General features: G+C 33.8%; 4 protein-coding genes across 16 annotated transcripts; all 4 read right to left on the bottom strand.

Moving 5' to 3' along the window:
• Nucleotides 1-6,203: 6,203 nt before the first annotated feature.
• LOC150025244 (uncharacterized) lies at nt 6,204-7,007 on the bottom strand. Its single transcript, XM_090295681.1, has one exon. It carries the CDS (start codon nt 7,005-7,007, stop codon nt 6,204-6,206), a length of 804 nt encoding a protein of 267 aa, XP_090151807.1.
• Nucleotides 7,008-19,403: 12,396 nt separating this feature from the next.
• On the bottom strand, nt 19,404-20,755 carry LOC137821840 (uncharacterized). Its single transcript, XM_068626615.2, has one exon. It carries the CDS (start codon nt 20,480-20,482, stop codon nt 19,625-19,627), a length of 858 nt encoding a protein of 285 aa, XP_068482716.1. The 5' UTR covers nt 20,483-20,755; the 3' UTR covers nt 19,404-19,624.
• A 7,500-nt stretch (nt 20,756-28,255) lies between these two features.
• LOC137822523 (putative inactive poly [ADP-ribose] polymerase SRO5) lies at nt 28,256-31,253 on the bottom strand. Its single transcript, XM_068627420.2, has 5 exons — nt 30,530-31,253; nt 29,954-30,192; nt 29,712-29,848; nt 29,534-29,629; nt 28,256-28,578 (listed from the first exon to the last, which is right to left on the bottom strand). Exons 1-5 carry the CDS (start codon nt 31,222-31,224, stop codon nt 28,516-28,518), a joined length of 1,230 nt encoding a protein of 409 aa, XP_068483521.1. The 5' UTR covers nt 31,225-31,253; the 3' UTR covers nt 28,256-28,515.
• Nucleotides 31,254-37,551: 6,298 nt separating this feature from the next.
• Nucleotides 37,552-110,708, bottom strand: ATM (Serine/Threonine-kinase ATM-like protein). 13 transcript variants are annotated; one of them, XM_068627644.2, is made up of 78 exons: nt 110,433-110,708; nt 109,881-109,989; nt 109,611-109,754; nt 107,345-107,506; nt 107,045-107,240; nt 106,804-106,960; nt 106,571-106,710; nt 106,360-106,447; nt 105,015-105,118; nt 101,623-101,721; nt 100,939-100,995; nt 100,661-100,745; nt 99,226-99,300; nt 97,322-97,363; nt 97,185-97,255; nt 96,299-96,347; nt 94,255-94,326; nt 93,942-94,097; nt 93,761-93,850; nt 93,497-93,684; nt 91,714-92,311; nt 91,514-91,585; nt 91,263-91,424; nt 89,091-89,213; nt 88,545-88,672; nt 88,164-88,320; nt 87,924-87,970; nt 87,791-87,854; nt 86,281-86,355; nt 82,586-82,705; nt 81,960-82,145; nt 76,482-76,603; nt 76,325-76,394; nt 76,086-76,213; nt 75,809-75,950; nt 75,555-75,692; nt 75,368-75,466; nt 75,225-75,271; nt 66,573-66,765; nt 66,251-66,472; nt 66,047-66,118; nt 62,930-62,999; nt 61,889-62,006; nt 61,624-61,747; nt 61,265-61,402; nt 58,324-58,434; nt 58,169-58,216; nt 57,972-58,076; nt 57,683-57,769; nt 56,884-57,314; nt 54,709-54,775; nt 54,560-54,634; nt 53,466-53,588; nt 53,174-53,338; nt 52,523-52,621; nt 51,280-51,431; nt 50,979-51,180; nt 49,561-49,608; nt 49,413-49,496; nt 47,773-47,856; nt 46,049-46,129; nt 45,847-45,936; nt 45,702-45,764; nt 45,325-45,465; nt 45,187-45,243; nt 44,990-45,049; nt 43,391-43,485; nt 43,190-43,298; nt 41,667-41,756; nt 41,043-41,122; nt 40,659-40,737; nt 39,795-39,841; nt 39,618-39,717; nt 39,119-39,250; nt 38,902-39,036; nt 38,750-38,815; nt 38,305-38,448; nt 37,552-37,930 (listed from the first exon to the last, which is right to left on the bottom strand). In XM_068627644.2, exons 1-78 carry the CDS (start codon nt 110,505-110,507, stop codon nt 37,853-37,855), a joined length of 9,102 nt encoding a protein of 3,033 aa, XP_068483745.2. In that variant the 5' UTR covers nt 110,508-110,708; the 3' UTR covers nt 37,552-37,852. The 13 variants fall into 13 exon arrangements, 10 of the variants coding, with proteins under 10 accessions (XP_068483745.2, XP_068483746.2, XP_068483747.2 ...); XM_068627645.2 differs by lacking the exon at nt 47,773-47,856; XM_068627646.2 differs by lacking the exons at nt 52,523-52,621; nt 53,174-53,338; nt 53,466-53,588.
• Nucleotides 110,709-114,739: the final 4,031 nt, after the last annotated feature.

The raw sequence follows: 114,739 nt of genomic DNA, 5'->3' as shown, positions 1-114,739 counted from the left end.
TGAAAAAGCCGAAGAAAGTACAGAACATTTTTCTTTCACTTTTACTTTCACTTTAATTTGTTTTCTAATCCCTATTGCGTAAACTTTGTGTACTGGGATTGGATTTCCGTGGAGAAAATTTCGAAAAAGGACACTAACAGGGACACAAATTAATATAAAGAATGTCAAATATATCCTTCATAAACTTCTTTTTGTTAAAAAAATATCTAAAAATGAATTTTTATAAATTAAGATTGACTTATTTATAGATTAATTTGTAGACATTTTTTTACATAATTTCCAAAAAGTATAAAAAAAAATTATAAACTGATTTTAACATGTAAACAAATGTCCTCTAATTTTGAAATGTATTACTTTTAGTCCTTGAAACACTATGTAAAACCACTTTTTTTTCTTTATATTGCCATAGTCTATTTTTCAAGATCAGTGATGCATGGAAGATAGGTTGTTATAAAGGAGGAAGATGATATTATTGACAAAAAGGATAAAACATCTCTTCAAGAGAGAATTCTCAAAAATGAATCTGTAGTTAAATCAACGAGAATTACATTGGTTTTTTCAACAAAATTCTTTGTTAAAAAAAAAGTAATTTCCAATTGTTGAAATATATTCGTCTTTTTATCAACAAGTAAAAATGTGATGAAATAAAACGAAGACTCGTATAAGTAGCAGTTCAGAATTTTCTTTTCATCGATTTTACTTCTTTGCGAAACTTTAATTCCTTTTAATATAAAACCACAAAAAGATAAGAACATATTTAAAATGAAGAATATATAATAGTTCTATACAATCAATAAGTATATATTACTTAGTTACTTATGCGCTTTCAATATTTAAGTTTTACATTTATATTACTTTTCAATCTAAAAATTAAATTTTCTACCGAAAATAATTATTAATAATTAATAGTGGAATGATATGTGCTTTTATTATATTTCAGTAAAATATTAAGAAAATAAGTTTTTCAATTTAAAAAAAATGAATATACAATTATTACAAATTTAATGTTTAGTTGAGATTTATTAAAAGTTTCATTATAAATAAAAAAATGCTATCTAAATTATTTAGAGACTAAAATGATAATAGTATAGGTCGACACCAATTGAGTCACATCATTCGACATTGTTGATCAACTGATCGTATGGTTAACTACATTAAAGAGAAAATCAAAGATATATGACAAGTATGGTAACACTCTACAAATTAGGGTAACACCTCCATAAATCTAGATTGCACCCTGATAAATTCGAGAGTTATGAGATAAATCAACTAATATTGTTTTATCGAAACTACGGGTCGCACGGTACATGAATGAAATAATGCACTATTAAACACTAAAAAATAAGTCTTCTACACTAGAGTAATGTATGTTTTTATCAATTACATCATACACTTTTAATACAAAGTACTTACTTGATCGTTGGAAAACCTTCTGTAGGTTAATTCCCAACCAAGTACCAAAGAGTTGAAGAGCTGAAGAGTTGAAGTGTTTATGAGTACAAAAGAAGCGAAGAATGAACGACCGAGCACTAAGAAGCAGATACAAGAAGGGTGAAGAAGGAGTGACCAAAAGATCAAGAACAATTTTTATGTCACTCCTAATTCTAGGTATTATCTAGACTTGTACCTGAACGGAGAGATGGGGCCCAGGCACGGTTGGTTGACGTGGTGTAATTGCTGACGTGTCGATCTTCTTCTCCTTCGGTCGGTCGTTCCTTCTTGGTGTCTCCTTCGGTCGGTCGAGCGGGGGAGGGTACCTGCGAAGGCACTTCGACGCTCAAGTAAGTATGAGATTCTAAGTGTGGTTTAGTAAGTGAATGAAAAACGTACCTTTCTCTGGCTTGAGCACAGTATTTATAGGATTGCCTAATGGGCTTTCTATCCCTTGGGCTCAGGGTGGTTGTGGATAGGTCTTGCCAGTCGTGCTCCGGAATGCCCGGAGAACATATCTTCTCTAAGCGCGTTCTCCTTATTTTTCAGGGGTGTATCTTAACTACTTTGGCTTGTTACATAAATGCCCTTGCATTTATTATACATTCGGTCGGTCGGCCACATCCGTCCGGTGTCTACCGGTACACTTGCCCCCCAGGCTCAAGGTGAATAAAAGCCGAAGAGTCGTAATGATTGATGTGCATTTCGAGGTGTCAGGCATTAAATGTAACGGAATGACGAGACGTTCGCTTTTGGTTGGATGGGACAGAGATCGATCCGACGGTGGAGATCGAGTGACGGTTCGACTTCCGACTGGCTGAGGCCGTAGGATGAATGTGCATCTGACGGCTGAGGGAAGGGGAGGAATGCTATAAATAGCATTCGCATTTGGGTAAATTGTGTGTTTGTGTGAATCCGACATCCGAGTCGCTCCGAGTGCCGAGTCCATATTGTGAACGTGTGTTGCCGAACGAGCTAAAGTTGCCGACCGACTGTGTGTTTCTGCGCGTTGAGGTTAGTTATGTCGTCTCAACATTCCTCAAATAAGATAGTGAATATAGAGTCATCTGGGAGTGAGGACTCTTCGTTCGGGAGTGGTGAGAGTACAAGTGGGTCGGGAGGTCCAACATACGACTGGGTGGACATTAGCGTTAGGAACTTTCCTACGATTTTTAGAAAACCGGACGACCTAGATAAGGTAATACCGAGGGCGCCGGTCGTGCGGTTTGGTTTACCCTCGGATATTTTAATAGCTGAAATATGTGGGTATACCGACCGGGTTTGCCATGGGAGGGAGAATGCGCCGGTAGATTTCTTCTATGTGTATACAACTTTATCTACTAATTTGAGAGTGACCTTGCCGTTCGATGATTTTACCATGGACGTGCTACGAATCCTTAACTTAGCTCCGACGCAACTTCACCCGAATTCATGGGCGTGTTTACAAGCCTTCCGAATGGTGTGTCAACTCTTCCGAATGGTGTGTCAACTTTTTGAGTTGACACCCATGGCAGAAGTGTTTTTGTTTTATTATAGTACGTATCCGGTTAGTCCGGTAAGTTGGATTTCCTTGGTGAGCCGCCCGGGGAGTGTGCGATTTGCGGCGTTTACCACCTCTTACAAGAATTTCAAAGAGAGGTATTTTAAGATATTCGTGGAACCAGACTGCCGGGAGTATTTTTATACTGCTGAGGGTGGAACGAGGTTCCCATTTCATTGGATGCAGAATCCCGTTGCCCTTAATTCAAATTTCCGTCCGGCCGTGTCGGTGCTGGGTAAGGCTGTAATGGCGATATTCGACCAGCTCCCACATAAATTGCCAACAAGGGAAATAATTGCCTTATATGCGTTGTCCAATCCCTGGGCGGATTTTATTGGTATGTGATTGCAAATTTGTTGTGATTGAATAACTTCATTAATAGTGTTTAATTCTTGTGTGTTTTGCAGAAATCATGACACGGACGGACGCATCATTGAACGAGTACATGAACAATTTGCGCCAACAGAGGAACCGACAGGGGGGTTCGCTCGAGACAAGTGGGGCGTTGGCCGCCCGACCGACTTCAATGGTGCCTGCTGCGGCCGCAGCGAAGAAAAGGGGTCGACTCCCTAAGGGAAATCAAGAAGGCCGACCGGGGCCCTCTCGAACGGTTGCTGAATCGTCTCTGCTGACGGCCGGCCTGGAAATAGCGGCCCATTTACAAACAGAGCTGACGGCCAAGGAGAACGAAGTGCTCTCCACCATCCCTACGAAAAAGTTGATGGTGGAGACATTAGAATTGCAAAGTTGGGCGCTCGTGGCGAGCCGAACGGTGATTGAAGAGCTCGAAAGGGTTACGACCGTCACCGTTCCTCGTTTGAAGAAGGAAGTAACTGAGGCCAATCAAGCTACAAAGGCGTCAGCCGAGATGGTCGAAAAGTTGAAGGCCCAAGTGGAGTTGAAACAGGCGGCCGTGAGAGCGCAAGAGGGACTGACGAAGAACCTCGAGGCGCAACTAAAGGAGGGTGCCGACCGGGAGGAGGCGTTGAAAGCAGAAGTGGCTAAGTGTCAAGATTTCATGCTTCACATTAGCGAAGAATATTTTCGGTTAGGCATCGGTCAAGCGGCCTGCCTGCATGGAGCACCCTTGGAGGACGACCGGTACGATATAAAGAAAATAGTAGTTGATGGAAAGTTGGTGCCGGCCAACCCCGATGAAAATTTAGATGAGGAGGCCGAGGCGGAGACCCCCGGCCCACAGCCGGACGCCTCTTTTGAAGAGTTGATGAACAATGTGCCATAAAAATTGTTGGGCCCGGCATGTGGGCAATACACACTTGCATTTTGAATATTTAATATTTTCAGCTAGTATGTATAGTGCGTAGGCCGAACGATTATTTATATAATGTCTACACGTGGTTTGATTTATATAAGTAATGATGTATGAATGCGGGTGCCGAACGAGGCATAGGTAATTTCGGTTTTCGAAGGAATAAGGTAATTTCGAATGCCGAACGAGGCATAGATGATTCGGATTACGTGAATGTTAATTCAGATGCCGAACGAGGCATAAATAATTTCGATTACGTTAATGTTAATTCTGATGCCGGACGAGGCATAAATAAATTCGATTACATTAAAGTAATAAGTTAATTATGATGCCGAACGAGGCATAAATAATTTTGATTAAGATAATTATGATGTCGAACGAGGCATAAATAATTCCGATTACGTTAAAGTAATGATAATTCGGATGCCGAACGAGGCATAAATAATTCTGATTAAGATAATTCTGATGCCGAACGAGGCATAAATAATTCCGATTACGTTAAAGTAATGATAATTCGGATGCCGAACGAGGCATAAATAATTCTGATTAAGATAATTCTGATGCCGAACGAGGCATAAATAATTTTGATTACATTAAAGTAATGATAATTCGGATGCCGAACGAGGCATAAATAATTCTGATTAAGATAATTCTGATGCCGAACGAGGCATAAATAATTCCGATTACGTTAAAGTAATGATAATTCGGATGCCGAACAAGGCATAAATAATTCTGATTAAGATAATTTTGATGCCGAACGAGGCATAAATAATTCTGATTACGTCAATAATAATGTAACGAGGCATAGATTGAGAGCAATAAAAGGAATAGGAGACTAGGGTTTTAATTTATAGTGCCTCGTTAAAACCTTCTCGGTCGTAAACCTTCCTTAGGGAAAAACCGACCGAGCGAGGAAAAAGTACACTTTTATTAAGTTCAACTGTAATAAAATTTGAGATGCGTGGCATTCCACGTTCTCGGTATGTCCTTCCCAGATAAATGTTCTAAGTAATAGGCTCCACCAGCTGCCATATCTGCTATGCGAAACGGTCCTTCCCAATTGCTAGAGAACTTGCCTCCTTCCTTCCTGGCGCTACTCCGCATTCGCCATACTAAGTCGCCTTTGTGGAACAGTCTCGGTTTGACCTTGGAGTTGTATCGTCTGGCCGCCCGAATTTTGCATGCTTCTTCTCTAATTCTACACTTGTCCCGAAGTTCGTTGATGAGATCGAGGCCGACCGAGAGACTTTCCTTGTTTAGATCAAGATCAAGGGTTTGTCGGCAGAGAGAATGTTCTCCAATCTCGACGGGAATCATAGCTTCAGTACCATATGTCAGGCTGTACGACGTTTCTTGTGTAGTCGTCTGAGGAGTACAGCGATATGCCCATAAGACCTCTAAGAGTTCTTCCGTCCAGTTACCCTTTGCTGGGCCGAGACGTTTCTTCAGTTCATTCAGGATGACCATGTTTGCAGCTTCTGCTTGTCCATTTGTTTGCGGATGTTCGACTGAACTGGTGATATGTTTGATGTGGAGCTTCTCGTAAAATTCAGCTAACGTCCGGTCGGTGAATTGCCGACCGTTATCGGTGATGATGATCTGTGGAAGCCCGAAGCGGCAAACAATATTTTTCCATACGAAATTTTGAACATTGCGGGCGGTGATCGCAATCAGAGGCTCGGCTTCGATCCACTTGGTGAAGTAATCAATGCCGACCAGTAAGAATTTACACTGGCCTTTACCGGGGGCGAAAGGGCCAATGATGTCCATACCCCATTGGACGAACGGCCAAGGTGATAGCATAAAATGAAGTTCCTCAGGTTTTTTATGGGACAAAGTGCCAAACTCTTGGCATTTAAGACATTTTTGGACGAAATTGGTGCAGTCGCCTTGGACGGTCGGCCAGTAGTATCCGACCCGGAATACTTTGGCTGCCATTGTTCGTGCGCCGGAGTGAGTTCCTCAAATTCCTTCGTGCAACTCTCGGACGACATAAGAAGCTTGGTCGGGTGTCAAACATTTAAGGAGTGGTCGGGTATAACCTCGGCGGTAAAGGTCGTCGCCAATTAAGACAAAACGGGCGGCCTGCAGCTTCATGGTTTTTTCGCCGAGAGGACTACATGTGTCGTCGAGTAAATATTGCTTAATTGGGGTAATCCAAGTAGATTCTGCGTCGGTCGTTAGGCATTCCTGTAGGTCGATGCTTGGGCATGCAAGCGTAACATGGATGACCGACCTATGCATTCCTTTACACTTCGTGGTTGCTAACCGGGACAAGGCGTCCGCGCGAGTATTTTGATCGCGTCGAACGTGCTGCATGGAAATTTCAGAAAAGGTGTTCATCGACTGTTTGACTAAGTGATAGTATCGCTGTAGGAAGCTTTCTCGGACTTCATATTCGTCATTAAGTTGGTCGATGACAAGCCTGGAATCACTTTTACAGATTAACTTTGTGATTTCCAATTCTTGAGCGAGGCGTAGACCGGCTAAAATGGCTTCATATTCGGCCTGATTGTTTGAAGCTTTGAAGTCGAATTTGAGGGCTTGCTCGATGACAATCTCGTCGGGGCCTTCCAAAACGACTCCAGCGCCGCACGACCTTTCGTTGGAGGAGCCATCCACGTATAAGATCCATGATGAGTGTTCAGTTTCGGCTGAGGAAGGAGTGAGTTCAGCAGCGAAATCAACAAGAGTTTGCGACTTGATGGCTCCTCGTGGTTGATACTGAATATGGAATTCGGATAATTCTATCGTCCATCCGATCATTCATCCGGCTAGATCTAGTTTAGTGAGAATCTTTACAATGGGATAATTTGTTCGAACAATAATACGGTGATTTTGAAAATACATACGCATTCGTCGGGCGGTAATGATGAGAGCCATAGCCACCTTTTCGATCGTTTGGTATCGAATTTCGGCGCCATGGAGGGCGCGGCTAACGAAATAAACTGGTCGTTCTTCAAAATTAATTTCTTGCACTAAGACGGAACTAACGGCTTCGTGTGAAACGGCGAGGTAGACTATGATGGGCTCTCGGGCGTCCGGTTTCTGGATAACCGGCGGGGAAGATAGAAAAGATTTCAATTGGAGGAAAATTTCCTCGCATTTGGCCGACCACTCAAAGCGAGATGCTTTTTTCAATAATCGGACGATGGGTCTTGTTCGTTCTGCAAGTTTAGGAACAAATCTGGATAAGGCGGTGAGCCGACCGATGAGTCTCTGAATTTCCTGAATGGAGTTGGGGCTTCTCATTTCGGAGATAGCTTTACATTTCTCAGGGTTCGCTTCTATGCCTCTGTGGGTAAGCATAAAACCTAAGAACTTCCCCCCCTCGACGCCAAACGCACATTTGTCAGGATTGAGTCGCATCTGGTGCTGGCGGAGGGCCTGAAAAACTTCTTTTAAGTCAGCAATATGTTGCTTACATGAATCGGACTTGACAACAATGTCATCGACATAGACCTCAACATTCTTGCCGATCATGTCGTGGAATACATGGTCCATTAGTCTTTGATAAGTGGCCCCGACATTTTTGAGTCCGAAGGGCATAACTTCATAGTAGAAATTATCGAAATCAGTCATGAAGGTTGTCTTCTTTCGGTCGGCCGGGTGCATTTGGATTTGATTATAGCCTGAGTAGGCATCAAGGAAGCTGAGGATGTGATGTCTGGCCGCCCCATCAACGAGACGATCAATGGTAGGCAGAGGGTAAGAGTCTTTTGGGCATGCCTTATTGAGGTCCGTGTAGTCAACGTACATTCGCCATTTTCTGTTGGCTTTCTTTACCATAACCACGTTGGCTAGCCATGTGGTGTAATGGGCTTTCCGAATGAATCCAGCTTGTAACAATTTATCGGCTTCGTCAAGTGCGGCTTGGCGTCGTTCCTCGCCCAGATGTCTTTTCTTTTGAGCTATTGGCCTAGCCTCTTTATACAGTGATAATCGGTGAGTGATGACCTGTGGGTCTACACCAGGCATGTCAGCAGCCGTCCATGCGAACAGATCAACATTTTTTACAAGTGTCGTGCCGATGGCCATTCGGTCGTCCGGCTTCAGTGAAGTGCCGATATGTGTAGCGTGGCGATCGTCGCGAAGTGGGAACGGATGCAAGTCTTCTCTTGCCTCCATACGGGGGTCGTCCATACGAGGGTCGAGATCAACAAGGGCTATCATTTGTCGACGGGACATGCGCCGTCCGGAATGTCGGGTCGGGGATCGTCCTCTTTTTTGCGGGGGTCAGTCGTCCGGATTGATCGTGTAGAGCCGTCGAGTTGACTCACTTTTCAAACTTGCGACATAACATTCTCTAGCGGTTTTTTGATCGACATGGATTGTTGCAATGTCGTTATTTGCCGAAGGGAATTTCATGGCTAAGTGTAGGGTGGAAACAATGGCTTTCAATCTGTTGATGGACGGACGACCGAGCAGGATGTTGTAGGAAGTTTGGGCGTTCACCAGAAGATATCATACGTTTATTGTTTTGTGGAGACCGTCTTCCTCACCAAAGGTTGTATATAAGTCTATATACCCCTTAGTGTCGACCCGTTCACCTGAGAACCCTACAATTTGTTCGTTATAAGGTTGAATATCTGATTCTGGGATGCGCATTTTCTTGAAGATTTCCCAGTATAATATGTCGACCGAGCTACCTTGGTCGGCCAAAGTCTTGGCAATTGCGAACTTGTCAATTTCCACGGTGATTACCATAGGGTCGTCCTGGGCTGGATCTATGGCTGTGAAATCGTCGTCAGTGAAAGTGATCGGAGGTATGTGTGACGCCTCCTCGTGGTAGCATGAGCGGACTGGATGTCCCGGAGATGTTTCTTTCGGATGGAATTTGAGCACCCGCCACCGGCAAAGGCCCCGGCTATGTAATTTACTTCGTGGTTCGGTTCGCCCAAGGTAACGGGTCCGGCAATCATGTTGATGACTTCGCGGACTCGTTGGCGAGGGCGGGCGTTTCGGTCGGGACTTGTGCTGCGGGCGCGTGTACGCCGAACGGGGCTTTCACTGCGTTTCCGCGAAGCCTGGCTATGGTCAGTTCGGCGTTTGTAATCGTTACGGTATGACTGGTCGACACCACGGGATGGACGGTTGGTATCCCGTGGTGGGGATCTTGAATTTCTTGTCCTCTTGACGAACTTCCGCAAATGGCCAGCCTGGATGAACTCTTCGATTTTGTCCTTCAACGCTTGACATCCTTCGGTCGTGTGACCGAAATTCCAATGGTACTGACAACGCGTAGCAGTATCTGCATTTGGTGGTGTTTGATACTGTTTTAGTGTCGGAATTAAATCCGTTTGCAGTGCTTCATCTAGGGCTCGTCCCCTCGGAACAGTTAAAGGGGTGTAACTGTTAAACCTGGGGATTCGGTCTCCTCTGTTCCGGTCGGACCTTGGGGTGGTTCGAACGGTCCGTTCGGTCTCGAATTCCCTTTCTTTGCTCGGGGTTTGATCTTTGAGAACTCCGGATCCGACGTCTTTGAACCGTTGGTGATAGTCAATGTGTTCCTCAATTTGCATGAATTTGGTTGCCCGAGTTCGAAGATCTTCCATGTCTTGAGGCGGCTTTTTGATGAGACTTTCGGTAAAACGGCTCGGCCGGATGGCCGAAACCAAATGGTGTAACGCGACTTCCTGTTTGAGCCCTCGGATATTCATGCATGCCTTGTTGAATCTATCTAAAAAGGTTCTGAGAGATTCACCTTTTTCTTGTTGTACCGCTAGGAGAGACATGGAGGACATGTGATGCGGTCGGCTAGTGGCATATTGAGTGGAGAATTTTGCGGCTAGGATGTCAAAGTCGTCAATGGAGTTCGGAGGTAGCTCTGTAAACCAGGTAAGAGGTTATCTCTGAAGCGACGTGGGGAATACTTTACACCACACATTATTATCTGTGGTATACAAAGTCATTTGCGTCTTGTAAACATTTAAATGCTCGTCCGAGTCGGTCGAGCCGTCATAGAGTTTAATGGCGAGGCCTCTCCATTTGTCAGGAAGTGGTGTGGTGATGATTTCGTCTGTAAAAGGATGACCCCTTTTACTTGACTTTCTTTCGACTGTTTCAGCTCTGGAAGCAGGATTGGTGTCGGCCGGTGTAGGTATGCGAGAGGCGGTTCGGTCGGCCATATGGGATTGGCCTTCTCGTTCGGGATTATCGACTTGTCGCTGGAGTTGTGCATTCTGCTCTCTCAATAAGGTGATTTCTTCCTCTTGGCGGCGTCTATTCTCTTCGTGTTGACCACAGTCTTCCATCCCCTTTTGCCGCAGTTCCTCCATCTGAGTTTGGAGGGTTTGAATCATAGTCATCTGTTCTGCCATAACGTCGTTGTTGTTCCTTGTCGCAACCATTATAGCTTTAAAAATTGAAATTTTGCCTCGACCCCACGGTGGGCGCCAATTGTACCTGAACGGAGAGATGGGGCCCAGGCACGGTTGGTTGACGTGGTGTAATTGCTGACGTGTCGATCTTCTTCTCCTTCGGTCGGTCGGGCGGGGGAGGGTACCTGCAAAGGCACTCCGACACTCAAGTAAGTATGAGATTGTAAGTGTGGTTTAGTAAGTGAATGAAAAACGTACCTTTCTCTGGCTTGAGCACAGTATTTATAGAATTGCCTAATGGGCTTTCTATCCCTTGGGCTCAGGGTGGTTGTGGATAGGTCTTGCCAGTCGTGCTCCAGAATGCCCGGAGAACATATCTTCTCTAAGCGCGTTCTCCTTATTTTTCGAGGGTGTATCTTAACTACTTTGGCTTGTTACATAAATGCCCTTACATTTATTATACATTCGGTCGGTCGGCCACGTCCGTCCGGTGTCTACCGGTACAAGACTATTTTAGTCTATACAAATACAAATGCATTTCAAAATTAGAGAAACTAAAAATAGTATAAATAATTAGAGAGATTAAAATAAAATTTAACTATACTTACAAGACTTAATATCTATAGTTATATAGTATTATAAAAATTTTGTTCGTCTTATTATTATTATAACAATAATAATAAATAAAGACTTAATTTGATTTTACATTCAAATTTTACATCTTAACATTTTTTATTTTTCATATTTACTATTTTTATCTTTTCCTATTCGTGTATATACTTGATAAAGTTTGTGTCAACCACAAAAAGTAAATACGCGGTTATAGAGAGAGAAGTAAATACGCGATTATAGAGAGAGAGAAGAAAAATAGAAAAGATATGGAACATGAGTGGATCCACGTCAATATCATGTAACATCAGTTGGACTTGGACATTTGAAGTACAATTTTTTACACCAAAAATTCTATTTGCCAAAAAATATACACAAACCTTTTAAAATTTATTTATACAAACAAACCTCTTTTAAAATAGTTCAGATTTCAGCAGCTCAAAAACTAAATTATAAACCAGTTATTTTAATAATATTTAATAAATTAAATTAATTTTATTTACATAAAATTAAGACTATATTCAACATTTTAATTAATTAATTTTTAAAAGTATAATTTATAATTTAATTATATTAAAAATTATTAAAGTTTATAAGTAAATTAGTGTGTGGAAACTTAATTTGTGTTTATTTCTTTTTATATTAAATCATCTTAATTTTTTTAAATATTTATAGAAATGACATAGTATTAATGTCAAATGAAATTTTATGGTGATTAACTTAATATTAAGGTAGGAAGCACTCACATTATAACCATTATTATTTTTATTGTAATTATATTTATTATTATGACTATTTTAATTAATATTAATAATATAATTAATATTATTCATACCATATTATTTATATTTTTAATATTATTAATATTATTAAAAATAATTTTTTTATTAATATTATGAAAAGTAATAATATTTTATTAAATATAATATTAATAATATATATTTACTAATTTTATTCTTTGATTAATATAATCCACTCTTGTTGTACGTATAATACTTACTAACTTTAGTATATAAAAAATCCTCACTAAACTTCAATATGTAGGTTTTATTTAAATTGATTTGTAAATAATACCTATCAACTCGAATTTGTAAGTAATCTTTCTTTTCTTATTTTATAAAAATTGAATAATATCACATTGTTAACTTAAGAAAAAGATATTTAAACTATTGTTTTTAATCTCTTTTACAAATCTTTTGTGAAATATAAAACCGTTGTCTGTGGATACATAAAACGATATATGCAAGAAAACTAAAAAATATTTAAAACACAAGTTAAGCTTTTTTGTGTGTGTTTTGACATGTTGTTCACGTGTTATAATAAGAATTTGCTGATAATTTTTCCTTCGTCAATCTTAATTGTTGATAAGTTTGGAAATTTCTTACTTCTTGTCAAGATCTCATAATAAGGTTTGAATCGAGAGTTGAGTTACAGTGAGAATTGAGTACAACAATAAATGGAGGCTCACTTCTAACTGACGTTCAAATACTCAAGTAAGTGCTGATAAAAAAACTCAAGTAAGTAAATAAATAAAAATATAATGATTGAAAATGAATTAAATATCTTATTATGAGTATGTTGTTATATAAACTTATACTTTATCTTTTAATTAATAATATCATCATATTAAATCATATCATCCTATTTTATACAAATAGTATATTAGAAATATAATTGTAAATATATGAATTGTTAAACTTTATTTAAAGATGATTATTAATAATATCTTATTTATATAACATTATAATCCCATTATCTAAGGTAGGTTACTCGAAGAGATAGCTACGTTTATGATTTGGTGAAATATCTTTCTCAACACAATCCATGAAAAAGCTCACACAAGTTTTTCCACGTTTTTAATGAATTCCATGTTCAACAAATAACTGTCATAAGAATGTTTCGTGAAGACTCTCCTCGCTAATGACTCATGCGTAAGGGATAGTAGATTTCTATGTGTATAGTTTGGAAGTACATTTTGGTACTTAAAAAGAAACATGCATGCCTAACGTCAATATAAAACATAGAAAAATAAATTATTTTAAATTTGGACAATTTACACACCAAAATTCACTTTCATATTTAATCAAAATAACTAAAGTTTCTGGAAATATTTAGAAGTTTTACCTAAGAGGTAAAACAATATTAATTAACTTGATTTTGAAAAAATAAAATCAGGTTCTATACCATATGTATCTCGCATATGATTGTTTTATCCAATACCTTAGTTAGGAAAAATATACACGACAATGTATGAGTAAATACTATAATATTAAAATTTTGTTTGCAATGTAACGTTGTTGAGATTAATTTCACAATTAATTAATTAATTAATTTTAAATGTTATGTCATCATTTTCCATAAAACCTTAATGGACATGTATAAAAAAGAATTTTTCTATAATCTCATTCCATCAAATATAATCATTTATAATAAATGTGTTGATTTTTGTAATAATTATTTTAAAAAAATATAAATTAAAAATGGTTTTTAATTGATTGCACTCGATAGTGTAAATTTTTTTATATTAACAAAATATTACAATTTAACTCTTAGTTCTTAATTGTATGTATTAATTATTTACATGGAGTTAAGTTTTCTTTGACTTATTTAAATTTTTTATATTATCAACCACTTAGAAAAATTTCAACATGAACTGTGAAATAGTTATCATAAAAATGGTCATCTTACCGAATATGAAATATAACTTCAAAACATTTTACATTTAAGTTAAATTTATAATGAAATAAAGTTACCAATTGCTAAAGAATTCCATTTGCAAATAGAAGGATCAAATCATTCTCTTATATAAAATCATTCTGAAATTTCAAATTTCTAGAGAAAAAGTATGAATCTCGAAAGAGTTAAAATTCAAAAGGTTATGTTTATATTTCGGTATCGACAAAGAGAACAAAAGTCTAAAGTTTAACATTATGGTTTTTAGAAGGTAAACTTCTCACAATCTTCTTCTTCTTCTTCTTCTTCTTTTCTTTGGTCAGAAAGAGTGGAATTAGGTACTGATAGTGATTAATACTATTATATAAGATTAATGACACTTTTTTATGGTCATTTTTCAACATTAGTTTGTTCAAAGCCTTAAATCCCACACCAAATTCTTCTATGCTATTGATTTAAGGAAAGGCTATTGGAATCTTTAATACATTCTTTATACAACACCGAAGGAGACTAACTAGATAAAAAGAAAAGCTTAAAATATTTTAGAGATTTTTCTATGGGACTTTTCTTTACCAAAAATAATGTGTATATTACCATTCAATTGCATCTTTTTCCAAAACTGCTATAGACAAAATGTTATCTATTCTTAATAATTGTGGGAAAATAAGAATGAGGATTGAATTTTCTTGAAAAAAAAAATAAAGACTTGTAAAATTCATAAGGTTGTCGAAGATTCTATTATAATTATTAGTAGCCATAATTGATTAGAAAGAAAAACACGAAATATCTAACTCTGGAAAAGTGGTAGAAACATAAGGATAGAAAATTATTATAAAAATATACCATGATAAAATTTTCTAAAAGAAGAAGAAAAGACTTAAAATTATGAATTTCTTATAAATTAAAAAAAAAATATCAAATGAACTATTTATTTTTAATTTATCTAATAATTTGCCCTTACATCACATATATTTTAAAAAAAATTATTTTTAGATTTAAAATGAAGAATGTGAGTACTATCTATGCCGTGTAAAACCGTTACTAGTAGCATTTCATTCGAATTTTCCGTTTTTAGTTTTGAGACCATTGCTTTCGTTGAGACATAAGCTGAAATTTATTATTGCTAGGCTTAGAAATTATATATAAATGTGTATCATTTTATTTAATTAATCTATTAATTTTTTTCGTCATATACATATACAGCTTTTATTTAAAATGAATGTTTTATGATGAAACTAAACACGTTAATATTTATTTAAAATCCTACCAATTGATATTTCAACACGATTATAAATTATCTAAACGCGTAATTACACTTGTTTTGCACAGAAAAATGATGTATTTGGTCTTATTTTTAGATTAAGCCTTAATCAAGTAATAAAATAGTTAATTCACAAATTTGCATGTGTTAAAACTTGGTGAGAAAATTATAACGTACACGGATCCACCAACCTCCTTCTCTTACTATTCTCCGCGTCTTCGACTATTATTCTTAATTGGAGCAAATTCTTTTAATCCAAGTTTAAAGCGCGTTAAACACCTCACAAAAGTGCACAAATTACAAATATTGTCAACTAATGCCTTCACATATATAACTGCAATTTCAAATAAAGGCACAAAACCAGAGGCATACGCTTCATCCTTCTTTATTTCAAATATTGTCCTCTGCATGTGTTTCATTTATAATTTCTTCTAATTAAAATAATCGTATTTCATTGGGAAAAATATATTTTGTTGAAAATGACATAAATAATATATTTCAAATAGATTTTTTTTAATTGCACAATTGCAGATAAAGAGAGACTAATATTTAACATCAAAAGTTTATTTGATACCATGAAGAAAAAAATGGTTTGAATGGAACAAAATAATGGTGAATGAACTATTGATAGAGGTACAGGGCAAAATATTATATTTCAATAGAGAGTATGAATTACGATACAAAATAAATCGTGAAATTTGCATATAAGAAGCTACAAATAGGACAACATAAGAAGCTACAAATAGAACAACTACTCTAAAAAAAACTAAATCACTTCCATTAGGTCAATACCTTTGGATGGAGAGTATAAATCAATAAAGTGGCAATCTAAGACAACTTACTATAGAGAGGATATTGGTGAGAAACAAAACATATGTAATATATATGGATTGAGTAGTGAAATACTCAACCACCTTTTCTTTACTTTCATATAGTATAAGCACATTTGGAGTTGTGATTTGTGGTTTGGGATAGTATATGTATAACATAATATTGCATCAATCCATTTTTATAAGTTTGATAATCTAGGTTTAAGTAAAATAGGTAACACAATTTGAAAATGTATGTGAAAGGTAATTAATTTAGAGTCTTTGGAAAGATATGAATAACAACAATTTAGGAACTTCGTCGTAGATGTGAGGTAATGTTTTCATTAACACAAGTAGGTGCATGAGCTTGGATAACTAATAAATATCAAAAGGACATTCTCATATTCGAATTGGTGTTTAAGTCGTATTACATGCTTACAATCTATTACCATTTAATCATCTAAATGGTTATTGTCTCGTTAGGGAAGCACAAGTTTGGTCAAATATTTAATGTGAGCTATGGTATTTTTTTATGGGCTCCTAAATTTCCTAGATAACTTCTTCCCTTCTTCTTAATGGGCTCTTCGAATAGCACAAGACAAGTTGGCACGATGAATCAAATAGAAAAAACATAAGAGAAGAATATGGTGATTGTCACGCCCATGAAGATAAGCTCTTAAGGTAGTTTTTCTTTGCCAACAAAGTAACACAAATAATGTGTGTCAGGTGTTCTACTTAGGAGTTGGAAGTATTAAATGAGGTAACTAATTATGATTATATGATTGGAGTGTCTCACAAACGTTATGTTCAGATGCTAGGTTTCTTTATATCTCTTTGTTTGTGTTTTGGCATTACATTTTATGTACAGTGGCCATAAGTAGTGATGGACGAGAGATATGCTCAAAGAGTAGCTCTTAACACATCATCTTCTCCTTGAAAAGTACTTTTCAGATAATGATAGACAAAATCGAGAACTACCCATAATCAGATTACCATACAAGTACTAAATTTAAGTTTTTCTGAATGTAAAAAGGAAATAACACAGATCAAGTTTCAATGCTCAAAATATATGGTAGAGACTATTTTTTTTATTGTGTTAAGCTGAATTTCTTTTGTTTATGTATGATATATGTTGTTGTTTAGTAGTTCACATTTGTAATAATAGATTTTTTACTAACAACAACAATAGGAGGACGTCTTATTTATACGTACAGTTTTGTGTTTATGGGTTAGAGTACCTCATGTACTTTATGCACTTATAATATTTTTTTTTTATTAAAAACAACCTATAGAGGAAAATGAGACATGGTCACGTGACATGTGACCCATAATTCATCATTTTTAGCAAAAAAAAAAAAAATGAAGATGTCATATCTGAGGTGTAATAGGTGGATTTTCATGTGTTACGTGAATCAACTTAATGTTATTTTTGTATTTCTACTTTCAATTTTGTAAATTAAATATATGTAGGTAGATTGAGACAAAAATGGTGATAAATTGTGATTTATAAAATGATTTTATAATTGCTCAAATAGTTAGACCAACTAATTTAGATGAATATTAAATATATATAAAATATCTTACACTAATTTACATAAATATAAATATTAAAAAATAATATTAACATAAACTAAATTAATATTAAAAATAAATTATATTAGGAAATCAACACTAACTTAAATAAATATTAAAAATAAAGTACATTTACATAGTTAATGAGACATTAACTTAAAGATAAAGTAAACTTATGAATACTAAGTTTATAAATACTAAATAAATTATATAAGTGTTTTTATATTTAAAGATAATTTAAATAATTTTTAAAAATAAATTAAACAGTTTAATCCATACTAATTTAAATAAATATAAATTTAAAATTACATAAAATTAGAAATTAATATTCACTAAAACGATACCAATTTTAGTACATTTTATTTAAAAGAAAAATTTAACTACAATTTGGAGTTGACCTAGGTATCCAGTATACTTTAATTACTATTTTTTTAAAGTGATTTCCTTGTTTTAGTTTTATGGTCTCAAAGTTAAAGAAAAGAAGTATGCTAAATGTTGTGTTATTTACTAAGTAACTAATAGCTCACCAATATCTCATAATATGTATATATATATATATATATAAATTGAGTAAATGATACTCAATAAAACCTATTATTGATGGTATGATTCCTTAGACAAGCATGACAAATGGTTATAAAAAAATTATCTAACACGTTATCTTTTTTTTTTAAAAAACATTCATTACAACCTTCACCCTTACACACAATTCCTACCTATAATGTTATTATTATGCTAAAGAGCCACTTAAAGGTGCCTTCGATATCTTTTTTAGTGGAGTGTATCAAATGCATCATATTATATATAATCCATTTTTTGTGTACTAGATTAAACATCATGGGAAAGATGAATTGTTTTCCAAATTCGAAAAAAGTTAGTTATACATGAAAAGAGAACAAAAAGTACTTACTATTAATGAGAATGCTGATAAAAAAAAAAAAAAAACTATGCATGAGAATTAAAATATTTCACCCCATGGAAACAGAAGCATAAAACATGTAAGCAATGGTTTGGCCAATTCTAGCGTGGGATAAATTGAGATTATTATTTTTTATTTGTTTTTTGTTTTTTTCTTTCCGTTTTCTAATTTATCCTTGAAAATCTCAATATCATATTACTTCACTCAACGCTTCCACCTTCTCTCATCTCACTCGAAACTGAGTTAGCTCCTTCAAGCATGGAACAGACAATTACTGAGGTCACTAACACTGTATTGAAGCATATTCAACATTTGCAATTAGAATTTTTATGAATGGTGAAATCAAATGCATGAACAACATGGATCAAAGTTTAACAACACAAACACCAACAACTTTCTTGTTTATTTTTATATGGTGGGAGATAGGGAAGAAATCTCACCTCATCCTTCACCCTAATCCTCACTTAAACTAGATCATTCAAAATGTATAAGAGAAGAAAAAGAGAAAACATGAAAGAGTTGGTAGAAAGATAACTTAAAATTTTCATTTTATTGTTTACAGAGTACAAAATTGTTGATGAGTTACAATTGGTTAAGTTAAGCACGATTCCACATAAATTAAGCGTAAATCCATATGCATACAAGAAGTGAAGTTGTTTTCTAATATAAGTGATAGATAGGGTAACCTTAGAAAACTAATCCAAACCCTAAACTTAGTCTTTCTAAATCTTCCTTCCCACAAAATGATATTTTCAGGCGTATCACGATAATGACCAATTATCACATGAAGTTAAATAGATGAAACCTGGACAAAAGAATAGAAAAAAGGAAAGACCATGGAATATAATTTGATTAAACTTGTAAAGCAATTCACCCTTTATATTTATTTATATATATACATTGTAGAAATCCCACTACCACACCATTTGTTATATACAGGAACCAGGTAGTCCCACCACAAAGTTAAAAACTCATGAGTACTTGAAGAAAGCAAAACCATGGGAAAAAACCTTGTAATTCTATAGAATATCATAAAAAGAAGAAATACTACAACAATCTCATCCGCTTTAATTACAAATATACTCGCCCCCAAACTATCAAAACATGCAAACAAACATAGAGTAGTAATAAAACAGGGAATATAATGATCTGGTAAAAATAAGGGGAAAAATATTAAAATAATTAACAAGTACTAATATTGTTTGATTAGCGTTGAAAAATCAAAAGGGGCGCAAATTACGACTAAGCCCATTGACATTGGTGAAAAGTCCAACCAATTCTGGTCTGTAAGGCAAGAAAGACTTCTTCTTGTTCTGTTCGGCATGATTCTCCGTTCCAACTGTTCCGTTCTGAGGCTTCACTTTGCTCGTCGGAATCTGAAACACCACTTGTTGTTGTTTTTGTTGTTTATCTTTTCCCTCACTGTGGCTCCTCAGAAGCAAATCCCGAAGCTTCCACCGTTTCGATGCGGACCCTGTTGAGTTGCTCTTTTTCCGTTCCCTTCCAACGGAATTCGGCGTCCACACACAGTACGCGCCTTCCGCTGCCCCCTCCAGGTCAACGCTCTCGTCCGTTGACGACGAGCACGACGCGGTTTCACCCTCCTCGAACATTAGCTTCCTTAGAGGGAGACGACGCCGTCTCACTGTCCCCTCTGGAGTTGCAGCGGTACTACTAGTACTATTCGGAACACTCAAAACGTCGTCGTGTGAGGGAACGCCGAAGATTGGGTACATGGGCTTGATCTGGCCGTTGTAGAAAATGTCGTCCGCTGAAACCGGCGAGCCCAAGTCCTGGGAAACGAACGCGAACTCGAACTCGAAACTGTTGTCGTCTTCGTCGTCATTTCGCACCCTGGACTCGTCGTTTTGCTCGGTGAAATCGCTTTCGTCGTCGTTTTCCCACGCCGGAAAGAGCGCGTCTTCGTCGGAATGAGGGTCGCGGCGGAGCTCCTCAATTACCCTAGCGGCGATCTCCGCCAGTGTCTCCGAGGAGTAGCTGCTGAAACTGGGAGACGGGGATGGGTTTTCATGATGATGAGAAGAAGCTTCTTCCACCTCCTCCTGCTGACGCTGCATCGTTTCTATCTTTCCACCTTCGAAATGCGAATCCGTTCGCTTTTCTTTCGCACCAATTGAGAAAAAGAAAAAGACAAAGTGGTATACAGAGAGAAAGAGAAAGGGTTTGATATTGGTGAAATGAAGGAAAGTGTGTTGGGCGGTTCGGGTGTGGGATATATAGGACGGGATCAGTTGTGGTGCTGCTGCAGACAAGATTTTCCTTTTCTTTTTCTTTTTCTAAATATAGCTTTTATTGGTATTGGTTCATTTTTTATATTATCTACAATTTTTTTCCTACCTTTATCTACTTTATAATTTAGTGTATATGTTTATATATTTATTTATTTTACTTTCTAATAAATATAAATATAAATACGCGCATAAAGGAAAGGGAGAGGTGGAATAGACATTTGGGTAAGGTGAAGTTTGGTAAGTGTGAGCCCAATAAATCGGCTACTTCCATATAATAAACTTGTAGATATATTTTTGGGAGGTTGTTGTTTCATTGACACGTATCACGGGTTCCGATGGTGACGCGTGGAGTAGCATGACACGTGTAGGCATGTGGGTAAGTATTGGGTGGAAGGAAGGAAGGGTGGGTTAAAAAGGTGAAAAATGAAAGGGGAGGAAAAAGTTATAACGGCGGTGGGATGAAATAATGATGGAGAAGGAGGTGGTTGATGATGATTGATTAAGGATTGAGGAAGGATTTGGACCCACAGATGATTGGGTGGATTTAGGATTTATCTATTAGTTTATCTTTGTGTTTGTGTTTGTGTTTGTGTTTGTGAGAAGAGGTTAATGGACGGTGATTATGCAAATTGTTTGTTGAAGGTGCAAAGCGAAAGGCAAAGGCAGTGTGGTCACGGATTTTGAGCCCCAAAGCTAGATGTGTGATGTGATGAAGATCAGTGTTTTGGTGGCACATGATGAGCTTAGTATGATAAAGAATAACGTGTGTGGAAGGTAAAACACCACCAATCCTACCCTCATCACACAAATTGCAACCTAAACCACCATCACATTCACAATCAATTTTCTCCTCTTTCCGGGAAAAAGACAACTCATATGCTCACCGTCACAACCTTTCCCCTTCATCCTTTTCTTCCTACATCCCACTCTTTTCCGATTCAACATTTTCTCCATCACAATTTTTTATAACCAAAAAAATACATAACCAAGCATTTACTGCGAAAAAGACTTTCTTCTCTAGTACCCTAACTACTGAAGTGAGGTTGGTTTTCAAAATATAATAGATTCAATTTTAATATCAAATACACCGCAGTGTGTAGTCTAGTGTTCATATACAGTGTTTCTTGCAAGCCGAAGATTGAGTTTTAAAAACTCATTACAAAACCTGAAAACGATCAGATACTTTTTTTTTTTCTAATGCGACATCATTAAGCATTTGGGTACCCTTAATTTTAAAATGTGAAAACACTAAGTTTGGCATTTATAATTATATGCAATTAGCTTGCTTGCTTGTTCCACAAGCAAAAAAAGAAGGTCAACTAATAGAGACCGCAGTGAGATTTCCGAACAGAAATCGAAAAGTAATAATATATTTGATTTTGTGCACAAAACAGGAAGCAAATGTTGGTGTTTCGTCATGTGAGGAAGGAGGGCGAAGTTGACAAATACAACCACTTTGTTCACATGTAGTTTCATAGGAATCATTCAAAAGCCTCATAATTCTCTTGTTTAAGCGTCTAATTAAGGTGTGAAAGACAAAGCAACGAAAGTGGCTACTTAGTCCAGAATCAAAAAGATTACCAAAACATCATTCGAATTGGGTTATTACATAAGAGGTCGCCGTGGATGCCACAAACCAGTGCTGTGTGATGTTCACCACCCACATGGCTACTTTGTCACTTGATGACGTGGCATGACCCGATTCGGTGACAATTTCCATCATTTTCTATGTGATGTCATTTGTACTGTCAGGGTGATATCAAGCATTCCAACAATATTTATAACCATGATTCTGGATAGAAAAATCACCTCTTTTCCACAGTATTCCATTCATAAAGAATACTATTATATTTCTTAATGTATATATTCAACATCTTTCTTTTGTCATAACCATATAAATATTTCTCAATTATCTAATATGTATATTCTAATTTATCTACAACAACTATAAAGTTATGGTCTTAAATTTATCTACTCCGTATAATGATTGCAACATCATTTTTAATGTTACTTGAATCTCTTGGGGAAAAAGAATGAACAACTTATTTAAAGAGAATAAACAACTTCAATCTTTAAAAACATGCTTTACCTCCAACCATACTCTTTGTTTTAAATCTCATATCTAAAGCAAGAGTTTACATATCATGAATGGAAGTTGAATGAGTTATAAAATAAAAAGGGGAAAAAGATGAATTTTTAAACCGATGGAGAAGGATGGTAGAGAATGAATTATGATTGTAGGGATTAATAAATATGGGTGAGAAAAGCACGGGGCAAAATATATGCTTGTTTATTGCTCACGCTGAATTGAATTGGTAAGAGTTATGATTAAATCAATCTGAAGGTTTCTTAACAACTTGCATAAAATAGATCCTTGATGTAAAGAATAATAAAAACTCTAACTCATTCATTGCATTTTTATTGCTATAGTTTATTACATGATCACATGACATAGACTAAACTTTGTGAGTTAGTAAGGGGCACCCACAATTTATGCCAAACAACAAACACCGTGATCTGTTTTACTAGCTTCCTATCATTCAAAATAAGTATTTTGTGCCATCGATTTCATCCCTCTTCATCATTTTGAGATTGACCACATTTCAATTGTTTTTCTAATAGAGGTTATGAATATCGATCGAAGTTGGGTCGCATTGCAGTAATCAAATTTTGAATTTCAAAGTTTATGCCCAAGAAATCCTAATTGAAGCCAATCTGATAACATCAGAAATTACTAAGCGTCAAGAAATAGATGAATTCGATTCAAGGGTTCATATATTTGGATCAGAAGAAAATTATTAACAGTTTTCAAGTGTGATACAACCAAACTGAAATTTTGAAAATTAAAAATAAATTATTGGATAAAACCTTACATAAAATTGTATTATTGTTAGTATAGAGGTTGACTTGCATTTTTTATTTTTTGATGTGCTCAATGGTCGGGGTTTCCAACATAAAGAGGGGGTAAATTCAAGGTATTTTCTAATCTTCTTCATCTTTGTTTGGTGAGAATGTGAATGTGTATGAAATTCCACTCTTTAGTTATTCCATTTAAATGAGTTGAGAGATATTTTCATGTATAAATTATGAATCATCATCATTATTGACAATTGGTTGATGATAAAAATTGTCTAGTCACAAATACCCACAAAATAAGGAAGATGAAGATCTAGAGTCTCTCTAAGCATTTCCTTACACATATAAGTCTAATTGAGATTTTTCTTATCTTTTGTAGGTTCACTAAATAGGACAACTCTATGATGAAGAAAGGAATAAAACATATTCAAGAAGACCTCCAAGTCATCCCAACATCAACTGGAGCATTGGTCAGAAAAACACAAGAAGACTAAGTCTTAGCTGACTTCAGAGGAGACAAGTCAACATCATTTTGGGGCCAAACTTTAGTTTCTTTAATTGTATAAAGTAGTTTAGTATTTCATGGGTCATGTATCGGATCTAGTAGCATAAAATAATTAGGTATTGTATTTTGGGTCAAGTAGAATAGGATTTTGGGCCTTGTATTTGTGCCAATGATAGAATAGAGTTAGAATATGATGTTATAAAACATCTAGGGTTACATTTGGGTTTATATAATAAGCCCAACGTAAACCCTAGATGTTCAAGAGGAGCTGTACCCAAAAGGAGGACAAAATTAACATGTGCTACACATGGGAGAAGACATGGAAAGTGTGATTAGGCATGGACTGTGTGACTAGCCACATGACACTTCCTCTATGGAGAGGATTTGCATTAATGAAAAAGTGACACTTCAAATGAGAGGTTGACACTAGTCAATCTTTCATCTGAGAGGATCAAGGCACACTTTCATTGGCTCTTCTAGATCTAGGGTTGTAATTTAAATTTGATTTTTTGGATTGTGACTCTCTTTTGAGTTGACCCTAACACTATAAAGTGCTAGCCTCTTGTAAAATTAACTTGGAATTTATTAATATTATGCTTCCAAATTGTAGCCAAAACACTTGTCTAAGCTCTCTCTATGGTAGTCTTCCTCTTAGCATGCTCTAGAACCTTTTCTAGTGAATTGGCCTAATCTTTCACTAGACCACTTCCACTCTAAATTATCGGTTCCTTGTTTCACTTCCTCCACATCTCCGCTAGCTCCTCTCATTCATCCATAGATAAACAACAAAATACATAAGAAAGTCATCATTTGGTATAGAGCTTGGTTTGTCTTGAAAGTTAAGTATTCTTCTTCTCCTATTTGTTTTCTATCTTGATCTGTGTTGTCTTCTAAATTTCCTTATTGTCTTGAACTTGTTTAGTATTTTTCATCAATTAAATTGATGAATATGTCTTCTAATTCGGTTCAAATCACTTGTTCGTTCTTGAACCTCCATTGTTTGTGCTTTTAGGACTTCTATCTCCATTGTTTGTGCTTTTAGGACTTCTATTGTGTGAATCAAGTGTTTTTGTTTTTTTACTTGAGTCTTGTTTTTTTTTTATGGTTAAAACAATTGATAATTGTTTAATTTTCATTTGATGATCTATTTCTTGTTGTCTAATGTCATGTTGTTTCCTTATATATCATAATTTCTAAGTTTCTTGATTTTAGCTTCTACATTTCATATACTGAATTATTGTGTGCCTTTGAGTGCTTTTTCTTTTTAATTTTAGCTTCTTTCTCTCTTTTTGATTTTTCTTCTTCCATTTTCATTATGCCTTGTTATTAATTTTATTTATTTATTTTACGTTATAATTCAATTTTTATTTTTTATGAGAATCACATAAATCATAATACTTAACAATCTACTTTTTTTAATCTCAATAAAAATACATAAATAAAAAAATAATAAATAAAACTTTTAAATTTTAAAATTAAAAAATTATGAATAATATGTTTTATACAATTTGATTATAATTATAATTTAATTAATGAAGATGCTCGTTAACAATAATTTTATTTCTTTTAAATAATATGCAAAAAAAAACATCCTGAATATCATCTTTATTCTTATTTGATATTTTCTTTAAAAAAATTAATACTTTTTTAGTGTAATATATATAATTTGATATTTAAGATACAAATACATAAATTTATATTTCATTTAAATAAATATAAATACACATATAATAATATATAATAAAAATAAAAACAAAAATACGGATACACAACACAAAAACACTTGTGTTTCTACTTACTATAATAATAGTAATTCTTTTTCAAAAAAAGTGTAGCTTATATAGATTATTTATCTTTTAATAAAAAATAATTTCTTTAATATAATAAATAATTTAATATTATTTTAATTTTAAACTCATCTTTTTAGAAATAATGATTATATATAATAATTTTTATCTTTTAATATATATAATTTATATTTAAAGACCAATTATTCTTATAATTTAATAAATATATTTATTAACAAAAAATTTATTTCTCAAAGATAGTAGGTAAGTTGGAATAGATTCATAAATTTGTATGATCTTCTATTAAGGAAGAATTTATTGTTACAAAATTATAAATTATTATCTTTAAATTAATGTTTTTTTATGTAATTATAAAATTTATAATAATATTTGTAAATTTATGTAATATACTAATTTAATAAAATTAAAATTATTATAAATTTATATATAATATTTTAAAAAAAACAACATAATAAAATTTTTAAAATATTTAAAATCTACGCACACACACGACAGTCACTAATATTTATAAAAAAAGGTTGTATTTGTTTTCACCCATCATGAAGTGCATGAAGATTTTATGTGAGTACAAGAAGTAGGGGTGATAAGTGGATAACTAACCACACAATTAAATTTGGGCTTCTTCACTGGATAATCTGCCCAAATATATACATATTTTTGTTGCTAAGACAGCTGTATTCTTGAAGTTAAAGTATATTTACCTATTTAACACATACACTAATACAAGGCAATTGCTTCCTGCACCATATCACTGCACCCGATCTTAGCGGAAAAGACGAAACTGTTCTTAAAAAATATTTCCGAAATATGTGTTCCGGATATTTTTTTTTGGAACGAAATTTTATATTACGGATTTTTTTATCCGGAATTGATTTTTTATTTTTGTTTCCGGATTTTTATTTCCGAAACACAATTATTTCTTTTCCGGATTTTTTTTTTCTGATATTATTTTTCAATTCCGGATTTTTTTGTCCGAAATAGAATTTTAATTTTGGTTTCTGGATTTTTATTTCCGAAACTCAATAATTACTTCTGGATTTATTTTTCCGGAATATATTATTTTCAATTCCGGATTTTTATTTCCGAAATTAAGGGCATTTTTGGAAATTAAAAAAATATGTTGGGTGCAGGTTAAAAATGATTGGGTGCAGGGAGCATTTGCCCTAATACAATACGAACACGTATAATATCTAAAACATACGACACAGAGACACGGATCTATATATTGACAACAAATATCTATGTACATAAGTATGTTCCAGATTATTTTCTAAAACAGAAAAGTATTTTTCATGACTAGTTCAAAAAGATTTATTTCTTACTTTTATAATCATAATAAAAATTTATATAATAAATTTAAATTTTTAAAAAATTAATATAATAAGTTTGAATTTTTAAAAAATTAATGTATTTTTTTTAAAAAAATTGTGTTAAAATCATATTAAAATTTTCAGAAATTCAATAAATACTTTTTGAATTAGACACTTTATGGATACGTGTCCTACAAGTGTCGATGTCCAATATAAGTATTCGACACTGACACGCGCCATTTAAGAAATGCGCCATTTAAGAGAAGTTTTATAGATATTTACACAAACTCAAATTATTATCTCACTGTTATTTTCATTCTTTCATCCAAAGCAGGAAAGTCATTGGACTTCTTTTTAGAACTATAGTTTAGGAAGGTTGTGAAAATAGTTTCATCTCTAAATCCTATCCAACAAAACCATCAACAGATAAAAATGGAACAAATCCAAAACATATCACCATATGTAATTGATTGGTTAATATGAACTACTTTAATTAATTGATGATTAACTAATAATAATTAATTATATATTAAATATTTCTTGTTTTGCATTTATCCTTTTTTTTCCTTTTGGGTTAAAACAGAGGGAAGAAAACCACTTTCCCTAGACCAGAGTATAAGAGAGCAGAACAAGGAAACCCATGGTCTGTAAAAATGATGGAATTCACGGGAAAATTGACATGACAAAATTTATTTTTTTGGTCAAAAAAAGAAAAAGAAAATTTGTTGTCAAAGAACATGGAGCACACAGATATCACAAGGAAAGAGTGAAAGATGAAACTCAATGCCAGATATAATTATGAAACAGTTGTTTTGAAAAAAGAAGATAAAGGAACTTACACTTTACAGCAGAAGATGAGTAGGAGTTGAAAACGTTGAACTTGTCATGGACCAATATTTAATCTAAAGCTATATAATATTATAGAATCCAACAAAGTAATACAATTAGTTGAGACTCATTTTCTTATAATTATAAAAGATTTTTTAATGACTATGTTGCCTTTACAAAAATTGTTAAGTGATTGTGTGGATGACAGAAAGATAATTTCCCCTCTTAATTAAGCTACAAGTGTTAAAATAGCATAGAATAAATTATAATAATATACTAAAAATTTGCAAAATTATGTAGTAACTAAGAAATAATATATTCCAAGAGAAGAAAAAGGCACAACAAAATTAGTATGTACAATTTGAAGGAATGAATGTGTCCATCATAACCTATTTGTATTCATATTCATGGATGAAAAATCCATTCCTTCTCCTATGCCTATCTATGCTACATCAACCTTAGAATAGGAAAGTAGAAATTACAAAAGAAAGAGAAAAAACATTTCTCCAAAAGAAGTTTTGTGGATCTTCTATGTAAGTTTGGTTATCAGCTTTAGAACTCATGTGTCGTTGCTTGCCCATTCTTTGACCTTGTATGTTGAAATCTTTGTTTCTTCTGAAAGAAAGAACAAATTTACCCAGTTAAATTATTCTAAGCATACAACACAAAGCCAAAGAAAAATAAGAGTAAACACGTGACAAAAACAATTGACACAACAACAAAAAAACACTACTAACAAAAATAATAATTTTTAGTCTATTATAATGGAAATAAAGTATTTTTCCAATTACCTTTTTATTCTACATATTACAACTCCTTTCCTTTTAAGGATAAAATAATAAATTAAACTATTTAATGAAAAAAATAATTAAATTGATTGTAATTTGGTTGTATAAAATTGAAGGATTGTTAACTTTCCATCACTCTAATATCATATAACTCTTGCTGTTTCATATGCTTATTAACATCGGTGAGCACTTTATAATAACACTTCACACAGTTATTTGTACACCCAAAGACATCATAATCAAGCGTACCAAATCTAAACAATCGAGGATGGTTGCTACACTCTTGAACTGACGATGGCACTAACATTTTTTAATTCTTAAATTCAGTTGCCACTTTTCCCATAGGGTTGGAAGTACAGGTAATATAATACTATTTTGGTACCTACTTTTTCTTTGACAATATTGTTCCAACCACCTAAATTAATACTAATGAGATCTCTTTTTTCCCACAGAAACTAGTTCCATTTAAGGAATTTCTAGATTAATTAATCCACAAGGAGAAAGAATAATTGGCTGTACAATCCACTATACATCCACTTTATATATTTACAATCTCTATCAGTACTATTTTCTAATATTAGGCAGGCGAATTCTAAAAGGATTATCCCATTAATTCAGACACATCTAGTAATTAGTATATGCACAGAGGGGAGAAAAAACTTGTTGCTTTTAATAATTGTTCCTCAAGCCACAAATTGTAGGTTATGTCATAACATTCTCAAGAAGAATTCTAAAAACCCCAGACTGAGAGATCAAAATCATTAAAAAGGGAATAATCCTACCTTTTCTCTGTAAGATTTGATGACTGCAAACAGTAACTTGTCCCCTGCTATTTGTCTCACTCTTTGTATAAGTTCATGTCGTGAAATCTTCTTATCCTGTAAGATGAATTAATTCACAATGAGAAAAACAAACAAGCAACACACTCAAACACAAGTGCAAACAAGAAAAAGCACTTACTTTTTTATCCTTGTAAAACTTGGAGATGAGAGCAATATCACGAGAAGCCAAAACCTTTGAAAGCACAGAAATCAGAGTTGGGAATGGCATCCAAGGGGAACTAGGTCTCAGTAGTTCTTCACTCTTCTTCTCAATCCCTACAAACCAGAAGACACCCATCATCTTAAAAATTACCAAACACCATGGTAAAATAAAAACACACAAACATCAATGTATGTTTTGGATTCAAAATGGATACCCACCTTTGAAAGAAGGAACCCTGAAGCTTATAACATATGCAGGCAAGACATGAGTGTTCATGCGGTTACTCCAAATTATGTACTTGCTAGGAGCTGAAAAACTATCCACCCCAGAATCATAGTTCTGGGAACTGGGATAACATTGTTCTGTGCCACCATCAACAAGCTCCGATCTCCCCAGAATAACGCGGCACAGTAGTACATGCCTCACACCGTCTTTCCCAACCACGCACCCTCTAACACTGCGGAAAACAAAAACCATAGTTTTATTTGATTCAGAATCAACATAACAAATTGTGAGTTTGGATGACAAATTTCATTTTCAATCCAATTAATTTTATAAAACAAACTATGATGAGATTAAAGTTTAGATGTTTTAAAAATAGCAATAGAAGTTAAATAAACACTGTATTCAATCTATTAACCATCTAAAATAGTCTCAACTCCTTATGTAATCAGAATCAATTCCTCAATTTCAACCTAAACCTAAACACACAAAATTACTTTGAATTATATTACGAAATATTTTAACATGAAACTTGAAAATTTGAACCCGAAAGCTTTAAAACATGGACGAACCTTTGGAGAGGAGCGTCATCGGGGGAGAGAAGTAGTTGAGGGCCGTGAACGTGGGCAAATCCGTGAGAAACGATGTCGTTTATGTCGTCTTCGCCGCGAGTTCCGTACCAAGCGTACTTCACATTGGAATTTCCTTCACGTAGCTTGGCCACCGCCCTAGCGTGAAGCTGAAACGACTGGAGCCGCGCCTGCGAAACCGCGCCAGAACAGGTGTTTCGGTGAATGGAAAGAACCTCCGTTTTGGGCCCGAGATGGCCCAGCCCACGAACAAAGCCTCTCTTGATAAGATCGTGAAGCACATCACCTTCTGGAAGCCTAACGAAAGAAGCGTCTTCTTGTCTCATTGTTTCAGTGGTTTCAGTGCCGGAAACAATGCTCTCGCAATCTGAAACAAGCAAATCTTCCTCCTGTTGAGAGAGTGCAATTTGTTCCATAGTAGTATCCGATGAAGAAGGTAGAAAAGAAGTGTGAGTTTTAGCAAGTGATGGAAAATATGAAGAAAAGTGGAAAGAAGAAGAAACATGCTTGTTATTATTATAGTATTTAGATGTAAGTGGTTTTGTTTGGTTTTGTGTTGTGTTGTTTGGTTTAGTTTGGTTTGCGATGGGCGGTGAAGAGAGGGAGAGAGTGAGAGTGTTGGGCGCTGCTTGTTTTGGAGAGAAACATCCAGATTCACAAATTGGAATGAATACCATTATGTCCTCTCCACGTCTGCATTGGGCTTTGTGTAGTATTCACCTTCTTTCAATTATAGTTGCTACAAGTGGAGTTCTAAATAATGTAATACAACATACACCACATTAATAAATAATAAATGTAAGTTATCAAAAATACACATAAATAAAATAAAGTTACCTCTAACTGTATCAAGTCAGATACAAAATTAAAAATAAACATTTTTAAATTATGAAAATTAAAAATTCAATCTAAATTATTACTGTAAAAAAGATTCACTGTATAAATGTTTCTTTTGTTTGGGTTCCAAGAAAAGGAAAAATCGGAGTTAAGTTTTCTTTGATTACATGCAACTGGGGTGCTTTGATAGGCTGAGTCTCTTCCCTCCTCCCCTCTAATAGGTTTGTTTCTTTATGTACTTTTCATGGGAGTTCGAGATATATAACAAAAATCTAAGTAGTCTACTTAAGATACTTAGATTGTATAATTAAAAAAATAAATAAATTCTAAATTATATAATCTAAATATATATTGTAAATTTTATAATTTAAAATATATTTTAAAAGTTTAGTTACATATTTTAAATTATATTATAGAGAATATACTTTTACATTATACAATATTAACTATGTTTTTATATATAAAAGTACATTTTAAATTTTATAATTAAAAAATATTTTTAAATTGTGTAATAAAAAATACGTAATTAAAAGTACGTTTATGTTAGTTCTTTGAGAAAGATATAATTTAAAATATATTTTTATATTTAAAATTATATTTATGATTACACAATTCAAATTATAAAATTTAAAATTGAATTATAAATTATAAAATATTATGTAATTTGTAATATATTTTTAAATTTTAAATTATATAATTTATTATATAAATATATTTTTAGATTACATAATTTTAAATTATACAAGCTGAAAATTTTCCATCTATAAACAATTTTGACTTTATACATATGAAAAGAATAGAATAAGAATGTGATTAATGAATGAGTTTTGATTCTGTGTGTATAGCTTGGGAGAAGAAACCACCTCTTTGGTATAAAAAGAAGTTTTTTATGATAAGGATCCCATTTATATGAATATGATAATTGACAAAAACTTAGTCAAATATATATTTAACCTTATTGAAAAAGTTATACTATTTTTTATACTATTTATTATTTTAGTTTTTATGAAATTGTCAAAAATTTAAATGAATAAAATAAATAAAAAATTATGAATAACATATATTTAATTTTTTTTAATTTTGAATTATGGTAAATAAAAGCCTAATAAATTTCAAACTAAAGATATGAAAGAGGAATGAATAAAAAAAAATAAAAATTGTTGTAAATAAATCATTCCTGTGTATATCTGAATGCACTTAAAATAGAGTTGACCAACTATCTATTAACCACTTTCATTGGCGTGTGATCTATCTCTAATATTTTTTTAAAAATACAGTTAGTTATCCATTACTTCTAATTTATTAATTACATCTTGAAATATAATTAGTCATATATTTAGTATCTTCCATTTTAATGTCTCTTAAAATTATTGATGTTTTTATTTATTGAGATAACCCATTTGCAATGGTTCTTATATAAACTAATTGTGCTTATTTTTACTAAACATTAAATATTGGTCTTGATAAGTATCTCCAATTTTTTTTTATTCTAATAAAATTTTGTAATAATAAAAAATGTCTATATTTATTTTTTAAGAACTACTTTTTATTTCAATCTTCAATTAATTCATAATCCCTAATTTCCTAATAGAAAATTATTCCTATATTTATGAAAGTGTTGGGATTGAATAAACTTTGTAAATATCTTATACTTAACTAGTTATAACTAATATTTATAAATAACGTGAGACTCAATTTCATTATTTCATAAGGCTCCAAATCATGATTATCTAGAGATCAAACCAACATAATCAATTCCTTAACTTATAATAGTTTGTTTACTGCATTATAGTTGGAGTAGTTCAAGTCAAACACTCAATTTCATTATCAAACATTAAATTATTTAGATGATTTGATTGAGTTCAAAAGATGAAAGTATTTCCCCATATCATTCAATTTCTAAGATCAATAATAGTAATTTTTTACCTATCAACCTTTAAGCGCAAAATCAAATCAAGGAACTTAAAGAGCTTGCATTTATAAATAGCAAAGCATAGAAATGTTACATTATTCTTCAATCCCAAAAAGAGAAATTTAACTACCCATGTTAATGTTTACAAGACAACTCAAGATCGAATATTTAGCAATTAAGGACATATGACTTTGGATGATGCGCTTCAGCTTTGACCTCTTATTTCTTCTCCTTGTCAAAACCTCCATTCTCTGAACCAAACCTATCTATTTATAATGATGAGTGTTTAGTTGAACTTATCAGCGCATGACATCTACTTAACAAATTTATTCTTTTTTGATAAATTAATTGCATGTGCTTATCTCACCTCCAACCAATCCCATCGAATTGATTTTCCTTGACTTCAAAGCTTCTCTTCGCTTAGCGCTTCATGGCCTTCGCTTAAACCTCATTCTTAAGCTTGAGCTCTTTTCTGGCCCAGATCTGCTCAACGGTTTGTTCAAATGCTTAACGCTTAGAGGTCTTGAACTTATATGTCCTTTGCCATTAATCCACTCACCGCTCCATGCTTACACTCAGTGGATGGTCTTAATTTCACTGTTATCTTTTTGTTGCTCTTTTTCCTTTAATTCCTACAAGATTCCAATAATTTGACCATAAGATCATTTAATGCATCAAAGTAATCATTCTAAGTGGAAAAAGTAGTTTTTAAGACTAAATCTTCTCTATTTTGCCCAATTTAGATGCCTAAACTAATATAATATACGAGACTATTTGAAACCTATAGGGGTGAATTGTTTTTCAAATCTTTTTCATAAAAGTTTTCTTTCTTGAAGTTCCTTTTAAAACTCTTTTAAGACTAGAAAACTGAATGCAAATATATTGAAAGCAAGATTGACACAAGATTAGATTGTATCACAAATAGAATAAGATAAGCAAATAAAATTTGCATAAGAGGTTTTATACTAGTTCAGACCAACAAGATCCTATATTCACTCTCAACAATTCAACCTTAAATTTTTTTGATTCCATTAACTTCAAAAGTTATTACAATACAATGAACTCTTGAACACTTTCAATAGTATATAAACCAAAACAAGTCTATCAACTATTTTCAACACAAAATGATGCATGCCTTATCAACTCTTGATCACCAAGAACCAAACACTAGAATAATCCAATTACAACAACAAATAATACAAGGAAAAATATTACCAAACGTTCATAGTAGAAGCACACAAGGCTCAATAATGCACAACCTTGATTAGGAAATCTTGATAGCATAAATGAGAGTGAGAAAATGCTTTGAAAAAAACCGTTTTGAATGCTTTTGATCGTAAATGTGTATTTTAAAACATCAAGCCAAGTACTTTATTTATTGAGTTTAGAAAATAGTAATTAAAACTGATACTAAAATATCTAATTGATTATATAACCTTTTAATTAATTATTATTTTGAAAATGAATTACATTTCATATTTAATTGATTATTGCACATGTTAATCAATTAAATTGTTGAGACATGGTTTTCCAACTTTTTGGTTTAACCATTAAACAAGAGATAATTGTTTGTAACACACCCATTTTTGGCTAAAAACTGAATATTGTTTGGACCTCAACCATTTTTCGATAAGCCATTGTTTGGATCCTAACCACTCCTGGATAAATATAAATTATTATTTGAAATGCTGGTTAAGACAATATTTTTTGGACAACAACCATTTCTGACCAAGACAATGTTCTTTAAATAGTAGCCACTCATGGAGAAGACATTGAGTATTATTTGAAACTTAGTCACTTCTGCCTAACACAAATAAAGTTTGTATGAAAGTGTGATCACAAAGATCACAAAATAATGTTCTTCTATAAAGTTTTTAAGGCTACAAAAGAATTTGACAACATTTTGGCATCAAATAGTTGAATATATCTTTTGTTTCCTTATTTAACGAATAACTTTACATAGATATTCGAAGAAGGATTCACTACAAATTCGTAGAGTTGTACTTTGTGTGAATCATCTAGGTAGACAAAAGAGGAAGACATTCCTTGCAATGCAGTAGTAAACTTAAAGAATATTTTTGTTAGGTATAATTGTAAGCTTTAGGTCTGTACGCAGTGAAGAATGTTCCACTTATTAAACAAAGTGAAAATTGCAAGGTGATGTATCATCTGGTAGACGAAGCACTCAGGTCTTACAATATCTTCACATCTTCGGACAAAGCTTCTTCATGTTTCTTACTTTATTGTGACAATAACTTAATCAATATTATGGGGCCATTGGACTTTTGGCATAACAATCTCCTCATTTTTTATGGTTCTTAAAGCAATAAAATTTAAACATGAGATTTTCTTAAAGAGATAGCAACACATCTAGTTTTTACAAATATTTTTTAGATAAACCCTAAACCCTAAACTAACAAGCTTTTAAAATATCATAAAACATAAATTTGATGGGTTGTCAAACTTTTCAATAACACAATATTCATTATTCAGATTATATGATTAGGATATATTCTTTGACCATCTGAATACATATTATAGTATGTTTGAAAAGATGAACAAAAACTTAGAATCGTACTTCATGACATAGTTTGTTACATTTTTAAATACAAAAAAACACAATACATATTCTTGAAATTACTCCCCCCCTAAGTTTGTGCATCTATCTTCCTTAAAGCTTCCCTTTAACTTGTACTCCTCCTTTTTATTTTCTAGATATATTTTCCCAATATGCTATGTTCTTCCCTTTTTAAGAAACATCAATAAAGGGTGGACAAACTGAACCATTAGACTTAGTTTACGTATTTAAAGTTAACACCATTGGTGCAAAAAAAGAGGTGGGTAAGATAGACTTGAGTCTAAGATTGAGCAAAAAGGTAGTCATTGCCTTCAATTGGGAACTTCTCCAAGGGATATTTCATATGCTTGAAGTGTTGGTTGAAGTAAAGCACTAGCAACATCTAAATCAGCCTTTAGATGAACATTCTCAGTCTAAAGAATAGGAGCTTGAATTTGAGATTTGAAGGTAAAATTGGGAGTCCCAAGCAAGTCTTGAGTGTAACATCCAAAAATTTATAATATTTTCCTATAAAATAATGACATGTTAGACATTCCAATCGTCTAATATATTTTACAGTTATACAAATTTCTATTAGAATATATATACATTTTATTTGACTTTGTTACAAACTTATACCATTCTCAGAACAAAGGATCATTTAATAAGTCTAAATAATAAAATCATCTACGATAATAAATGAATAAAGATAAGTCCCTCGAATTGACTATTAACATGACTTTAGACAGGTTAAACTTAGATTAGACGGTCAAACCTTGACTAGATAATCAAACTTGGACTAAACCTTGACATATTTATAAACTCTTATTTTAAATTGTCTAGTTATTTATTGATTAGACACTACAATACTTGTACGCACTAAAATATATTCATAAAGTCTGATTTTAAACTATCTAACCACTAGTTTTTAATCAAAGAACTTTCTAACAGAGTTCCATGTAAAGCTGATTAGACGCTGTAGAATAAACATTAAATGCTCTCTATAACTATACATGAAATGATAGACGCTCATTACAGCTTTTATATATAGATATAGGTTGGATAGTTAATTTAGAGTGAGGTAATAGTTAGAAGGCTAATTACATTGGCTGTGGAACCTGTCGAGGCTGGTCAAGATCAATAGGCCAAGTTACATTGAAAGCATTCCAACACACTTATATAAAAATACAAATAGATTCTACTTTGATCGAGTCCTTAATTAAGTACTGAATACGAAATTTATAGACTTTTACAGTAGAAATTTAATATATACTAAAAATATAATAACATTCAGAACTGTTTTATAATTTCAGAAGAAAAATGTTTACAGTATAAAAGAGAGTCTAATGATAGAAAGAACACGTTGCTGATACAACTTGATCGCATTGTAGCATTTGTGGCGGTGTCGTAGCAACACGTTGAGCTTCATCTAAAGCTCAAAGGTATCTACATGATCTTTCCATTCTTCAAAGTCGTAGCTTTCTTCGAGTTGGACAAGATCAAGTTCATAAGCGCATTGCATGTAGGTGGGTCTGGAGGCACGAATCCCATGGTAGAAGTTCATAATATGCAAATATAATTTGAAATAATATTTTGATGGGTGCTTACACAACCATAAGATAAAAATTGTATTGTGAAACAAAACTAACTTAATTGATCCATTTTCTACCCCACAATTAATAAATTTTATCAGCAATAAAAACTAAGAATGTCACCACTTATTATAAGAGATTTTCTTGTAGAGTTGTTTTTAATTGAAGGGTTGGTGGAAGGGATGTATTAAGTGAACAGGTGATACGAAAAAGCTATTCCTTTCGCATCCTTTAACATGCAACCATTTTACAACTCACCGAACAAAATTTCAAAAAATAATACAACAAAAAAAGCGAAAGAAACTGGTCACAGCATATGCTAATCGAGGAGGAAAAGTCCAACGAAGTAGATAACCGCCGCCTATACAAGATGATTCAGTATCAAAGGGTATAAAGAAGGGTGCCAATTACAACCAAGCTCCCCAACCAGGAAACATTTGACACAATCGCTCAGAATCAATTGCATCTTGGATGAGTTGTTGCACCTGCAAGTAAAGGTACCAACCATAATTTTATTTTTTCATGGGATATTAGAATATGTACATTTTTAGACTGCAAACAACAGTACAAGTAGCCAGATGGTATTTACAAATTGCAGGCAATTGATGAACTATATTCTCCACTAAGATGGATGTAACTGTATGGTATGAGGGTCGAATATGAATGCACAATGTATCTAGCAGGTTAAACTCTTAAAGCGTAACACCACTCATTTTGACAAGTTTATGTTCCAACTTCAAATTGGATGAATATACATTATCCAACCCACTTTATCAGCTAAAATTGGATGAAGAAAAAAAAGAAAGAAAACGAAATAGTCCTTATTTAGTCATTTGGCAGAGATATGGCAACAAAATACCTGCCCGTGGATGCTACGCATTTCACCATCTTCATACCCATCTAGCTTTTGCTTGACACGTAGAAGGGCTCGTGTAGCATCCTTATTTCCTTGGTAATCATTTTGTGGTTCCTCCAAACTTGTATCAAAATCATCATCCAAATCCTGGGGAGAAAAGGAGAAAGGTCACGCTGTATGTAAATCAAGTAATACAAGTTGAACATATTTACAACCAGATCAAAATCGAGGAGAACCAGCAACATTCTTGAGAACCCAAAAAAGAATAGAATATCCAAGTCATTATGCTAAGTGCTAATTTAGGTTAGCAGTCCTCCTGTTATATACTTATTTCCACAATTTATGATAAGTGCTAATTTATGCTAGTCGACGAACACTCATGAGATGCTGAACATTTATTAAATAAAGAAACTAACATAAGACAGTCTAAAACCTGCAGACACCGTACCTTTTGACGCTGCAAGGCTTTCAGAGGAGATAAAGCCCACTTATAAAGAGGATCGTGTATGAAAACCTGCAGAGGACACTCATCTTTTAGGAAGAGATTATAGAAAAGGAAGTTCAATTCATACTACAAAAATTTGACTGAAGTATGATTACTTCCACAATCGTCAGCAATGCTTCTTTGTTTGTCCGCATGACAGACAGTGTTTCCTCACAACATCTCCGGAAAACCCCCTCTACTCCAGTTACACCCATTCCATCAATTATGTCTCTTGTAAGCCTAAAGGGAACCTGCCAGCAGTTACAGGTGATATCAACAATCCAGATGAAGTATGGAAAAAAGGGCATGACTCAAGGACTATCAAGTACATACCCGTTCTGGGGTCTTAAGCATCCAGCCTTGTTCAAAAGCAACACCAAGATCTATGTGAATAACCTCAGCAGTCGCCTGATCAATTAAAATATTCATCGAATGTCGATCTCCAAGGCCCACGATATAGCCAACCTGAATATGAATCAACTAATAAGTATACCAAGGATTGTAATACATTGATGTAGATGTGATTTTGGTGATCTTCCAGATATTTTTTTTTTTTACTTAAAGGCTATTTTAAAATAAAACAGAAATCATATATGAAAGTGGATCGAGATGACATGAATGGGCAACATATGAACGGCTAGTTCAGAAGTCAGAGTAGTATTCATTCCAACATGGTTGCACTATCCCAAAACATTAGATATTTCCCTTCAGAATTGAGGAAAAAAATATAGACCCTTCAAACAGGCGCACTTGATACCTATGAGCCATATTCAGGTCTGACAATCCATATGTTGAAAAAATAAGCATGCATGGAAAAGTATAATGCTATTACCATAGAACTAGCAGCAACACTTCGAGAATACGCAAGTCTCTTTTCAAACCACTCAGCTGGCTGTAGAAATCTCTCCAAGAAAAAGTAATGCATAACAGGCCTGCATGAAAATATGATTAAGCAATGAAGCCGATCACGTGATCTGGGTCATCTAAAAGATAAGGACAGGAAAGTTACCTGAAATTATTGCAAACTTCCTGGAATGCTTTGCGCTTGTCCCTCTCCTATCAAGAAAACATCAAACGTAGTATAGTATTATTCTATTTGACATAAAAAAAATAAAAGGTATTAAAATAAATAGCTTTGTTATATATTTATGCTATCAGTCTGTTTTTTCATTTTTTTGGTTTGCATGCAATTTGTCAATGCATAGTTTATTAGTTGAATAAGTTAAACGATTGTGAAGAATTGAAAAATGAATTTCACTTGATCATGCATAAGCACTAAAAGATCCCCAACATTATTATCTAATGTACTGCTTCACCAATTTCAATACAAACTATAATTGTAGCCTAAGTCAAAGCTATTTTGACGATGATGATGATGAAGATATAAATATTTGAGCACGAATGAAAGGGTTTCAACCAGTCCAGAAATGATAATTTTTCTGAGATTTACTCCACAGGAATTATTTATAAAGTCTAACCAGTTCCCATTCTCTTCACCGCCCCTGTTTAGTTAAAAAAGATGGTTTATTTACTCTATAGTGATCATTACATGATATCTTTTCTTCTCAAGCTATTGGCTTTTTATCAAGTTTATCAAACTTGATAAGATGAATGAGTCAGTCCGTTCCGCGGCTAAAGACAAATCCAATCTTTAGAATTATTTCCAGCACACCTTACAGCCCAGTTATGTAGTATTTAATTTAGGTCTTTAATCCAAACTAGACATTTTATATTTTATAGTAAACAGTTTTTTGTCCCCTCCCACTCAATTCTTTTCAGATATAAATTCAGATTGTCATCACCTTAGAAAACTATAAAACAAACAGTATATGATAACTAAGTTGACATAAGTACTTAAATATTATCTTCTTACATTTGCCATGTGCTCTCGGCATTTAAGGAATGACCAATCTCCCATTCCATAGCGACCATGAGCACCTCCATTTCTCATGCTGAAAGTTGAAGAAAAACTGTTAGATATAAAGCCATTCATGGTACAGTATTAGTCTATGACCATATGGTCTAGAAATTGATCCATGTTCCCTAATAAATGCCATATTTTAGCAAAGGTAGGGTAAAGAGTGCATTGTCCATTTTTCAAGCCCAAAGGGTTTTTGATAGAAGGGGTTAATATAAAACCATTCATGTACTTTCACGCAATAGCTTTTGGGATAGTTGGTTGACAACATGAATCAGTTGCTTCAAAGATAAAAAGATCAAGAAATTGTGCAGCAAAACTTGTCTTTCTTTGACTGACCTCCCTATAAGGTATTCACCGAGAGGAAGAGTTCCATTAACCCACTCAAGAACACCAGCACTTGGAGTAAAAGGAACAACCTGTTCATAGAAAGTTAAAATTCTAAACCATTTTAAGAACTTAATCTCTTCCTGCCATAACTTCAAAACTATAGTACAAAATAGACAATCTGAAGGAAAAAATAATTTCATATAACCCTCAAGTACATCCCTTTTCGGAGTTAAGTTTATAAATGCTTAACCAACAAAGAAGAAATGGACGTTCTTTTGATTTTTAGGCAGAAAAAATATAGAGTAGGATTTTATTTTCCAGGCCAAGAAATTCCTACGCAAGTCTGAAGCAGAACATAAATGTTTAGGAAGTAGCCTTTATTGTGCAAGGGAAAAAATTATATGAAAAAACTGTCATGGGAACAAGATCATTCTGCAAAAGCATATTATGCATAGTAAACAGGCAATTCTAATTCAAGAGTAATGCAAAATTAATGAAATTCCCATCTCACTTTACATGTTACTCCCTGAAACTGTTTACAGATAGTTGATTGACTCTGTCAATGACATTGTTACAATTCACAAACCAATCACCAGCACTAAAGACCAAGAACTTTAAAACAGCAGAATATACCTTGTAGGTCCGAACTCCTAGTCTTCTTTTCCATGTATCTTGATGGTTCCTGAGGAATGTGTTGACTAAACCAAAGAATTGTTCCATTACCTACAAGAAATCAGCAGTTTAATATAACCATCAAAATAAACAACATATATGAGAAAAATAAGATTCCTTTAGACATGCAGATTCCCTTGTAGAAAATGTGAATAAAGAAAGAGATAACATGTCTTACACTATTACTAATAATATATACCGAAATCTCTAACTTGGACAAGCCAAAAAAGTTTTCTAAAATAGGATATATAGACTTAATATCTTTAGTAGTGTTATCGATATCGGATAATGGATCATCGGAGACCCCATAAATACTTTATAAAGCTATAATGGAAATCATAATGGGTTATGGCGGAAGGTGTTGTGGCAGAGATAAAAAAATGAGTTGTGGATTGCAATAAGTATAATGTTTTAAATGGGTCAAAAATAGGTCCAGAAAAACTAATTTTAAAAGTGTAGGTTTTGACTCTTAATTAGGTTTAACAGCTCATGCAAATGCAACACATTCAAATTTTATTTGAATAATTAGGGTTTTAGGGTTTTATTAGTTAAAAATTGGAATGGGCCAAAGGCCCAAACTTATTAGGGTTTTTCAAAATTAGGTTTAAGGTCCTTTATCTTTGTCATGCGTCACATGGTCCCTTCTCATTTATATTAAGAAATGGGTTTTAAGCCTAACTCAACCTTATAAAACCGGATTATAAGGTGAGATTTGCACTCACTCATATACTATGAAATTTTTTTATCTCTAGCCGATGTGGGATCTCCAACACACTCGCTCACGCCAAGACCTACCAACTCGTGCATGGGACTATATATTATGGATGGTAGTACGATAGCGGGTAGCCTGATAAATCCAACAAACTCTCGCTAGGATAGACTCTAAATCACTCTGATACCATATAAAAAAGTGAACTTTAAGACTAACTCAACCTTATAAAACTGGCTTATAAGGTAAGATTCACACCCATTTATATACTATGAAAATTCCTTATCTCTAGTGGATGTGGGATTTTCAACAATTTACAAATGTGATAACAGTCTAAATATATAGACTATTTACAACCTAATTAAGGAAAGAAATAATAGGTAATTAAAGCTATACAAATCAAATCAAATCTCCAAAAGATATCAAATGAAAAAACGGAATCTGTACTAATTATGGAATAATTATCTCCTAATCATGCAACATATATCAAATGACTAAAACCAGAACAAAAAATTATATATGAATAGCAAAAACTAATACTTTAGAGTATAGCAACCAAAATAAAAAAATTGAGGTAAATTATATGGGCTAAAAATGTATTTAAAGCTTTAATTTAATATTACAATTAACAAAAAGCAGTGTTTTGAAACATAAATTTCTCTAATAAGGCTTCAAATTTGATTTTTTTTCTAAACATGGACAAATAAATAATTTGGCACAACTTCAATAATAGATGCAAAAAAGATTACAAAGCATATGCTAAAGAAATTCATACAGCATCCTGTCTTAGGTCATCATTTCCAGATTTTGCCAGTTGTCGATATCTGCAGCCATCAGAACCAAAGCATTCAACAACTTTTGGAGCATTTATACCATTCATTATCCTGCACACCAAACCAGCACAAAGTAGATTGATGCATCAAATTTTGCATCCTACAAAAATGCTCTTTCAATGCTACAAATGTTTGATACTTACATAACTGAATCTGCTAGTCCTTTGAAGTAAGGAAAAGTTCCTTCACGATACTGACAACTATGATCAATTGATACTGTAGCTGTCACTACAGGTACCTAAATGTCCGAAGTACATGCAAATATACAAGTTTAGCTTTGACAACGTATCTTCAATGCTCATGTAAATATATACAACCAAAATGTAATAGGAAATGTATACACAGGCAGGCAAAAATTATGCGAAAAAAAGATCAATATAAGTTAAAATCTTCTGCACTATGACATTTTAACCGGTCTGGTCTTTCTAAATTAGATTTTCTTAGTGGGTTTGGTATGACCTCCAGGTTTGCTGTTCTGTTTTCTTTTTAAATAATATTTAGATATGCTACAACTGATTGTTACAAGCTAGAGTGACAACCTGGTAGGGATTGTAGCTAGTGTAGTGATGCCTAAGCACAACTGTTTCATTTTAAAATATAACTTCCTATTTGAAGTTTTTAAATATTCTGAGTTTATGCCTTAGAATCTTCTTCATATGTTAGACATGCTCAATAGCTGAAGTCGTCCAATGATTTGAAGATGTTTTTTGATATTTCTTTAGTTACTTAGGAGTTAGTTATTTTCTGTCAACTATCTTTGCAGGCCCATTATATATAAGGTTGCTTGTGTAACTAACTAGTATACAAGAAGTTTGTAATTCTTGGAGCGTTTGTTGCAATCCTCTAAGTGAATCTCTCACATTTTTTTCCTCTGTTGATTGCAATTCTGTAGCCATCCAGTAGACTCATCTAGTATAAAGAGAATTCTTTTCTCAAACTATTTTTGTGTTCTTTCTTCCATGTGCATTCTGTGTTGTTTGTTTATTCCTGCACACTTGATACCACGATCACCAACATTCTCAAATATACCACAATCCAAAATCTTAGAGCAATTCACCGATTTGATCAACACATGTTATTATGATTTGAATTACATTACAAAGAAATATTTAAATATATTCACCAGAGTATTACACACATGTTTCAAGCTTTATACTTATTTGTTTCAGTACCTCCTAATCCAATTAATATTTTGGTTTGACAAAATATTTATATTTTGATATGTAAGTATACATGTTGTTTACCCTACAATACAAGTCAATTAAATTATGGTCACAGGATTTTTATTATTTTTCAAATATAATAGATTTTTTATTTTATGCAAAAATTAGAACTTCATTTTTTTTGGAAATATTTTTGTTAAAATCCCAAAAGTAACATGATGTAAATACAGATCATATTTTAAAATCCCAAATGTAAAATTGATAATAGAATACTTTAGAGTAAATATTACATACATTAACTGTTGATATCATTTCCAATTATTGTATATGGACCTCAACTGTGTATGTACTATTTCGTAACAAAACACATCCAGAACAAGTTTTTGAAGAAATGACATTTGAACGTTACCCATACTAGAAAATGTTATTGGAAATGTCACCATTTTGGGCAAGCAACAATATAGCTATTAATTTTCCCCACTGTCCAGTCTCCGAAAGTTGTCCCCAAAAAACCACCATTCAGTCATTGCATCAACGAGAAAGCTACATTATCACATAGAAATTTAGCAAGCCACTTACAAGTTCTAGCATCGGCAGATTACGCAAGTCCCTTGGTAGGGTCACCTTTTTATTGGTATCCTGCATAAATAGTCCAATCAGAACGCTGTAAAACTAAAGATTTTCAGGTCACTAGGCAAGCCAATGATAGAAATAACTTCAAAATGCATTCATGGACATAAGAAAGAATGGATATGAAAAATATAAAAACATGTCACCTCTCGCTTTGTTTCCATCTCAGCAAGTCTGATATAAATCTCCACCATTTGTTTCATCTACATATGTAACAAACAGTTTGAAGTTAATTGATTGCTAATTGGAACTTAGAAAATATAGAATACAAAGAGTGATGTTACTTGTTGAATGATAGCTCCATGATAAGATGACAACTCATTTAGAAGATTTTCCGCTGCAAGCTTTTTGTCAATATCAACCACAAATGAACTTTTACTACGCTGTTTGTCCTTGATACGGTCACCGTTTGCCAGAGCCAGAAGCTAAATAGAGAATAGATGATGAAAATATTTTTCATCAGACAATTATTGTTAGAAGCATTTAATGCCTAAAACATATTCAAAAATTGCCACAGAAAATAATTTCATATTGAAACAAGTACAGTCAAACAGAACAAGGATGGTTTATGTTTTCCCTTAATCTCAAATTTTTCTTTTAAAAATAAAAGAATCATTCGCATGTAAATAATTGCCTATTAATGGATAAAGGAACTACTTACTTGAAGTATTGCATGATATGGATGATCAATGGCCATTTTCTTCACAAGAGAAACCAATGCAAACTGCATACTCCATGTTCATATTAAATAAGAAATTATAAACGAGAAATAAGTAAAGCATATATAGAGTTGGAGAAACCACAACCTGGAAATTGAGATGTCCATGACCATCCTTTGCGTTACCCATTCTAGAGGCAATTTGATATACTAAAGGTATAAATTTGAAAGATTGAACCTTCGAACAGATTAAAATGGAATCAACATACAAAACCAATAAAAACAATCTTAAGCTATGGGTAAAAGTCATATAAATCAGAATGATTGATTGGAAAGGTTTTACTATATACCTCATCAATTGTGCTAAGCATGCTATTTACAACATCCTTTTTTGAAGAGAGACTGAACCACAACGTAACAATTCGAAACACCTGAAAGCAAACAAACACGTTAAAGGAAATCACATTGACAGGCAAACACATATTAGGTATGGCTTGAATAATGAGAGGGAATAAAAAAAATATTATTCATAACAATCATGCTAATTACATTTTCTACTCCTCTATTAGGAACAACCACATTCTCATAAAAATGGGAATAAAATTTGAAGGAATTAATGTGAATTTTCTAATAATATTTTTCCTGATTACTATGGAGATATTAGGATATTTTTATCCTATTATTATTCATTGGTAAATTCGTAACTTGCCTATAAGATATTGGAATTTGTATTTAGGAAGTCCCTTAGTGAACATGTCTTGTAACCACCAGATCCCTGTTAAGATTATCTTTGATGCAACCCTTATCACCTAGAGACACATACCAGCTGTATCGAATGAACTCTTTCCTCTCATGGACAGGGTACCCAATCTAGAGGACTTAGTCATTTATTAAATCATTGTTCTTAGATGATCAAGTTCCTCTTTATAGGCTTTCATGTCATGATCTGGCTGAGGAGGATATTGCGTTGATTTGTTTCTTCATGTTCTAAGGCAGTTTGCCTGCCCATTGTTGCCTCCCATGGCTCCAGTCTTTATCTCTCCCACGGAGTTTGAATCATGTTTCCTTACTACGCCAAACCTTTTACAGTATCAACAATATTCTCTACAATCTTCTTTTACAAAGGGCTTTCCTCCAGTGTTTGATCCCTTGAAGACCCATTTCTTGTTGTCATTGCATTGGAGGTTCCTCTATTAAGCTTGACAGTCCTCCAAGTTTTTTCTTTGCTGACAATGAAGAACACTTCCAACACCTCCAAGTTCCTTTTTCCACTCAAGAACAAGTGTCCTTAAGAAATTATCAAGGTCTGCACATTAAATTAGTTGGTTCAGTTTTTATCCTTCCCTCTTACCACACTCATACTATGTTATTATTAAGTTGTTTGTTCCTTCTATCACTAAGAATCTAGTAAGTGTGAGCAAATTTTCTGGTGACAATCATCTTTGCTTTGAGTCTCACCCTACTTGCTTTGTTGTCAAATCTCAGGTTGACCACAATATCTTGCTAAGTGGTCTTCTCAGTTCTAATGGCCTATAACCTTGCTATATTTACTTTTAAACTCTTCTGAGAGGGTTGTGCCATCACAAGTGAAGTCTACAATTCTATTGTTTCATCAACCATACATACTTCTTCTCCCTTTTCCTCCAAACATTGTAAATTCACCCTCTCACTTTGTTGTCCCAGTGACATAATAGAATTAGCCACCTTAGCCATGGGCAAGTCTCATAGGCTTCATTCTTATATCTCTAATAATGTTTATTTTGTTCCTTTAAGTTAATTTTCTGAGACTTATGGGGACCGACACCCATGCCATCTTCCATCAATTGCAAATGTATTTAGGTTGTCTAATGAATTATAACCTAGTTATTACCGGAAAAAGATAATATGATAAATACAAGAAAACTAATTATTTAGAAATAATTTAAAAATAAATCTGTACAAAATCAGAAATAAGGAAATAAACATATCTTAGAATAGAGATAGACACAGGTGTCATATGATAAGTTCAATCAAAGCTTTAAGCACACATTCAACAAATTATTAGTAATGAAGGAAACTAAGAGGAATTACGTACCACTCTCAAGTCATACTTGTCACCTATGACTAAACACCGCTTATACCCCTCCAATGCCAGGCTAAGAAAATTGTCCCGGTCATCCTGGCATTTTGAGAGGCAGAAAATATTTACTACATTATACATTCAAGGTTGGGATGAGTATAAGAAAAAGTAGAATTATTTATCAATAGGAAAATGACAATTGTATTAAATTAATATGCAAGATTTAATATAAGATTTCACAACTTAAGTTTATTTAGCAATTTAATTGGGGATTATTTACCAATTTGAAATGTTTAAATCTATTTACCAAACCTTTTCATTTAGTTCCACACATAATCATATAGAAGTTTCTTCTTAACAGTTGAGAAGAGGTTAGATATATGAGAAAAAAAGATTTTATCATATTAATTCAATTTGTAAACTAGTACAAGAGGGTTTATATAGAGCTCTACACCCCTAGAATAATGATTGCAATATCTCCTTTAGTATCCTACAATATCTTACATGTAGTAATTACAAAGATCGATAATATCTCCTTGTTTCCAAAAAATATCTTTTCATAACTCAACACTCCCCTCATGTTGGTGAGCGGATATATTAAGAATAAAGAAAATAAATATAGGATTAATATTCCTTGAGTAATATACACATAGGGTTATTGTTAGGCAAGAAAATAAGGACAGTATATGGAGGGTGTATCACAGAAGAAAATTCAAAAATAAAGGATTAAGGGGGTAGTGAGTTAGTTACGGGTGGTCTTTAAATAAAGACCAACCTGATATGGGAGAGGGTAGCTAATTTGTATGTGTAAAGTGTTGACAGGATAATACCTGTGTGAAAGGAACTGTTTTCCTTTGTAATTCTTTTGAGTGTTCTGTAAGTGCTGGAATAAAAACAGAGTTATTCTTTCTTTTATCTTTGTTCATTGAGAGAGTCTTTGTTTTTCTTTTTAGGAACCTATCAATAACAAAAAATAAGGGCTAAGCCCGTTACATTCAACACTCTGCCTCAAACTGGTGCATATAAATCGTATGTACCAAGCTTATAACAAATATAATCAATTCTAGGTCCCATAAAGATTTAGTGAAAATATTTGCTAATTGATTATTTGAAGCAACAAACTCTTTTTAAGTCGCCAAACACAATATTTTCTCGAATGAAATGACAATAAATCTCAATATGTTTGGAGTGTGGAGAACTTCTTGGCACACTCATCGATCAAAATGGAGGTATTGGTCATGATGATAGTGGCAAAGAGAGCGAGTGGTACAGCGTGAAAAGTCCAGGGTGCACATCATGCAACCAAAATAAACAAAGAAAATGGGTGTACTTTAGGCAAGCCTAAAAAGAACCACAACTAAGTCTAGGATGAATAAGAACGAGGAAGCAGAGCCCCCAAGATTGGGAACTCTAATACCAAAAGGGAAAGAGTTTAGATATATGAGGAAAACATATCTGATTCTATTAATTGAATTATAAATCAGTACAAAGAGGGTTTACATAGAGCTCTACACCCCTATAATAATGACAATAATATCTCTTTTAGTATCCTATAGTATCTTAGAGCTATTAGTTACAATTATTGATCATATGTCTTTGTAACTCAACATTATATTTTCATAACTCAACACTAACTCGTCAAACAAAATAAATACCTGCAATTTCTGGGCTTCTTCCTTGTCCATTGTTACTTGCTTTTGCAATTCTTGGATTTTCATTGAGTAGTCAATTTTCTCCCCCTAAATTATACTATACGAGTTAGGGCATAGGAGAATGAAGAAGTAAAAAAAATATTTTAACTACCTTTGTTGAACTCCTTAACCTCTTTATGAGTGCTTCCAACTCTATTGTCTGTAGAATTAACAATAGCATGAGGTCCATGACAATAAGTAATAGCATTTCGCATTAAAAAAACTTAATTAGTGAATTTTATGAGGGGTTAGATTTCAGCTTTTTAATTATTATTTACTTCATTGCATACTCAAATCACAATATTTCACCATTCAGGGATTAGGATGAACTATCCAGAATTTTCTTGTATCTATGTGTACTTGTATTTGTATCTATATATTTAAGATAAAGAATAGGCACTAGAGAGATGTAATATCTACTAATTGATCAATAGCATTCACATACGGCATAGTAATTTCTCCATAGAAGCAATGCATAAGACTACCCACCTATTTCTTTTAGCTATATATGCGTTTACTTTTACTTTTTCATGAGGCATGATTGCTTCCAAGTAGAAAGCAAAAGTTATCTGTCTATCACTTGGAAAGTCAACCAAATCTGTATCTGCACAAACAAAATATGGATTTTGCGTCCATTCTCATATTTTACTCTCAAGATTTGAATCACTGCATCTGAATCATTGGCAGAGTTAAGAAATTTAATTACTGTGTTTACAGTTCTGTCGATTGCAGTTATCTTTAGTAACTAACTAACAAGAAGGTTCAACTTTCCACAATCTAATATCTTCCAAGATCTGTTATAAGTTTAACATCCAGATATAAGTAGTATTAATGGGCTCAAAGTCTAACATCCTAATCACTTGAAAGAAACGGAACTTTTATATTTTCAGTATGTTTCTAATACAAGATCTAATACAGATTTTGGAAGGGACTGGATTTGCTAACTCCTGTCGCATGAAGTTGTTTTTTTTTTTTTGATCAGCAATAAATGAATAAAATTAAGGGGATACTTAAAGGGTATCCCAACCCGTGTACCACAACCACAAAGTTACACTTCCACAAAAGAAAGTATAACCAAAAACCTAAGCCTACAAAAGGGAATGCCAAACCCAAACCAGCACTTATAAAAGAACCAAATGACAGAACCAATAAAATAACAGCACCCAACACCCAACTGCAGTCCAAAGAACAGCACAGCAACACCTAAAAAATCCTAACACTCTTCACCAGTTTTCCAAGCTGCTCCCCACGGCACCCTTCTAATCACACCCTCTCCAATATTCTATGGATTAGATGAATATACAGCAACTACTCACAATTCCCTTTCACATGGATATATACACACACAGCGAAACAGATCAGAGTGCATAAGGAAATAAGAATCTAGAAAAATAGAAAATACAGAAACCTCAACAAACATTACTCATATTCCTAAATAACAAAATACAAAATAAGAAAACCCCAACAAATGTCATCCATAATTCCCATCATCTTGTGCTTGCCACATATTCAAACCAAACAATTAGGTACCTTATGCTTTCTTAAACGCATTGCTGCTTGCCATTCATTTGAGTTAAGTCTTTCTTCATGGTTTCTAAATAGAGCATCAGCATAGTGTGCAAGATGAAAATGAGTTTGGCATTTCCTTTTCATGGCATTCTTAGCTGTAGCATTCACATCCTCGGCAATAGAGACTGCAGGTTTCAAATACTTCTCCAAAATTGTTCTTGAGCTGCAATTTTACATCAAAATAGGGAAATAACAACCAAGTGAGCATAAAGAGAAAGCATATTATTAAAACATTACACAGAATTAAGTTTTCTTCCATAACTTGCTAGATCTAGTTTCTGCAAGCCACTTCCCAATTAACCGAAATGCATCTGAAGCCTCCTCGTCAGAGCGGTAATTCTGTGATATATACATTGCAAGGTTGATAGCCATCACATTTTGACCTTGAGCACGGAAAAGCTTTGCTTCTTCAAGCTGCAACGCAAAAGGTAAATTACTTGGCAAGGTTAATGACAATCATACTACTACTGACTAATTTGTAAGTGTTAGAATTCATGGTAATAAGAGTTGAGACAGTTATTATTGACGTGGCAGCTAACAGAATTCCTTACAAACAGTTTGAATAGACTGACTGACTATATCCAGAGATGTGTTGGCCCTCTGTGGGCCCACTCAGAAAAAAAGACACGAGGCATGGACTAGATCCACTATACATATATCAAATGGTGAGAATCGACAAAGCAAGAAGCAGAAGCAAACATGCATATATTGTTACCTTCTTTTAATAATATTTAGCACTATACTGGACAACAATTCAAGTGCACCAAGCCAATCAGGTCTTAAGAAGAACAGAGCATAAGAATAAGTTTAAAAGAGAACTAAAGTAGAGAATGTAATATTTTTGTTGAATTTTATAGATGATTTGCATCCAAAACAGGGTATTGATAACAATAAAATTTGTGAAATCCTCCCAACTCTTCCTTATGTGTGCCATCACAGCGGCCCCCATCTGCTGCACAAATCCCTTCTTTTCCAAATTCACAGCTCTCCCTTTGTCTCACTCTACTTTATCATACATGCAGACATGATGGACTCTCGGAAAACTTGGCTCTTCCATTAACTCGTATAATCACCAAAATTCATGTTCGCATCTTGTTACAGCTAATGAGTACCAACATCGTTATGCTATAGCATGAGCAAAGCTCATATTTCTCACTTGCTTCTTGTAATTGAGATGAAAATTTGATTTCCTTAGGAATTGTGAACAAAACAAATGGTTTTATAAACTAAAGAATTTAAATTTCTACAATTCTATTCCTCTATATTTTAAATTCTCCTGTATTTTATGTTGTTCAATGCAAAACATACTAATGGTTTAATGTATAATCATATTTCAAAGTTTGTCTTCATTTGCAGATGAAATGCAGTTCATTGAATTTGTCCACTAGTCCAGGGCATACACCCAAAATTACTGCTTTGGAAATTGGCATTGAGGAAAGGACCAGTACAGTACTGTCTATCTCCAGATATGATGAACACACACAACATAGTAGCGGCCCCCTTACCCGTCCAAGCCAATATAAGGATGAGCTTTGCCCTTTGGTTTCAATAGAAAGGAGTTTAAACTCATGCAGAGCAGAGGCTGCTTGAGAGAACCTACATCCCTGTAAAATGGAAATAACATAAAATTAAAAATTAAAAATAAATCTGTTTCATGGTTTCAAGAAAATTATAAAGGCCCAACTTCCCTAAAAGTTTAGGTTGTTAGTTAGAGACCCAACTCAACCCAATAATAATTTTACCTCAACATATCCTGTTATACAAAAGTTGTGAAGCTTGAAGTATAAATAAACAATGTACAGGCCACTTTATACGTTTAAATAATTTTAATTAGAATGGCAGTGCCAAGGATAGAATCCCTTCCCACTTTGTAAAGGGGTTATAAATTTTTAACACCATGTCAAGCACCAAATCTCCTAAAATCTTCAAGTGTTTGTAACATCCAAAGGAATAGATTTTTTTCTATCTCTAACTGATAGAATTCACGCAAATATGAGATTGCAGAATGGAAAGAGAGAATTGAAAGCTATATTATTAGACTTGAAATGTCTATCCTATATATAGATAGATAGACTACAAGAGATCATAAGAAAGGCTATTTACAAGAGAAGGGAAAATTTATATGTCTATGTCTAATAGTAACAGTAACGAAATACCTTGCGGAGTGTGGTGGCAGACTGCAGAAGATGTTGCAGCACACAGTCTCTAGAGCTTAAAATTTGAAGTAAAACTCTTCGAAATGCTATAAATGGTTCTAGCAAATTCATATGCAATTGCGTCCTTTGCAAAATTGAGCACCACTCCATATCCAGCCATGACAACTAGTAGACAATAAAAACAGTTCAAGGCTTCGATGCTGATAGTAATCACTGTGCGAAAGTCATAATATATTTTGCAGAGTGAAGAAAATAAAGATTCTTCCATGAAGGACTGAGGTACACTAGACACCTGCTCAATGGAAGGAATCACAGGCTCAGAAGAATTGTTTGGCTTCAGCATACAAAATTTTGTGCTATTATCTTGGCAAGTTGTCCAGCGTAAATCCCAAGCCATGCCAAGATGATAAAGCATCTGTTGAATTCAAAGTAGTTAGTATCTTACGATTCACGATATGTATCGTACGAAACGATACGGTTTCACCCTCCCACGATACGAATCGTGTGAAGAATCTTTTTCGTTCCTGAATCTTAGCTGTATCATGCGATTCGCACAAAGAATCGCTGAATCCCGAAATGAAACGATTCCGTATTGTGCGAATCAGTGTAGATTTTAAAAAATGAGTAAATAAAAAAAGATAGACATAATTTGTTTAATAACATGTATGCACCATAGAGGTTGTTTTGGTGAAATTGTGTGGTATATACATATATATATAATTTATTGTATCTTGTATGTATACATATCTTATATATTTAAGTATATATTAAACTTTTTAATGTTTATGAATCTTACGATTCACGATACGAAACGATTTACGATTCATAATATCAGCTCTCCGATACACTACTTGTATCTCGATTCTACTTGAATTACACATATGAGTTATTATATTACTATATGAATTACACAATCCATCATCTTGAAAAAGAACAAGTAAAATCAAACATGCAAGCTAACCAATAAAATCCATAAAATGCTATCTATCCCATTGCAGCAACATTACATAGGTGCATATATTCCATGGAACATTTCTTTAATTTGTGTATAATTTATAACAGTATACAGGCTACTTGATGTGGAGGATAAGATACCCTCACTACGGAAGGACTTGGCCTAACTTAATTGAAAAGATATCTCAAGTAGGGGACCAAAGCATTATAAAGAATAGTTTGGCCACATTCATAACCATTGTGGGATAACAGGTCCTTAATTTCATTTACGCAAGATGGAATATGTATTGGACCTTATAAGGACTACTTTGACCATACTCCATGACAATGATCTTAGTAGAAACCAAAAGGGGTTCAAGGGCAACAATAAGAAATATGATGTAGTGGCAATATATATCATGTTAAGAATCTACATATTAGACAAGTGGATACCTGTAGTTTGATGATAGTCAAATAAATGTACTCAGTGCTCTCTTCGCTTGCATGAGAAACAGATAACACTAGCTCCTAGAACACATAAAACATTTATATATGCATAATGTCCTCAATTGCATCAAGACAAGTTAGGAAAGAAATATTACCTGCTTTGAATCTCTTAGTTTTATCTGGAAATCACTCAAATCACCCTCCTCAAGTGCCCTTAAACAACTGAATATAAGAATAATTAAACTGATATTTCATGAAAAGATTCGTTTTTCTATGGTATAAATTGACTTTCATTCCTAATAGCCAAGATGAACTGCACATCATTCATCACCAAATAACACATAAGAAAAAATATATGATATGATATAAGGATAGGATAAGAAACGGATATGATAGGATAAAAAATAGATAAAAATTAGACTTATTTGATGGTTGGTGCACACCATGAAAAGGACTAGAAAATAAGTTGTGGTGATAGTGAGGTGATTATGGTGGTAATAATAATGGCAATACAGTGACAACAAATATTATACTTTATAATCTGTTAGATTTAGTTTTTTCTCATTTCTTAAAATGAGTCAAAATGGTCCATCGGCAAGACAAAAGGTTGGGTCTAAATCAAAATTGGTTTGGACCATGAGTTAGGTCAGAAAGGTTTTGCTGAGGCACCCATTTTGACAACTCTAACAAATAGTCAAATGGTAGCATATAGTGATGGTGATAATGACAACAATGATAGTTGTGATGACAATGGCGAAAATGGTAATAGTGAGATGGTGGTGGTGATGATGATGGGTAGAAAGGTATAAAAAATTGTAGAAGTGTTGGTGTGTTAATGATGAGATCAAAAGTGGTATGTTAATGATGTGATAAAAAGTGGTGTGTTAATGATGACATCAGCTTTTCTAAAAGTTCTGAAAGTTGCTCAACTTTTTTAAAAAGGTGCTTTTTAAAGAATGGTTCACTAAGTTCAGAGGGTAACTACCAAATAAATTTTCTTCTCTGAATCGAAGATCTTCTCCCTTCTTCTTCTCCGGTGACCCTCTCTTCTACGGTGACGGAACTTCTTTTCGGTTCCTCACTTTTCTTCTTCTTCCACTACTCTTCTTCTCACCTCCGTCACTGGTAAATTTATATTTTTCGTGTTCCTCACTTTTCTTCTTCATCTCTTCTATTCTCCACTGCGTTCTTAACTTGATTTATAGGCAAATTGATTATCGTTGTGACTGTCCGTTTCGTTTTCTTATTAAGTTTTTTGGGATTTTTGGAAAAAATTAAATGAATCACAGATCTTTCATCTCCTTTTTCATATTTTCTAGAATGTGATTGAATAGGAAATAACGGAACAGAATCGAGAATCCCACGATTCACTCATGTCATGATTCACACCCAAAAACAAGTCATGATCCAATTTGAATCAGCAAGGTCAAGTTTTGACTCGAATCGCGATTCGAATCTTACGATTCGAACGATTCTAACTACCATGGACGACATCACAAGTGGTGTGTTAAAAGTGGTGATGGTGTAGCGGTAGTAGCTATAGTGGAGATGAAATGTTAATAGTTATGGAAACAATGATGATGATGATGATAAAGGTGGAAGGGGGAGAAAATTTTAGTCTGGATGGTAAGAGTGGTTGTGGGTACTATAGCAATTGTGGGGTGGTGGTGGCACTAACTATGATGGTGACTATTCGGTGAAAGTTGCTACAATGGAAATGACAATAATTGTGGAGACGCTGTTTATAGAGAAAGAGAAAAGTGTAGCAGGTAAATAACTACTAGAAAAACAAACTACATAATATTTTATTCTTGGCAAACTACTTTACACATGTAATACAACATTCACCTCTTGGGATAAGAAATACATAAACTAACAAGACAAGATAGGAATGGCTAAGAAAATCATAAACTGTTGGTAGAACAAACAGTTGATTATAGCAAGATAGGTACTTTGCCTATCCTATTATATCTGGCCACCAAACGAGTCCTTAGAAGTAGTCTGTTATTTTTCAGCTCAGTCAGTTACTAACTCAAATTAGTTAGCAATAGCTGTAGTACCCCTATGGTTAGTGAGTTAGTTACAGTATTAACATCCCTATTGTATTCAACTTCTGCAACTGATTGGAATTCATTTTCTGTTAACGAGAAAAAACTTAGTCCATTCTCTCATAATACAGAGTACATTAACTGAATATCTTTTAGCCTACATGAAAGATGCAATAGTTAAGAATGTGTATAGCTCTAAATGAGCGACTAAGTAAAGAATATAGCAATTGAACAAAGGAGTTCAAATTAAAATAAACTCAACAATAAATAAAATCATATTACCTGTGCAAATTTCCATTGAAATGATCACATTTGATATTTGGAGTCAAAGGAAAATTAGTTCCAACGCATGGTAAAGAGAAATCCCACTTCCCAGCACGCCAGGCAGATTCATATTGCAATTCAGTAAACTCCAAATCATGCTGATGCAGATTCTTGCTTGAAGTCAAGCCTCGGCAATACATGTCAAGCACGTGTGCACAGCCAATCTGCTGCAAGGATCTAATCAACCCTTTGTAAGGTCTACTCTGCCTCATCACATCTGTCTCAGATGCAAAGGATGAAGGATGTGCAGATCCTGCTTTTTCCAATGGCAGACCTCTTGAACTGCCATCATTCAGTACTGAGGTATCTGATTGCACTTGCAAGTCGTAATACTCTAGGGCCTTTCCCCAATTTCCCTCATGCTCAAATGTGATTATTTGAGAATTCAACTATTATTTACATCAACCAATATAAACATGAGTCCAAAACCACAAATGCATGGCCTATCTTTGCATGCATACACACATGGTACTAGGAAAAGGCATACCAGTTTTAAAGATCTACTACACATGTACATCGATATAAAATTAAAAAAAATGCAACTATAAAAATTGAATTTTACGTAAAGATGACTATTATACATAGTTTTCTGCTTTTGTATTGCTCTGTATTAGTGTCTGTTTAGGGCTCAGTTTGTTGGTTCCTATCATTCAGTTAATGAGTTGTCTGGTAGTGTTGACAGAATTCACAGTCTGAGACAATGCATATCGTTCGTTATGTAATAAGGCTATGAGAAGGAAAAATCAGGCTCGCTAACCTTGTGAGACTGAAGAATTCCATATAAGCTATCTGGTTCGTTGATTCCAGTGACTGCCGAAACAAGAATTTCAATATGTTCTGGCAACTGAAAGGAAGCCAACAAAACAATCAAATGTAAATAAGAAACGGACATGATTATGGACCAAAGCAATCTCCATAAATAGTTTACAAATTTATACTTATGCCAAGAAACAAGTTAATTGTACAAAAATTATTTAAAAGTGTAATATAGTATACAACTAAAGCAAAATAGCATGTGCAAATAAAAAACATTCAGTACAACTTACCATTTCATTATGTGAGAAATCAGGTCCTCCAACTGTTAAAGTTTTAAATTGGTCTTCACACCAATGTTCCACATACATAACTGAAGTAAAATATGACCCACAACTCTATAATAGAAAAAGAAAATATAAAAAGATAAATAGAAAACATGAGAAGACAAAGGAAAAGAGAAGTGAAGTGCATAGAATCTGCCACTTACAGCTGCCAACTTGGCAACAAGAAGATAGTCAATAGAGAGCCAATAAACCTTGGAAGATTAAAGGAAAAATAAAATCTGTTAACTTTTGCATTCCATAGATTATTCTTTTTAGAAAATAATTTATGTATGAAGGTAGTACGCCAGGAAGATAATACTTTCTCCCATGAGGATGGTGACGTTGCCATGGAATTTGAAACAACTGCAGATTCTCTTGCCATTGCAGAAGTGGACCGGGTTTTAGAACTATAACTTGAAGGCCTTGAATTCTGCAAATTAACAAAATAAAATAGGGTTTTGTTAAGATTGGCCCTTGGAGATGATTTCAAGAGCACAAGTGGCAAGATTTTGGAGGAAAGAAATTATTGATTAGATAGGAAATATAAGTGTAATAAATGTTTTCGTTGCGAATAGAATGAAGACGGTTTATTGATGTTGACAAATTTGGCATAGAAGTGAATAAAAATAAGAGCAATCTAAAAAACATCAATATGTTGTATTAAATCAGTTTGACAATGAATACACAATAAAACAGAACATATATGTTTTTTTTTATCAGCAAAGAATTAAATGAATTAAAAACCCGTATACAAAAAGAAAAAACACAGAAAAATACAGAGCAAGAGGCTCAGAGCAAAAAGCTGTATAAACACTACACCTAACTATTTCCAAATCTGCATCACCCTTTGTGTATGTACCAAAACAGCAACAAGTTCCCATAACCCTCCTCATTCCAGCTTTCACCCTGCCCCACCCTGGCCCTCCACTCGAATAACGTTGTGCTGTTGTAATTCTGCAAATCACACGTAGTAAGTCTTGATCAGCACACCCCCTCCACTACCAAGAGATGCAATTACCGCAGCTTCACAATCAAACATGCATTCCCATCATTTTTCCTACATCTTCATTCAGAAAACAGTGCTACAAAAGTGATTAATAGCACCTAGATACAAATCCAAGATCCTCCTTAAAACCCTGCAGTCACACAGCATTCACTCTCATAGTCTTACTTCTTACCATGATATCAGCTTTGTTCCCCACTCTTCTCTCCTTCAAAGACTTCTACAGCAGCCAGCAACTCCTAGTCACTACCCCTCTCCATTACAAATAACTTTTTAAGCATTGTATTGGGTTCAAATGCCAATCCGGGAAGGAGTAGCTGAGAAAGCATAACCTATGTTAATCCATAACTAGGATTTGAGTTGTGCCCTAAGAAATATTTCTTCCACGTCCACAACCCCTGGCTTATAGACTATAAGAGTTCTTTGTTCCCAAATACACCATACTATAGCTGCCCAAATACCTTTCCACACCAAATTCTGTTTGGGGCTAAGAAATGTTAAGTAAAAGTTCTCAAAGTGGCACTTGAGGTCCTTATGTTGGACAAAAACCATCTAAAGCACATAGACCACACACACTTGCAAATTCGCATTCTAAGAATAGGTGTTGAGCTGTCTCGATCTTACCTTGGCATAAAGCACAAGAAGTTGTACTAACCAACACCCTTCTATTTAAACTGCTTCTAGTTGGAATTCTATCTAGAAGAATCCTACAAGCAGTAGATAGTACATTAGGAAAAGCTTTGGCCTTCCACAGTTGTATGAAAACCCCATTGTGGCACCCTCCTACCTGATTAGATAGGTATCCATAAGCTGATTTTACCGAAAATACCCCTGAAGCATCACCATCACAAACCTGTAGATCCTTTTCCTCCCTATTCAAATTGACCACAGAGATAGTCTTGAACATTTCATCTTCTTGTAGTGATTCCCATACAAACCCGATTCTCCTCCACCTTAACCTCCAATGCCATTCTGATTCTTCCCACATACCAACCTCTCCCACCATTCTCCCTTGATCAAAAGATAAAGAGTACAACCTAGGATACAGAGTGAAAAGACTATTTCTACCAATCCAGGTGTCCTCCCAGAATCTACCTTTATCCCCAATACCAACTTTCCATCAAATTGCTTTATGACACCAACCTCCTTCTTCTCCCTCACCGCATAATTTAGTTAAGTCTCTCTACCACCACGATTGATATTTAGAATTGATCTGCCTTTGATCTGATTCCCTTCCATATTTTGATAACAAAATTTCTTTCCACTTCCCGTTTTCTTCAGACAAGAAACGCCATTTCCATTATGTTTGTGTTGTTGGAAAGCCCACATTGCCTACTTCATTCCTAGGGTGCACCTACCATATATCTCATGAAAGTTCAACTAACATCATTCCTAGGGTGCATTTTATATAAGTACAATAAAATGAAGATTTGAGGAGCGCAGACATTTGAATTTGATATGATAGAGTGCATGGAAATTCGCCACTCAAAAAAGCTTTGCATGATAAGAACCAAAACAAGAGTAAGGAACTCTCAAGACATTCAAATTGAACTGACAAGCAAAATTCCATTCAATCTTCAAAGTGATTTTACAAACGAGTTTGTCTCTCTTTTACAAAGAGCATGCCACAGTTTTGCGGTTTTGAAGAGGAAAAGATACCTTAAAGTGTTTACAAACATAAGGAAACCAAAATATAAACATAAGACTATCTAAGTAGTGATGCATGAACAATTCAATCTGAACAATGCACTAGGAAAAAAAGAGAAATATACAGGAAAAAGGAAAACCTAGCTCTATGACACCATAGAGTTTATTTGAAATTTCAACTTTTGTGTTTAATGGCTAATCATTCAAAGTCCTAATAATGGCTAATACGGGAGAGTATCCCTTACTATCAGTTGCACACATTGCCATAATTACTAAGATGAGAAGACCAAATCCTTTTACAATGTTTATAATCCTTACAGATCTAATGGAAGATTTTAGGGCATTTTCCAGTAGATAACTTTTATTTTCGGAGCAAAATATATATTAAAAGATATATTTGAAACTTTCAATAATATTTTTCCCCTCGGTTATGATTGTATTTATTCAAAATATAACTTAAAATGATGTTTTTTTTTTGTATTTTGTAATATTCTTTCTCTCAAAGCAAACTTCTCACTTAAACCTCATAATTTCCCTATTTGAAGTGTTTACAAACATACAAAAAAAGAGTCAAAATATATTTAAAATAGGACAGTTGAATTACATTCACCTTAGAAACTTCACGCTTCGACGGTATAAATGAAGATCTTTGCATGACATAACGAATACGAAGTTCATTAAGACAATTCAAAACCACTTGAATGGATTTCATCAACTTATTTGACTTTGTAAATATATGCTCCGTCAACTGCAAAATTCGACACATTAACTTAATATGCAAAAGACAAAATGTAGTTGAACTTCATGTCAAAAGTACATATATTCACAACAACTTAAATAACAAGCTTATTAACTTTAATCCAACAATCTAGGTGGTAGTACGATCTGTCATATAACAAAATTAAATGACTAAATAAGCACTATAAAAATAAGAAAGGGAGGAGGTGCAGTACATCTTTAGAATACAACCTGCAGACAGATCAATTTGTGAAGATCGATCTCCAGATCCTTCCTTGTAGTGATATTGACAAAAATACTTGGCAGAAGAAACTCGGCCACTTCGCCTTTAAACATTATAATATCTTGACAAAGTCTGGAATTAAAATAGGCTATGAAAATGAGAGGTGAAAAAAGAAGAAAAAAAGAAACCTGATAAAGGTCTGCTAGTAGATAATGATAACAACTAATGACCCTTGAACTGTCACAATTAAGTAATTAGATAAGTTCACAATACCTTAGTATCACATCACTGCAGTAAACAATAAGTGAATACACCAATGGGCAAATCCACATTTCAAAAGTTTTACCATCTGTCACCCAAACAGTGGACTTCTCCAATGAAATTGCTTCAGCTGAAAAAATTAAAGATTAACACAAAAATAGTTAATATTTTAGTTATAAAGAAATGGCTAGTAACAATAAAAACAGAAAAATGTCAGAAAGAAATATTGAGGTCAGAATGAGAGAAAACGCACTGACTAAATGTTACTTATAAGCTTTAGCATGAATTCCTTCAAAGAAAGAAATTTCAAGTACCGGGTGGAGGTGTGAACTCTGATTTTGATTTCGAAGTACCCAATATTAATACCTCGTCTGAAATTAATGTTTCTAAATTGCTACTTAGACTACTTTTTTAGAATATCTACTAGCCTAGATTCAATGTTAGGATCCAATTGCAAGGTATGGGACACGAGTCCCACATTGAAAGTATGAGCTTTTAGTGAGGTTTAAGTATAAGACCTTGTTTACCTTAATGTATCCAACCATTCCAGGCCAAGTATAAGATCAACCCCCCAAAAACGGCCTGTATTTGTAACTTAATTCTCTCAATCAGATCACTGGCCATTAAACATGCCTAGGAAGAAAGAGAAGCATTTACTGCTGCCCTAAAACTGACCCCAAAAACCTTTGGTTGAAGTGATTGGTTACCCCAGAAATTCACCTTGGAGAGAAAGTTGTGGCTTGCCCCACTACTAATAAGAAGCAATGTTTGGAAACCATTTAGCACTTCTCAATCTTCATAAGTTTGGAAAGAACTAAATCTCAAAGACTCAACCTCGCACAGTCAATGACATGGCAAAACATCTTCCATCATTTAAAGCCAGAATATCAACGTTGGAATAAAAATCAATGAAAGGCAAAAGATTATAAGAATCAATCCTACCACAATGTCTAATTAAACTATTAGATTAATAATGACCCAGAAATATTAACTCTGACCAGATCAGTTTTACGGGAATTCACAATAACATGGTGCACACGTCAACCAATATACCTTTTGACTTCCTATCTAGGTCCAAAAGGAGATTTTCCACAAGTTCAATATTGACACCTTTGGAATGAACCTGCATTAGAAGACAATAAAATTCATAACAAGAAAAACTAGTTCCAAGGATAAACATTGCATCACATGCTTGCAATTCTGCCCAACTTACAGTTTAAACCTAAACATCAAACCAAAGGAATGTGTGCCGCATCTATACTTATCCATGTATTTTTACAGGTCTATTGGCCATCACTATGTGATCTAAGTTTCTTAGCAACCCAAGCTTTTAAGACGCCAGCTCTTTTATATTATTAATTAGATTTTGTAAAAAAACTAGCATGACCACCATGCAAAGCATAGAAATTGGGACAAAAATTTGGTCATTTAATTTTAATTTATTCCATTCATAGTATAAAATTTCAACATAATTTTTTATTTAATTATGTATTTCATTATCAAATACAAAATCATTAAAACAGTAGTTTTTAAACATAATGAATAAAATTCAAAATCAAATTGAAGAATACTTTTATTTTCTATATATTTATTTTCATTTTTTATTCAGTTATCTAAATAAATATCATAATTTAATAATCACCCTAATATGACCTAAACACATCTCCTTTTATACCCCACATTCAATGTTCTGCATTAGATGTACCGGATAGAACAGTAAATTTCATTTACTGCACGGCTTATCACTTCCTTAAGAGACAAGTACCTTATCCCTTTAACGTGTTTAAGAGATAAACATATATATATATATATATATATATGTATTTATGTTATATAAATTTCTATATATATACATATATATATACACTTTATTTTCATCATTATTATTTTGAGATTAATCCTTCATTATTTATTACTTTTTATTATTATTAATATTATTTTGAAATTTATACTTTATTATTAATATTATCACTATTATAAAAATTAATTACTTATAAATATAATGTTGATAACTAATATAACTCCAATACATTGTCTAGAAATTATTACATTATAAATTTTGGATGTCACACTCCACCCATGCATCCTGCACTTGAACTTCCAATTACAATATGAAAAGGTATTTGATCATTTGTCTCCATCTTATTTCTCCTTTGTTTCTTCTTTGGAATCTGAGTCTATTCCTAAGACTACAAAGTAATGAAGGTTGATCACAGATGGTAGTAGGCAATGATAGAGGAGATAGTAGCTTTACATTATAGTGGCACTCGGGAACATGTTCCTTTATATCTCCTGGCAAGAAAATTATAGGTTGTAATTGGGTTCTGTTGGAGATTCCACATTGACTAGAGATTAAGACATTTCATAGTTTATAAGTGAGTGCAAACCTCACCTTATAAGCCGGTTTTATAAGATTGAGTTAGGCTTAAAAGTCCACAAATTAATATGGTATCATAGTCATTTAAAGTCTATCCTAACGAGTGTTTGTTGGGCTTATTAGGCCGCCCGCTATTTAGCCATTATCAGACCACTCATAATATATAGTCCCACACACCACTTGGTAGCCTCGGCGTGAAGGGAGTGTGTTGGAGATCCTACATCGACTAAAAATTAGGACATTTCTTAGTTTATAAGTGGGTGCAAACCTTACCTTATAAGCCAGTTTTATAAGGTTGAGTTAAAATTTGGACCTAAAAGCTTGCTTGGTCTAAACTATGGGGATGCTTTCTTCGTTGTCGCCAAAATAAATTCTATCTTTCTCTTTCCGGCTATGAGAACTATTCATCATTTGTAACTTCATTAGCTGGATATGAAAAATGTCCTCCTGCATGATACATTGTAGGAAGAGGTTTATATGGATCAACCCTTTACTTTTACTACTTTTGGTATTTCTCATCTTGTTTGTAAGCTTAATCAGTCTCTATGGTTTTAAACAATTTCCTTGAGCATGAGTCTTATCATTTTGTCTTCTTCCCTCATTCTCCTTCTAGCAAGTGCCTTTATCTTATTGTTTATGATGATCACATTGTCATTGTTGGTAATGATGAAACTGGAATTCGGCACCTTGCACTTGCTATGATTATTGTAGAGATGGATGTGGGCTCCCACAGTTTAGGTTTTCCTAGCAGAATTTCTTTAGGTCCCCTCACTTTTTTATTTCATAACTTCCATATATGGTATCCAAAGGTATCAAATTGTAGATGATTGGTATCGATTACAGAGCTAACATAGTCAAGATTATAGATTGTATACAAATGATTCAGAATTCTTATTTTCATTTAAATAAACGTGTGAACACAACCCACGAGTGTTGTTTAGTATCAATGTTTTCCAATGAGTATTATTTTATTGCCAACAATTTTCCAAGCAGATTCTCTTTTCATCGAGCTTTTACCAAACATCATTAATGTTCACCAAAATTTCCCAAAAAGTTTCTAGTTTTTCCAACGAGTCTTTTTTTGGCCGATCACTGCCACCATTAGCATCGACATACTATGTGATGGCCATATTTTGCTCCTCAATAGTTGTCATGCCATCTTAACCATTTTTTCTTCCCACCAGCTATTATGCTCTTTAAGCTTTTTTGCTTTCCAAAAGCTAATGTGTCCTCTAATCGTTTTCATCATTTGTTGTGTCTTCTAAGCACTTTTTTCTTTTAAGCAGCCCAATTGTGTCATCTTCCCATTTTTGGTCTCTATCATCATACCCTCCAACCACTTTTAACAAGTTTAACTCATATAGATATGTTCTGGCTTGAGGGATAGAGTTAAATATATGATTTAAAAGTATGGCTCTACAACACAAGTATGGCTTTTGTCTTACAAATTATCTCAAAGGGTCTGTTTTTTATGGCATTTGTAACAAGCTTGTGTCATATGACACATATGGTCTAGTTTGAGAGAAAGTGTTAGGTATATGATTGAAATTAATTATATTTCTTCTCAATGTCTATGGTTTCAAATATGAACTGTTACATTTTGGTCCTCTTGTTTTTTGCATTCCTCTTTCTCGATTTTCTCTACGGATTCTCATGTACTAACATATGATTCTCATGTCACCAATCTTTCAACACTAATATTAAAAAATACATCAAAGTCCAATTAACATATTTTAAAATGAAATTTATCAAAAGAATAAAAATATTATTTGCTTCTCGGATTTAAATATTACCTCAATCAGAGACCTCTGATATGAATCGAATGACTGTAAAGCACATTGGCCTCTTTTAGTTGAAAGTATTCCCTACAAATCCAACCAAATGAAATTATTTAGATAGAAAATGAAGAAAGATAACATATTAACCACCTTAATTATTTTTTAAAAGTGCCATATATTAAGTTTGATTAGAAGACTATTGCGATTTAGAAGACTTACACGAAGGGTTTGTGATGCCATATCAACAATTTTCACAGAATCATCCATCAGATATTTCATGAGGATTTTCATAAGGACAACCAAATGTTCTTCAGATAAGCATGCATCCATGTCAGAACTGATTTCTATCGCACTACTGGTATCAATAGATTTACCAACACTAATAAGACTAGTTTTGTCATGAAGATGGAATACGACAGAGTATGGGTCTCCAGTGCCAACCTATAGCAACACAGGAAGAACAAAGGAACCAAATTTCCAAAAGTGAGAAAAAGTGTAACTGCATATAATCAGAAAAATCTAAAACTAATAAAATCATTACCCTGGAAATGAAATTTGAAACCAATTCCCGAACTTCATTTGCATCATTAGAACCACACATGTGAACAAGTTTCCAGACTGCATGCACAATTTCTTGATCACCCTGCCAATATATGTCTTTAGAAAAACCTTCTACCTTGCCTCCTCTTTGAAGGGTTTCTACATTCAATAACTTCTTATGCAATGCCTGGAGACTGAGAAAAAACCGATTCAGGAATGAAGAATCACGGAAACTTTCCAGCAATATTTCAAATACATGATAAATATATTCAATAATGCTGACCATTTAATATTTCAATCAATATATTCAAATACATGGTAAATAATTGTCTCTCTTGCTAGACAAACTCATGAACATATAGTACAAAGTATTATAAATGTTAAAATAAAATAAAAAGAGATCAATCCCTTGAGTATAAAGAACAAATAGGGTTATGTATTTACAAATAAGAAACAAACAAAATGTATGGGCTAAGCCTGTTACATCTAACGCTTCCCTCAAGTCGGTGCATATAAATCACATGTACCAAGCTTGTTACAAATATAATCAATTCTAGGTCCCCATAAAGATATAGTGAAAACATATGCTAATTGATTATTCAAATTAACAAACTTAGTCTTGATGTATCCAGATAGAATTTTTTTTTCGAATAAAATGACAATCTATCTCAATATGTTTGGTTCTTTCATCAAAGACGGGATCTTAGCTATTATGAAGAGTTGATTGTCACATATAAGTGTCATTTGAGTGACCTCTCCAATTGCAATTCTATCATTAATTGTTGAAACCAAATAAGCATAGAAGTAGTCAATTTGTTTTTTGCTCTTCTAATAGATTAAGTTATCATCAATGGAGAGACAAGCTCCAGCAATGGAAATTCTATCAGAATGAGATCCTACTCAATCACAATCTAAATAACAGACAACATTAATATAGATAATTGTGACCATATAGAAAACCTTTTCTAGGACAACATTTAATGTACTTCAATATACAAATGATTGCATTGCAATGATCTACACATGAGGAATTAAGAAATTGACTCACCACACTGACTGGAAAGGAAATGTCTTAATGACTCAGAGTACTAAATATCCATTACATCCTCCAAATTTTAAAAAGTTCAATGTTGCCCCAACTTTTCTTAAAAAGTTCAACTTGGTCCCAACTTTTTCCAAACAATTCAACATGGTAACAACACATTAATCAATGTTCATTGGTTCAATTGTTGAGGTAAATCTGTTTTAATGAGAGCAATCTAACATAATGAACCACATTAAACTGTTTTAAGAAAATTTGGGACCATATTGAACTTTTTAATAATCTCGAAACTAAATTGACTTTTGGTCCTCAATATAGGAACTAAAAAGGTAACTAAGCCTTTGATTTTTCAACTAATCTTTTGTACTTCGTAGTATCTGAGAGAGGCTCCCCCTGATTTGAAGGTGTTTGACATTGGAATCCATAGGTGTGTCAACAGATTCTAGACTCGTTAATTAGTTTCCTCCAAAAATATCCAATGCAAAGTTCCTTTGAAAGATAACAATACCATTGTTGGATTGTGCTACCTCAATCCCCAAAAAATATCTGAGTTTGCCAAGATCTTTGGTCTAAAAGTGGTGACCAAAGATTTGTTTTACTTGTGAGACGCCATGATGATCATTTCCTGTTAGGAACAATGTCATCAATAGATATTTCTAGATAGACCCACCTAGTACTCGAGTGACAGTAAAAAAGTAAATGATCTACCTTACTATAAGTCATACTAAATAGTTGAACAACATTACAAAATTTTCCAAACCAAACTCTAGGGATTGCTTGAGGCCATATAAAGATATGCAAAAGTGACATACCAACCCAGAAGACTCCTCCTCAGAAACAAAACCTAAAGGTTGCTCCATATAAACTTTTTCCGATAAATCTGTAAGCATAATATCATAAACAAATATTGTTGCATAATTAGGAGAATTATGTTATAATTAAGTGCAGATTCCATTTTATATTTATTAGGACAGATTTGTTAGTGATTTGATTTTATTTGATTTGTACAGCTTTAAACACTCATTATTTCTGGCTTTCATTGCCTATTATTTCTTTCTTTAATTAGGTTGTAAAACAGTCTATAAATAGAGACTGTAATCACATTTGTAAGATATCTCAGAAATATATTTCATCTATTTCTTTCCACTTGGTATCAGAGCTCCTGATCTAGGAGACTCTGCTTCCGCAATTTTTTTAGCCTTCATTGCTGTAATCATTTTCCTTGACAGCCGTCATTGCTGTAATCATTTTCCTTGACAGCCTTTATTGCTGCAATTATTTTTTTTTTGGACAGCCTTCATTGCTGCAACTTTCTATTTTCCTTATCCTTTCTCCATTGACCACCACCACCACCTTGCACCATTGACCGTTACTGCCACCGCCATTGACCACCGCCGACCACCACCACCGACCACCATTTCCGTCGCTCGCCGGAAACTGCACCGCTCGCCGGAACTGTCACTGCTCGCGCGGAAACCGCCGCCGGCCGCCGGAAACCGCCACCGGAAAATTTTTCCGGCAGATTTTTTTGTGTGTGCGTGAACAGGATCAAATTTTGCCAATCTGAAAAAAGTTGGTTTTGAACTCTCATGGACTCCCTTAGTAAGCCATCTAGCTATTGTTCCTTTACTATGAGTGGTAAGAGTTCTAGTTTTTTATCCTTTAATGCTTCTAGTACTGAAAATATCTGGATTATAGACTCTGGTGCTACTGATCATATGACACCTCATTCCTCTTTTTTTTCATCCTACACTACTTTATCCGGTAAGCCATATATTACTGTTGCTAATGGTTCCACTACCCCCATTAATGGTCGTGGTAACATTCACCTTCAACCTTCATTTCCTTTAAAAAATGTGCTTCATGTTCCCAAACTATCCAATAACCTCTTGTCTATTCAAAAGATTACCCAAGATTTAAATTGTGCAGTGGTATTTTTCCCTTCCCATTGTGTTTTTCAGGATCTTGCCACGGGGAAGACTATTGGAATTGCTAAAGAGCAGGGCGGGTTATATTATTTACAGCATGAAGAAAGTAAAAAGGATGCTAGACTACAGGCACACACTTCTAATCTTCAGCAAGGTCGTGAATCTTGGTCATCCTCTCAGATATGGCTTCAACACAGACGTCTTGATCATCCTCCATTTAGTACCCTAAAGTCCTTATTTCCTGTTTTATTTACAAAAGTGTTTGCTGAGTCATTTCATTGTGATGTTTGTCAGTTTGCTAAACACCATCGGACAACTTTTCCTCCCAATTGTAATAAAAGTTCTAAACCTTTTGATCTTATTCATTCAGATGTATGGGGACCTTCATCTATTCCTAATATCTCGGGTGCAAAATGGTTTGTTTCATTTATTGATGATTGTACTCGGGTTACTTGGATATTCCTCATGAAAGATAAGTCTGAAGTTTTTCACTTGTTTGTAAAGTTTTACAGAATGATTCAAACACAATTTGAAAGTCCAATTAAGAGATTGCGTTCTGATAATGGAAGAGAATATGTGAACCAAAACCTTTCCAAGTTCCTTGAGGAAAATGGAGTTGTTCATGAATTAACCTGTGTGGAGACTCCTCAACAAAATGGGGTTGCTGAAAGGAAAAATCGTCATCTCCTTGAGGTTACTCGAGCTTTACTTTTCCAAACATCTGTTCCTAGATCTTACTGGGGGGAAGCAGTCCTGACTGCCACTTATTTGATTAATAGATTACCCTCTCGGGTTCTAGAGGGTGTTACTCCTATTCAGGTTATGACCACATTCTATCCTTCTATTCCCATGTTGAATAGTCTTCAGAATCGTGTCTTTGGTTGTCCTGCTTTTGTCCATGTTCATAGTCCTTATCGAGGTAAGTTAGATCCTCGTGCCATCAAATGTGTCTTCATAGGTTATGCCCCCAACAAAAAGGGATACAAATGTTATCATCCTCAAAGTCGTAAAGTGTATATTTCCAAAGATGTCACCTTCCATGAAACAGAGTCTTTCTTTCCTAGTTCTCAGCTTCAGGGGGAGAGTATTCAAGAAGCTGAGGACCTTGAGTTGCCACCTTTTCCTTTGTTGCAGGATTTCGTTCTTAGGGAGGATGACAAAGACCCTGCACCAACATCATTACCAGAGAAGAATAATGAAGACAAATATTTTGGAAAACAATATCAGCGAAGGCAACAAGAACCCTTCCTGGTCGAACAGCAACTTCAATTGTCTGAACCGGAGGTAAGAACTCATACCAGTGAGACTCTTGAGGACACCTTAAATACTGCTTTTGAACCTAACCTAAATGATTTACCTATTGCCTTGAGAAAAGAAAAAAGATCTTGTGCCAAATATCCTATATCCCAATTTGTGTCTACAGAAAAACTTTCTATGCAGCACCAGAGTTTTCTTTCAGCTATTGATTCTATCAAAATCCCTTCATCGGTACAAGAAGCCTTAAAAGATGAGAACTGGATTCGAGCCATGAATGAAGAAATGAGCGCGTTAGAAAGGAATGAGACTTGGGAGATTGTAGAGAGACCAAAAGATAAGAAAGCAGTGGGTTGTAGGTGGATATACACAGTTAAGTATAAGTCTGATGGCACACTGGATCGGTATAAAGCAAGGTTGGTTGCAAAAGGGTACACTCAAACCTATGGGATCGATTATGAGGAGACTTTTGCTCCAGTGGCAAAAATGAATACCGTCAGGATTATTCTCTCCCTGGCAGCACACTTTGGTTGGGCAATGCATCAATTTGATGTTAAAAATGCCTTCTTGCATGGAAGCTTGGAGGAAGAAGTATACATGGAGATTCCACCTGGTTATGGTATTGTTAATGAAGGGAATAAGGCGTGCAGACTTAAGAAGGCCCTATATGGTCTTAAGCAATCACCTCGTGCTTGGTTTGGAAGGTTTACTCAAGCTATGGTATCTTTGGGGTACCGACAAAGCCAAGGTGACCATACTCTGTTTATAAAACATTCTCAGAATGGTAAACTCACTCTACTTTTGGTCTATGTAGATGATATGATTATTACAGGTGATGATGAGATTGAAAAACAAAATTTGAGGGAGAGACTAGCTGCTCAATTTGAAATGAAGGATCTTGGGAAGCTGAAGTACTTCCTTGGGATAGAGGTTGCTTACTCGAGACAGGGCATCTTTATTTCTCAAAGGAAATACATCCTTGATCTTCTCAAAGAGATTGGTAAGTTGGGTTGTAAGCCCACTGGAGTACCAATAGAGCAAAATCATAGGATTGGGAATGATGAGGAAAACCCAAAAGTGGAGAAGACACAATATCAAAGACTTGTGGGAAAACTCATTTATCTTTCACACACTAGGCCAGATATAGCCTATGCAGTTAGTGTGGTTAGTCAATTTATGCATGATCCAAGAGAAAGACACTTGCAGGCAGTAGATAAAATTATTCAGTACTTAAAAGCCTCTCCAGGAAAAGGATTGCTATTCAAAAAGGGGGAAAACTTATCTATGAAAGTATATACTGATGCTGACTATGCAGGATCGATTGTTGATAGGAGATCCACCACAGGCTACTGCATGTTCTTGGGTGGAAATCTGGTAACATGGAGGAGCAAGAAGCAAAATGTAGTTGCAAGATCAAGTGCAGAGGCAGAATTTAGAGCCATGGCTCAAGGGGTGTGTGAACTCTTATGGATGAAGATCATACTTGATGACCTAAAAATAAAATATGAAGCTCCTATGGGTTTGGCATGTGATAATAAGTCCGCTATCAGTATTGCACACAATCCGGTTCAACATGATCGAACAAAGCACGTAGAGATAGACCGACACTTTATTAAAGAGAAGTTGGATGATGGTCTTATAGCCACTGAGTACATCCCTTCAAGACTCCAATTGGCAGATATGTTTACTAAGGGACTTCCCATAAAACAATTCGAAGATCTTACTTGCAAGTTGGGAATGATAGATATACATTCACCAACTTGAGGGGGAGTGTTGCATAATTAGGAGAATTATGTTATAATTAAGTGCAGATTCCATTTTATATTTATTAGGACAGATTTGTTAGTGATTTGATTTTATTTGATTTGTACAGCTTTAAACACTCATTATTTCTGGCTTTCATTGCCTATTATTTCTTTCTTTAATTAGGTTGTAAAACAGTCTATAAATAGAGACTGTAATCACATTTGTAAGATATCTCAGAAATATATTTCATCTATTTCTTTCCACTAATATTACTAGATATGTACACCTAAAACTCGAGTGATGGTAAAAAACTAAATGATCTTCGTCACGAAAAAACATTTTTGAGATCCAATTGATAAAGAGGTCGTTGTTGAAGGACAACTATGGTTGGGCATAAGCGAACATAGACAATCTTTGCCAATGGAGAATAAGTGTCACCATAGTCCAACTCAATAATTTGTATATAACCTTTAGCCATGAGACGATCAACAGTACTATTAGAACCAACTTTGATAGCAAAAATTCACCTACAAGCAACATGTTTCCCAGAAGGTAAAGGAACAAGCTCTCAAGTTCCACTATTCTATAGAGCAATAATTTCAAAGACTAAGACTAAAATTGTGAACAAAACATGTGGATCCAAAGACTTTAGGAGATAAGGGATGGAGAGCTTCATCAGCAAATGAAATAGAGTGAAGAATTTTCTTATCTAGAACCAAGGATGGCATGCAGTTAATTATATAACACGCACTACAAACAATATCACCCTAAAAACATTGAGGAATCTTACCGTGGATTAAAATTGGGCGAGTTGTTTCAACAAGATGTTTGTTGAGGTATATAACCACATGATGTTTGAGGAAGAATGTCACGCGAAGCCATAAAATTTTGAAACCAATGAGAAAGATACTAACGGGCATTATCACTGCATAAGATTCGAATAGAAACTACAAATTGATTTTTAATTGCGTTGTAAAAGGATTGTAATTTAAAAAACAACTCAAAACGATTTTTAATTAAAAATAACGAAGTACATCTTCAATAATCATCAATAAACATTTCAAAATAATGAAATTCTAAATTGTACTCACAACCAGTGCCAATTATTTGTCCCGGACTCAAGTCTTGTATAGAAAAAAAAAACCTTTGATAAAAGAAATAATACAATCAAGGGAACAGGTGAGACGACTAATGGATAATAAGATAAATATAGACACAAGGACATAACAAACATTATCAATAGAAAAAGAAGAAAGAAGATGAATAGTATCACCACCATGTGATGAGACCCTAGAACCATTGGCCATTATAATGGCAGGTAAATAACCAGAAGTAGACAAAGAAGGAAACAATAGATTTTGTCACCAGTAATGTGATTTGTGGCACTTGAATCATGAACCTATGGGCCAAGAAAATTGTAGTGAGTGAGGCCAGCAAAAGATGTACTTGTGTGTGAAACAAAAGCAGTGGACCTAGAGTTTTGACGATCTTCATACAATTCGAGAAATTTATTGAAAACAAGTTGTCCTGAGGAATCACTTGAAGTAGGGCCTAGAGTAGACAATTGGCAAAAAAATTAGGGCAACGGCAGCTGATCAAGGAGGGCAACCATGTAAGACATAACAACACTCCATTTTGTGGCCTAGCTTGTGATAATGTTCACACTTGTGACACCCTTACATGACTTGCGAGAGCGATTGCGATCATCACGTAAGATACCAAAGTAGAAGAGTCAGTAGCGGAAGCAGGTGTATCAGTGGTTGGCTTACTTGGCTCACGCAAAAGGGTGAAATAAGTGGAAGTAAAATTAGGCCCAACTAGGGATCCGAAAATTTGATCATGGATATGTGAATAACATCAGGAAGCCCACGTAAAGCCAATAACATGAAGAACTTTGACCTTTGTCCGAGTTCTTAAGAAGTAATAGAGACAAAAGGCAATAACTCGTTGAAATTGTGAAGAGCATGAACGTTACCCAGATATTCAGTCATTGTACCATCAAGACAACATTAAGGAGATTTTGACAAACACAATAAAAATGTTGAGTACCAATGGTGTACAATAATTTGGCCTGATCCCAAACTTCTGAACATGACTAATAAGCACGAAATATTTGTTTTAAAGATGAGTGAATAGTAGACATGAGGACAATGCATAATTGAACATCAATTTTCAACCAATGGCAAACTTCATTTTCAACAATAATGATCACACTATGGGTAAGATGATCAAAATAGTCCTAACTCTTAACCCATGGTTTAATTTTAATGCCCAAATATCATAATAAGTTCCATCCAATTTATCAATAGATAGATGAACATTGACATAATTAGTGAAGATGGATGGATTACACAGTGGCAATAGAAAGGCCATACAAAAAGGAAACGAACTTTGATCAGGATGAAAAAGGCATATTCAAAACAAGAACGACAAGGTGATCCCCACATTGGTAATCCCCGTCAAAAAAGGACTCAGACGCACCGTTATAAAGAACAAATAGAGTTATGTATTTATAGATAAGAAACATATAAAGGGTTCAACCCGTTATATCTGAAATAAGAATACTCCTTTGCAACCAATACTTTTTTTAATTATATTTAAAAGAAAGAAGATATCTAAGGCCATAATCATTGAAAACTAGGAAGATAATAGCATAGGAATGTATGTTGGAAAAGGAAGCAACCTTGATAAAAGCAACCTTGGTGGAAGGTAGCAAGACTTCTTCACAAACTGAAAATAACAAAGTACCAGATAACAAGAAAAAATTAGCTTTAAACTTCATGTCGTACTGCCATAAAAATGCAATGGAAAATGATATTTATTTACCTTCATTAAGTGGTCACGTATAGAATAAGTGTGGCATAATTCTTTGTGGAACTTCCTTATCTCATCCAATATTTTTAGTTCAGGGAATGGCTCCAATTCCTATAAGAAATTATTTTCATATATCTCCAAAGTTGTAATAGACCATATCCTTAATACCACAGATACCAGTTGAATTTCAGATACTCACTTTAACATAATCATACATAGATGAATCAGAGTCCACGGTTAACATATGGAGCAGAGATAAAGCTTGTGATACAGTGGTATCACACAATACTTTGGTTTTAGAAGGAATGCAGCATGCCACCAACTTCGAAACAAGAAACTGGATAGAACACGTTCTACAGAACATAAGTTTAAATAGGGAAGAAGAATATTTGAAAACAGTGCAAAAATGAAAAACAAGACTGGAAAAACAGTGCAAATTGAAAAAGAGTATACCTGGAGCTGTTCTCCAAGCATAACGGTCACATCTGTAGATATATTCCTTTTAAGATGTAGCAACAATGCACTGAGTATTCGACAACATTGGTCTTGTAAAGGACGACAATCAATCAATGACCCAATCAAGTTGAGAAGGTAACTACATTTACTCAACATGTAAGTAAATGATCAATACCAAGGTCAAATATCAAACCCACCAACACTACAGGTACACTAGATTTTGAGTACAATGTAATTTAAAAGCCATAGATAAATTTCAGGCCATAGAACTTACTTGGAAGTGCTTAAAACAGCAGCTCTCTGACCAAGAGTACTCATAAGCACCTCAATTCCTGCCAACCGGTGGCACTTGTGCCTGTAATGAGCTGCTGCTGCAATTTTATAATGAACTTCTACCAAAAACTTCCAATTCCAAAAGTGTTGAATTTATTAGAAACAATTGGAAAACAAAGAAAATGGTAAGCAGGGAAAAGGATAACAAAATGGTTGTCGAGTTTTATGTCAAAAAATTACCATGAAAACCCTATCTGGGCGAAAAATGTTGATCTTGTCAACAACAGAAGCACTTGCATGATTATCATCCCTACATCTCAACAATTATATATTTCATTTTAAGAACAAACTCAAATTGGAACAGAAGATAAACACCAAGGAATAAAAGAAAACTCACGAGTCCAAAAATCCATCAACAATTGTTTGAATTTCAAGAGACACTATATCCCTTGAAAAATAAGGGGCTATGGCGTTCGATGAACAAGAGCACAAAGATAAAATACAGCTGACAATAGAGACCTAGACAGACAAAGTTCAAGAATATAATATTAAATAGCGAAGAAATGTATCCTTAAACAACTTCAGTTAAAAATGATTTAGAAAAAAATTACTACTGCACATGTCAACAGCTGGTATCTTAATTGCAACACTGCACATATATGATGGCAAAGTGCATGTGATTGAACTGAAGGTAAGAACAAAATTAAGGGCCTAAAAGTTTTCAAGGAAAATAGCAGAAAAAAAAAACATGTTAGTAGAAACTATTCCTGAAAAATTTTGATGTATGGAAATTTTCATGGAAAAGATATTTTAATCTGAATATTAAAAACCTACACTTTTTATAAAAAAATCTATAGGTAGATTTGTAAAGAAGTCACTTTTCTATCATTTGATGACTTGTAATAAATAATAAAGAAAATAGTTTCCTCTAAATACTATACCAAAGGTAGGACAATGTTTTCCATGGTTTATTTGGGACACCACATACCAGTTTTCATGTCAAAATTCAGTAAAATAAAAAAGCTACTGAGAGGAACTTCAAAATGGACGAAGATTGATTTGTAGTTATTAAAGGAAAAGAAAGAATAGGGTAAATCCCTTGTGTATATTGAACACATAGGGTTATGTTTATATAGGAAAAAGAAACATATGGGCTAAGCCCATTACATAAATATGAGATATCTAACAATATCTATAATATCTCATAATATCAAATAATATCTAATTATATCTAATAATATCTAACACTCCCCCTCAAGTTGGTGCATATAGATCATATGTACCCAGCTTGTTACAAATGTAATCAATCCTAGGTCCTCGTAAGGGTTTAGTAAAAATATCTGCTAATTGATTATTTGAATTAACAAACTCAGTCTTGATATCTCCTGATATAATCTTTTCTCGAATGAAATGACAATCAATCTCAATATGTTTTGTCCTTTCATGAAAAACTGGATTTGAGCTAATATGAAGAGCAGCCTGATTATCACATATCAGTGTCATTTGAGTAACCTCTCCAAATTGCAATTCTTTAAGTAACTGTTTAAGCCAAATAAGCTCACAAGTAGCCGAGGCCATAGCTCTATATTCTGCTTCTGCACTAGATCTTGCCACAACACTTTGTTTCTTGCTCTTCCAAGAGATCAAGTTATCACCAATGGAGACACAATAACCAGAAGTTGACCTTCTATCAGATGGAGATCCTGCCCAATCAGCATCTGAATAACAAACGACTTTAGTATGGTTATTATGACCATATAACAAACCTTTTCCAGGAGAGCCTTTAATGTACTTCACTATACGAATGACTGCATTCCAATGATCTTCACATGGAGAATTAAGAAATTGACTCACCACACTGACTGCAAAGGAAATATCAGGACGAGTAACAGTGAGATAGTTCAATCTTCCAACTAATCTCCTGTACTTCTCAGGATCTGAAAGAGGCTCCCCCTGATTGGGTAGAAGCTTGACGTTGGGATCCATGGGAGTATCAACAGATTTCGAATTCATCAACCCAATTTCCTCCAAAATATCTAATGCGTATTTTCTTTGAGAGATAACAATACCAGTATTGGATTGTGCTACCTCAATCCCCAAGAAATATCTGAGTTTGCCAAGATCTTTGGTTTGAAAGTGTTGACAAAGGTGTTGTTTTACTTGTGAGATGCCATGGTGATCACTGCCGGTAAGAACAATGTCATCAACATATACTACAAGATAGATACACCCAGCACTCGAGTGACGATAAAAAACTGAATGATCGCCTTCACTGCGAGTCATACCAAATTGTTGAACAACATTGCTAAATTTTCCAAACCAAGCCCTAGGAGACTGCTTGAGGCCATATAAGGATTTGCGAAGACGACATACCAATCCAGAAGACTCCCCCTGAGCAACAAAACCGGGAGGTTGCTCCATATAAATTTCTTCCTGCAAATCCCCATTAAGAAAAGCATTTTTAACATCCAGTTGATAAAGAGGCCATTGTTGAAGAGCAGCCATAGCTATGAATAAGCGAACAGAGGCCATCTTTGCTACTGGAGAAAAAGTATCACCATAGTCTAAACCAAAAATTTGGGTATAACCCTTAGCCACAAGACGAGCTTTGAGACGATCAATAGTACCATCAGGACCAACTTTGATAGCAAAAATCCACCTGCAACCAACAACAGATTTCCTAGATGGTAAAGGAACAAGTTCCCAAGTTCCATTATTCTGAAGCGCATTCATTTCATCAAGCATGGCCTGACGCCAACCAGGATGGGCTAAGGCATCACCTACAGATTTTGGAATGGATACAGAAGAAATAGACGAAAGGCAGGTATAAAAGGGTTGAGATAGTCTATGGTAACTCAAAGCAGTATAATGTGGAGAGGGATTACGAGTAGAACGTATACCTTTACGAATAGCAATAGGAAGATCAGGTTCAACAGTCGGAGGTTCAACTATAGGAGCCGGAGGGGGATGAGGTGTTGGCACCAGAATAGAGTCTGCTGATGGACGATGAGACGGTTGACGACGACTATACACCTGAAGAGTTGGCGGCGGTGGTGAATTGTTAGGTGCACTAGGCACAACAAGAGGAATATTAACTTGATTAGATGAAGAAATTGAAGGAGAAGGACAAGACTTAAAGTAAAGGGAAGATTCACTGAAGGTGACATCTGCTGAAATAAAATAACGGTTTAAAGACGGTGAGAAACATTTATATCCTTTTTGTGATCTAGTGAACCCTAAAAAGACACATTTGTGTGACTTAGGAGATAATTTATCAAGACCAGGACTAAAATTATGAACAAAACATGTGGACCCAAAAACTTTGGGAGGTAAAGAGTGGAGAGGGTCATGTGGAAATAAAATAGAATGAGGAATTTTGTTATCTAAAACTGAAGATGGCATGCGATTAATGAGATAACATGCACTAAGAACGGCATCACCCCAAAAACGCTGAGGAACATCACCATGGATTAAAATAGTACGAGTTGTTTCAACAAGATGTCTATTCTTGCGCTCAGCTACCCCATTTTGTTGAGGTGTATAAGCACATGAAGTTTGATGAAGAATACCATGAGAAGCCATAAAATTTTTAAAAGAATGAGAAAGATACTCACGTCCATTATCACTGCGCAAAATTCGGATGGAAATTCCAAATTGATTTTTAATTTCATTGTAAAATATTTGAAATATAGAAAACAACTCAGAACGGTTTTTCATTAAAAATACCCAAGTACATCTTGAATAATCATCAATAAAAGTAACAAAATACTGAAATCCTAAATTAGACTTAATACGACTTGGTCCCCAAATGTCAGAGTGAACTAAGGCAAAAGGAGATGAAGCACGTTGTGAGACACTACGAGGAAAAGAACTACGAATGTGTTTCCCTAACTGACACGACTCACACGATAAAGTAGACACATTAGACAAACATGGAACAAGCTGTTGCATCTTGGCAAGACTAGGATGACCCAACCGAGCATGAATGAGAGATGGAGAATCCATAATTGCGCCAACATGTGCAGAGATCTGTAGTTGATAAAGTCCATGAGACTCACATCCGGTGCCAATCATCCGTCCCGAACTCCGGTCCTGTAAAGTAACAGAATCTTTGGTAAAAGAAATAACACAGTCAAGGGAACGAGTGAGACGACTAATGGATAATAAGTTAAATGGAGACCCAGGGACATAAAGAACATTATCAATAGATAAAGATGAAAAAAGATTAATAGTACCAACACCATGTGATGGTACCTTATATCCATTGGCCATGGTAACTGAAGGTAAATAACCCGTAGTAGATAGGGAAGAGAAAAAAGATTTATTACCAGTAATGTGATCAGTGGCACCTGAATCTAGAACCCAAGGGCCATGGGAAGTGGAGTGAGTGAGGCCAACAAAAGATGTACCTGAATGTGCAACAGAAGCCGTGGAACTAGGGTTCTGACGATCCTCATACCATTTAAGAAATTCATTGAAAATAGCAGTCTGGCTTGGGGTATCAATTGAAGTATGGTCCATGGTAGAAGGTTGCACAGGGGTAATTTGAGCAACCGCAACAGATCTAGGAGGACGACCATGTAAGGCATAACATCTGTCAATTTTGTGGCCAAGTTTGCCACAATGGTCACACTTGTGACGCCCTTTGCCCGGCTTGTGAGCGCGAGTACGATCATTATGCTGAGATACTAAAGCAGAAGAGTCATCAACATGAGACGTTATATCAGCGGTGTGTTTACATGGCACGCGCAAAAGGGTAGAACAAGTGGAAGTAAAATTGGGCACAATAGGAGATCCCAAAATTTGATCACGAACGTGAGAATAATCATCAGGAAGACCATGTAAACCCAATAACATGAAGAACTTGGATCTTTGTTCTAGTTCTTGAGAAGGAGTAGAGGCAGGAGGTAATAACTCATTAAAATCATGAAGAAGAGCATGAAGTTTACCTAGATATTCTGCCATTGTACCATCAAGACGTTTGGGAGCAATAATTGTGAGAAGATTTTGACACACACCATAAAGACGTTGAGTATCATTGGTGTATAATAATTTTGCTTGTTCCCAAACTTCTGAACATGTTTCATAGGTACGAAAAATTTGTTTTAAAGATGAGTGAATGGTCGATTTGATAACAATGCATAATTGAGCATCAATTTTCGACCAACGAACAACCTCATTTTCAGCAAGAGTAGGATGAGTAAGATGATCAACATAACCTTGACTCTTAAGCCATAATTTAATATCTGATGCCCAAGTGTCATAATTGGTTCCATCCAATTTGTCAATGGAAAGATGAACATTGACGTAATTAGTATAAATAGATGAATCCGGCATAATGACGGAAGAAGAAGCCATAGTGGCAGCGGAAGCGGAAGAAGCCATAAAAGATAAGGACAAATCCAGTCACCAGTTAATTGGCGGGAGCAACAAAGATGAAGGCTCCGACAGCGATTCCGGCGGTGTCTCCGGCGAAGGTCCGGCGAAGTTCCGGTGAAGGTCCGGCGAAGGTCCGGCGAAGGTCCGGCGAAGGTAGGGGTGGTGGCTGGAAAAATTCCAGTGAATAGTGGATTCACCAATAAAAATTGAACCCTAAACTCTAACCTTATGCTCTAGATACCATATTAAAGGAAAAGAAAGAATAGGGTAAATCCCTTGTGTATATTGAACACATAGGGTTATGTTTATATAGGAAAAAGAAACATATGGGCTAAGCCCATTACATAAATATGAGATATCTAACAATATCTATAATATCTCATAATATCAAATAATATCTAATTATATCTAATAATATCTAACAGTAGTCAACACATAATCAAACGCAAAGAATATTTTCTTTAAAACAAAAGCCCTACAGTGCAGTCAAGCATACCATGTGTCTCTTTATGAGCTTGTCCCGTTCTTTCTCAGTTATCTGAGCAAAATGCAAAATGGAACTCTGAAGCACTACTGTTCCCTTCTCTGATCCTGGTTTCTTACTGCAGTGCAAAGCCATGGAAATTGAAAATATGGAAGTGAAGTGGTTTTTTATAAGAACTGTCAAAGGTTGACAAGTGACCTGCATAAAAGAATTCTGTCAGATCCAGAATAAACAAGAATAGTGGCAGTTTCGAGAAATTTCTTCATTTGTACTACTAGGAGAAAAAATGAAATTAGCTTCTCCATAAGCTAAAATTAACCCATGGATAAGCTAATTTGTAGTTAATGATGTTGATTATCTTCAGCAAAACCTGATTTTAACTCATGCATAAGTTAATTATAGTTAATGATGCTAATTTCACTTTTCCTTATTTTTTTCTATTAGAAGAAATTGCGAAGAAATTTCCTCCAAACAAACCTATAAACAATTACTAGAATGTCAGTATCCTGACATACAATAAATGAGGCAGCACAACTACTAAATCATATTCCATGGCAATAGCATCTTAATATTTTTTAAACGATAGAAGCTTCACTAATAGTATCAAAGATATCATCCCTAAGAGAAACTGCTCATACCTTGGAAACCCAATTGAGATCAGAACTGTTTTCATTGATAAGAAGAGCAGGAAGTAGCCATGGGCAACAATATTGGAGGAAATAACCAGGATCTACATCAGGTAAGAAAAGGTGCCTTGTCTGCAAAGCAAACTTTTTTTATTTATGCCAAAGAAATTTTTAACAGAGTACAGCAAAAGAATACCATTATCACAATAAAAACATAGAAATCGAATTTTAGATTTGCAGAGTTTATCTACAAGAAACTTATCTCAATTCAGGGAACAAATAAGGAGGGTGGAAAAAACTATGCTTGGCAAGAAATAAATCAGAACATGACACAGCACAAGAAGAACAAGCGCAACACATATTCAAGTAGCATTCCTGTTCAGGCTGTGTTTGATTGTTATGATACAATTAGAGAGGAGGATCAAAATCATAAATGATATGATCATACTTGTCACGTAAGCTCTTATTCTATCCAGCATTTGCCTCGTACCCAATAGTCTAATGAATAGTATTATAAACCATAAATAAATAAATAAACAACAAAATTACCCTATGAAGGAAGGTGGTGGATGGGGGGGCTGGTGCTGTTGGTGGGTTTACAACAGTGACTAGTAGAGGTGGTTGTGGCTTTGGTGAGTAGTAAGGCAAGTGGGGAAAATCAAGTGAATAGTTGTGCAGTGTGTCTGCTCCAAGCAGTGTTGTATTAGGGTATTTGGAGGAGAACAAAGTTGTAAAGCCCCCACCACGTTCACAAGATGGTAAAACCCTAAATATTCCAATACACCCTTCTCCCCTCGGCGAACACAATCACACTGAGAAACACATCCATCCTTCTTTTCATGGTGCGACCTCCACCATCTCCAACAGCAAATTCCAGCAATACTTGGTACAAAACCACCAGCCAGTGCATCACTATTATTTAATATTTATTATATTCAAAAATTTGAACTTTTAGATGACATTCAATATTTTTATCACTAACTATTACCATAGTTTATACTCTTGATACATTTTGTAATGTAAATAAGTTTAGCTGTTACATAACTTTTAGTTAGACTCAAATAGTTACTCAGTTAGTTAGAGTTAGTTGACTTAGTTAGCATTCTTAGTCAGATATAAACTGCTAAATACTCTTCATTTATAGTTAGTTTTCCTGAGATACAATTTACCTTTTCATCTCTTAAGGCTTTTGTCTCTATTAGAAAATACACTTAAGCCTAACTCAACCTTACATAAATCGGCTTATAAGGTGAGGTTTGCACCAAATCATCATACTATAATTTGTTCATTTTTCTAGTTGATGTGGGATCTCCAGTACACAACATAAATCATGAATACCACCCACCAATGACATTATCAGATACTGAATTTGACTATTTGTTTACTTCAATAACAAGGATGGCAACCATAAAACTCATGACCATTGAATCATAGAGACTCTAATATTATTTCAACAACCAACTTGCCTAAAAGCTAAAAAAAATTTGGTGATGGGTAGGTAAGGCTTATGTAAGTGTTATATTGATAACATAAAGCCAATCAATATCCTTTTATTTTTTATAATAAAATCGAATTTAAAATATAACACTAAGCTTGTTCATGTTCTTATGTAGGTAGCACAAACTTCCTTTTCAATTGACAGGCTACGCGACATAATACATAAAGCAAAAACAAGGTATAATCTAGCGTTGTCAATAGAAGATCATTAGGATAAAAAATGTTTTCAATATCTTCATAACAATTAGGAAAAAATATCTTCATGTGGAAAGTATGATGTATATTTTCTGATTTCGGAAAAATATAAAAGAGGTATAAATAGAATACTGGGGAATAAACAAGTTTACTAATCTATCCCTGAAAATCAGGGAAACAATTGTCCATATAAATGTTGTACCTAAATAAGGAAATAAAACTGATCTTATTAACATTAAATCCTATTATAGGTTATACAAATCAGAATTGGATGATTCTGATTATTATGTACTGATCTCCAACAGATTTCAATTAATATGTTCTGATCTTTAAAACTATCCCTCAATTTGGGTGGTAGATGTCTATACCATATTGGATCTAGTTTTTTCATATATGTTCCTTGGAAAAGCCTTTGTCAGGAAGATTAATGTTTGTCTGCATGGTGGAACATGGTCAACACTTATAATACCATGGACAATTTTTTCTTTAATGAAGTGTTGATCAATCTCCATATGTTTTGTCCTATCATGGTGGACTGGATTCTTTGCAATGATTATAGCAACTTTATTGTGACATAAAATCATCCTAGTGCAATTGATAGGGATTTTGATTTCATCCAGCATCCTCTTAAGTCTGATTTCTTCACAGATACCTTGAGCCATAACTCTAAATTCAGCTTCTTCACTACTCCTTTTCACCAGAGCTTGCTTCCTGCTTCTCCAATCACAAAGTTTCCCCACACAAAGGAGCAGTAGCATGTAGTTCATTTCTTATCAGAGCGGCATCCTACCCAAATCGAGACAGTATAGACTTCAATGCATGTCTCGACCTAATTTACCTTTCAGGTATTGCAAAATTTTGCTCATTGTTTTCACGTGGGCCTCAGTTGGATTAGATGTATAACGACTAGCCAAACTCAAAGCAAACCCACTGTTGGGCCTAGTGAGTTAGGTAGATTAGCTTCCCAACTAGGCTTGATATCTATTTTTATGAGCTGGTGGAATTTCTTCTTCACCTCTCCTTTCCAATTCTATGGGAGTATTACCTGCTTCCCACACAAGTATGTCGGTTTCTTAAAGTCCTTTCTGATAGATAAATACCATTCTTTGTCCGAGCAACTTCCATCCTTAGAAATTATTGGTGCCAACCCAAGTCCTTGACTTTGAATTCTTTGGTCAAAAGTCCCTCGAGATGCTAGATTCGATCATAATAATTACTTGAGATAATGATATCAGCAACATAAACAATGTACAAGGTTCCCTTCCACGAAGTGTGTGACAAAAATAGTGTGATTTGATTGACATTAGTTGAACCTGTCATCCATGACAACTCGAGTCAATCTATGAAACCACGTTGTCAAAGATTGGTTATGGCCAATGGGAGATTTTTGGAGCCTACAAACCATCTTCAGGTTCTGGATGGTTCAAGTCACGAGGTAATTTTCATATGCGCTTCTTCTAGTTCACCACTTAGGAAGGCATTCTTGATTTCTAGTTGATAGAGTGGCCAATTAGGATAAAAAATATTCTCAAAACCTCCATAATAATGAAGAAAAAATATCTTCAAAATCTTCCTATTTATTTCAACATATTTTTATTTCCTTTTTTAAAGGTTTTGATTATTACATTAAGGATGATGAGAATGTAATTGATGTGATTCTTATCAATAAAATAATTACTTATTTTCTTCCAGAGTTCAAGTCCTAGTACTTCACCTCTTAGAAAATGTACTTTAAACCCAACTCAACCTTACAAAATGAATTGTAAGATGAGGTTTGCACCCACTTATATACTATAATTTAGTCATATTTCTGGTCAATATGGGATCTCCAACAAACTCATTCAAGATTTAGTAAAAAATTTATGGACTAGACCTAAGAAGAATATATTACCTTGTTGATGTTATATACCTATATATATAGGTGACACATTCGGCCTTTTCCACTAACAGCCTTTGTGACATTGTACATAAATAAAAAAAACAAGGTATACCTTGCACATCACCTCATATATTACCTCAACAAGTGCAGCTAAGCTTACGCCGCATGCTACCCAACAAAAGAGAATTGATCCCAAAAGCTCTTCTATGTACTGCATAAAAGAAATTTGAATTCAAAGAAAACAATTCATAAGGTTTTTAATCTTTGAAAGCATAACATAATAGTTTCTTGAAAAACCAGTATCAAAACTAGAATGTGGTATCCCATCTATATAACAAGGCTTTCGCATACCCAGCTTTAAGAGAAAACAGAAGCTAGAATGTAGCTATAATGCAAGTCAACTAAGGTTATATTACACTGATAGAAACTGAATCAGATTATAGCACCATTTGGCAAGTAGGATATGATAGGATAACCATTAGTTGTTTGTTGCACCAACATGATATGATAGCACCATCTAATCACTTATATTATCCGGTCACTTTGATGTATATCTAATCCTAAAGGAGGATATGGATTAAGTTCAACATGATAGGATAAAATTTCTTACTCTCATTATATATATAACACTGACACCTAAATTTAAATTATAATGGTAAATAAATTATTAAAAAAAATTATTCAAATACTTTTCAAGAAAAGTATATGAATCATATTTAAGAAAACATATAATTTGTTCATAATTTTAAGAAAAAGCAACTGTATAAATAAAATATAATTTTCCTAATACTAATATTTAATAGATATATATATATATATATGAGAATGTAATGTATATAATAATACATACAATAACTTTTATTTAACATATTATCTTATATCTCATAACAGATATATTAAAATATTAAAATTAAATAACTATTATTAAAATATTAATTAGAATTTTAAAATCTTATATAAAAAAATTATTATATAAAAAAAGCTATATAAATAAATACAATTTTGTATGGTATAGTTAAACTTATGTTTTTTTATAATTTTCATAATTTGTAAAATATAAATTAAAAGTCAACCTTTATAAAAATATATGTAATTGTAAAGAAAATTTATCATTTTAACATAATTTATATCATGGCATATTACTTAGTTTGTTACCTTTTGTGCATCAAGCACTATATACGATAAGATTATAACTTATCCTGCTGTTATCCTATCATGTCATTAGCTTATCATGTTATTCTCTTATCCTATCATATCATGCCAACAAACCAATCATTAAATATTAATTAAAGGAAATCTTTGTTATACTCTAGGAATTCAAGAATGCACATCCACATTATGTTCATTTATGGTTTCTCATTTGTGTTTAGCTCATGACAATGCTTTCATCCTTGATTATTTATTTATACTTCTTTTCTCCTTTACCATTTTAGAGCACATACCTTTTGTCCCCTATATGCTATATTCATCTAAAAAATTTGTTCATGAAAAATACTACAACCTAATTTGTTCGTAACAATAAATTGTCTTTTGTGCAAAAAAGCCTTTGGATCTTAAGCACATTTTAAAAATACCAAGCTGCAGACATAGAGGCAGAGCATAGGTAACTACAATCTCAACAAGAGTCATAGCATAGCCTTAATTACCTTCACTCTAGTCATATACTGAAGCTCTCTAGAAAGGTTGTCGAGCACTGCACTGACTAATTCCCTAAAAGAAACTGCACAACATAAGAAGCTACAGTAAAAGCTTTAAAATGGTAAGTAAAATTATTTTTACCTGTGACAAGGATCAATGGCCGAAACCACACATATCATGAAAACAGCCTGCATAATAGTATCAAGGGTCACCAAATACTCAACGGGCTCTGTATAATCCATATCAATGTATATCCAAATATAGCTATATAAAAGGAAATCCAGAACATTTTGTATCATACATCAGAAAAACATTTCCCAGGCACAGAGGGTACATAACAATAAAAGAAAATAAAAACCAAATCCATAATCAATAGTTTACCTCTAACTCAATTTTCTCACTGTGTAAAGCAAGATGCATCAGAGTAATCACAACAGTTTCCATTATAGGTTGAGGCTGAGGACCAGCAGCTAGCACCTCCTTTGCATGGATGACTTTTCCTTTGGAATAGACAACCATCTGAACACCAAAATTCACACTGCAAGAACCACCAAAAAAATGATACAATGAATCTCCTTAAACCTTGAAGGTTTAATGACTGACTACAACCTATGCTCACATGAAAACACATAGATTTTAACTAATAGAAAAAAACCAATAACCAAAACTTCCCAAAAGCCATTTGCAAAGGAAGACATTTTATTCAAAATGACTGATATCATCGACAGTTAAACTGCTTGGGGCACTTAAAGTGCAACCCACCAAATGTCCTGAAAAAGCTCTTCATGACCATCCCATGTCTGGAAAAGAACGCCAATCCTCCTTGCTAAGAATAATCGAACTCGATAGTCCATATCTTTAAGCATAAAAAGTAATCGTTCTATCATAGTCTGTAAAAACAGAAGTAATGGAATCATTGAAGTCGAAAGAAATAAAGCCAGTTCCAAAAGTTATCAGCAAACTAAATGAGAGATACAGACCTAGAAAGAAACAGCATTTCACAAAAGGTCTCATCCACAAAGTGTTACAAGATTAGGATGGTAAAGGATCTTCCTTAAAGGAAAAAGAAAATCAGAGAGAGAAAATATCATGGAAGCAAAGCTATCCACTCCCTCAACATGGTAAGAGAAATGCCTTTAAAAAATCCATAGGGTAGCATGGCACAGCAAATATTTTCCACTCCACCCTCTGTCCATATCTATTTATTCATTACGTTTATTCTCTCTATCATGCAATTAAGACTATATCGATGTCCAGTAGGCCCAGTAGAACCATGGAAATTCTAGTCAGGAAAAATCTAAAAGTCACCTGACCAATTTGAGGATCGAGTAAAACAAGATTGCAAATGGAATCAATAAGCTTCACCCGTCCAAACCAATCAAGATCAACCTCCGAGAGTTTAAGCACAACATTTCCTAGAGAAAGAAAGCACTGCAAAAACAAATCAATTGCCATGTCAGTTTGCACAAAAAATTTCGAATTTCTTTCATTACTTTTCTAACCAAAAACCCTGTTTATGAAGATATTAAGTCTGGAATGAAAAGAGAAGTAGGCTAGAGTAACAAAAGTATAAGGCTCCATTATCACAATGTAAAGACAATAATGTGGTAATAGAAAAAGCCAGTTACCACATAATAAAGAGATATGTCTGTATTGAAGTCTGAAAATCAAATACATACACATACACACATTAGGCTTTAGACCCTCTTCAGATTTCACAAAAACTCAATTTCCAATTTTCAAAAAGTTCTCCCTATTCTACCTATTTCTCTGTCATACAACACCTTTTAACTGTTCTCTGTTATACTTCACCATTTAATTGTTGTCATACTTCAGCCAGTGTCAACTTGCAGAATTTTTCAGCCAACAATTGAAAAGTCCCAAAAATGGATAAACACATCAAAATTGACGATAACTTCATTTGGGAAAAGTTGTTGTCGAAGGACATCTGTATAGAGTTTGTCGAAATCAATGATCAACTTGAAGATCTGTTTACAAAATCCTTGAGAGCGCCTCAAATTGAAATTATATGTTCCAAGCTCAGTACATACAATTTGTATGATCCAACTAGAGGGGGAGTGTTAGAATAAGTCTTAAATAGGCTTATTGAAAAGTTGTCTTGTGTTGTAGCTGTCTCTTTACCTAGTACTCTAGATATGACTTTTCTTGATTTTTACTCTTCCCTCTCCTAATTGTATCTATGAACTACACTGTTACTACAAGCATGAAAACTTAAGAGAGGGGAATTTAGATCTCTAAAATAATATCATCTCTTTTTATTTATCTCAAGTTATCTACTCGTGGAAGGGGAGGTCATGACAATAGAGGAGGGTGTGGTGGTCGAAGACGTACTCAATGCTCTTACTGTAAAAGAATGAGTCATACACTAAGGAAAAGTGTTGCTCTTTGCATGGTTTTCCTAACAAGATAGTAAATATCTCCATGATTCAAACAGCTAACCAAATTTCTAAGACGAAGAATATCAAGAATATTTGAGGTTAAAATCAAGCACCAAAGCACAATTTTCCATAATTCCTAATCTGTCAACCTTCTGCATCTCACAATCCATATAAAGTCAAAGTCCATGGATAATAGACTCAGGTGCTTGTGATCATATTTTTGGTAATACCTCATTTGTCTCTTCTCTTCTCCAAAATTTGCCCAACTCAACCTTAGAAAATGGATCCAAAGTTGTTTCTCAACAAGTTAGCTAAGTTTCCATTTTTCTATTAAATCTTGCAAGCCCCTTTAACCTTATCTCTTTAGGTCAATTAACTAAATTATTAGATTGTTTTGTAACCTTTGATGTCAAATCAATTATAATCTAGTGTTTCATAAAAGAACAAAACACAGAAAATGATTGTCATTTTGTTAGAGAAAAGTTGTTGTCAAAGGAAATTTGAACTGAGTTTGTTGGCTCCAATGATCAACTTAAAGACATTTTGACAAAATCCTTAAGAGGACCCTCAAATTCAATTAGCTCGAAACATACAATTTGTATGCTCCATCTAGGGTAGGAGTATTAGAATAGTTTATATTATTTTCTGTAAAAAAGTTTTTTTTTTTTTTTTGAGTTGTATCTTCTTGTAACCTAGAATGCTAGGGATAAACTCTAGTATATTTTTTTTCTTTTTTCCTAAGCTTCCGTTGTAAACCATTGATCCTTATATAAATACATTCATACATACATACATATATGGCAGAGAGACCCAAGTTAAGATCTCTAAAACTCTTTTTCTCATGCACTCCCTCAAGTACATACTTAAGATGAAATACCACTCATCCTACTGCCACTATCCCGCTATAGTGGTTTAGGAAGGTGCCCGTCTACTATCTAGCTACTATTACCAATCTTATAACTAAAATTCTCTTTTGCAATTCATATTTATTTTGTATAATTGATTAAAGAAAATGAATAGACTTGTGGTCCCTAAAAACCAATCCAGACTAAAATCCAAAAGCATTAAAATTAAGAAGCACCTGTTTAGTTTCCACTTCCGTTAAATACAAGCCACATTTTTCCTTACCAACAGCATCCAGGGCAGATAAGTTAGTTAGCAAAGTATGAGCAGAAAGCAATACAGAATCACAAGCAAGCCGGAGTCCAACTTGCTCAATAATGATATCATTCATTACATTCACCTACAGAAAGAGCACAAGGAAAGTAGAGGTTATGTTTTTTGTTTAATTTGATATAGTTTAAAGAAATTTATACTTGATTATTTTCATACCAAATCAATAAATTGTCCGGAAGAAGACCAGAGAGGATGTTGACAGAGATGATACAATATTTTTCCACGCACCTGAATTTTGAAAAGAAGCAAAATAAAATAAATAAATAAACTATTCAATCAGAAAGAAAATATTAATACTATTACTGTACCAGTAAATTCATGAACACTATTGGGTTATTACTGTATGGAAAGCCTACCTTATGATCATTTTCTTTCTCCATTAACTTAAAGAGGATATCCCAGGTAAGTAGAGAAGCAGAGAAAAAACTGGAAATAAGGGATATCATGCCCATTTTCCTTTTCTCTGCAGAAGATGAATCATCACTGCCTATTTTTTTCCCAACAGGTAAAGTATCAACCTCTCTAGAATCATCATTAACATCCAATTCCATGTCCATAATCCTGCTTATACTTCTGTCATTTGGAAAAGAACTTTGAATATTATCAGTAGCAGCTATATCTTGTGTGATGGAATCAGACTGAAGGTACATCAGATGCTGAGAATAACTTTCATATAGATTAACAAAAGCTTTCAATAGTCTCTCTACAGAATGGATTAACTGACCAAATGGGGCAAAGTCCATCAAATTTTGATCCCTCAATTCGATACATATAGGAGATGAAAGAAAACAATGCACGGAAGAAACAAGAGGACTCGTATCATCACAAGTAGGATCACAACCTAAGCAGCTAAAAACCTGGAGGTCGATGTCTTCTTGAATAATTCTTACAGCATTGTCAAGCATCAGTTGCAAGTATTGGCTTAATTTTAAACAAAATGAAACATTAATTTTCCTGAAACAACACAACCATGTATAAAAGTCAAAAACAAAGGGATAGGGTAAAATAGTAAAAATCAAGTAAAAGGAGTGATATGAGTAAAAACAATTACAGTTTGGGTTCTTAACAGCAGCACTGCATTATATGGAATAATCCAGCAGGTATAAAAGATGAAGAGAAAAAAAAACACTAAACCATAAGACAAACTACGAATAAGTTATCATATTAAACCTCCTACTTTTCAGGTCCTAGAAAATGTAAATGCAGAAAAACAAATTTTAACCTACTATTTTTCATTACTCTTCAAAACACAAAATTGTAACTAATTCCTTGTGCAGTATTTTCACTAAACTAATCACCACATGGGCCTGTATGGTTTTCAGAAAACATTATTATGTTCATTGTCTTCATTTCCAAAATTAAATTTATTGATCCACTCAACCAAATTCATCTTGACTTAAATGAGTAGCTTCTCCAGTAAATTCTAGTGGAAAAGGAAGGATTGCCTGTATTTTGTGATCACTGTCAAACCATAGGACATGCTCAAAGACATTGCAGAAGATTAGCAATCAAAGATAACAGGATTGATAAACTCAAGAAAGAGGAAAAGGAGGTTAAAACTGGATGGAAAATTCAAAATTCAGTTGAGAATTCATGGATGAAAGAGACTGTTCATGAAAGAATTAAGTCAGAATAATGATCAGCCGATTTGTGATGACAATTCTTTGGTACAATTAAGTTCAATCCGGAGAGGCAGGCTAAAAAGAGGATTTTCAGGATTGTTCAGAAAATATTCTTAATGTGGTTCACATTTTGGATGGATATATATATATCTATCTGAACCAGAGATATTCGTGGAATAGAAGGAATCAATTTCCTTCCATGAGCATTAAAAGTATTAGTGAAGCCAAAAGTATGGTGTCATTCCTCCTCCTACAAGCTAAAATTACTTTCAAAACTATAATAATAAACTAAAATAAGACTTCTAATTACATTTCATTCAAGTACTCCAAAGTAGCAAACCATAACCTTCCTCGGATAGTTCACTCGCATTCATACTAATTACTAACTTCAATACCCAATACAATAATTAACTCCATAATTTACAGTTCTACACTATCAATTTAGGGAGCATATACACCATTGCTTTGGTACCAAATGCATACAAAATAGATAATGGATGACCCAAATGAGACAAACCTTGTGAAAATATAACCATAAAGCAGGTTAGAGAAGAGAGAACATATTAATAAAGTATCAGGCAAATGCCTCTTGTTAATCTCCTCTTCAACCAAAGCTCCAAGAATAGAGGCCTCCATCTCACGCAATAGCTGATCACTTGTTTCCCGTGAAACCCGCACATGTGGGCATATCTTCATTTGTGCAGCCTGAATAATTTAATTTTGTTAGCCAAAAATCAGAAATGTTAACACAGACAAGCTACTTTAAGTGAGAACACCAAACCTCAACTTCGGAAATCTTTTCAATCTCTGCGAGAACTTCCACAGAGCAATCCAAAAACTCAAGTACACATTGGTATTTAGGGTCTTCACACTACAGTTAACATCATGACTAAGATTTTTAGTGACACTTTAATAAAAACTAAGATAAAATATTAATACAGGCAGATGTGGCTAGGCTATACCTTATGAGAATCATCTTGAGCATCAGTCACATCAAAATAATTGTGAACCAAAGGAACTTCTTTAAAACATTGAGTAAAAGGAACATAACCTACACAAAGTGCATACATAGCACTAGGAATGAGTAAAGCCATTTGCTCATTCAACATAGAACAACCCTGCATAATAAGGAACAAATAAATGTAACTAAAGAAATGGTGCATTATGCCCTCCCCACATGTATGGGTTTGGCCATTAAAATTGTTTACCCATATTTTTCTTCATACATATTGAAGATTAAAATACTTTGCTCATAACAATTTTATGTAAACAAACCTTCCAATTAAGATGCAACAAAGTTGCTCTTAAAAGATTTTTTCTCAGATGTAACATATCTTGGAGGTCAGCCTGCAGAACAATAAATAAAATGCAAAAGTGGCTCATCAGAACAGAAATATTTTTAACTTTTAAGTGAGAAAAGCCAGAAGTTTACCCATATACACATTTGCAAAGCATCGTCTTTATTATGCAACAACAAACAGAAAGTATAACCAAGGATTATGACTCAATATAGAAATAAACCATATGAAAGCTTAAATCTTGCTCTGCTCTCCCCAAAGCTAATTTTCCTTACCCTGTCCAAAAAGCATTGGAATAAAATGTTGAAGACTTCTGCTACTATTGCCGTTCAAGGTTCCCACATCTTCCAGGAAGGTAATAGATAATGATGTTAGGGCTAACATAGGGGTTGATAATAAATAGGACTTCTTTTGGCTTGATTCTTTACCCCCTATGGTAAACACTGGTTTTTTTAGGAATTGCTTTAACATTCAAGAAATTCGATTTTGTTAGCTTTCTGGGACAGTTTTCTCTTTCTTGGCATATGTCTAGCATGATTTATTAAAAAATAAAACTAATTTGAGATATTGTCAAAAGTATCAGTAAACTGACAAATAATTAACTCCAAAATATGATAAAAAGAAATTGAAAGGGTAGTGGAAAGTATCCAATATTTATGTGTTGTTATATTGAACACATTTTCTGAAAATAAATAACATAATTAGATTACCTTGTTATATTTCTTTAATTTCAGGCCTTCTTCTAATATTAGAGATTGTAAATCATGTGCATATGATTAATCTATTTCAACATGATAGCTTGCGAGTTCAAGGCCCTGAGCCACAACAACAAACAAGATATACCATTCACCCATGAGGCTGCATCTCTTGTCCAAACACACACCAAACAACAGCAACTCTGTTGACTCATTATGCATAAGTGGCACCTATTGCAGCCTCCAGTTGACATGCTGCTTGTGCCATCTCCACATCATAACCTCCTTGTCCTATTCTGGGGTCCAAAACCAGATAGTATCTATTAGTGGCCATTGATACCCAAACATTTTGGGTGTTCACACACATTTCTTGCTGTCTAAATGTTTGTGACACATCAGTGGCTAGTTTTTAATCCAGGCACACCTATTTGAACATATATGCTACCTCTGGTTGAAGACAAGAATCCCCCCATCTGGTGTCAAAAAAATGTCTCCAAGAATTCCTTTCACTTATGCCTTCTAAAGAACCCCTATAATTTCCTCAGAGAAGTTGAAAGATAACAATCATTTGACTTGATTGACCTTTGACTGAAATCTACTTTCTAGGCTGGGGAACATATTCGGACTTTCATTGCATAAATGTCAGAAGAGTCAAAACTTTTTTTATATCATACTTTTATATATGAGTCAGAGTAATGTCTCTACGCATTGAGATCTTTAGTGCATTGTACCTTGATTGATGACTTTTCACACCATAATGGATTATTTCATATGAAAGAACAATCTCAGATATTTTACATATTAAAGCTTTTTTATCATTAAATTTAAAATCAGTACGGCAAGTAGATTAAGGTGTTACTTAGTTACAATGAATAAGAATACTTTTCCATAGACTTTACTCATACTCTAACAAAGAAAGAAACATCTTGTAGAAACAGCTCATGCTTTGCTGCTACAAGCAAACATGTCTTTATGTTCTTTAGCTAATATCATGTTAATTACATGTAATTTAATCAATCATGTCGCATCTGCTGTTGCCAATACTGAGATCCTCATTCACTGTCAGTACCCAAAAGTCCTTATACAGCATTCCACGTCATGCTTTTGGGTGTATTTGTTCTGACTAGGACCTATCTCAGGTTAAAGGTAGTCTTGGGTCTTGCATGGCTTTTCCAGGTTACAAAAAGGAATCTCATGTCAATGTTATTATATGCACTGACTCACTGATGATATAGCTCTGCTGATGTCAATCTTAATTTAATTAAGAATCTAACATCAAGTAAATTAATGACATGAAAAAATCACAATACTTCCTTAGCAACTTACATGGGAATTTTTTCGTGAAAAGTAACATGAGAAGAAATACAAGATGGATCTGCATAAAAAGCAAATGAGCTAAATAAGAATGCAGTAAAGTATCATGTTATAACAAATTTCAAACTCAGAAAATAAAGAAAGAAAAATAGAAAAGGGAAGTAAAATAATCTAAAATCAATAAATTCAGAATTATTAGTTGCTGCATTCTATTGGTACTCCGGCTTCACAACTTCAATTAAAGCTTCAGATAAACCACTCATTCCAATTCAGTATAAACCTACAGCATAAACAACGCACTATAAAAGGGTAGCTACTGTTCTCTTTCACAGGATGTGAGACTGTTTACATAATAGACTTGAAATAGTAGCAGAGAGTAATTTACCCCAACAGATGGTCTACCGGGATGGCGGATATCAGGATTGCCAAAGTTTTAATATTATAATAATAAAATAATATTAAAACTTATAATAAATATTCTTCTATTAAATTTATTATATATTAATATTAATTTAATATTTGCATTTAAAAAGAATCATCAATCGTCAGTTAAATATTTAGAAATTTCGATTAAAAGAAATTAGAAACTCTGATTTTGAGCCAGGGTTTAATACTTTAAACTTTAGTGTGAAGGTCCAAACATGATGTTGGCATTGAACTAAAATACAAATCTCAAGGTATTTTACTTGGGATAATGTTCCAGCTTCATTACTAAGCAGTGTGAATGTTTTCTAAACGTTCATGGAAAAAATTCATCACTTGAGCTCCAACTAGTTCTTTGAGGAGTGAAATAACTTATGATTGATGTTATTCATGACTGTTAAAGTACTTTCAATTATTCAGTAACAACCTTAAACCATATTTTGTAATTGATGCAATCTAGACAAAAGACACTTACATTGAATTTGGTCGTTTGAAAATCTGAAGATCCCACACATCTTGAGGTATCACACTTGTATTCACAAAATCCTGGATAGAAGCATGTGATGTAAGATTTATTAACAGTAATCTCGAGTTGTAAAATAGATAACTCACATTTGAGGTTATATTACTAAGCAGCAGCAAAGCAGCATCCACCTGCATCATGTGTCCTTGTCAATTTAAAATGGAAACTTACAAAAAATAACCAAGGGGGAAGCATGGCAATACTAAATAAAATGATTAATTTGATATTTAAGTTTATTCAATCTTATAAAATAGATAAATTTTGGAGAATAAAAATCGAGTAATTTTGTATATTATTTTATAGAAAATCAATATAGCACATTTAATAGAAAAAATAATATCTTTTTCTTTATTTAGAAAATATCCAAACCTTTATCCCTAAAACCCCATAAATAGTTTGAACTGTATAACAACAATATTCAATTTTAGCTCAAATGGTTTGTAGAAGAACCCTACCTTCTCTTATCCATTCTACACACGCAATTTCTTTGCCATAAACAATTTATAATTTTTCACATTAAAATAGTGATGAGGATAAAAAATAAAATATCCATGAAAAGAAAAGGTTAACTATGCATTATCCATTAATCATTTTATCAATTTTTATTGTAAAAATGCTCACAACTAATAACAAGATAATTAAGTAAACCAAGCAGATGACAACACTATTCAATTTGCTTATATCATTTGCCATGAGATCTCTCTTAACAACATTTCCCTATGTCCTTCTTGGTCTCCTTCTCCCCCTTTCCACATGCCACAAAACCATGCAAATTTACTCTTCTTATTAGTGCATTCAGTAACCTTTGTACATGTCCAAATCACCCTAACTGATTTTGTCATCCTTTCCTCAATTGGTACTGCATCAATATCTCCAGGTATACAGTAATTTCAAATCTTGTCCTTTCTTGTTTGGATTCACATCCATCTTAACAATGAAGATTTTGTTATTCCCACCCTTTTCTCTTGTTGTAGCTTCAAAGTGCAGCACTCAATACCCCAGAGTAAGTTGGACATATAGCAATACAACAAAACTTGCCTTCAAGCTTGTCAATTATCTGGCTTTCTCCATTTTAATTATTGTGCTTGTATCTTGTGTGTAACATTTCCCCATCATTTTGAATTACTGATCATAGATATTTAAACTTTCAAACCTGATATGGCATCTTCTCCCATTTTAAACTCCAAGTTGTATTCCTCTTGTCTCTTGTTAAATTGCAATGTATATACTATGTTTTACACCGATTTAACAAAAAAAACTTTGCTTCCAAAGTTTATCTTCAAAGCTCAAAGATAAAGTTACTTCCCTTGACTCTTTTTCATCAAAACTATATTATCAACAAAAACACATACAATTAGGATAATTATTTCTATGTCTCACTAAAGTACATGTATTATATAGCCCAAATAAGAGGTACACAAATATCATTGTTGTCAAAACAGGTCAAAACACGACAAGAGAGTTGAATTGTGTTTTAAAAACTTCTTTAACATCTTTTCACAAAACTTCGTCTGATATGCCCTAACGACAAAGTTTATACTTGACAAACAATCCATCAAGTAATTTCTTAAAAGTATGACCTTATGAAGGTCACAAGCATGGAACTAGATATTTATGGGTTGCCTAATAGCGGTCCGATGAGGGTGTCACGATGGGCCCAACAAACCTTGGCTAAGCTAGACTCTGATACCATCTTAGACAGCGAACTTTAAGCCTAACTCAATCCTACAAAACAGGCTCGTAAAGTGAGGTTTGCACTCACTAATATGTTATAATTTGATCATATCCCTAGTCGATGTGGGATCACCAACATTGACTAAATTGGCCTATTACTTATCACAAATTTCTTTAATTTTGGATTTTTGTGCTATTTCATGAACATTCATATATGCATTATAAATTATATAGAAAGCATTTACAAGGACAAATTAGGTACCCGTAAACAACTATAATTTAAATTAGAAGGATATAGTTTTGTCAAGAAAAAACTTACAAGAGCATTTATATTGCTAATAATCGGTAACCCATGCACAATAGTGCTCCACAATAGTTGCCAACCCTTGACAAACTGCAAAAGTTAGTTTCACCAAATTAATGCATATTTTAGCATGAAAATCACATTTCAGGGAAGCAAAAGGGATAAACAATTGTCCAAAGTAGCCCTACAACAAACAATTTATCAACAAAACTGTTAAAATTCAATGACTGGATGACTAGTAGGGAATATGCATTGTTTTGAAACCAGACTATTAGAGTTGAGAGAGAGAAGAGAGAGAAAAAAGAAACTGAAAAGGTAACTTTTGTATTAATAAAATATACAAAGGAAAACAAGGATTTTCTTGGTATAGAGAATGAAAAGAAATCGAGCTGTAAAGAACAACTCATAAAAAGAAAACACCTATAATAAACCATATCAAACTGGATACAACACTAACACTTGAAGGGTCAGCTCTTGTCCATACTAAATTTTGAAGGGTCAGCCTACGAGTTGTGCCAACCTAAGCTAATATGAGCCGCAAGCTAAATGGGCCAAGCCAAAAATAACCTAGTTTAATCTAGGCAAAAAAAATTCAACCTAGTCCTACTTGTTTTATAGACTTTTCGGGCCAACCCATCACACCAGACCTATTTTATCATACAGAAAGACATGACCATCCATAAATGTCATACTGGAAACGAGTTCCAAAGAAAAATCTGTAGGCCATCAAAAAAGTTGACCAAACAAGCAAGTAGAGAGGTTATGTAGGTTCACCAAAGGAAGGGGATGGCCAGAAAGACACCATTGAAAAGTGTGTCACTGAAAAAGTATCCATGCATGGTTTTAGTGTGCACATGCGAACAGCACATGCCAAAACTAAGGCGCGCATGGGGACACATGCAATGGCTTATAAGAGAGTGGTTGGTGACATAGGGTAAGCTGGAGTTGTGCAACGATAGTCAAGGATTGGCATCGGTGAGACATCACCAAGAAAGCTCCCAAACATCCTCATACGAGGAAAGGAACAAGAGATAAATGAACCATGATCTTTTGATACCACGTAAAAAGGAACTACAAAAATTCAATCTTAATTTATAATGAAAGAAAATTAAGGAAAAACACAAAGGATATCTAAAATATATCCAAATTACAAGTTTTCTTATTTACAAATATCCAACAAGTTTTTTACAAATTACTATAATCCATTCACTAGTCTTAACCAAGATCATTAAATAGCCAACTAAAATAGAGATTTTGTTTATCCTAGATAAAATTCAATACAAGAAGGAAAATAACTATGGGTGAAGAGAATAAGATAGTATCTTCTACAACCCAATACCATTTTCACATGTTCATCTTCCACGATGAACACTTTTATGTTTAGCATTAAAATTTGGAAGCATTTGTGAGATATCAAAGGACTGTGAAAAGGTGTATGGGAGAGAGAGACCTCTTTAAAGCCAGAAGACGACACTGCAGATAACTCCATCCTTGAATTTGGAAGCAACAGAACAGAAGAAAGTTCCAGCAAACTCCTTTAAATTCAACAGAACATACATAAGTTGAAATCCACAATACCAACTCAAATATACCAAGATGATGTAATAATATGGGAAGATGAATTGGAGTCCTATAATGAGAATATGAAATGAACGAGCACTGCTCTGTCTTATTCACAAGCATAACAAGAGAAAATAAAACCGTACAAAGAGAACAGGGTGTAAATACCTCAGAGTCCACAACAATCCATCATAGATACGATCAACATTTGAGGAATTCATGATTCTGCAATATTATCTCCACTTTGTTAATAATATTTATCATTAACATTCTTTCTGACAAAGATTAATATTCGATTAAAATCATGAGAAATGTAACTGGGAATTTTAAGAAAGTCCACAATCCAACCATAAAATCATCTACCATTAGTTCTAACTGTCTCTCCAAGCATGCACAATATTTCCACAGATAATGTTAACAATTTTTTATTTGAGAGAAAAAGAGTAACTTGACTATATTAAAAAACACAGTGCAAGAGAGGGCCAGAGAGAGAAAGTACATGAATAAAAAAATTATAAGCAAAGAACTCATTAAAGTAGAAGTGAAGATACAGATATAAGAAATGAAATCCTCAAGAAAGTTGTTGCAATGAAAAAAAAATAGACCAAGAAGCAAAGAGCATGAGTAAAAATGTAAATGGCATGACAAAAGTTGAACTTTTAAACACCATCAAAAGATAAAAGAAGGCAAAAGAATTAGGAATCATAATTTTCAGCTCCAATCTTTTCTATGCAGTGTTTTATGCTGAAAACCAACAATAATTTTAAATAAGAAAGCTATGAATGGAGCCAACATTGACACAAATGAGCATGGTAATTGTTCCTTTGTTAACCCTCTCACTCCTAAAATTACCTTTCAAAGCTCATACATATGCCTTCAAACCAGTAGAGAAACAGATCTTTGCAAATGCGGGTATGGAAGTTGCGAGTCAGGCAACAAAATGCAGCATTCCTACACCATAGATCCTTCATCAGATTTTACCACAACAATGCTACTTTAAATCTCAAAAAAAAAAAGAATAATTTCTATTAATAGAATACGTCACAACAAAATTGATTTCTGCCTAACGATACCATCAAGGACTTTACTGGGGAAAATACATTCTAGAATAAGATCAAATATAATAAAAGATCAGATAAAATGACAACAAATGGAGTAAACCCAAAATTGTTTAAAAAGCTAATAACTTAAACACTAAGAAAAGAGTAATGTGAAAAAACAATTCAATTTCTACTAAAACATTACATTTTTATTTATGGTAAATTTGTAATAAATACCTAATCCTATCCACAAACATTGGATTGTCTTTGTTCCAACCCTTATACCTCATTTCACTACTACAACCCAACCTGAACACCTTGCAGGTTTCCTTTTCTACCCCTATCCTCTCCTTTTATGATCTAATAGTTGTTTCTAGATTTCTCCACTCCATTTTTGGATCCTCCATAATTACTTTAGCAAAGCTTAATGGCAAACTTTTACTTATCTTAGTCAGCATTTACTTTTCAGAGGATGACAGTAAAACATCATTTGACAAGATTGAATAGTGAAAGAAGACGTATTTATATTGTCACCCACTTATATACTATGAAATGTCCTAATCTCTAGTGAAAGTGGGATTTTCAACACACCCCCTCACGTTGAAGCTACCAACTCATGCGTGGGATTATATATTATGGGTGGTCTGATAACAGCCAAATAGCGGGTGACCTGATAAGCCCAACAAGAAATCACTAGGATAAGCTCGAAATGGCTCTGATACCATATTAAAAAGTACACTTTAAGTCTAACTCAACCTTATAAAACCGGCTTACAAAGTGAGGTTTGGACCCACTTAAATACTATGAAATGTCCTAATCTCTAGTCGATGTGAGATCTCCAACAGTAAGCGTGGTTTTTGTTGTAAATCTTAGACTAGATCATCAAATTGACCGCCTTAAAGCAATACTAGTTCTCAAAGGGTACACACAAAAAATATATTGTCTTCTTTATGGTAACAACTTTTCTCCTATACGCAAATTATCGTTGTTCAACTTTTCTTTGCCATGGTCTTCATTCGTTAATGGCTCTTCCACCAGTTGGATATCAAAAATGTTTATCTTAAAGGTAATCTTAATGAGGAAATTTACATAGATTAACCTCTTGGATTTGTTGCTTAGAGAGAGTATGGGTTAGTTTGTCAAATGTATTGATTTCTCTATCATCTTAAACAATGTCTTGGTTCTTAGTTTAGCAAATTCAACCACATTGTATAACTTTTGGGCTGAAATGTGAAGCAAGTCATTCAGTCTTTTATTGTCATACCTCTTCAAAGAAATATGTGTTCTTAATTGTGGGTTGATGATATGGTTATTATAGGGAATGGAGACACTAAAATTTCTCAAGTCAAGAAGCATCTATGCAATCATTTTCAAACCAAAGATTTTGGATATCTAAAGTATTTTTTGGGTATTGAAGCAACCCAATCAAAAAAAGGTATAGTTGCTTCACAGAAAAATGACGTAGATATTCTAAAAGAAACAAGTGTGATTGATTGTAGACCTATGGATGGTCCATTGAATCCAAATCAGAAATTAAAGGCAGAGTATAATGAGTCATTCTCAGACCCAGAGAGATACTGAAGACTTGTTGGGAAACTTAATGACCTAACTATTACTAGACCTAACTTGTCTATTGTAGTTGGAGTGGTTAATCGGTTTATTCAACCTTCTTGCCTTAATAGTTGGAGTGTTGTCATTTGCATCCACGGATAGGCTCCAAGACAGAGAATGCTCCATGAACATAAGGAAATACTTATATAATTGGGTGTTGTGATATTCATTGAACGGAATTATTTACAGACTCGCATTATAGTGATTTCAATGGAGACAATATTATTTCTTAAAAAGACAAGAAACAGAATGTGGCTGCTCGATCTAGTGTCGAAGCTCAATGTAGGTCGATGGCATCACTAACTTGTGAACAATTCCTTCAAGTGCAGAAATTTTATAAGATACAACAAATGAGCATTTACTATGTCATCCAAACAGCTATTCACATTGCTTCCAATCTTGTATTTCATGAGAGAACCAAACATATATATATTGATTTTCATTTTGCTAAGTAGAAGTTGTTGTCCAAGGAAATTTGCACGAAATTTGTCAACTCCGATAATCACCTTGCAAATATTTTGACTAAATCCATAAGAGGACCTCAAAAATCAATTTACAATTTCCAAGCTTGGTATATACAATTTATATGCTCGAACTTGAAAGGCGATGTCAAAATTTCTTAACTTATGTGAAGGGGGTTGACTTGTTAGAATAGGTTAACTCTCTACATTTCCATTTCTACAAAAATGGTATAAGTAGATAAAGCAATTGATAATAATCAAATGCATAATAATACAAACAAATAACATCATCCTAATACATCAGATTTTATTTCATCGTTAAGAACTTGAAAAAATTTATAAGTAAATGAGGGAAAGTTGAGAGCATAACTTTTCATGGAGCAGCAACTAAAAAGGTTAATTTTTACCTAAACTAAGAGTGTTTACAAAAAAATGGCGATTAAGTCCCAGGTCTAAAATTTAATTTTCAATTCATTTGCTTGCTAGCTCTGTAATTTCAGCAAAAACATGGAATCCTTTAACCTCTTTGAAACCATAAGCCCACAAATTAAGTTGCATGATACCATAAGTTCAAGGTTTAAACTGATAAATTTGAGAGCCAAATCAGAACACCAGGCTTCCAAACAATCTAAGCATAGTATAGTATAAAACACAAGTCAGTGCATCAATTCATTGTCTGTGCTCAAGGCCTAAGCACAACAAAACTTCCAATATTATGAATATATTATATATCAAAGATTGAGTGCACAAAAAAGTACAAAATGGTCTTGTACATGCTATAAGACCAATAACGCACATGTATAATATTGTTTATTAGTTGTTCTGCCATCAAACATATATCTGGTTAAGAAAAGCTAAATATTCTAAGGAGAACATACGAGTAGACAGAAGACAGAGATCAACAGATGGAGAAGACCCAAACCCAAAGCAAAATTTTACTGGTATAAAGAACAACTAAAAAATAGAAGTTTTCCAAAATGATTGACTTTTATGATAGAATGACAACTATTATAGGAAAAGGGGAAGAAAATAGTTAAAAAAGATAAGGTAAAAAAAAAGTACTTAACAGAGAGGAACAAAAATATAATAGTCTGTGCTAGCATGGCATAATACAGAATGTGTTATAAATTACCATAGCCATTTGCCTTGCATGAGTGCCTCCCTCAGGATCATAGCAGCAGGCTCCCTCTTAACCCGTTTTTCACTTAATGAAGATCTGGTTGTATTGAGGCATGCCTGAGGAATAATAATTAGCCAGCGGTATGGAAATTTTATAGGGGAGAAAATAAATGAAAATTAGTACATGGCAGTTTATCAACCAATAAACGTTACTGGACATCACATAAAAAATAACTCTATATAAATGGCAGAATGGTTGTATTCTATTGAATGAAAACATTAATAGTAGCCCAAGCAAGAAAGTCTGCCAAACTAAAAGGATCATCCCAACAACAAAAGCAAATGACACTAAGTAAAATTAGGGAGTAGGGAGAGAAAAAGGCAATCCATTTTTTTGCTCTGCCACTCGTTTCTCCCAACCTAACCAAAGATTAATCCCACTCGTAATGCTATAATTGTCGCTGACCCAACAAGATTTCACACGTAGGATATTGAATACGGGTTATGCGCTACATACATTGTCCCTACAACGTATGAGTGCAGAGTAACTAAACACTATGTCAACCCACCAGATTGAGAAAGGATAAAATACAAAAGAGAAGTATAAATAATAAGGAAAATAAAGGGCTATACAAGAAGGCTGACCAGCTTATCTACATAGCTATTCAGATTTGACAAGAGTTGAGTAGACAAAATCAACTCTGATATTGTTGACCTAAACTGAATTGATACAAAGGTGATGATCCTCGGTAACATAAGTCCTATGTAAGGTCAGAGGATTACCACTGACATGTGTCAGTTATAGCTAACTGTCTCTGGCAGTAATAACTGTCTAACAGAAACAAGTAGATTACAAGTGAATTGTGAAAAACAAGAGAGAAATATCCCTAACAATATCAGAGAAAGAAACTTCTATAAAAACCATTAGCAGAAAACCAGAGATATCAACAAAGACAATACAATGTCAAGGAAAATCTAGTGGCATTTGGTAAGAGGGAGGGAGCTCATACTATTGCAAGCATTCTGCTCCAATTAATCACACAAGGGCACTGCAAAAAACTACACACCCTTAAGATTTTGGCCTCCTTGTTTTTATTCAATCCTCTCAAACAAACAATTAGAAACTGCTCCACAATATACCAGCAAAAGTAACATTCATCAAGCAAACCATGTAAAAACATAAAGGAAAAAAGCAACCATAAGAAAGACCATGACTACTCTTGCTCTTACGGAATTAAATAATTATGTCAGAATCAATCAACATAGTGGCAGAGATAAGATATATAAATTCTCTAGAATTGAAATCAAAAACTTAAATACTAAATCTAGGGATTGACAGCTGAGTTTCTAGAAACTACCCTATAAAATAGAACTGCTGCAAGTTCCACCAATCCACATTGTGAGCTACTCAGAGCTCCTAATTTATCATCTTTATTTCCATCACCCCTGAGTAGAAAGGTCAATAAGATCATCATGGACAACATCATTATAAAGTTTATTATGTTTCTGTAAAACACTAAAATATCCAATCAAACACTAAAAGCACATCAACTTGTTAGAAATACATACCGCAGCATTGAAGTACTAGACATGCTACCTTGGTCAAGATCCTTACAAATCACATCCAAAAGCTGTTCTACCAATAAGCATCTATCAGCAGCACCTCTCATTAAACTCAACTGTATCCTTGCATAGAACACAAGTGAATCCTGCAACAGAAACATTAATAGAACAATTTGAAAAATTTGAAAACATTTCATAACTTAAGCTACTATTTGCTTTAAAAGGCAATTGCAAGAGACCTTAAGAACGCGATCATGTGTTGTCAGCCAACAGTGGAACACAAACTGTTGCAGGGCATTATGAATTTCAAGCAACAGTAAGCCTAAATTTGGACCATCATTTAATAAATATGTATTTATACACTCAACAAGTTTGCGTGCTATCTTGCTCTCATCCCTGAAAAAGTAAAAAAGAAATGGTATTGCACTCTAGCAGATAAGAATAATAGAAAAAAAAAATAATGAAGTGCAGTGGAAATACCTGATGAATGAACATATTCTAACAAAACCCTTCACAATGTTTTCTCTTACGTTATCAGGGTAGTCCCCAGGGGGATATTTTAAAAGAGAATGAAGCGTCAAGATATAACGGAAGACCTCCTCCTTGGAAGTACAATTGCTAATATTTTTTCCACTCAAGCTGGTTTCAACTTTCTCAATGTACAGAAACATCAGATCTAGAGACAAAACAATTTGATTAAAAAAGAGGGTGAGAAAATTAAACTGGTATTGTTGATGAGATGTGGAGATAATGCAAACCTTAAGTTTACAGAAAACTTACTGCAGTAAACACGCCTCCTCATCTGGAAACTATAATCCCTAACTGACAATAGATGCCGAAGGATAATGCCATATTCAGACTGAAAGCTTAGGACATTGCTCAGGACATCCCAAACATGATTAAAAAGTAGTTTAACTACAGATGACAATGGTAACATTTTTCCTAAAAATAAAAGGAAAAACAAATAATTAAAAGGAGCAAAATTCACTGTATAAATATAAGATTAATGTTCCTATATTTTTGCTTGTTATTTAGATGGCTATTAAAAAAAAGATATTAAAATAAAGCCTCAAAAGTGTCAAACAATTATTAAGTGATAAATAATTATGTTATTTCCATACAAGTAATAAAAATGAGTAAATACCCAAAATGGTCCCCGAAAGATAAGGGTGTTAGCTGATAGGTCCCTGATTAAAATTTTCATGTAAATGAATCCTTGAAAATTGTATTTGTTTGCATAGAAGTTATTCTATAAAAAAAATATTGTATTTGTGTATCCTATGAATTACAACAACTCCCACTCAAATACCGCTTCTACAGTGACTTTTACCACTATTCCATTGATTCCATGTGAAAAACCAATCAACACATGCAACAACAGCTCCTGGGCTGCTATTTTCCCGTTGTGGCTCTGAGGTCTAAAACCACTTGACCAAACAAGCCATAGATATTCCCAAATCTAATCAAGCCTGATGGAAGCAAATTGATACCTCTTTGAGTAGCGTTCTTTGGTTCTCCATTCATGGCAAATTGCAACCCCAATACCAAATTTTTACTACCTGTTATGATGTCGAGAACAAATCCAAAAAACTTTATTCCAATGACGTTCATTGTCTTTACAGCATTGTCTTCAACCTTATTTTTGTAAAACTATACAAGCCTATCTTGATAAGCTCGATCCTTAGTTGTTGACTTTGAAGCCCTCGTGTCTTTCACTATTGATGCAGACAAACATCTTGAATACTGTGGAAATTTTATATGGTTCTTGCACTTGTTGGACTTCCTCCTAAGTTTGACTATGTCCACAATCAAATATTATTTGAAATTTTGTTAGTAAACAATTTCTCCGCCTATTAGTTCCTCACATGTTTGTGGAATTACTTTTAGATTATAATTTAAAACAATAGGATTGAAGGACTGTTCAAATACACAGAGAACATAAATTAGTTAGGATATTTGAGTTTGTTACTTGAGGTGTTAGTTAGATATAAATAGGGAAGAAGGAAAGGGGGAGGGGGTGCATTTTGTAGATTGAGCATTAGTTATTTGTGAAGGGGAAGCCCTTGAAGGAGAGAGTGCTTTCCTTATTTCTTGTTCCTTTGGAGACTTTAATACAAAAACCTCGCTCATCCCACCACCACCCAAGCCTCTAGGCCAGAATTTGCATGCAGTAGTCAGTGGGTTCCCTACCTATGATAGGACAGTATCATAACAAGAAGGGTAGATAAAGATCGCAATGATGAGCCACAGGATCAAGCTTTCACTATTCCATCTTGAGGACAAGGTTGATTTTTGGAGGAGTGTATTGTTAGGATACACAAAGAAGAGAAATTAGTTAGAATATTCAGGAGTCTGTTACTTGAGGTGTTAGATATAAATAGGAAAGAAGGAGAGGGGGAGGGGGTGACTTTTGTAGATTGAGCATTGGCTCTTTGTGAAGGGAAAGGCCTCGAGGTAGATAGTGCTCTCCTATTTCTTGTTCTTTTCATTCTACTCAATAAAAACCTTTCTTTTCTTCTCTTTTTAATTCTTGGTTCACAAGGACATTCAAAGATGTAGTCTAAAGTTTTTACTTTAGTCCCTAAAAAGATAGGTCTCAAGGGAGTGAGTATCAAGGAAATATAGAACACAATATTTCCTCCTATCATTTTAGTTTCTAAAAGTGAAATTCCAAGAAACATTACGATACTAAAATGGGTATCACTGAAAAGAATAATTCCCTACTCAGGCCAATATTAAATATTATTGAAGACTAGACAGGAAAAAAAAAGAAAAGAAAAATATCTAAAGTGGGTATTATAACCTGAAGAATTATTCAGTTAATGAGGAGAAAAACGTTCACAATCTCATTTTAACAAAAAAAAGAGGATGTCTTACACTCGTGGTCACCATTGGTGTCTAAAAATCATTTATTTTTCTTTTCACAATTTTTTATCACCTACTGGACACAATTAATTTTTAATTAATCTTCTTATTCTATTGTTTGTTTACAATCAAAAGCGGACAAAAGAACAAGCATTACAGAACTAAACTACCTCCGACTGACCTGAACACTTGCCATCCTCTGCACGTTGAACAACAATTCTAAGAGTCTTCGCATATATCACTTTTGGATTTCTCCGCTTACTTGAGGATATTTCCGCTGATGCAGATTTAATAAGTAAAGAAACAAGAAAAGGCCATGTTTCAGCTGCACCACAAAAATTTAAAATAAACAAATCAATCAAAAGTGTACACCATACATCTTGGCTTGGATAATATTGAAAATATTGCATCTACCAATGCTTGCAAAATTAACTTGAAAACAAAATCTTACTGTGAGGAATTTCATCTGGTCTAAGCTTTGCAGTATTCAGTCCAATAAATTTACAGAAGTTATATGACCTTTCTCCTTCTAACCAAGTGTTTAACAACTTAATCCCTTCCTGTTGACATACAAAAACAATACCACTGAATAACACAGTCCTCAGGACGTACACAAAAGAGAGAATTCATAAAACCAATAAATAAATTCCAACACAATCATAAAAAAATGTGTAATAATATCTACTTGACAAACAGGCTAAATGTTATGAACATTCTTTATCCAGAATGTTCCAATTTTTTTAGAAGTAGAACTCAAAGAGAAAAGCTATAACAATAACAACTACTTGCTAAGACGATCTTTCTCTACTACTCTAGTTCAAATTAATACAACTATTAGCCATTCACGAGACAGATTTCTTGATCGAAAACAATAATATCGACACTAAATTCAATTTTTCGCTACATGCATAACATTAACAGGAAGGTTCTTTTCCCATTCAAAATCGCCGATTAAAGAGCAACAAAACGAAGGAAAGTAGAGAGTTGGAGAAAGGAAAATGACTTCGCGAGCTTTGACTTTATCAGATGAGAGTTTTTCCACAATCTCTTGAACGTCTCTGGAAGTGACTTTCGCCATGATCGCTACGCGCTCAACGGTTACACATCTAGTCTGAGGAATGGAAGTAGATAGGGTAATGTAGGAGTGGGGTTTTAGGCGTTGAGAGATGTGGCGGGAAAAGAAAACGAAAGGGTTTTAGTCTGCAGGGTCACGCCTTTCAGTGGACTGTTTTGAAACTAGAGGAGAGAAATGGATCGATTAAGGGTTTCGGTACCAGCACCGGTTTAACGTTTCAAACGGTTTTATTTGTTGTAGGTTAAAATTACCTCTATCTAAAATTTGGCTTAATTGCAAATTTATTTTATTGGTTGAAATGAAACACAAGAAGATTTGTAATGCATCCTAAATTCCTTGACTTTTAACTGCACTTAGGCATAGATTATTACAATTGTTAAGAATAAAGTTTAAATTATATTAATTAAATTCCTTTAACAATGTAACATTTTAAATTCTCTAAATTTGTATTATTAAAATTACTCCATTGACTTTATTAAAATTACTCCATTGACTTTATTAAAAATTAAAAATTAAAACTATGCAATTATGATCGGATGATCTTATGTTGTCTCCCAACAAATCCAATATTAAATTCATTTAAATCAATATTCAAAACTTATCTGCAGTCAAAAGTGTTAGAAATAACAATGAAAAAAATGGGGTTGAAATTGTTGTGGAGAACAAATAAAGTAGAGATTATAAAACAATAAAAGGAAGCAAGTTAACTCTCAAGCTTTTCAAGCAATTAATTCTTGATAAATATATCATTCAATCAATCATTTAAGCAAAATTGTAGATTTCAAAGTTCCTTTTGAGCAATCATCTTTTTTATATCGTGACAATGAATCAGCAAGATACATTGCAGCAAATCCAGTGTTTCATGACATAGAATAGATTGTAACATTGTTAGGAAAAAATTGAAGAGTCTCATACATTTGTTTCTCATTTCTACCACAGAGCAATTGGATGACATTTATACCAAAGTCTTAAGTCCTCAATCTTTAAAAAATATTTGTTTCAAGTTGGGTCTCATCAATATGTGTCCCCCCAGCTTGCAGAGGCTAACAAAGGATATGGATACAAGGCTTCTTTAAGGAAGCTAATATTAATTTTGTCTTTTCTAATTTTTACTTGTTTCTTTTTTGTACTTATGTCTAGCCTTTAATTTGTCTTTTCTTATTCTAGCATTTATTGGCTTTTATTTTACATTATATCTATTTCACTAGACCTTGAATGAGTGTATTGCTTGTATATATTCAAACTCTTTACTTTGATTTAAGCAAAGAAAAGAAAATAGAAGAAAAAATCTTTCTCATATCCTTTGTCTTCCTTTTTTTCCTTCTTTATTTATAATATGGTATTAGAGCTTTGAAGAGCTCTGGTTGCTACATTTACTCATTAGTGAAGTTGTTGATCCCTCACAAAATTTGTGTTCTCCTTACCATGTTAGTTCAAAGACAAAAGTGCAATCTCAATAAATTGGTTTTACTCCTGAGCAATATCACACATTGTTAGCTCTCTTACAATGGTCCAAGCCTAGTGGCAATATTTCTAATCAAGTCTTTATTATTCCTTCCAACGTGACAACACAATCTGTTAATAAAATTCTTTCTTCCTTCAGTTCTTGGATTGATAGTGGTGTTACTGATCACATTTGTTCATCCTTAACTCATTTCACTTCATATCATCAAATTAATCCTATTTATATCAAATTACCAAATGGAAATCAAGTCACTATTTTTCTCATTCAAAATCTTGTCATAGACAATGTTATGTATATTCCTTGTTTCAATTTTAATCTTCTTCCAGTAGCAAAATTGATTGATAATTTATCTTGTGCTCTTACCTTTGACTCTAATGGTTGTCACATTTAGGACAAGAACTCCTTGAAATTAATTGGTTCAACTAATATGCAAGATAGACTTTATATATTCAGGATCCCATCTTAACAAAAACTTCAAATCAAACCCATCAAATATGGACATATCATCAATAATGTTAATGTCAGTGCTAGTGATCTACAAACCCTTTGGCATTTTCAATTAGGACATGTTTCTAACAAATGTATAGATGTTATAATGACTAAATTTTCTTTTGTTAAATATAACAAATCAATTGTTTGTGATGTTTGTCATTTTGCATAACAAAAAAGATTTTCATGTGTCAATACTCCACAAAAAAAATAGCATAGTTGAAAGGAAACATGATCATATATTAAATATAACAAGAGCTCTCAAGATACAATTTCATTTACCTAAAATTTATTGGTCATACTCTGCGATACATGTTGCGCATATTATAAACATGCTTCCAACGCCTATTCTAAATTATTCTTCTCCTATGAAATGTTTTACCAAACTGCAACAAATTTTAATTGATAAGGTATTTTGATGTTTGTGCTATGATAACACTTTGTCAACAAACAAACAAAAATTTGATCAAAGGGCATCAAAATGTGTTTTTTTTTGTTTTAAAAGGGGGACAACAGGATGTGTTCTGTTGAATATTCAATCTAAAGAAATTTTTGTGTCTAGAGATGTTGTCTTTTATGAAAATGTTTTTTCCATATCAAAGGGTTCAAAATACTAGCAATGAAAATAACAGTTCTAACATTCATGATCAAATTTTGTTTACTGTCTAATTAATTGTGTCCAGTAGGTGATAAAATTTTTTGATCACGAGTCATTCATAGGTTGCAAATAGATATTCAAAATAAAATATAAGGCTAATGGGACAATTGAAAGGTATAAAACAAGGCTAGTAGTAAAGGGATACACATAAACAAAAGGCATTAAATATCTTGATACTTTCTCTCCAGTAACAAAGATGACCATCATAAGGTTGCTTCTTTATCTAGCTTCTATCTATAATTGGGAATTGAAACAATTAGACATAAACAAGGCATTTTTACATGGAGAGTTGAAAGAAGATGTATACATGGTTGCTCCTCCTGGATTGACTTCTATTCAACCAGGACAAGTTTGTAAATTAAAAAAAACCTTTATATGACCTTAAGCAAGCCAACGGAAAGCGGTTTGCCAAACTATCATCCTTTTTGCTTTCTATGGGATATACTCAATCTATGAATAATCATTCATTGTTTATTAGTTCTTCTGAATGATCTTTTACAACATTATTTGTGTATATGGTGTTGAAGATGGTTGCTGCCCCTTCAAGTGTGTACATAGATTGAGTGTACATTTCATGATGAAGACTTTTATGTACATTTCATGTGTATTTTGCTTTGCTTTAAGTGTGTCTTAGGTAGTGCTTAGAGGTTGTCTAAGAGTGGGCTTTTTGCTGAGTAACTCACCTCATAACCACTGGCCATGTGATAAGAACAAGCATAAGATTTCTTAAACTGTTTTTCACATGTTTTACAAAAAAACACGTTTACTGCATAAAAATAAATTTCTTATTTTCTAAATAAACAGATTCATTTTTTACACTGATGCCTTGGCTAAGTCTTGTGAAAATTAGATTTTGTGCATCATGTATTTTGACTAAGTCTTCTATCTTTCAAAATGACTGTGTTTCAAATAGTTAAGCTTTTCTGTTTTCGTTTTGAAAAATAAATCTGTTCATCTGTAAATGAATAGATTCTTTTTGTCTCTGATGCCATGTCAAGCTTAAACGATTTTCAGTTTTCTCTCAGCACCAGAATGGTTGACTAAGTCTCCTCACTTAACAAATTCTCTAACTGCTTTTGAAAATAAATCTGTTCATTTTATTTTCAATCTGTTCATTTTATAACAGCTTTAACTATTTTTCAAAATTCTGTTATAAGTTGGTTTTCTATAAAATGAAAACTTGTTTCTGAGTTTAAACGTCGTTCATACATTTGCAAAAACAAGTTTTGACAGCAGAGAATTAAAAGTTTACAAAGGATTAGCATTTGTTCTTCAAAGATTTCGAAAATCACAAAGTGTTTGTTCTTGGTTTGGTTCCAAAAGCTTGGTGTGAGGTGCTGCTACTGTTCTAGCAATCTTGCCTACTGGTTTAAGGCAGATCTTTGTATCCTCAATCAAGTGTAGTCGTTTCACTTTTCATTTCTTGTAACAGTTTGGTTGAACACTCTTCTTGATAGGTTTTCTTGAAGAGTGTGTGTGAGCTGAAATAGGTTTTTTCAGCAAGAGTACCTAAGTTCTTGTAGGTTTCAAGAACAGTGGGAATTGTGTTTGTTTGTACTGTGATTTAGTGAATTTCACCTTGGTTTTAGGTGAAGACTGGATGTAGCTCAGTTGAGTGAACCA

This window comes from Phaseolus vulgaris, chromosome 9, assembly GCF_051622355.1.
Source record: "Phaseolus vulgaris cultivar YP4 chromosome 9, ASM5162235v1, whole genome shotgun sequence".
NCBI classification, from domain to species: domain Eukaryota; kingdom Viridiplantae; phylum Streptophyta; class Magnoliopsida; order Fabales; family Fabaceae; genus Phaseolus; species Phaseolus vulgaris.
Note: the sequence above shows the minus strand (reverse complement) of the source record. Positions and strands in the feature narration are given on the sequence as shown.

Bases quoted from the DNA above. Each gene is read 5' to 3' on its own strand.
- LOC137822523 (XM_068627420.2), bottom strand. From the start codon at position 31,224: ATGGTATTCATTCCAATTTGTGAATCTGGATGTTTCTCTCCAAAACAA. The intron at 29,630-29,711 runs GTAAGTGCTTTT...TTCATCTTACAG, and splicing joins AGTTTTACAAGGATAAAAAA to GATAAGAAGATTTCACGACA. The intron at 28,579-29,533 runs GTAGGATTATTC...TCTTTCTTTCAG, and splicing joins TCAAATCTTACAGAGAAAAG to AAGAAACAAAGATTTCAACA.
- LOC150025244 (XM_090295681.1), bottom strand. From the start codon at position 7,007: ATGATCGGATGGACGATAGAATTATCCGAATTCCATATTCAGTATCAA.
- ATM (XM_068627644.2), bottom strand. From the start codon at position 110,507: ATGGCGAAAGTCACTTCCAGAGACGTTCAAGAGATTGTGGAAAAACTC. The intron at 89,214-91,262 runs GTGCTTCTTAAT...TTGTTTTTGCAG, and splicing joins CGGAAGTGGAAACTAAACAG to TGCTTTCTTTCTCTAGGAAA. The intron at 45,937-46,048 runs GTATATAGTAAA...ATCTGTTCGAAG, and splicing joins TGCTTAGCACAATTGATGAG to GTTCAATCTTTCAAATTTAT.
- LOC137821840 (XM_068626615.2), bottom strand. From the start codon at position 20,482: ATGCAGCGTCAGCAGGAGGAGGTGGAAGAAGCTTCTTCTCATCATCAT.